General features: G+C 34.8%; 5 protein-coding genes and 1 non-coding gene across 8 annotated transcripts in view; 3 read left to right on the forward strand and 3 right to left on the reverse strand.

Moving 5' to 3' along the window:
* The first annotated feature begins 1,845 nt into the window (after positions 1-1,845).
* LOC137925450 (proton-coupled zinc antiporter SLC30A2-like) lies at positions 1,846-59,644 on the forward strand. Its single transcript, XM_068768893.1, has 10 exons — positions 1,846-2,174; positions 40,495-40,623; positions 51,670-51,832; positions 52,551-52,742; positions 53,474-53,657; positions 53,945-54,038; positions 55,014-55,138; positions 56,579-56,694; positions 57,531-57,713; positions 59,581-59,644. Exons 1-9 carry the CDS (start codon positions 2,043-2,045, stop codon positions 57,680-57,682), a joined length of 1,287 nt encoding a protein of 428 aa, XP_068624994.1. The 5' UTR covers positions 1,846-2,042; the 3' UTR covers positions 57,683-57,713; positions 59,581-59,644.
* A 24,594-nt stretch (positions 59,645-84,238) lies between these two features.
* LOC137925584 (guanine nucleotide exchange factor rei-2-like) lies at positions 84,239-95,804 on the reverse strand. The gene is made up of 9 exons (XM_068769046.1): positions 95,641-95,804; positions 94,026-94,217; positions 92,991-93,179; positions 91,908-92,029; positions 89,487-89,668; positions 88,012-88,208; positions 87,271-87,511; positions 85,616-85,736; positions 84,239-84,371 (listed from the first exon to the last, which is right to left on the reverse strand). The coding sequence occupies exons 1-9, from the start codon at positions 95,689-95,691 to the stop codon at positions 84,239-84,241; spliced, it is 1,428 nt and encodes a 475-aa protein (XP_068625147.1). The 5' UTR covers positions 95,692-95,804.
* A 700-nt stretch (positions 95,805-96,504) lies between these two features.
* Positions 96,505-98,789, forward strand: LOC137925486 (dynein light chain roadblock-type 2-like). The gene is made up of 4 exons (XM_068768933.1): positions 96,505-96,581; positions 96,663-96,741; positions 97,974-98,074; positions 98,582-98,789. Exons 1-4 carry the CDS (start codon positions 96,579-96,581, stop codon positions 98,690-98,692), a joined length of 294 nt encoding a protein of 97 aa, XP_068625034.1. The 5' UTR covers positions 96,505-96,578; the 3' UTR covers positions 98,693-98,789.
* Positions 98,790-100,200: 1,411 nt separating this feature from the next.
* Positions 100,201-111,301, forward strand: LOC137925348 (KH domain-containing, RNA-binding, signal transduction-associated protein 2-like). Of its 3 annotated transcripts, none has more exons than XM_068768772.1 (8): positions 100,201-100,526; positions 100,647-100,771; positions 102,436-102,545; positions 104,296-104,501; positions 105,266-105,421; positions 107,535-107,686; positions 109,239-109,430; positions 111,067-111,301. In XM_068768772.1, exons 1-7 carry the CDS (start codon positions 100,316-100,318, stop codon positions 109,425-109,427), a joined length of 1,149 nt encoding a protein of 382 aa, XP_068624873.1. In that variant the 5' UTR covers positions 100,201-100,315; the 3' UTR covers positions 109,428-109,430; positions 111,067-111,301. The 3 variants fall into 3 exon arrangements, with proteins under 3 accessions (XP_068624873.1, XP_068624872.1, XP_068624874.1); XM_068768771.1 differs by having other exon boundaries at positions 109,239-109,423; XM_068768773.1 differs by having other exon boundaries at positions 107,535-107,605; positions 109,239-109,423.
* An 11,170-nt stretch (positions 111,302-122,471) lies between these two features.
* On the reverse strand, positions 122,472-122,634 carry LOC137925784 (U1 spliceosomal RNA). The gene has a single exon (XR_011107683.1). It is a non-coding gene; the product is annotated as a U1 spliceosomal RNA (small nuclear RNA).
* An 11,432-nt stretch (positions 122,635-134,066) lies between these two features.
* LOC137925387 (transient receptor potential channel pyrexia-like) overlaps positions 134,067-144,179 on the reverse strand; it is a 23,846-nt gene continuing 13,733 nt past the window's right edge. Inside the window, exons 5-11 of the mRNA XM_068768819.1 lie at positions 143,147-143,325; positions 141,445-141,626; positions 139,999-140,227; positions 139,120-139,278; positions 137,927-139,042; positions 136,095-136,355; positions 134,067-135,027 (exon numbers count right to left, since the gene is read on the reverse strand). Coding sequence (XP_068624920.1) covers positions 134,170-135,027; positions 136,095-136,355; positions 137,927-139,042; positions 139,120-139,278; positions 139,999-140,227; positions 141,445-141,626; positions 143,147-143,325 — 2,984 coding nt within the window. The 3' untranslated portion in view covers positions 134,067-134,169. The remainder of the gene's footprint in view (positions 135,028-136,094; positions 136,356-137,926; positions 139,043-139,119; positions 139,279-139,998; positions 140,228-141,444; positions 141,627-143,146; positions 143,326-144,179) is intronic.

A 144,179-nucleotide genomic window follows, 5' to 3' on the forward strand; every position in this document is an offset into this window, starting at 1 on the left:
ATTGATATTTATTCCCTTACATGGTTTAAGTAGCTAATTATAAAAACTATAATAATGTTTGAATTTTTTATTTTTTTTATTGTATAATGTTTGTTATGGAACCAAATTTATTATGCTGTCATAATAAATCAATACATTTGCAGTACAAACCTACAATACATTTATATTTTGATCTGAAGTAAATTCAACCTGCTAAGATTATTTTTAGATCACGCAAAATAGCAGCTCCATGTTATGCTTTTATGCAGAAAAATCTAGTTGTCTTGTGTGGTAATATCCTTTTAAATTAATGCAAATATTTATAAATCTTAAAAATAATTGAACTAAGTGATCCAGAGCAGGGTTCGGTAAACTGTGGTTCATAGCTCACTTTTAGGGTTTTCTGTACTTTTTTACTTTCATTATGTTTAGACTGAACTGGTAAAGTGACTAAAGAACTTAAATATAATAGAACCTTACTGTGAAGTATAAACCATTATGAGAGAATGAACTATGAATGACAATTAATATTGTAAAATAAATAAATATCTTCATGTTGTATCTATGTCAATATTTCCTAATGTGCAGCCCACACCCCACAGAGGGGCGATTCCAAAGTGAACTTAACGCGATTTTAACCTTTTGCTTTAATTTAAAAATTATGTGGTACATAGAGAATTTTAGAAAGGCTATGGTGGGGCATCGCGCATAAAGAATTAAGAAGTACTGATCAAATATATGAAGTAATGCTCAAATATATTTAATGAACCTAAAAAATGTAATTGTATGTACCTAGTTATATACCAAAAAAAATGAGTTAACAAGAAAAACTCTTAAAAGATGATCCTAGATTGATTTTAGACATTATGTATATGGCTCCTTTGTTACCAATTTGCTGACACCTAGCATAGAATGAAAGTTAAGTGTGTTTTCAATAATTTTTAATTAAAACTATTCACAGTTTTTTTTATTTTTTGGTTTACACTGCATTCGTTTTATTGCAAACGTAAAATATACATGTATACAATGCATTATAACTTCTAAAAGCCATTTTTAGCAAGGTATTTTATTTAGGAAAAACGGAATGAAACTGTCTTTATCACTTTCATATCTGAATGTTTTAGTTACGCGTTAACTTCTGAGATGTAACATTCAATTGTATGTAATTTTATGTAAATTTATTAAAACACTAAACTAAACAGATTGTTTTTTTTTTCAACTACTACAAACCCCTTACCTTATCAAGATCGTGTCACTGTTGTTATTTCACCGCTTATTTGTGAAATAAAAGTATAATTACGGAAGAAATTCGATAAACTAACCGCCTCTAGAAATATAATGTTTCCTACTTTATAACGTTTGTTGTCACATAAAGTAACAGTAACTCATATTTTTAAATTGTTTTGTTACCTGACAAAAATGACATTGTGTGCATTTTTATTACAATCCAAGTATTCATTAAAATGTAAATATATTAAGAATAGCTTTCGTAGTTTAGATATGAATGTCATTACAAAGTAAAATTGCCGCCAAAATTGAACCGAAGACTACTCTGAAGTGTGCTACGATTTATGAGACGTAAACGTCAGCTACGCTTCGTGCAGGAACATTAAACATTATTATGACTAATTTCAGTTTTAAGAAAAAAGTATTACAACCATAATAAACATATTAATATTAATGGAATAAACTAAGAAATATTTACTATATTAATGGCCGATAATTTTCAAATATTAATTGATTAAAGTATTATGAATCTTTAGTATAATTTGATTTCAGAACTTTAAACTTTGTCAAATTCCTCGACTGGTTGCAGACTTCACTCCAAAATTACTTTAATGTACTGCTTGATGTTGCAGTTGTTGGTTGTATGTTGAATTGGTAATCGTGAATTAAAAATATTTAACTCGTATTTAATTGTTGCCGTTTCTAAAATTAGTGTATTTAGTGATATAGTTTAAATAAATATTAGCGTAATATTTATACGAGATTATTTATCATACGGATATGTGTTAAAATATAGTAGAAAAATCTCTGTGTTATCGCGATAACCAGGCGCCAGAATGTCTGATGAACCAGAAGCAAGAATGTGGGACGACGAGGGTCCACGATACGAATCCAGGAGTCGGGGAACGTACTTCGAATCCGCATTTGCTTCATCTGAACACCTGGATAGAGCCCCGTTACTCTCTGAGGTAAGAGAAAATCCATCGCGTGAAGAATTTTTTTTCTAACGCTACTATATTTTCCTTCATTATTATGTACTTCCGTTACAATTTTGGTTCGTATTCAATTATTTGGATTTCGATTTAATTCATCTGCTACAAGTAAAATGTGTAATATTTTTGTATATTAATTATACGATATCCGATCCAAATCAACAAAGTAAACACTGGTAAACATTACAAATTCGTGTATTGTGGTTATATCTATTCAGATATTAATCCTTGATTAGATAAAAATTGTGTCTTCAAAGAAAATTATCTACAGGATGTCCTTGTAGGAGGTGTAATTATATAACTGGTAGAATTTTAAATTTATAAACAGATATGTTTGTTTATTGTATTGGCCAATTTATTATTTTTATTAAGAAACTATAATCGGTAATTATCACAGATAAAAGAGATTAAGACATAATTAAATTTTATTTATTATTTAATGAAAATACATCTTCTATATAAATCATTGTTTTTTTTTTCATCTGACAGTTATTTCATTTATAGTTCTTTTTAAATTATGTTTAAAAATCGATTTTAAAAATTTATAATTATTTTGTAAATTTAAATTTCGAATTTATTTTCTGTTTACTTTTAATAATTTTTAGTGAAATGATCTCAGCTAATAATAATAATTCAATATTTGATTATTGTATTTTTATTCATCTAATTTAAAGGCATACAAGTTACATGCTTCTAATACTCCAAAAATATTAAAAGTATTCTTTTTCTCCATTACCTGTGTTTGAATTAAATAATAAAGCAAGATTATTGTTTGTATAGTAATTTGGGTATATTTAACACATTTATAAATAATTTTATAATGAGTCAAATTAAGATTATCTATCTTTACATTTACTTTAGTTCAGTAACATGTTTATTTTTATAAATTATAAGGAAGTCAACAATCATTTTAATTGACATAATCTGTGTTTATTTAGATTACCATGAATGCTTTACATTAGTTGTGATTACAATTATAAATTAATTATTTTTGATAAGATTGTTATGCCGATAAATACTGAACTGTAAACCTAGATTATTGTTATTATAGAAACATTGAAATTCAGCATCTTCAGTAATATGTTTTACTGATTTACACATTATCTATGATATTTAGAAATTACAAATTAATATCTACTATTTATACAAGCCATATAAGTACCAATTAAAGTATTTTTCTTTGGCGAGAAAATATAAATATCATATCTATATCTTGTGTATATTTATGAGGAGTATTTTTAAAAAATAATAATGACTGGCAATTCATCATTTACACCCTAATTTCAAACATTCGAATTTTAATTTAAATTAAAAAAAATTATAAAGCAGTATATCTATTATAAAGAGTTTTTTTGTAATTTTTTTTTTACTATTGTCAGGCCAAAGATTCTTTTGAATATATTTTTTGTAAGTTTGTTGCTCTGTCTTATTGTATACGTATCACGTAGTAGGAAGCGGGATAATAGTCGACGTGATTTTTAAACGCGATTGTAAAAAAATTTAAATTACGAACAGGTATTTTTAAAACATATTAATACTTTTTACAAGAATTTTATTTGACATGGCCATAAATATTTACTTTTTTCTTTATTTTCTAATAATTAAAATAAATATTTGACGACGAAAAATGGCAATATTATTTTTGAAGTGATAAAAACCTATGTTAAACAATAAATTATATTGAACCATCAATAATAAATGATTTTTTTTGTTATACATTTTTAAAACGGATAAATTTGTTGTGGGGTTGTTTTTCGGTGTCGCTCTGTAGTATTTATTTTACAGCAGCTCCTAATAGATACCGAACTCTTTGTATTTCGTGCGACAGAAATAACGCTCTACGAAGCCGAAATTAGCCGATTGTCTCTTTCCAAAGGTCGATGTGCAATATTTATCGCCGGGTACTGCATACTTATATCAGATATAGCTGAAATGGAATCAAAACAATCAGGCGACATCGCTGCCAAGGATTCTTGTCATTTAAATATTCGTTTATTGAATAATAAGCCTTATCCGTCAATTTACTTATGTTTTGCAAAATTTTATTAAATAATATTATTCCGTTTTTTACAAATGAAATAGATACTTTTTGCAGACGAAACTTTGATACAGACAGTTTTTTATAATGCCTTGTAAATACACTATAAGCGTCCTATTTTTTAAATTTAAAGATAGTTATATAGCAATTCAGTATTAAGTTCGCCGTGATACGTTTTTATGGAATATTGGTTGGAAATATGGAATAATGGTTAATTTTTTTTCAATATTATTTTTTAACACAAAAAATAGAAATTAACGTTTTTATAAATACCATTATAAGGTGCATATATAATGTATTTATTTATTTTTATGGCAATAATTTAAAAAATACATAATATTGATTTTATATGTCTATTTTCCATACCCGTAAGTGATAAGGGTGGTCCACCCCTAATTTTTTTTTAGACAAAATTTTTGGTTTTTTATTATTTTATGATACAGCATACAAAAATACACACGACCCTAAATTTTCACCCCTCTACGATCAACCCTTATTTTTTATTTGATAATTAAAAACTTTAATTTTTGTATGCAAAACAATGTTTGCGTATATATATATATATATAAGATTTTAAGGTACAGACTTATAGATACCATAAGTACAAATTGGCATCATAAGTCTTTTATCATTAAAATACACAAAGTAATTTAAAAATGTACAAATACTATAGAATACGTGTAATTGCGGACTTAAACTCTTTCAGTTTTCTGCATAATTACGCTGAACTCAAACACAAAGGTAGTCGCTGCAGTTGAAGCATTAAAGTGGTAAGAGAGTAAAACATCTACCCATTTAAATGCGCACCTTTAACTTGGAGCATTAAATTATTTTCCATCCACAAAATGGCCTCCGTCTAGTCTCTCTATAGAGTTTAAATCTTAATTGGAATCGGTAACTTCATTTAATTTTAAACGGTTTTCATTTATAAGAAATTGTAAATAAATTTATCGTTTAATGATATTTCATTTATAAACGTATCTTTAAAGTGATTGAAGATGATTGTAAATTGAAATCGTTAGGTAATTATTTAGTTATTTACTTTCCTAAGTAAGAAAAGGACCAATATTTAGCCACTTCCGCACATGCAGTAGTAGTCGTGCGACAAAGTGCACCGCTTGCCAGCCCGCTGATAAATGCGCATGCGGCAAACCGATTAGTGCCAAACACGGAGTCAAGGCACTAATCGGTGTAACATAACTCCTGAAGATGCCCCGTGGAGGGGTGAAACACGTGGTGAGTGGTTTGGCAGTGGCAGTTGTATACTTTGTTGCACGACTACCACTGCATATGTGGAAGTGGCTAAATGTTGTTGGTCCTTTTCTTACTTAGGATGGACTTCCGCAAGGTAACGCCTGATTCCATTAAAAATTCTTCGTGCAGCCTCGGTATCTTGGTACTTCTGCGTATATCATCATTTCTAATTCGAAACTCCAAGCGTATCCCTTTCCATTGCTCTTTGGGTAACCTCGATCCTTAATTGCCTAGCAAAGCCTATTAGAAGATTTGATTTATTATAAAAAGTACACATCTAAATACATTTCAAATTTTTTGTTACGTTTAATATATTATATGGAAACAATATCTCGGAGCCGATAACAGTTTCCGGTCTCTGCGAAGCGTTTTTATTACACAACTATATTATATTTACTCTGTGGTTTATCGATTTAACATTTTAAAATACGTGCTGGTGTCGTGCATGATTCTAGGGCAAGTAAATTACGTAAAATAGTAAATATTGTTAGAAAGAGATATAAAAATGAGTCAATAATGTGATACTAAAATTTACCCGGTGATCTAAAAGCAAAGGTGATGAAAGGCAGATGATATATAAGCGATGGATACATAGAAATTGCGAAAGACAAAAGTAGAGCACGAAAGGATTTGTGAAAACTGAATTATTTACCTGAATATATACATCCCGGCACCACACATGGCAGGCAGTACTGGTGGTCCTCAAAAACGGAAGCCAAATAAACAGAAAAAAAATCTCATCGCCATAGATATTTTACTTGCGATTCAAAATATCTAATATGTCAATGTCATTACTGGTTTTTACTTCTTTGCCCAATAATAAAGAAATACACAGGAGATCTCCCATAATAACCATCATAACACATATATTGTATTGTTAGTGGAATTCTCTTTTAAAGATAAAACAAAGGTGAAATGATGTTTTATAGAATGAACATAGTTATATATAAATTCTTAAATTAATCTGGAAGGTTGAAATAAGTATCTTAATCATTTTCATCAAGTCGGTCGATTGACGTCAGCTGCAAGGCATATGTCTCTGCCAAAGATGATCACGATGATCAATCTTGGGCTGCCCGCATCAGCGAGATACCTCAACTTGGATGGGCGTGCCTACGCCGCGTCTATAGGCACACTGCACTGTTGAATAGTTTGACCCCAATAAAAACATGCCTTAATGTATAAATATATATAAATATATAATATTAGGGGTACCAGAAAGTAAAAATCCATTTATTTGTTACCGCTCCGGCATTGAAAATTTGTATACTAGAATGCAAAAGGTTGTTGATAACGAAGGTGAATATATTGTTGATTAGAAATATAAACTTGTTTAAAATGTAGTCGTGTGAATTTAACTTAAGAAAGCGACATTACTTTTCGGTCCTCCTTATATATATACTAGCTGATCCCGCAAACGTTGTTTTGCAAAAAAAATATTTATAATTTTCAATTTAAAAATAAGGGTTGATCGTAGAGGGGTGAAAATTTAGGGTTGTATGTATTTTTGTATGTTGTATCATAAAAAAACAAAAACAAAAAATTTAGTCAAAAAAAAAATTAAGGGTGAACAAACCTTATCACTTAGGGGTATGAAAAATAGATAGTAGCCGATTCTCAGACCTACTAAATACGCATATTAAATTTGGTAAAAATCGGTCAAGCCGTTTCAGAGGAGTTCAAGTTCGAACACCGTGACACGAGAATTTTATATATATATATACTACTGTGACCACTGTGTCTGATCGAGTCATCACTCTGCTCTGAAGCGGGCATTGACCAAGAATTATATTTAGATCAGACAAAGCGATTTGTCATTTCTAGATCCGATTGATTACTCTATTAAGCGTTAAGCGTCTTTAATAAGTACTTAAATGTAGTAGTACATATATATATATATACTACTGTGAGCAAAAAGTAAGGTGAAAGTGTCGTTAAAAACTCCTGCGCATCAGGAAGACTGGTGAATGTTTTTTCCTATGCAGTCCTGTGAATTTAACTTAACAAAGCGACGTTACTTTCCGGACCTCCGAATATATTTCAAATGATTTGATTAACATTTTTTTTTCATTATATTAAATCATCGAAGCGTATAAAATGTTTAGCACCCCGAAAACAGTCGTATTTCCTTTGCTTTTTTATCATCTCTTCCTAAAATAAATTGATCAATTTTCGCTACATCAGTGCCGCCGTGTTAAAAGAACGAAATGTCAAAGAAAATATCTTACGGAAGTAAATAAATATTTCTCATTTCGAAAGGAATTCCTTACGCTGATGTTGGCAACATTTTTATTATGCTTCGCTTTTTATTGTTGCCATATTTCTTCTTTGCGTCGTTAAATTTTGTTTGTAGATTTTATATTTCGAAAATTATAAATGTTTTTATGATTTTATTTATTGTTAGAAACATTCATACACGGATATAAAGACGATGGAAGAGTAGAATTTCTCAACATTTTCTTTGATTTAGTACAAAAAAATCTTGTTTGGTAAAAAGAAAACAATTTTTGATATTGATCATTCATGTGTCTAAAAAGCGAAATGACTTCAACGGAACAATTAATTTTAATTTTTAGAATGTAAGGATCCATAGGTTTATTATTATTACGTTCATACAGTATGTACAATATTCAAAATTCATTTTACTTCACTGTATTTGACGAACAAGATTAATTTTCCAAAAATGCCCAACCCATGCGTTAGTATAAAGCTACCGAAACAGTTGTACCGCGCCTTAGGTATGCGGCGAGACGGAGGAGGGGAAAAGCGTGTGAAAGGATCGACCGCTCCGTTCCGTCAGTCCATCGTCGGCGCTTGAGCTCATACTAATTTACAATTTAAATATGTATTGTATTTTAATAATAAATGAACAGAACAATACGTTTACTATGACTCTTTATATATGTTCTACGAAAATTTATATATATATCTGAAAATATGACCAACTATCCAAGAAGCCCAGAAATTGACAATTTATGATTGAAACTGTTCTTTTTTTGAAAAAGTTTTTGATTATTAAATGTCAAAATCTTCGTCGTCGTTTATTCCTATGTCCTCAAGAAGGGCAGAAGGCGTCCACAGTACGTTTTTACGGGCTTCACTTCGCTCCACGTCATTCCAACTGCCTTCACTTCTGCAGTGATCATTTGCCGCCAGATTTGTTTTGAGCGACCACGTCTTCGCTTTCCTTGAAGATTCTAGGGCTTGTCATTTAAATTCTACTGAGTAACATGAAACTTGCTTTCTTTATTTAATAAACTTTTGTGTTATCTGTGGCGGACTTTATGCAGAAATAAATTTATTATCTAGGAAGCTAAACTATTAAGGGTAGACAGGCCTTATTCCGCCGCCGCGCCGCCATTTGCATAATATCACCCGACTACCCGAGTTAATGTTTTATGCATAAAGCCGGCTATTCACGCGCCTGACGTGATTTTCACAAATTATTCTGAATAAATTTATTACTCGGGTGTACATGTCGATAATTTTCGTAATCTATGTGACAAGATTATCAGTTGCTTTAATGTTATTTACTGTTATTATAACAATATTTATTCACTTGAATATAAAGCAAAATGTTCCACGTGTATTTTAATTACGTTTTAATTTTATGCGTACGTGTTTTCTAAGATAGTCACGTGTTCCGTTTGGCATTGTACCTTAGCTATTGGCATAGTCGACGTGATTATATTGGCAATTGGTCTTTGTATACATTTTAGAAATACACTGTACGTAGGAATATCAAAACTATCGCTAATAAAACTGACCTTTATTTTTATATAATAATTTTTTAGTAGATTTTTTTAAATTAAAATGTTGATAAAGGCACAAAAAATTCCCTGTATAAGGCTGTTTTCAATCTTTTCTATTTTAAATGGATTTGTTTTGATAGATATATCCAGTAGCGGAATGATTAAATGAAAATGATAATGATCTGTATTTTTATTTCTTTATTTGTTAATAATGAATATCTTTAATTCCGTTTTGCGAGTTGTTTGGTCGACACAAAAAACCAATTAATAGCAAAATCAGGGATTCTCACAAAAAATTAGCTATTGTACAACACGTTTTAGGTTCAGTAGGTTTTTATATTTAAGTAAAAATTATGCGATATTCTATTGTTTGGTGATGATGATGTTTTTAATTATTAAAGTACATCGTAATAAGTATAATTAAGAACAAGTGACTGATGCAATGTCGCAAATATTTTTTTGGTTTACTGTTATATGTGTTGTAATCGGGATGCAGGGATTGAATTTTAGTCCTTCGTGGGGCATAAATATTTATTTTAAAAAGGACTTCTAACCTAGACTGCGCACGCTTCGTCTTTCAACCGTCTTCTGTCTCCCTTCCTCATACACTTCTCGCTTGCACCATCTGACGTTCCTATTCACGTATGCTATTATGTTCCATTCCACATATATATAAATAGAGTATAAAACGTGCTAAATCACAACCTTTTTAAAAAATTAGTTAATAAATATTTATTAGACCTATGATTATTTTTCATTTAATTAATTTTTCTTTTCAATATCTTTATTTATTCTGTAGCAAGCGCGATCCAAGTCAATTTGATGTATTTCTTAATTATTGTATTTATAATTATGTATACCGTATTTATTATTAATATATATGCTACATATGTATGTATATATGTATGTTATGTATATATGTACACGTTAACTACCCGTTATTCATACTTCTACTCTTTATATACAATGGTTGTCTGGAACTGCCTCGTGTGATAAAGCCGTATTGTACTTTATCTTTACTATTACGCTACTATGTATATATTGATAGCTTGTACAATAAGGAATATTGTTTTCTATATACAATGACAAATATAAAGAGACAGAAGCCTAACTTAATTGTCAATAATGAAACTTAAGTTTACTAACTCCAAGGTATTTCAGGAATATCCTATAAATATAACCTTCAGTGGGGACATCCACCTGTCTTCTTTTAGCAGATTGAACTCAGCTGCTTACGCTTTTCGAACAGTCAGACAGCTTATTGACACTAATACAGCCAAACTTTATTGCGTACTGTCCTATGCCATATTACTTTGGAGACAACGTGGCAGATATTCAGTCAATATAAGTTAAACAAAAAAGAGCAATATCGGCCATTTATTGCATAGGAGCTTGGAATTATTTACGAGAAGGTTGCATCGCAATATATGTATAATGTTATGTTTGTACGCAAATACATTCAAAATTATTTGACCAGTGATAGATAGTGTTAATACAAGGAATTAAAAAAAAACTGCACACTTACAAACTGCACACATACATAAATGAAGAATTATAAAAATAAAAGTATATACAATAAAACTCCAAAAACATTTTATTCTATCCAAGAATACTATACTGATGTTAATGCGTGGAATTAAATGTTGTCGCTGCTCACTCGGGAAGCTAATTACTGTCGCGCGCTCTTTATAAAACTATATTTGTACAGAGCAACTGTTGATTATCTCGCTGGCTCTCAGCAGAACTGCCTTCCGAACCAACGACAGCTGGGGGAACAAGAATGTTGTTATTTTTTGTTGATTGATAATTCAATTCGACTCTGTGTTTGGCACTAATCGGTGTAACATAGCTCCTGAAGATGCCCCGTATAGGGGTGAAACACGTGTTGAGTGATTTGGTGGTGGCGGTTGTGTGATTCGCATTGTTTGCCGCATGCGCATTTATCAGCGAGCTGGCGGGCGGTGCATTTCATTGCACGACTACCACTGCATGTGCGGAAGTGGCTAAATATTGGTCCTTTTCTTACTTAAGATGGACTTCCGCGAAGTAACGCCTGATTCCATTATGATATTATGATAATTCAAATAAAGAATATTTTAATTTTGATTTGAAACAGTTCCAATTTTTTGTACTTATAAAACATTTTCTGTATAAATTTTTAACAAAGCGTGCAGAGATCTCTTCGTCCAGTAACAAAGTTCACTTGACAATTTCAATTCTTCGTTAAAAATAATATTATTCAATGATCGGAAGCGAAGGCTCGTAATGAATCGTCAAGTTCGACCGCCATCTTGACATAATCCGACGTGCCACTTGACACGGAAATTATTCATTCCGTTCCCGAAGCTCTCCGCATAACAAGCGCCCGGAGGCGGTCTCGCGGAGTAAGTGGGCCGAGCGACGTTCTTCTTGGCTATTGACAACGTTTGAAGATTATAATCGATTGGGAAACTTGTAACAGAGCTGATATTAACCCTTTCGAACAGCGCCTTTTGGCGCTTGACTATAGGCGATTTTATTAACAAACAGCGCCTTTTGGCGCTCAACTATAGACACTTTTTATCAGCGAACAGCGCCTTTTGGCGCTCGGCTATAGACGCTTCCTTTCGATGAACAGCGTCTTCTAGAGCTCGGTTATAGACGCTTTCTCTCAGCGAACAGCGCCTTCTGGCGCTCGGCTATAGACACTTTCTCTCGGCAAATAGCGCCTTTTGGCGCTCAACTATGGACACTTTCTCAGCGAACAGCGTCTTCTGGCGCTCGGCTGTAGACGTTTTCTCTCAGCGAACAGCGCCTTTTGACGCTCAACTATGGACACTTTTTCTCAGCGAACAGCGCCTTTTAGCGCTCAACTATGGACACTTTTTCTCAGCGAACAGCGCCTTAGGCGCTCAACTATGGACACTTTCTCAGCGAACAGCGCCTTTTGGTGCTCAACTATAGACACTTTCTCAGCGAACAGCGCCTTTTGGCACTCAACTATAGACACTTTTTATCAGTGAACAGCGTCTTCTGGCGCTCGGCTATAGACGTTTTCTCTCAGCGAACAGCGCCTTTTGGCGGTCAACTATAGACACTTTCTCAGCGAACAGCGCCTTTTGGCGCTCAACTATGGACACTTTTTCTCAGCGAACAGCGCCTTTTGGCGCTCAACTATGGACACTTTTTCTCAGCGAACAGCGCCTTTTGGCGCTCAACTATGGACACTTTTTCTCAGCGAGCAGCGCCTTTTGGCGCTCAACTATGGACACTTTTTCTCAGCGAACAGCGTCTTTTGGCGCTCAACTATAGACACTTTTTCTCAGCGAACGGCGTCTTCTAGCGCTCGGCTAAAAACGCTTTCTCTCAGCGAACAGCGCCTTCTGGCGCTCGGCTATAGACGTGTTCCCTCAGCGAACAGCGCCTTCTAGCGCTCGGCTATAGGCGCTTTTTTCAGCAAAAGCGCCTTCTGGCGCTCAACTATGGACACTTTCTCAGCGAACAGCGTCTTTTGGCGCTCAACTATGGACACTTTTTCTCAGCGAACAGCGTCTTTTGGCGCTCAACTATGGACACTTTTTCTCAGCGAACAGCGCCTTTTGGCGCTCTACTATGGACACTTTTTCTCAGCGAACAGCGTCTTTTGGCGCTCAACTATGGACACTTTCTCTCAGCGAACAGCGCCTTTTGGCGCTCAACTATGGACACTTTTTCTCAGCGAACAGTGTCTTCTGGCGCTTGGCTATAGACGCTTTCTCTAGCGAACAGCGCCTTCTGGCGCCGTATATTTATTACACATTACCATGTTAATAATTGCATGATCAATTGTCATTAATTTGTTAATAACCAACACAACAGCTGCATGCGCTTCCTATGCGGATATTTTGTCATTTAACCAAATACAAACCAAAAACATCAGTTCTGCCCCTATCATGGATAAATGGCTGAGAGAATAATTCATTTTTAGGCGCTCCACAGCGAAAGGGTTAAATATACAATAAAAAATTAGAGTGCTCGGCGATAAATATTACACATCGACCTTTGGAAAGAGACAATCGGCTATTTTCGGCTTCGTAGAGCATGCTTAAGAGAATGTCTACCGCATTAAGTTCGCCGTTATGCATGAAATGTATAAAGAGCGTTTTTAAATAAATAGATAAATACAGTGATCAAAAAGTAAAGTGAAGTGAATTAAATGAAAAAATCATTATTTATTCTTCCTTCGAAACATTGGTTGATGCACTCCACCTTTTTGACGTTTTGTCAGTCTTTGTATTTCTTGCGACAGAGATAACGCTCTACGAAGCCAAAATAAGCCTATTGTCTCTTTAGAAAGGTCGATGTGCAATATTTATCGCAGGCAGTACCCTGTAAACTATGTGCGACCCGCCAAGATATTTTAAAATTGAAACGGGCTTCGATTAAAAAGGTTTCTAACCCCTGATGCGTACATATATGAATAATCACAATTTCACTTACTTTTTAAACCTATTCAACTTAACTAACTTAACTTTTTTAAATTTATTTTTAAATTGCATTTAATATATATGACTTTTGAATCTTTGTGCATTTGACAGTTCATTTTAAACTTTGCGCTTTTGACAGCAATATTAATTTGCAGCGCGTGTTTCAAGTTTAAATTTTCAACTTTTGCTTCGGTTTATTAATCCAATTCGAATTTAACAAAATATTAATACATTTTATCTATATAAATACTATTGTTATTTTTATATTAAAATGTCACAGGATAATAATTTTTACAATATATAATATGTAGACGAGTGGTATATACATAAAAGACGAATGATAATTATTTATTCAAACAAAAACACGTATATGTATTTCTCTAATTATCACGGCCGCGTTTGGAGCGTGAATATCTAGCTTTATTAACTGTCTTACAATACGTGTTGTGGCAGCAACGTGTATAGCCGCGCTGCATTAATATATGTGCTGGTTACCTGTGCAGTGGTACACTAGGATGTTTCGACTAAATGTGAGTTATATGAAAGTTTATATTTGTTCTTTATGGTTTTTTATTAGCAGAAGAATTGTAAGATTTATACCTCCTTTAAAATTCGCCTCGGTCTAGCACAGCCGCATTTATTCTAAGTAAGAAAAGAACCAATATTTAGCAACTTCCGCACATGCATTGGTAGTCGTGCAACAAAGTGTAAATACTCTGTGTTTGGCACTAATCGGTGTAACATAGCTCCTGAAGATGCCCCGTGGAGGGGTTAAACACGTGTTGAGTAATTTGGTGGTGGCGGTTGTGTGATTCGCATTGTTTGCCGCATACGCATTTATCAGCGGTCTGGCGGGCGGTGCATTTCATTGCACGACTACCACTGCATGTGCGGAAGTGGCTAAATATTGGTCCTTTCCTTACTTAGGATGGACTTCCGCGAGGTAACGCCTGATTCCATTATATATGTTATTTTATTTGTTAATAAATTTTTTTTTTCAAAACAACTTTTGCGGGAACAGCTAGTAGTTTATAAAATGTAGTGTTTTTTATTAATATCTTTTGTTACATATTTTTTAATTTGAGAATACATACAAGTTGTTATTGTCAAAAAAAAATTTTTTACGTTGATGTCAAAAACATTCAATTCTTAAATCATGATTCAATACTGCACTGCAAATTGTATTTTTTTTTCGATAATTACCTTCTATAAACTATTATACAATTTATTAAAACAATGACGAAAGAAATTGGCGAAGTCGGGTAAGGAAGAAAGTTTGAAATAATTTTTATATACATACTCTGGCCATAAAAACATATATAATTAAAAACAAAATATTACTTTTGAATTTGGAATCTGTCATTATGTTTTCTTATTTTCGCGCCAATATATTGTAAAATGTTTTGCGATATTAAAACGGTGTGGGTTGATAAAGAGAAACGAATCGCTTCGATTGCATTACATGCAGTAGGTATGGCGCCATATGCAATATTTAAAATCCTGCATACGGCTTGGTGTTAGTCAATGTTTGTGTATCGACCTATTGATACAAACAATGAAATAGGCGCCATAAAAAAACACTATTTGAAATGTAAATTTGTTCATTTGGAAATGAAATAAATTTTTAATAATAATCACTTTTTTCCGGGTTATTTGAAATATAAAAGTTTTTATTTGTCAGCAAATAAGGCTTCTATAGATCATATTAGTATATGATCTTAGGTAAGTCATTTTCACCGTGATGGCGAAGGTACTGTGTAAAAAAATGTTTTGGAAATATTAAACCTAATTCACGAATTCCAACATAAAAGACACCGACGATGACAAAAAAATACGTCGACCTTTGGAAAGAGACAGTCGACTAGTTCGCTTCGTAGAGCGTTATCTCTGTCGCACGAAATACAACGACTATACAGCCCATAGGCATTCGTTATGTCTATGACAGGGGTGAACAACTCGCGGTCCTTTAAATATATTTATGCGACCCGTCAAACATTTGTGAAAATTAAATTTATTTTATCGACTTTCTATCAATATATTGTAATAAAATTAATTATTAAACGATAGTACATACAGTACCCGGCGATATTACACATCGACCATTGGAAAGAGACAATCGGAAAATAATAGGCTCTGTCGCACGAAATACAACCAATGACAAAACGTCACATAGGTAGTGTGGGACAGAGATAGTGCTCTACGAAGTCGAAATTAGCCGATTGTCTCTTTCCAAAAGTCGATGTGCAATATTTATCGCCGGGTACTGTAAACACTAAAACAGAGTTCCCCAAACTTTTGTGTCGTAGACCCTTTTGCCATGTTTTTTCGTGTTAGGTAGACCCCTACTTACCTGATATTGATTTCCTGTAAATTTCTAACTGTAGTGAAGTTTAGTGTTAAAAATTTAAAGTAAAAACACATGTTAATTTATACATTTATTAATTGTATTAAAATTAAAACTACTCAAAATACTACTTCTAGGTGCTTTTATAAATAATGTAAATGTTTTGATATTATAACATAGTATGATTTAAGTAAATAGGTACTATCAGTGTATGTGTTGAGATCCACTATCGTGGACCCCCATTTTCATTTCATAGACCCCCAAATTTTTTTCGCTGACGTATACCCCTTGCAGGTCGTCATAGACCCCTAGGGGTCGATATAGACCACTTTGGGAATCACTGCACTAAAACATGTAAAATAGTCGCCGACGCTTATGTCTGTGAAATATAGATCCTTAAAACAAAGGGCATCAGCACCGAGCGATATGCACCGAATGATATTTCGTATATCGTCAGAGATAAATTCTTACTTCAGTTTACTTAGATCTCTCGTTACTTTGCAATCATTACGTCACTTAACCGGTCGCGATGTTTACGTAAGACGTTACGTTATTTCATTATTATCGTTATGTATAAATAATGTATAAGTTTAATGAATATACAATCATTAATACAATTATTAATACTAGTTTCTAATAGAACGTAACACGTTCAAAGTTTTACACGACTGTTTATACCTGGTACATATCGTCTAGATTGGTAAGCCTTTCGAAAAATATATCACCAGCTGAATCCAACTCGGATGTGCAGCCTTCTGAAGACGAAGGTCTTTGACTGTTGTCGGTGATGACATACGGGTCTGAGATGTGGTCACTCACCACAGGCTTCTTGGGAAGGCTCAAGGTCAAGGATAAAATAAGAAGATGCGCAGTGGAACCAAGATCACTGACGCACCTCGAAGAATTGCTCTTTTGAAGTGGCAATGAGCGGGACACATCGCTCTTGTAAATGATGGTCGCTGTGGTCGAGTGCGCAGACTTAGTTAGTTCAACCTCTATAAATGTAGGAACTTGTTTATTATTATCGTTATTATTAGAGTGTTTCAGTTATTACTTTTTACTTCTTGTTTCGCTAAAAGACAGGATAAAGATAGAATTGATTTATTCAAAATCAGAACTTGTAACGGAACTCTTATTTTTTAATGGAGACAGGCGTTACCTTGCGAAAGTCCATCCTCAGTAATAAAAAGAACCAATATTTAGCCACTTCCGCACATGCAGTGGTAGTCGTGCAATAAAATGCACCGCCCATCAGCCCGCTGATAAATGCGTATGCGGCAAACAATGCGAATTACACAACTGCCACCGTTAAATCACTCAACACGTGTTTCACCCCTCCACGTGGCATCTTCAGGAGTTATGTTATACCGATTAGTGCCAAACACAGAGTCTATGTCACGCATTTATCAGCTGGCTGGCGGGCGCTTTTCTTACTTAGGAACTCTTATTGATTGTCAACCTATTTTTTTTAAACTATTTTATTTTCGACTCTGCTTCGCAAGGTGTTATGGTTGTGGAGAAGAAACAGGAAGAAATTCTACAACAACACATCATGTAATAAAGTATAACAATACAAATTTACACATATACACTTTATCAAATATAGCCCAAATGAAATCAAAATAATCAAGTGACATCATTGCCAAGGATTTTTTTTACAAGAGTGACACTCTGTGTTTGGCACTAATCGGTGAAACATAACTCCTGAGGATGCCCCGTGGAGGGGTGAAACACGTGTTGAGTGATTTGGCGGTGGCGATTGTGTGATTCCCATTGTTTGCCGCATACGCATTTATCAGCGGGCTGGCGGGCTAAATATTGATCCTTTTCTTACTTTGGATGGACTTCCGCAAAATAACGACCGATTCCATTAAATATTTAAATATTAGTTTATTGAACAATAAGCCTTATTAATTGATTTAGTTTAATATGTAAATGGTTTCGTGGAATTTTATTAAAGAAATCTAATTTCGTTTATTACAAATGAATTAGATGCTTTTTGCAGTCGAAACTTTAGTACAGACAGTTTTACACTCTTTTTCTTTCAATATGTTTACAAACATCGCCTCTCATGCTCTACAATTCTTTTGATATCACAGATACAATACAGTTATTATTTTACTTATCTTCGGTTTTTGTTTTTGATCACATTTTTTAATCGATTGAGGAATTTATTATATCATCTTTAGTGACATATATAATGTGTTTATAAATGTTTTGTGTCAGAACTCCTCAGGTGCTTTTTCAGGCATTATAGTTTCATAAACGTACAAGTAACGTATTTTTTTTCTTCAATGTTAAGAAATGTTTTCATATTGCCTGAAAATTTTCTTTCACACGTACAAATGGAACTGTTCCAGATTTTATCACGGCGCAAATTGACAGGGGCCGAGGTAACAAAAGAAGACGAATGGTGCTTGTAATGTACTATCATGACCCGTTTTGTTTGATGATGATAATAAATATTGCATTTCGGTAATAAATCGAAGATTTTTATTGCTATGTATATACACTATTCTACCATCAGTATTCATAATTTACTTGACTGTATCGTTCCAACTAGTTGGGAATCGACGACATAGATAAAGTCATGTTTTTTCTTATAATCATGTTTAACTAGGCTTACCATACGTCCCGGTTTGACCGGGATAGTCCCGGTTTGAGATCCCTGTCCCGGCGTCCCGGCCGGTCTGCATTAGCTTCCCGGTCAAACTTGAACAGCACCGACTCCCCAACCAATCGTTCCCCCGTGCCACCCGCGCCAAAATTCTAATGAGGCTAATTACTCCGAGAAATGGGTGCAGCTATTCACCAATTTTCACAAGCAGCATATTGAGGTGACAAATTTAAAAAAAATTGTGGAGTTTGCTTTGTGTCTACCCGGTACTTCAGCGCCAGTGGAAAGAATTTTTTCACAGATAAAAAAAATGTGGTCTGACGATCGGGGGAGGATGGAAGAATGCGTTGTGGAAGCCTTGCTTACGTGCAAACTCAACTTGAACTTAACATGCAGTGAATTTTATGGCAAAACTAAGCACGACAAAACGATTCTGAAGAAAGTGCACTCTAGTGAAAAATATAAAGCAAGCGTGGGTGAATAATAAAACCAGGCAAATTTTTAGTGTTGTTTGTATTAATTGGACTTTCGCTCTTTTTCTTTTTTAATAAAAAATATATTCACATTTATTAATATGTTTTCAATTCATAATAATTTTGATTGCATTTCAAATATGAAAAACACAAATTAAGCGAAAAGCAAAATGAAAATGAGCCACTTTCTCTTCTGCGTCCCGGTTTGGCTCCTCGTAATTATGGTAAGCCTATGTTTAACTATATCGTGGATCCACTAGTGGAGGCTTTCCCACGCCGCTTCTACTAGCTCGTGGTCTGAAAATCTTATTTTTTATCACTAATAAATATTGAACGAAGCAACAGTAAAACTACAATATAAATTTGCAATGGGTGACTTTGTATGGCAACCTTCTATGAAATACCATTTAACTATTTTATATGAAAAACCCATATGTAAATGAGCTCATAGACACTATAAATGGAATACATAAAAGTAAAAATTGCATTTAATTCTACCCGCATTTATATAAATAATGTATTTGTACTAAATGAACGAGGTCATTGTTCAACTACCCACATCAATTTTAAAATTAGAAGCGTGGTAGTTTTCAACTACCCGCTACCGATTTCAAATACTCGTTCGAATTTAAAATTCGAACGCGCAAAAATTGTTTTTAAACAAAATGTTGTGGCTGCAGCCAGTATTACAGAGATTTATTAAATGAACGCAACACTAATGCTTCGCTGTTGATTTTTATATTTGTGTAATATTTTTATTTGATTAACATATCACCCAAAGATGTATTTATCTTATGCAGTACAATGAGCGTTTACGGGTTGAAATAACGACGAATATCGTCGAAGTACTTGGTTCATATGCGACTCTGTGTTTGGCACTAATCGGTGTAACATAACTCCTGAAGATGCCCCGTGAAGGGGCACGTGTTGAATGATTTGGCGGTGGCAGTTGTGTGATTCGCATTGTTTGCCGCATACGCATTTATCAGCGGGCTGGCGGGCGGTGCACTTTGTTGCACGACTACCACTGCATGTGCAGAAGTGGCTAAATATTGGTCTTTTTCTTACATCATTTTTGATTCGACATATTTAAAGCTAGAGGCAGTGAAAGACCTGTCATCATGGCTGCCTTTGATGCAGACATATGCTTTCCAAAACATTAATCATCATAGGTAAGTGATAATGCAGTTGTCGTGCTTAGAGCTCCTAGTAACAACCTATTCAATATTCACATAAAAACAACTACGTAATAATTTAATGTGGTATTGTCATACCGTGCTCTCACATATAAGGGTCCTTGAAAAGACAAATGAATCAAGCATTTATGGTCTAGAGCAATATTAACAAAGGCTTTATTATCACACGATATCCCGAACTGTTGTAATTGTCTGATATGATTTAAAGAATAACGTCATTATTTAAATCACCTGCAGCAATATATTAATTTAATTATTCTTATACGTTTCATGTATAATGACGAAATTAATGCCGAAGCCATTCTCTACCATTTAACAGCTAGGTGGTGCAGAGATAAATTGATAAAAGTAGGCGAAGCAAGTTAATGTCACAAAAGACAATAAAAATTAATAAAAAAGTCAAATAATATCTAACATAAGAAACAACTTATATAGATATATTAATGGCACTTAATATATCTAATATATAAAATTCTCGTGTCACTGTGTTCAAACTTGAACTCCTTTGAAACGGCTTGACCGATTTTTACCAAATTTTATATGCGTATTCAGTAGGTCTGAAAATCGGCTACTATCTATTTTCTATACCCCTAAGTGATAAAGGTTGTTCACAGTTAAAAAAAAAAATATTTTTTTAACGAAATTTTTTGTATTTATTTTTTTATGATACAGCATACAAGAATACATACAACCATAAATTTTCACCCCTCTACGATCAACCCTTATTTTTTATTTGTAAATTAAAATATCAATTTTTTTTTTGCAAAACAACGTTTGCGGGATCAGCTAGTTTACATATAAATTTAAAATAATATATATATATGAATATAATAAATATTAAAATCCAATTGTCGTGATGATTCCGTCAGCTTGTCAAGCGACTGTCGAACCTTCGCTTTAAACGCAACTATTCCTGATCATCCTAACATCGAGGGGGAGCGCGTTGCAGAGAAGAATAGGTTGTATTGCGAAAGAGTGAGTAGAGTCGGTACTATGGGAGGAACATCTAAGTAGACTATTGCTCATGAAGCGAAGTGATTTTTCGTGCCTCCTGACTATGAACTGCAATTGATGTTATGTAGTCAGGTGAAGAGAGAAATTATATAACTGTATCTTTTATTTTATTTATTTATATAAATATATCTATTATTTATATATATATATATATATATATTTATATAATATATATTTATATATTATATTATAGGTAGCGTACCTGGAAAAACCGAGGGGTCTGGAAGACCAGTGGGTAGACCCAGGTATCGCTGGATCGATCGCGTTGAGGCAGACTTGCGCGAATTGAATGTCAGCCAATGGCAGACGACGGCGCGAGGTAGAGGAAAGTGGAAGTCTCTCGCTTCGGAGGCCAAGACCCACTTTGGGTCACTGAGCTAGCGGAGTAGTAGTAGTATATAATTAAATCAGTTACGTGTAGACGTAGGTCTTTGACTTGTATGGGTTGATTTAACCCTTAGTAGCCTGATTTACGAAAGTAATTTTTTTTTAATATTACTGTGTTCGCTTGAGGGTCTAGATGAAGGGAATGATAGATTTTTTTTATTTCGTTGGAAAGAATATTATCCAACAGTAAAATTCGTACAGCCAACCTATAAAAAAAACTAATAGTAATGTGAACATTCGGTTTAAAAGATTGGTATCGAAATTGAAACTCTAGGTTGTTAAAAGTTAACGGTGGCAGTTGTGTAATTCGCATTGTTTGCCGCACGCGCATTTATCAGCGGACTGGCGGGCGGTGCACTTTATTGCACGACTACTACTGCATTGGCGGTAGTAGCTATATGTTAGTCCTTTTCTTACTTAGGATGGACTTCCGCGAAATAACGCCTGAAACAATTAGATATTTGACTTGTAGGTGCTGCTGGTGATAAAAGGATCTGAGATGTAATAGATCAAGTCTCAAGGTATACCTCAACAGGTTCAAGCTCAAGGAGGACCCCTCGTGCTTCTGTGAACCGGGCGTGGACCAGACCGTGATCCACCTTGTGGCCCAGTGTCCCGCATTCGGGGGACTCCAGCTCGAGTTCGAGTGCCGGTCTGGCGTTAAAATCAGGTGTAAATAGCCTCCCTGATAGGCGGAAAGGATACTAGGGAATAATTCCTCTCATACTGCAAGGAAATAATTAAAAAAGTGATACAAAAAAATAAAAATTAAAGAAAATAAGAAAAATTTCAAATAGACGATAAGAAAAAATGTGATAAAATGTAACTCAAAATGTGATATAAATGGTGATAAAAATGTAAACGAAAAGAAATAAAGATAAAATGTAACATGTAATGAGGGAGGAATGAAAAGTCACAGAGTAAAAGGGAAAGATAGTAGAAATGTGGCATGAAAGAATAGATTGAAAGAATATGTGAAGAACGAAAGGAGAGAATGGAAATAATAAATAACTATGTGAAAAAATAAATTGCCCGTAAAGTCCCTGTCCCACCAAAGATAGGGGGTACGAGAGGTCCCCAATAGCGGGGGCCATAAAAAAAAAGACTCAGGGTAATGGGGGTAATAGAGCAACGCATAGTTTTGCTGTGAGAACGAATCAGAAGTTCCGTTCGTCTGAATTGGCCGTTGACGTTGAAAGACTCTTGTGTTGAGACCACCAGCACGTAAACGAGACGTGAATAGGTTCCCCCACTACGTGGACTTATAACATAGCTAAGTATACGGATAGACAGATAAGAAATAGTATTAAGCGTAGAATTCATATATAAGAATAGACTAATAAAAACATGTAAATAGCTTAAGTTAGCTTAAATAATAAGTGTAATATAAATAGGTATTAATACTATAAGAATATTAGGAAATAAGCAAAATAATTAGAAACTAATTGTAACAGAGCCGACGGTGGGGGTTTTAGTCAGTAAAAGTCTGACACTGCCTGGGCCCTCCATTCCCAGGCGTCCAATGAGGATTCCCCCCCCCCCCGTCTAGAAATTGTAATTTAGTAAATAAAGGCTCTGACCATGTTAGAGGAAAATTTTGTAATATAAAAAAAAACATAGCTAAGATCACAAGAAATCACTGGATGATGACAGAACAAGACCGGAAACCTGTGTCGTGTAAATGGCGTCTATACGAGCTACCTTGACTGTGTCCATGGTGCCCCAGGTGGACTAAGTGGATTTCATCACATTGACCAGTTGACCCTGAAGATTTAATTTGAGAAGCTAAATACCATTGTCTTATGTAGCCTTCGAAGGCTTCCTGCGTTATTTCTAAATAGCATTTATATTATTCGCACACAATACCTACTACACTCGGTTCTCAAACTTTTTTCTTTGATCACTTAAAATTTATCTAGTTCTCGGGGAGTCCCCTGTTACATTTCTACCGTATTACCAAAATTCGAAGAAAAAATGTTTAGATTAAAATATGGAAATTTACGTTGCTACTGAGTTCCAAACACAAATTAATCATCCTCAGGAGTAATGTTACACCGATTAGTGCCAAAAATTAGTGGTAGTTGTGTAATTCGCATTGTTTGCCGCATGCGCATTTGTGCAAGACCGGAGGCCTTTATCTCCCAGTGGGCGTGTATTAGCTGAAAAGAAATATACGTGTATATTTAATATACGAGTATATATATATATATATATATATAAATTATTTAAAGTACCGTCAGGGGCTTAGCCTCCAAATATAACAGGTAAAAACTTCCAAAATAGAAGCTAAAAACAGTTGCTACTAAAATATGTAGGTTATTTGTTTTCAGAATGAAAGCCTGCTATCCATATAGAGGCTTTTAGCATCTATTTTGGCAGCAATTCGAGAACTAACTTGGCTATGTAAATTTAACATCGGTTTTACCGACATCGAAATCTTTCCTTTAACTAAGTTAACTAACTTTGCACTCTGCAATAAATTCGTTTTACTTACGTAGTTATTATTTGCTGGATAGAACTGTAACTTCACTAGTTGTGAAGTTATACTTAGTCTTGCCATAAATATTGTTATAAAGAAAAGCACGATTTTTTTTTTATACGTAACATTTATTCCTTTCATAGTGAGTTAGTTTAATACATCAATATATAACTATTAAAAATATACAATGTTTATTCGAAGTGGTCTCCATTGGCTGCAATACAGTCTTTTAAACGTTGAGGCCAGTTATCAATAGCAGCACGAACTCTTTCTAGAGGAAAATTCTTCACTGCCAACCGAATGGATCGTTTTAGGGACTCCAAATTATCATGGCGTTTAGAGCAAGCCTTACTCTCTAAAACTGACCATAAATCATAATCCAATGGATTTAGGTCAGGACTTGACGACGGCCAGTTTTCAGTGCTGATAAAGTCCGGAACGTTAGTTTTCAACCAAGATTGGGTGGATCGAGCTCTATGACCCGGTGCCGAGTCTTGTTGAAAGCACCATTCTTTGTTATTGAACATGGTGTTAGTTAAAGGCTTAACTACCGTCTCAAGAATGGTATTTTGATAAACTTGTGCCGACGTTTTAATACCTTTTTCACAAAAATATGGCTCAGTCACCCCTTCATAGCTAACACCCCACCAAACCATCACTGAAGTGGGATAATGCCCACGTTGTACTCTGTTTACTAATTGCGAAGCTTCTTTAGAGCTTCCAGCATAAATACGGTCATTTTGTTTATTAAAATACTGCTCAATTGTAAAAATTTTCTCATCCGTAAACAAAATTTTTTTGTGACCTCCCTTTGCGTACCGCTTAAGTAGTTGTTTGGATTTTACCACCCTATTCTTCTTTAAATTATCAGTTAAGAAGTGACCAGTACGTCTCTTATAGGCTGCAAGTCCTAAGTCATCTTTTAATATACGCGACATGGTTCTAGGAGCTATCTTCATCTCCCGAGATAAAATCTTTTGCTTACGGACAGGATTTCTTCGAATTCTTTCCCTAACTGCTTTAATCACCTTTTTCACACGAACGGTACGTGGACGGCCAGATCTTTTTCTGTCACAAACAGAGGAGGTATCATTGTACCTATCAATAGCCCGGTAAACAAACATTTGACTAATACCAAGCGGGTGGAGGGTTTTAAAAATTGCACTTTTCTCCATACCTACTTTATGTAAGGCAATCACAGCGATTCGGTTCTCTTTATCACCCCACTCCATTTTAATATAACAAAATATTTAACAATATAATGGCGCGAAAATAAGAAAACACATCAAGCAATCATATAAAAATGACAGATTCCAAATTCAAACGTAATATTTTCTTTTTTTGAATAGTAACAGTATTTATGGCCAGACTAAGTATATATACATACATATATATGTATATATATATACTAGCGCGTAGCTATATATGTATATATACTATACTACTAGCGATTCTTGGCATACATTATATAATTCACACCTTGTGCGATAATCATATAAATTTAATGATATATTAATATTATAATAGATTGTGTTTACATATGTATAATATTTTTTCTCTTTTATGATACTTCATACATCGCACAAATGGTTAACTTTTAGAAAATGATTTCGGAATTAAATCTTGTTATATATTGTTGTTGTTTTATAAGTGTTTAAAGGGCTTCCCAATGTGTTGCCCATCCCCTACAGGGGGCGATTCGAAAGTGGAATTTAATCAAGTTAAATCCGTTCGTTTTAATATATATATATATATATATATATATATATATATATATATATATATATATATATAAAATACGGTGTTCGAACTTGAACTCCTCCGAAACGGCTTGACCAATTTTTACCAAATTTTATATGCGTATTCAGTAAGTCTGAGAATCGGCTACTATCTATTTTCCATACCCCTAAGTGGTAAGGGTGGTCCACCCCTAAATTTTTTTTAATTTTTAGACAATTTTTTAGTTTTTATTTTTTTATGATACAACATACAAAAATACATACAACCCTAAATTTTCACCCCTCTACGATCAACCCTTATTTTTAAATTGAAAATTAAAAATATTTTTTTTTGCAAAACAACGTTTGCGGGATCAGCTAGTATATATATAAGAGTTTTATAATCAATTATAAAATCCATGGTAAAAGAATGTAATTACAAGTTTTTCATCATCATACCAGTGTATAATCACCCACTGCAAGGTATATACCTCCTCCCAAAGTTCGCAATGATGATCCGTCATAAGCTGTCAGCATCAAGCGACTATTCGAGATTGTAACTATGTCAACAGTCCACCAGGACTTGCTCATGTCGCATCTACCAGCCTCTGGTCGCAACACGAGAATTTTCAAACCTTTTGTTATTTGTTTTTACTACTACTACTACTACTCCGCTAGCTCAGTGACCAAAAGTGGGTCTTGGCCTCCGAAGCGAGAGACTTCCACTTTCCTCTATCTTGCGCCATCGTCTGCCATTGGTTGACATTCAATTCGCGCAAGTCTGCCTCAACGCGATCGATCCAGCGATACCTGGGTCTACCTACTTTGTTTTTACAATTTCCTAAATTTATTAAATGATAATTCACGTGGTAGTGTGTTTTATAGAGCCAGAATTGATATCCACGTGCCGAAATGCGCGGTGAAGCTTCCACTAGGTGGATCAACGACTTGCAAGAACTCACTGGATGCGAGATCACAGTTGTCAATCTTTGGAGGAGATCTGTCTTACAGTGGGCGTTCTTCGGCTTAAAGGAAGAAGAGAGGTAGATAGATTTATATCGTAGAAGTTAGCATGACCCGAAGCAATATACAGAAGAGGTGACAGTGCCCCATAAACTTTACCAAAAGCATCAAAACCCTAGATAAAGAGAGATATAACGCAAAGAAGAAGATAGATATAACTGTATTTCCAGTGCTACATAAGGTAAAGAGACCTGGCTACTTTTAGTATTTAAAAGAATCAAATGATTTATGTTAAAAATAAATGATATGTCTGATCGAGTCATCACACTGCTCTGAAGCGGTCATTGACCAAGAATTATATTTAGACCAGACAAAGGGATTTGTAATTCCTAGATCCGATTGATTTCTCTATTTATATCTATCACAGTATGTTAAGCGTTTTTAATTAGAACTTAAATGTAGTAGTACATACATACATATATATATATATATATATATATCATTTTAGGCACAGATACACGCTATACCGTCCTTCGACTTTTTTACACTGTGTTGTGTTCTTCAATCAAAAGTTACCATAATCAAAAATATTATGTAAGCCACATATAGACATACATACATGTACATATGCATTTATGTATGTATAGTGGAAATCTAAAGTTTCATCTGGCGTCGATAGATGGCGCTAGTTTTTTGTAAACTTATTAAAGGGACACCGCGCGACGGGCATCAACATTAGCAAAGGAGACTCGACAACATATCATATATATGTCGTGTACATATATATAAATATATATATCCTTTTTTCCTCAGGTCATCATTCCTCTTTTTATATAAGTCACCTAAAACTTTATAGAAGCTTCTCGTATTTGGAAGATCGATATGAATTTCGCGATTATGACATTACTACTTGAGATGACACGTATAAAGAGTTTTGTTTTTTGATACACTTTTCTTAATAATTACATAAAACTATCAATTTTTTTAACCTTAGACCATAGATGCAAAGACCGCGGCCCGCTGGTCGAATACTGGTGGCCCGCCGACAGCAAAAATAATACTCTCGTACATACGAAAAATATTGAATTCTATTCCAGAATAAAACCAAAAAAATGTAATTACCTATACTTCTGGCGGCCGGCCCGCCATCAGTTCATGATTTGCCCGAGTGGCCCCTAGTCTTAATAAGTCTGTGCAACCATGCCTTGGACCATATCTCTTTGCATTAAGAATCAGAATAAGATCAGTGTAAAAAGGTTTTATTCAAAATTACTGGTTATATATTTAACTATAAAATAAAATGTCATCATCGATTTTTTTTCTTTGAATATGCAACAGCCCTGAATTTCCAATAAGCTGTAGTGCTTGTAATAACTAGCATTTAAAAATCCTCAATCAACATAATATGTTGGCATTGTTGTCTAATGAAGGCAACTGCCTTAAGCCTCCCAGAATTCCCAAGAGGGAGAGGGCGTCCAAAAGCTACGTGGTGGTGTAATATCAGAAAGGAACTGGAAACCCTTCAACTTGATGCAGAGACAACCCAGGATAGAGTGGCCTGGCGCAAATTGATAAGGAGACCCGACCCCAAATAAAGGGAAAAGGGAAGGAAGAAGAAGAAGAAGTTGTCTAAAGAAGGCAGTTCTACTTAGAGCCGACGAGAAACTCAACAATTGCTCTTTACAAATATAGTTTTTAAAGAGCGCGCGACAGTAATTAGCTTCCCGAGTGAGCAGCGACAACATTTAATTCCACGCATTAACATCAGTATATTATTCTTGGACAGAATAATATACTTTTTATAATATATAACCTCTGTGTTAGCAGATTGGAAATTGCTTTAGAAATTTTATTGTACATACGTTTATCTTTACCTATCTTTTAAATGATTTATTTAATTTTTGAAGATGAAAACTAGGAGTGTACAGTTTATTTTTATTCCACGTATTAACACCGTGTACTCTGTATTATATATTTTTGCGTATAAATAAAACATTGAACACATTTTACGATTCAATCGTAGAAATACCAGGTTTTTTGAAAACACGTAAAGGCTTTTGAGTTCCAATGCGATGAATGGCCTTTTTTTTTCTTCTATTTTTTTCTTAATCCCTTGCTTTATTTTGAAAAGGGATCTTTGAATGCGGGTGTAAATATTAATTTTATTGCTCTTTCTTCTTTCTTTCCGCACAAATTGTTTCTATCTTTTCCTCATGTCCTCCACAAATTCTTTCCATGTTTTCCTGATGTTCTTCACAAATTCTTTCCATCTTTTCCTCATGTCCTTCACGAATTCTTTCCATTTTTTCCTCATGTTCTTCACAAATTCTTTCCATCTTTTTCTCATGTCCTTCACAAATTCTTCCCATCTTTTCCTCATATCCTTAACAAATTCTTTCACTATCATCAGCCGTTGGAGGAGGCTTTCAGAACAGTAATGAACAAATAAAACACAGGCTTTTAAAATTTCTTTGTTTTTATTACTTGTTCAAGATATATTTCAAAATTACACTTTTCTTAATATTCTATATATCTAATGTTGATGTTTATTTCCGTAGAAGCCTTCGAAGTGGCAGCATTTGTTTATTTGGGTGGCTTGCTAAGGTTTCAGAGCGAGGTAATGTCACGGCCTCGTTGGCGGCGGAGAGGGAAATCTCTACGATGACGTAATCAGTATTTACTGTTATAACTAACCATTGATGCATAAAGGTCACCATTCATTTTCAACAACAGATTATTTTTCTTCACATTCAAACTCAATCATGTGTGGACAGGCTCTATATTTAAATTATAAGAGTGGTCGTAGTACTGTAGCTTCCTGTTCTTCGGTAGCTTCTTGTTCTTCGGTAGCTTCTTGTTCTTGATTTTCAGTCGCTTCTTGATGTGTTGACCGCACCTCCGCTAGCCCTTATAATGAGCGCGGAGACTCAACAGCGCGATGCAGATTTTCGTTGAGTCTACTGTGGCGCCATCTGTCATTTATCTGTTACACTGCCGCCGCCGCCGCGATGCGATTGACGGTCACGTGGGTAAGAGCTTGGTGTTTGGGTGGCGCGCGATATGCACGCCACAAAATTATAATTTCTCAAGTGATTTTAAATAAGTTCGTCCTTCTCAATATCTTTCATTCTTACCTCTAATTTGCTTCACAATGCCTTTCATTCCTTACCGTACTTTATTTACATGCATCGGCTAATTTACATCGCCTTTCGTGTATAGTTCTACATTATTAACATTTTTTTTGTTTATTTTCTCAATATCTATATCACACTTGATTTGTGTTTCTTATATCGCAGTTATTTTATCACTCTTGTTTATTTTTTTTATAGAATCAGGCGTTGTTTTGCGGAAGTCCGTCCTAAGGAAGAAAAGGCCCAGCCCGCTGATAAATGCGCATGCGGCAAACAATGCGAATTACACAACTGCCACCGTTAAATCACTGAACACGTGTTTCACCCCTCCACGGAACATCTTCAGGAGTTATGTTACACCGATTAGTGCCAAACACAGAGTCACTCTGGCGGGCGGTGCACTTTGTTGCACGACTACCACTGCAAGTGCGGAAGTGGCTAAATATTGGTTCTTTTCTTACTTAGGATGGACTTCCGCGAAGTAACGCCTGATTCCATTAAATATTTATTTTACGAAAGACGTCACGTGTCAATATAACATAGCATCGTATTTGTTTTTATACGATGACGTTTTTATAATCCATGCGATAAAAACCAATATGTGTTGTATGACGTCACTATTCTAGACTATGACGGATATATATTCTTTTTGAATTTTTTTTTTGACCTCTTGACCTCGATCGTTCGATGTTGATTTGATTATTTGAAATATAACGTCATCTAGTTTGCGGTTGCAGTTCGTTAGTTAAATGAATAAGCCGTAAATTGGAATAGGTTTTTTCATTTTTTTTATTGAATTTCATCTATAATTAGCAATGTTGTAACCCAAGAAGTTTAAAATGGGTCGAATAATTATTTTATTATGTCGCTTCGGATTTGTATATAACAATACTTTCCACTATTCTGCATAAATAAATAAAACAATTTGATTATATGAGTCATAGGGAATAAAACCGTACAGCAATATAAAAGACTTGTGACGCCATCTGTTATTGTCTAGCTGAACTAAACTAATAAATTTAAAAAATTAAATTTAGAATCCATTACTTTAATGGTTTTTCAGATTCAATAGTGAGGATTAGAAAAGTCGAAATAATTATCAAAAATGTTATTTACGTTATTAAATAAAGTATTTACTATTATTTAATTAAATGCAGTATTTTTAAACTTTTATGTGTCACGCCCAACCTTAGTCTTTCTAAATTTCTGACGCCTCTATAGCACATATATATATATATATATATATATATATATACATATATATATATATATATGTGTGTGTGTGTGTGTGTGTGTGTGTGTGTGTGTGTATATCTAATATATAAAATTTCCATGTCACAATGTTAGTTACCGTACTCCTCCGAAACGGAAAGACCGATTTTTACCAAATTTTATATGCGTATTCAGTAGGTCTGAGAATCGGCTACTATCTATTTTCCATACCCCTAAGTGATTTTTCATGATGCAGCATACAAAAATACATACAACCCTAAATTTTCACCCCTCTACGATCAACCCTTATTTTTTATTTGTATATTAAAAACATTGTTTTTTGCAAATCAACGTTTCCGGGATCAGCGAGTATATATATATATATATATATATATATATATATATATTAAAACGAACGGATTGATCTCGATTCAAGTCCACTTTCGAATTGCCCCTGTAAGGGATGAGCAACACATAGAAAAGCCCTGCTTTAATATATCTATACATTTAAACACTTATACAAAGTATACCAGCAGATTTAATTCTGAAGTAATTTTCTAACAGTTAACCATTTGTGCGATGTGTAAAGTATCTTAAAAGAGAAAAAAAATTATACATATGAATAAATAATAAAAGAGATAAAAATATTATCGCATAAGGTGTGCATTATATAAGAATGTATACCGGGAATCGAATCTGCGACTTACGATCGCAAGTCTTTATACATATGTAAGAAATTGCGTCAATTGTTGATACTCTTCGTTGTAATTTTAATATATCTATATCTTTGTGTTCTATACTAATGAAATACCAATGGTAATGAAAATTAATTAATATGCAATTAAAAGTGCTTTCGTATATTTCAATCACCTCTTTAATTAACTTATCTTCACGCTGATACAGCGCTAAAAGCATGCAAAACCTTTAATATCCGAGATCACATTGTTCGTTAATAGGGGCATTTCGGGAAATAAGTCTCATTTATTTAGTTCGACCCGTACGGAATTTATTTGTTTATTTATTTGTGTCAAAATTAGAAATTGAAATTTAAGCACCTTCCCGTTGTCAGATTGATCTGAAATTTGGTACACACATTTAATTTACATGACAATACAATATAATAAAATCAATAACATTATAAATCTATGATAGCCGCCGATACAAAATGGCGGATTACATATTTTTCCTTAACCCACTCAATATGGGTATCAAATGAAATGGCTACACTAGTAAAACACGATGATTATGTCATAATTTAAAATTCAAGATGGACGCCGTTGCAATATGGCGGACTAGGTACATATTTTTCCACAACCACCACAATATGGGTATCAAAAAACCGTTTAATTTAAAAGTTTTTTAAATGTATTTATTACAAATGGCGCCACACGTCAATATACATTGACGTTTGTAATGTAGATATATAGAGAATTAGTTTGTAAACAAGCGATGGAACGATACATTCATTAATAATGTGAAATTATTGATATTGCCTATTTGAATAAATTAGTCTGTTGTTTTAACGCGGTGTATATTTCAGGTTCGTGCTTCATGTGATTGAACAATCAAGGGTTTTGGTCTAACGCCTTATGTAACTTGGATCCACGTGTACCGCAATAAACCAAACACCTTGCAAGCCTTGAAAGCTAACATTGACGAAGATATCGCCAATTAGAAACTAGATCAGAGTTCCCCAAACTTTTTTGTGTCGTAGAACCCTTGCCATGTTTTTCCGTGTTGTATAGACCCCCTCCTTACCTGATATTGATTTCCAGTAAATTTCTAACTGTAGTGAAGTTTAGTGTTAAAAACTTAAAGTAAAAACACATGTTAATTTATACATTTATTAATTGAATTTAAATTTAAACTACTCAAAATAAAATTTTGTATCTGTTATGTAAAATATACGTAACATTAAATAAACTATAAATAAAATGACATAAGCAATAAGTCAATATTTTTAGTAAGAAGGATGAACCTGATGCTTTAATAATAAATTATCAACATTTGGCGTCAATTTTGTAAAGGTTAATCTTAAATCTCCTCGGCTAATGATGTCCAGTCTGTTTCTTTTTTTACTTCATAGATACTTTTATAAGTAATGTAAATGTTTTGATATTATAAGATAGTATGATGTAAGTAAATAGGTACTATCAGTTTATGTGTTTAGATCCACTATCGTGGACCCCCATTTTCATTTCATGGACCCCCAAATTTTTTTTCGCTGACGTAGACCCCTTGCAGGTTGTCATAGACCCCTAGGGGTCGATATAGACCACTTTGGGAATCACTGGTATAGATTGTAGATACTTATAAAATAATATCGCGTTATAAAATTAAATGTTTAATTAAATCTAATTGTGCAATATTAAAGGCCCGGTATTGTAATGCATTATCGTTGTGTCTTGTGTAGTAAATGTAGAGAGGGAGAGATATTAGGTTGCAATTCAATAGATACGTTCAATAACGTGCTCTACATTTTAACGTATCTAATATAGTAGTGTATTTGAATACCGGTTTATAGAAGCGTACTATAAAATATACTAGAACATACAAAAAAATCGATTTTTACTCTGAAATAAATCGAGATGAATCGATATTGATATCGATTTTATTTCGAAATAAAATACACGTAATAAACTTTTAAGTTAAACGGTTTTTTGATATCCATATTGTGGTGATTGTGGAAAAATATGTACCTAGTCCGCCATATTGGAACGGCGTCCATCTTGAATTTTAAATTTTGATATAATCATCGTGTTTTACTAGTATAGCCCTTTCATTTGATACCCATATTGAGGGGGTTAAGGAAAAATATGTAATCCGCCATTTTGTATCGGCGGCCATCTTAGATCTATAATGTTATTGATTTTATTATATTATATTGTCATCTAAATTAAATGTGCGTACCAAACACTACACTGATAGTACCTATTTACTTACATCATACTATATTATAATATCAAAACATTTACATTATTTATAAAAGTACTTATGAACCACTTACTTACTTATGCCACCGTCAAATCACTCAACACGTATTTCACCCCTCCACGGGGCATGTTCAGGAGTTATGTTACACCGATTAGTGACTCTGTGTTTGGCCACTGCATGTGCGGAAGTGGCTAAATATTGGTCCCTTTCTTACTTAAGTCTGTGATAGCTAAAACAAATCTTTGATGTCTTGGCAATACAAGAGAAAAATGTAAGAGGGAGTCGGAACGAAATGCAAAGAATGAAAAGAGTGACAGATGTTGTGAAGAACGAAAAATGAAAATAAATTAAAAATCAAAATTGAAAAAATCATTTACCCTTGTGAACAAAGGTATGTAAATCATAAAACACGCAAACAAGTATCTCATTGTAAGAAGACGATGCATAGAAGGTATATAAATAAAAGAAATAAAAATGGAACAAAATGATTGTGAAGAAAGGAATAAGATATAATGCCAGATATATAACGGATGAAAGAAAAAAATATAAATAGAGGTAAAGACTAAAACTTAGTGAAATTAAAGTCCCTGTGCATAAAAAAATTGACACAACAGTTTACGATGTCTATATTAAATTCTACCTTATACAACCTTATATTTGACAAAAAGGCGCAGAATATGAACATACGAACATATCATAGATAAGCATAAACATAAATATATCCATGTCAACTTGACATTACTGTTTATGTCAAATTGCTTTATAACCAAAGTTTGAAGCGATACAAGTTACAACCCAAGGAGTCATATGAATATGAACGGAATTACAGTTATGTACTATATTTGTGTTATTCTAGTGTTAATATATACTGCGTAGTACAAAGTTGTAGACGATTGTATATAAACACACGTACAAATGGTAAGTTCCAACTTTCAAAAAGAAACCATTCGAATCCATATTTAATGGAGTCCGGCGTTACCTTGCGGAAGTTCATCCTTAGTAAGAAAAGTATCAATAATTAGCCACTTCCGCACATGCAGTGGTAGTCGTGCAACGAAGTGGTAGGTTAGTGTGAGATTCACTCTGTGTTTGGCACTAATCGGTGTAACATAACTCCTGAAGATACTCCGTGGAGGGGTAAAAAACGTGTTAAGTGATTTAACGGTGGCGGGTTGTGTAATTACTAAAATAACACATGCGCATTTATCAGCGGGCTGGCGGGCGGTGCACTTTGTTGCACGACTACCACTGCATGTGGGGAAATGGCTAAATATTGGTCCTTTTCTTATCTTCGAATCCAGTTCAGATGGTCCAATGTTTGAAGACTTCTGATGAAGAAATTTCGATATATTTCTCTTTATACAGTCTTTTGAAATCATATTAATAATTCACTGTATATAACATATTTTTAAAGAGTAAAACCTTAAATTTGCACAACATAGGAAACATTTTCAAATTAAGACCTCTTTTGGTGTCTAAAGTCGTAAGCCAGATGTTTCTTACGTGCGATCACTTTTCAATTTTTTATTTTGATTTTATGTGGTCTGATCTTTCTGCAATGTTACAAAGGAACACATAACAGAATCATTATATAAATTTTAATATACCTTTATATATACTACCGGCGCACCTAAATAAATAAAAAGAAAGAAGACATGTTCACAAATTGGAATTGTAAATAAATTCTTTTAAAGAAAAATCAAATAAGAAATGTAAAAGATATAAAGAAGCGTATAAAATAAATTATATAAAAATGTGGCCAAGTATGGAAAAGGATGCCTAGAAGTTATTTAAATAAAATCAATTAGAATGGAACAAAATGATGATGAAGGAAGAAAGAAGATGTCAGAGATATATAGAAGATGAAAGAGAGAATGTCAGACTGTAATAGATATATAATTGATCAGAGTGTGTAGTAAGTGTTGACTTATAGGTCTGAGACTTGGTCGTTTACGATGGTTTTTATATGATGGCTCAGGGTCACCCAGAGACCAATGGAGAGGCAGAATGATGGCTTTGCTCGAAGTTTCGATGCGAGATCCAACCAGAAATGAAGGTATTCTCGGAAGAACTAAGATAACATATTTAATGAAATCAGGCGTTACTTTCCGGAAGTCCATCCTAAGTAAGAAAAGTACCAATATTTAGCCACTTCCGCACATGCAGTGGTAGTCGTGCAACAAAGTGCACCGCCCGCCAGCCTGCTGATAATTGGGCATGTGGCGAACAATGCGAATTACACAACTGTCACCGTTTATCCACTCAACACGTGTTTGACCCCTCTACGGGGCATCTTCAGGAGTTATGTTACACCGATTAGTGTCAAACACAGCTGCTTTGCTATATTGGTCCTTTTCTTAAGATAACATACGTAGCTCGAAGAATTGACCGTCTGAAGTGGCAAAGGCTTCGCTGGTCACATCAAAAGGTTCTATAGCACGAGCCGGTAGGTGGACGGTATACTTAAGTTCGCACGAAGTCACTAAATACGGACAAGACCCGTCTCTGGTGAAGTTAGTTCATGTCCAAACGACTTATCTTTGAGCTTTCTATTTTCTTAAGAACATAATAAAGCCTTCTTACTGGAATATGATTGCAAGTACTTATTATAGTAAAAATCATCTAGAATTAATTTTTTATCAGTATTTTAATTTTTAACTGTTAAACTTTTAAGTGCCATGAGGACCGCCGGCTACCTCACGATACCCAACAATAGTTGCCGTGAGGGCCGCCGGCTACCTCACAATTTTTCATCTGTACATCTAAGGAATATTATTTTTTTCCGACCCTCCGGTAATTATTAGCTTCATTAGGCACCTAGCAACTGGATCACGGGATGGTATACGAATTACAGCATGTTTTAGAAGCGGTTACCATGGGTGCCAATGAGACCGCGGGCGGCCTCACTTTTTTATATAAAATTTACATTAGAATATGTATATAGAAACCTTTCTTTGTATTGAATTCACAATTTATTCATATTTCAAAGGCGGCTTTGAAAACCTATCGTGTTTTCTGTGTTACAAAAACGTGACCCGCCGGCGACCTCATGACACACCGAGTACTCTGTTGCCTTTAAGTGCGATGATGGTCGCCGGCGGTCTCAGTACATAATGATATACATAATGTGTTATATTCATTCATAGAATGTAAAGATCTCAAATTTTCACATAGGGAAAGCTTACACTTGATATTTCCATTTGGCACCTGGGGAAGTCATGGCCAAAATAGCTTGGCATTTAGAAGGTTAAATGCATGCTTCCCGTCAAGTACCGCGTGCGAGATGCCTTAATAGACGCAAGCTTTAGTTAAGATATAGCAATATATAGTGCTTTTCACATACTATAGAAAATTGTTTCGAATGTAACGTGGAGATATTATCTCGTCCTCTCCCCCTGTCCACCCCCCATCACCCCACCCCCCTCCAACTGCGTTCAGACAATCGATATACTTGTATTTATAGCCTCACTGTGTCTCATTGGACAAAACCGATATGGATTTTATTGCGAATAAGACGTTGATGAATTTATACAACTTGCCGTACCCGGCGTGCGTTGCTAAGCTACTAGATAAAATAAATTTAACCCTTAAATGCATAACTTTTATTTATACTTTAAAAAAAATATATTTATCTTGCAGATAAATACACTAAAATGCAGGACAAAAAAAAATAAAATGTATATAATATTTTTTAAACTTACTATATACAACACTATGCATTTACTCTCTCATTTTACGTTTAAGTGGTATGTTGCAGTTTTACATCATTATGCATTTAAGGGTTAAAAGAACACATAATTATTTTGCTGTTTTCTTTTCAATTCAAATCAACATAACCTGTCGCTGCAATATATGAAATTTATTCGTATGTGAATGGCGCCATCTGTCGATAATTAGTCTTAGAAACTTTCTCCGGCTCATGTACAACATCTTTGCTAAAGATTATCATATGCTCAAATGCATAGTTTATGATTGTATAAAGGACATACAGACAAACATTCATTTTTATATTTTTTTTATATTCTTCATTGTACACGATAAGATACTTAATATACAGATACAGAATAATATACAGAAAAGTACAATGGGCGGTCTTATCACACAAGGCAATCTCTTACAGACAACCATAGTAAGGAAAAGATAATAGTACTTATAAAGGGTAGTCCACGTGTACAAAAAATACATATTCACAGACAAATGAACATAAATATACATAAACATACATAGACATACATACATACGTATATAACATATATACTTATAATAAATAAGGTTTAATACATATTATTAATATAATACAATAATAAATAAAAACATCTAACTGACTTCGATCAGTATTGGTTTGATTTTATATATATATATATATATATAGATTTTACCTGTCAATTTTTTAATATGGAAGATATCTACATTCCAAAATCTAAAGGCACTAGGCCAGTGTTTCCCAACGTGGGACCCATGCCCCACGGTAGGGCAATTTCATTATTACACGAGTTAGAGACACAAAAAATGTTGTTAAAATACTGCTCTAGCTTTTTGCAAGTATTTTTTTTATGGCCCCCGCTATTGGGAGCCTATCGTACCCCTGTTTTGTTTGGGACAGGGACTTTATTTACAAATAATTTTTCATGGTTTTATCTTTATTCTACACTCACTTTCATTCTTCTCAATTTCTTTTATTCTTTCCTTTTATCCTTTACAATATCTTGCAATTTTTTTTTGTTCTTTCATTCCTTCTTGCTTTCATCGCCTTCTTTTCCTCATCTTTTTTACTAGTAGGTGGCTAGGTACAATTTTATTTCTAATCTTTATTTTATTCTTACATTTCTATCATTATCTTTTAATATTACAGATTTGTTTAGATTAGACTTTTTTCTTTTACATGTGTTTTATATGTGCATTTTAGTTCAAGTTTTCCTATTTGGTTTTATTATTTTTTATTGCATTGCTTACCACCCTGCGAGCAAACGATAGAAATTTTGCTGATATTACTCGGTATGCTCTTAAAGATAAAATCTATTTATTCAAAATTGGAACTTTTAACGGAACTCTTTATTTATTTGACTTTACTCTGCTTCGCTATGTGTTATAATTGTGGAGAATTAACAGTAAGAAACTCAACAACAAAAGATATTTTAAATAGTTTTATAATATTGATTCATGTGTATATATTTTCTAATATATAGCATAAATGAAAACAAAACAATCAGACGACAACACACCAAGTTCCACACATTTCGAGCAAGTAAAAACTCTTGAATGCTATAAGATTTATTTGATAATATACTTTTAAAACCATTTGAAATGTGTATATTTTTACACGTTTTAATTTTTTTTATGTGATACATTTTGACGTATTTGAACAATGTTAAATATATCTTTATAGTATCAATTTTGTTAAAAACATCCCTTAGTTATTGCTTAAAAGTTATACACAGTGCACATTGTTTTTTTTTTCGTAAAATAAGTATATAATTAACTAGATATATCCCTACGATTCCGTCCTCGTGGAATATAACCAAAAAAAATTTTTTTTTACAATTTTTCTAAAATAAAAGTATATACCTGCCAGTATGTCACGTCAAAATTAGATTAAACACTATATTAGTTTATAATGTTTTTATAGCATTTAGTGTTGCTGTATGTTACTGTAAGACAATGCGTAGAAATCTACACAAATAAGTAGAATTGGAGTATCTGTTTGTAATATTAAAGTAACCGCTTTTAACTACATGCATATAAACGTATAGATGGTACATATAACAATATGTATTTTTTAAAATTTTTGTCTGTTTAGTTCGACTAATATCTGAAATGGCTGGACAGATTTTTACGGGACTTATACTGGCAGCTGACGGAATAAAGAGTAACGCTACTTTTATTTAAAAAAAATCTTGAAAAAAAAAGGCTTAATAAACTTAAAAAAATTATAAATTCCATGTAAAGTCGGACAATTGTAGTGAGAAGCGGTTATTATAATATTACAGACATTCAAATTTTATTTATTTGAATAGATAAAGCAGATGTTACAAGAAACCACAAGGGTTTAGGGGGCTGCGTGAACAATACACGCATACCCCGGGACGGGCTATCTAAAATAGCACGGCGCGAGGGAAGACCGCGTGGCGATCCCTAACCGGGATATACCGCGTTCCCCCCTATAGTGCAGAGGGCGATCACCGGGGGGTTTTAGTGGGTAGGAATCCCAAATACCCCTGTCCTCCTCCCAGAGGCGGGACATCTTGAACGTCCGGACGATTTCCCCCCGAAACCAAAAAAATAGGTGTTACAAGAAATGTGGTCGTTGATTTTATTGTATTAACTTGTTTCTACTTCTAGGAGACATACAGCGAGGTGCAAGTGGGGGCTTCATCGGAGCCAGAGCACTGCCACTGGAGGCTGCAGGGCCAGCCGCCGAGCTCCGTGCCCCAACTCCTGGCCGCTCTGTTCCTGTGCGCATTTTTCATGGTAAATACATTCATAAATTTAAAAATAGAATCGAAAAAAGTTTATTTACTGGCCAGTATGTAAAAACGTCGAGGCTTTCGAACGTAGGTGGCGGGTTAGCGCCCATAAAATAATGGAATACAACCTTATATAATTCACACTTGCATTAATTATATAGGACTTCCACTGCCCAGAAACAAATTTCTTTCTAGGCAACAACATCCTTTGCGTACCATAATACCACTCTGTGACAGCTAATCCGCCTGCCAAGTGTGGCGATTAAGATATATATATATATATATGTAGCCTATGTCTTGTAGTTGGCATCTACGGGCTAAAACAAACACGACTGTACTTCGTATATATATAACGTATGCTTTTGAGGGTAGTTGTAAAATGTTTATAGCGAAAACAACGCGCTCGACTTAACGGGCGGCCATATTTGTTTTCAGTTCCCTTAATGAAAATACGCTTTCTTTTGTAATTCGAACGTGTTTTATAGTTGGAAACGCTCGTGTCGGTACTCGGGGAACGAAACAGTTCAACTTCGCAGTGATGTAACGTATTTCTAGTTGGAAATGTTTATATTCTAAATTTAAACCTGCAGGTTATTTGTCCGAATACTGTTGTTAGCTATAGACTTTATAAAGGTTCGTCGAGGTGATCCAGAGAGCTATGCTCGAAGTTTCGCTGAACCAATATGATCGATGAAGGTTGAAGAATTGCTCATATGAAGTGGATCCTTATAAGAAGGCTCAAGGTCGCCCAGAGAGGAGGGGGAGGGGGAGGGGGCTGTAGGGGGACGTAGCTCGTCTGAAGTGGTTGTGAGTGGAACACTTCGGTCGGGGCGGAATGGTCCGTGAACTTAAATTAAAAATAAAACAGAAGCTGAAGAGACGAATTCCTGTTGTACAATGACGTTCGGGCGTAGTGAACCGCTCTACCCGAGTAGAGCTGTGTAGTGTTGATGTTGTATATGCGGGTTGGGACAACAGCGTGGATAAAAGGCGAGCCTAACATGGATTCGGATCCAACCTCGGTTCGACCACGCTGTTCGTGGCTAGGAAGCGGCCGGTCGCCCCCTAAGAACGGGTGTTGTGGCGTGGTGAGTAGTGTTTTGTTTTATTGTGGTTGACGCGATGTCCTGTACAGTGTCTCAGGTGAAGTGGTCGCTGGGGCTGGTGTATATATAGTATATATAGTGTCTCAACGAGAATTCTGTGTGCTTCTGCTGCAGATTTTTTCTGAATAAAGCAGTGCAATAAAATACCCCGCAAAAAATTTATTTGGCACAAAAGTACACATTTTCGCAAAAGGCAAATAAATATGTAGTTGACACTACAATTTGAGGTTACATATAGCACTACTTTGGTGATTTGTTACCGTACGAAATTTCAGGCACAGAGCCGCAGCGCCATCTTTCAAAAAACAGCGAGAACTTATTGAAGGTCCTATATATATATATATATATATATATATATATATATATTCCTACATATATATATATATATATATATATATATTTTCCTACATATATATATATATATATATATATATATATGACATCTCAATTATGCGCATAACATGATTAATAAGTTTAGAAAAAAAAACGCAATATATATACATAAGGTTGCACAAAAAATGATAAAAAGAGAATGAAAAACAAAATAAAAATATAATTGTTTTTTTACCTTTCTCAAAGCTTCATAAAACTATTAAATCTTTTGTTTGCAACTGTATATGACATTACAATACAGTACCACGTAATATATCTAATTTATATGGATATAAATAAAATGAATGTTTGTCTGTATGTCATTTAAAGAATTTTAGCAAAGTTGTTGCGCATGAGCCCGCGAAGGTTTTTATGTCATTCTGTTCATGCTGGTTTGAATTGAAACGAAAGAAGCGGACGAATGATGTGTTCCCTTTCAAATTTATTTTAGTTGGTAGCGTAGCAACGGGCAATGTACGGCTTGTATTGTATTATATTAAAAGTTCATAAAAGAAAAACGTAAATAGATTCTATAATAGTATGAGGTATTTTTGAACGCCTAAGCACGCCTAAGTTAGTTGGTGGACTCTTAAGTTGCACTTGGGAATCTCTTGTTAAAAGATGGTGTTTTTACAATAGAGATTAATTTGATTTTGACATAACAGATTACTTTAAATAATTCTATGTGGATAATTATATATATAAATTACACTTTAGTAATAATCTTTAATACGGTAATATATGATAGAAATGTTGAGTTTTTAATCTCAGTCTTATATGTTTTTACTTGGCAACGTGTCGTCGACCCCAAGTTTCTCCCTTGCCTAACCACAGTGACAAAGCGAAGTGCTTTGAATGCGGACATTGTCCGTAAAGAAACATTGCACCGCTGTCTAGACGTCTGTAGAAAAAGAAAACCTAGTGAATACGGAGCTTTAGTTGGATAATTATTAATAGATAAATATTAGTTTCAGAACAAACCTCTGAATGGTTTGTTCTGAAACCAAAATTCATCGCATGTATTCACGGACTTTTTTGAGAAAATTAAATTTCAGCCGATCGACGCCCTCTACAAGTCATAGGCCTTCAAAGAGCGCCACGATGACCGGTCCTGTGCTGCCCGCAAACTTAACTATGTTGTCGGTACACCTGGAGGGGGGAAGGTGGGGGGCATCCACGCCGCCTCTACCGGCTCGTGGTCTTAATCTTAAGTAAGAAAAGGACCAATATTTAGCCACTTCCGCACATGCAGTAGTAGTCGTGCAACAAAGTGCACCGCCCGCCAGCCCGCTGATAAATGCGTATGCGGCAAACAATGCGAATCACACAACTGCCACCGCCAAATCACTCAACACGTGTTTAACCCCTCAACGGGGCATCTTCAGGAGTTATGTTACACCGATTAGTGCCAAACACAGAGTCACTAATCACTAATATTACTTAGGAATTCCGCAAGGTAACGCCTGATTCCATTAAATACTTTCAGCACTTTTCCATAAAATTTTTATTTTTACCGTCTCGTAACATTTACCTTCATCTTTTATCCATCACAAAGTCTTGCAATCCTTTTAGTGTTTTATTTCCTTCCATACATCAACTTGCTTCCATCGTCTTCTCTTAGATATTAGCCAGTTGCTCCTAACCACGCGATCACCCATCATGCCACCCATTCGCCAGACCGGTGATGACCACTTACAACGTCTGGAATTAACCACATAGCCATTACAAATCCGACACCAATGAAGTTAAGACTACGATTTTATTTTTGTTATTTATATTTGTCACGTGTCTGTCACTATTTTTAAACGGTTTTATTTATTTCGACCCGTACAGAATTTGTTTATTTATTTGGGTCAAAATTTGAAATTGAAATTTAAGCACCTTCCCGTTGTCAGATTGATCTGAAATTTGTTACACACATTTAATTAAGATGACAATACAATATAATAAAATCAATAACATTATAAATCTAAGATGGCCGCCGATACAAAATGGCGGATTACGTATTTTTCCTTAACCCCCTCAATATGGGTATCAAATGAACTAGTAAAACACGATGATTATGTCAAAATTTTAAATTCAAGATGGACGCCGTTCCAATATTGCGGACTAGGTACATATTTTTTCATAACCACCACAATATGGGTATCAAAAAACCGTTTAACTTAAAAGATTTTTTAAATGTATTTATTCATATGGTTTTTTAATTATGGCGCATAAATAATATGTTATGCGAAGCAAACTTTAGAATACATTTCTATGATAAAAACTACTAATGCGGTTGCGTGAAAATTCAAATATCAAATTAAACAATAATAAGTAAATTATTTAAAAATAATAATATTAACATTTTCATTTTAAAATTTTTAATTACAGTATAAAAGCGGTTGCATGTAAGCCCTCCCTTAACACGCCGAGCGCAAGTATTAACGCTCCAGAGTGCGGCGGAGTTAATTAGTTCGATTTCAAACTGAGCACGTACTCACGACAAGTGGGGCTTACATGAACATTACGGTCTGAACAAGTTTTCACTCGTGCTATGGATTTGTTTTCGCTAAACTTTTAACATCCATAAAAGGCTTTATAAAGTTTTTTCGTTTATTTATTATAAAATTTTGTACATTTTGAATTGAAATTGGGATTTATATTTTTTGCTTAAAACATTTCGCTCTTGCACTGCCCATATCAAATGAATTTCCGTGACTTTGACTATGTCATCGGTCTACCTAGAGGTAAGGGTACTCTCGCGGGCTCTACCGGCTAGTTTTGGTCGAAAACCTTTCGAATCAATCGGCTGTCGATTGCACAAGCGATGTACATCATTGACGGTATGCATTTCCTGTTCGGACGTGAAGGTTTCTAGGGTCGGTTGGAACTGTCTCGTGAAAAAATTTTCGGACTTTGTGCCAATTTACAGTATTTACTTTCCACTTACAATTTACATTACTTTCCGGTCCCTCAAATAAATAGTAAAATGGAAGGAATGTAGCGAAGAATGGAAGGCGATACATGAATGAAATGTAAATGAATGATATGAGAATGATAAAAATATGAAGGAAGAAAGAAATTGTGATGTAAAAGAGAGTACGTAATAAAAGACAAAAATTAATAAAATATTTGACACATTAGTCCCTGTCCCGAAAATATAAGATAATGATGAATGATGGAGTAACGAGAGGCCCTCAAGAACGGAAGCCACAAAAATAAAACCCACGGAATCTGCAAATGCCATTTATAATAATAAAGCTTTATTTCATTCCATACAAATGACTTAAAATTAGTAATTATAATTGATAGTTCTGATAATTTTGTACAAGTTTGTATGGACCCCCTCAAGGTAAAAGCTTCTTCCAAAGCTTTCCATTTATCTCTATCTTTGTCAACTTGGAGCCACCCGTGACCTGGTGTAGCCACGATCTCGTCAGCCCGTCTGGCGTTAGGTCTGCCTCTCTCTCTGGTACCTCGTGGTTCCGTCCATATTACAACCCTTTGTGTCCTCCTGCAAATGCTATTTAGGCAGAAATAATTATAGTGTTTTCCTTGTGCACACCACTGTACATCATTTATTTTGAATAAATCAGTGTTTCTCAAACTTTTTGTGCTATGCCTTAATTTAGCTTTTCTAAAATTCTACCGCCCTTCGATGTAACATACATAATTTTTATATTAAATCGAAAGGTTTTAACTAGCGTCGAATCAGTTTTCAAATTGCCCCCCTGTGGGGCGTGGGCTTCCACATTGGGAAATACTGGTATAAATATTTACTAGTAACCTGAATGGTATTTGTGTGTCGTTACCAAACTAATTGGTACGCGTTTCGAATTTTAACGAAATTTTCATGAATCACGACTGAATTTTGCCATGCAGTTTTAAATTCGGGGAAACGTTTTATGTACAGTCGTCGACAATAACATTTAAAATAAATATTTGACATATTAATTTTTATAATTGAATAACATGATATAGTGTATTTTAGTTATTTCCACAGCGTAATATTTTATGGATTGATACTTTGGGGTAAATGTGCGGATATTTAAAAATAATATAATATTTATGTCGTGCAAAAGAGCGCCATCCGAGCTACTTACGGCTTAGGGCTGCGATTTTTTTTGAGAAATCGGTTTAAAGAGGTCAATGTTCATACAGTGGCCTCACAATATATTTATGATATTTTTTATGTTTACAATAATTATAATAAACGGGTCGTTCGTAATGTATTTACAAGAAGGCACTGTGAAAAACTGTCTGTAAATAAGAAAGGACCAATATCTAGCCACCTCCGCACATGCAGTGGTTGTCGTGCATGAAAGTGCACCGCCCGCCAGCCCGCTGATAAATGCGCATGTGTTATTATAGTAATTACACAACCTGCCACCGTTAAATCACTTCGGAGTGAATTTACGGTGGCGGTTGTGTAGTTGGCATTGTCTGTCGCATGCGCATTTACGAGCGGGCTGGCGGGCGGTGCACTTTCATGCACGACAACCACTGCATGTGCGGAGGTGGCTAGATATTGGTCCTTTCTTATTTAGGATGGACTTCCGCAATGTAACGCCTGAATCCATTAAATAAAAACTGTCTGTACCAAAGTTTCGGCAGCAAAAAGTCTTTAATTTATTTGTAATAAACTGAATCAGTTTTTTTTAATAAAATAACGTAAAACGCTATTGGAGTAATACTTATAAAATTCAAAACGCATTTAAAAATAAATTGACGGAAAGGGCTTATTATTCAATAAACGAACATTTAAATGACAAGAATCCTTGGCTATTTCTGATAAAGTGTAAAAATAAAAACACGTATAAATCTGTGTTAAACTTTATTAAAAGATGTGTTTTACACAACTATAACGCCTTGTGAAGCGGAGTAGGGTTGGAAATAAATAAATAAAGAATTGACGGTCAATAAGCGTTCTGTTGAAAGATCCAATGTTGAATAAATGAACTTTATCTTTATCATGTTGAACGATGAAAAATCTGATTTCCATATAGGCCTCACGGTTCACCAAGCCCGGGGCACCCTTGAGCGTGAAGTCCATATATTGCAATGACCATATAAAACGCACATAGGAGTGCCGCGTGGTCCAGTTGCTCTACTGGACGGCATGGTTTTATTATCTAATAGGTTTATTGAAAGGTTATTTCAACATAACAGGTTGTCAAATATCTCCCTTCCGCTTTTTTGCTCTTTATTCAATGCTTTATAAAAAGTGTTACAGTGATCGGATTTAGTTCAAATATGCGCCGTTTTGTTCGATAATCTGTTTCCATCTAGACGGCAACTTCTTAATACCTCCCTCGTAGAAGCCCCCCTCCTTATTTTCGAAGAACTCGGACAGCCACTTTTCACAAACCTCTTTTGAGTTCAACTTTACACCACCAAGGGCGTTCGCCATGGACAGGAACAGGTGGTAATCACTTGGCGCTATATCCGGGCTATAGCGGGGGCTATATATATATAGAGCTCCCGTAGCTTCTGACGAGTCATCAACGAAGTGTGTGGTCTGGCGTTGTCCTGGTGGAACACTATACCCTTCCTGTTGGCCAATTCTGGTCGATCGCCTGCTTCAAGCGGTCCAGTTGTTCGCAGTAGATGGTAGAATTAAGCGTCTGGCCATATGGGAGCAGCTCATAGTGGATGAATTCCTTCCAATCCCACCAAACACACAGCAAAACCTTCCTAGCCGTCAATCCCGGCTTGGCCACTGTTTGGGACGATTCACCGGCCTTCGACCACGACCGTTTTCGCTTGATATTGTCGTATGTGATCCATTTTTCGTCGCCAGTCACCATCCGCTTCAAGAATGGGTCGAGTTCGTTCCGTTTCAGCAGCATATCGCAGGCGTTGATTCGGTCCAGAAGGTTTTTTTGCGTCAAATCATGCGGCACCCAAACATCAAGCTTTTTTTTGTATCCAGCCTTCTGCAGATGGTTTAAAATGGTTTGGTGACTAACTCCCATCTCCTGGGCGATGTCACGAGATGCCACGTGCCGGTCTAACTCGATGTAGTCTATGATTTGATCGGTATTTGTCGTCACAGGTCTTTCGCCGGATGGCTTATCCATGGTGTCGTTTTCGCCGGCTCTGAATCGTCGAAACCATTCCTCCGCGGTTCGAAGTGATTGAGTACCATCCCCCAAAACACCATTAATCTCACGGAACGTTTCTCTAGCGGATTTGCCTTTAACGAAGGAAAACTTTAAAATAGCACGAATTTCGGCGTTAGTGAACTCCATGTTTACACGTCTATAACTGTTGAACGCAATATCCAAACTAATCATGCATAGCGTCGTTTTGTAGGTTATGTCAAGACCTTTCAAATTATGTATAGTATTGCCAGATACGAGCTCTGTAGCGCTTTGTACATAGCCGCGAAATTCAAAAGACAAAAAGGCGGAAGAGAGATATTTGACAACCTTTTATATAATATATATGTAAAATCATACATTCATATATGACATCGATTGTAAACTTATTTAAACAGACAACATGCACTAACAGAAACGTACCAAAATCATTATCAATTTTTTTTATAAATAAATTGCTCTCGTGTTCGAAAATCGCCTGCACTTGCGGATATTACCTGTTCACTTTATTAAAATCAATAAAATTTATCAATAATTTTATTCAATATATTAACAGAAATATGTAGTCAATGAACAAAAATGTATTGCTTCAAACAAAATATTATAAGTGCAGGTTGTCTGTTCATGTGAATTTACAATTGATATTATGGGAAAATTGGTTATTTGATAGACGTAACGGAGAATCAATTGTACCAAAGAATCAATACATTTCTGTATTTTTTGCACATTCACGTGGGTACGATTCCAGACAATGTGTTATTTTGTGAGCATAATAACGAAAACATATTGTTAAAGGTAAAATATATTTATTTATCATTGTAACCTTTAACAAAACTCTTATTAATCAACTTACTATATATATTTATATATATATATATATATATATATATATATATATATATTTATATATATATGACTCTACTCTGCTTCACAAGGTGTTATAGTTGTAGAGAAGAAGCAGGAAGAAAATTCACAACCAAGTAAGGTAGTCATAAGGTACTGGATACAGGCCGCTTTCAACTGGTCCTTTTGGAAATCTATGGGGCAAGCCAGTGGTTTCCGGACTTTTCTTTTATCAAAGTACTCCCAAAATTGAGGTGGATCCGTTGGACTGCATACAGTTATATTTCTAACATATTAAAGTAGCTGAGCTTATACTATTATCTGAATTTCCATATTTGAAGTCAAGACAATATTTTAGTTCTTCACTACTGAAAGCAGGTAAATTTTTGGTCACCCTAACATCTATCACGGTCTACCCGGATCTCTTTGGGAACTAACAGGGTAAGCTTATGTCCAGTAGTGGAATTCCTGCGAATAAAATCAACATAAAGATATCCTTGTCTAAAATCTTATTTTTAATATAAGAGAACATTTATGTTTGCGACTGTACACGTCGCCAATGAATAATCCCAATTCGATCGAATCTTGTAGCATCATTTTTTGTTGTCTTATTTTGTCCCATGTGTACAGTCAGCGCCCAAAAAAGGTTCGGAACAATGACTAATATAAATGGTATCTTTTATATTGGCAACACAATAGTTTTTAATGCAATGCGCAGTTAGTCAGAAACATTCTTTTATTATTTATTTTAATGGGAAATTCCTGTCATATATATTGATACGTGCATTAACCTATTGCATTGTCTATCAGTGTTTCCCCACGTGGGCTTCACGCCCCACAGGGGGGCAATTCGAAAGTGGACTTGACACGAGTTTAACCTGTTATATAGAAAATATATGTTACATAGGGGGCGTAAGGCATGGGACATGGCACGTGAAAGGCTGAAAAATACTGATTTAGATGATTAGTTGACTACTTTCGATGACGAAAAAGTAAAACGTTGGCTTACATTCACCTATCAATGTACAACAATATACAATGATTGACAAAATGTTACATAGGTAGTGTGGGACAGAGATAGTGCTCTACGAAGCCGAAATTAGCCGATTGTGTCTTTCCATAGGTCGATTTGCAATATTTATAGCCGAGTACTGTACGGTAGAAATGGAACTGCAGATGGTCCACCAGATAAATTTAGTAAGTGGTCTGAGAAAAAAAGCCTGGCAACCTTAATCTAGATCAGAGTTCCCCAAACTTTTTTGTGTCGTAGACCCCTTGCCATGTTTTTCCGTGTTAGGTAGACCCCCTACTTACCTGATATTGATTTCCTGTAAATTTATTTGTTTGTTCCACATTCGTATTTATTGAGTGACGAATTGAACAAGTCAGTGCAAGGTAGCGAAGCTCTGAGACTGCGGCTCTCAGGTTTTTACAAGTTCAAAATGTATTGCGACCACAAAGCGAATATCAACATCCTACAACTTACACAATTTTATAAACATATATAATAATTTTTTTACTTCATAGGTACTTTGATATTATAAGATAGTATGATGTAAGTAAATAGGTACTATCAGTGTATGTGTTGAAATTCACTATCGTGGACCCCCATTTTCATTTTATGGACCCCCAATTTTTTTTTCGCTGACGTAGACCCCTTGCAGGTTGTCATAGACCCCTAGGGGTCGATATAGACCACTTTGGGAATTACTGGTCTAGATATTGATAAAGTTTCAGTTATAGCATTAGATTGGGTTTAGATTTCACACTCTCGTGCATTTTAGTATTAAAATTCTAAACGCGTTTCAAGTGAAAAGTAAAGTCGAGATCTCTTAGTAGACGGACTTGGTACATAACTTATGTCGAGGGTTCCTTCGGTTACCTCGACGAGCCGTAGCAAGATTACCATCATCATCAGAAGATCGCTCGATGATTGCTTAACACGTTCACGCCGGTGCGGGCCACCGGTGACCCGCACTAAACTGTCTCATCGAGCGGCACGGGCCACTAACTAACTACTAATTTTATTAAAATATGTGTCGTTGTAGAGTTTCTTCCTGATTCTTCTCTACAAACTTGCGAAACAGTGTAAAAAATAAATAGAAAATAACTTGACGATTATTAAGTAAGAAAAGGACCAATATATAGCTAATTCCGCATACACAGTAGTAGTCGTGCAACAAAGTGCAACGCCCGCCAGCCCGCTGATGCGCATGCGGCAAACAATGCGAATTACACAACTGCCACCGTCAAATCATTCAACACGTGTTTCACCTCTCCACGGGGCATCTTCAGGAGTTTACTCTGTGTTTGGCTGGCGGGCGGAGCGCTTTGTTGCACGACTACCACTGCATGTGCGGAAGTGGCTAAATATTGTTTTTTTTTCTAACTTAGGATGGACTTCCGCCTGATTCCATTAAAGATTATTAAGTGTTCTGTTAAAATTATATATTATCTATTTTATCTTTGTTATACATAGACCTGGATGCAGCAGGCTTTTATATGTATACTCAATCCCATGGCGGCAAATTCGACTGATTTATCTGTACGTCTGTCAATATCCCACAGTTTCTGTGCTTCTATTGTAACGTGTAAGGATGATATAACAAAAGAATCTGATGATCAATTTTGAAATTGCTACAGGTGTGCGAGCTGATCGGAGGTTACCTAGCCGGCAGTCTGTCTGTGATGTCGGACGCGGCGCACATGCTAAGCGACTGCGGGGGCTTCGCCCTCGCTTTGTTCGCGTTCCGATGTGCGCGGAGGCCGCCCAACGCGACCATGTCTTACGGCTACCGGCGCGCTGGTAAGCATCTCCTGGTAGATTTACCGACATGTACTGCTATTATAGTTCTTATAATAATTGCAAGTTGAAGTCATAGCGACCAAAATACGTAAGATGTTGTTGAGGCCAAGGACCCACAATTGTAAGACATAAAGACGGACAGACACCTTGCTAAGATCATAGCTGGATGCAAGCCGCTATTGCAATGTGTAATGAATATTCGAACAAGCAAACACTGCAAATTTTCATAAAGAGACTTCCTCATTTCTCTGCCGGACGCTGTAGATTGGCTCACCTCTTTGAAATCAAGGGGGAGGGGGGTTCCTTAGTCGAAAGGTTCTCTAATGGTGAACACGACAGACCTGGCGCATGTAGGCCTTAAATTAGGTGGACTGGGGACACAGTCAAGGTCACAGGAGGTCGACGATCCCTGACCGGGAGATACCACGGTCCCCCGTATAGCACAGAGGGTGATCACCAAAGGGGAGGGGTTTAGTGGGTAGGAATCCAACATACCTCTGTCCTCCCCCAGAGGCGGGGCATTTTGAACGGCCAGAAGATTTCCCCTCCCCCCCGAAACCAAAAAAAAGGTCACAGAAGGTCACTAAATGTGGTGTAAATCATATCGTCGTGGCGATTTTGCAAGGAGGCCAAGGTCTTGCGGTGGACATATATCTATAGCGTTTTCCTTTTGGTGCTTATCACCACAAAAACAATGAAGATGATTTACTTTCTCCAGAGGTCCTTGGAGCGATGGCGTCGGTTCTTCTCATCTGGGCGCTGACCGGTATCTTCGTATACGTGGCGGCTCTGAGGATCCACACCGGGGAGTACAACATCGAGCCCGACATGATGATGATAGTGTCGGGCTGTGGAGTGGCCTTCAACGTCGTGCTGGCGCTGGTGCTGCATGGTTGTGCGTCTGGCATCGGTGAGTATATTAGGCATCTCACTCGCACACTTCCATTTTTACTTAGTTTTTTTTTTTTTTTTATTTATGCCATCGTTTCGTTGTGTACATTATTTTGATTTAAACTTTAACTCCTAGAGTATATTGCCGCAAAACCCTGGATGCAAACCGGTTCCAACCGGGCCCTATGGACATCTATAAGATAGGCCCATGTCCAACGTTGGACGACACTGCTGAAAATTAGAGAGTCATTCTATAATATGATTATGTAAGAGGATAGAGGAGAACATTGCCTCGTTGGTGAGTGAAGGGGAATATCGCCAGACCTTTATGGAGTTCTGCAAAAAGGTAATAAGGAGAAGCAATAAATAAATAAAGAACAAAAATAAAAAACAAGAGCGATAAAATACCTGATTATAGAAATTTAGATAGATGATAGATTGTAAGAAAATAAATAAGAATTAAGAATAAATAATTTATTAAACAAATGATAAAAATGGTCAACGTAAAATGGAAGGTAAAGGGAGTGTGGCGATGTAGAAGTAAAGTAAGGAAAAGAATGAATGAATGAACGAAAGATAAGTATGCAAATAAAAACTGAAAATATACAAAACATTATTACGTAAGTGAAGACATTGTCCACCCACGGTAGGGGTTGAACATGAGGCCCCAAAAACCACCAAAACTATCATTCTTTAGTTCTAGTTGATATAATATATGAGCGTATTGATAGAATCGATATTTCTTCACAGCCCACCACCATTCGCACGGTGGTTCGTCATGCGGGCACGAACACGGGAATACCCAAGAGTCGCAACCACGTCTCAGCTTCCGCATGTTCCGGCGCTCCACTCACAAGCAAACCAACGGACTCGTGAATGGAGACTACAGCATGAAAGACATGGCCAGTGTTGAAGCAGATGTCAGCGTTACCAAGTAAGATAATTCTGTTAAATCGAATATACAACTCCTGGTGATCCACCGAGCGGCGACAAAGTCTTCAAGGTTCTTTCTAGAACCAATCAGCTCAATTCTTTGAGACCACGGAGCAGCCAGCTTAGCAACCTATGGCGGATCAGGACTAGGTTTTTCTGGTTTTTGAGTGGGAAATCTTCCAGATATCCAAGATATGTGGGATGAGGTTATATAGAATTCCTACCAGCTTAAACTTTCAGGTGTCTCCCGGTCAGAGATTACCAAGCGATCATCATTTTGTCTTTCAGAAATATAAACCTTCGAGCCGCGCTGATACACGTGATCGGGGACCTGATACAGAGCTGTGGTGTACTACTCGCCTCCGTGCTCATCAAGTTCTACGTAAGTAAGAGTCTCTAAGTTACTGATAGGAGTCTAGACCAATCTTATCCAACAGGGGGGCCAAATTGATAGTTAAGAAGTTTGGGCATGGCAGAAGGTTGAAAAATACTGGTCTACACTCTTGACTAAACGCCTTTATTGCACCGGTCAGTCGGTGAAGATATAACAAAAGGACTAATATATAGCTACTACCGCTACGTAGCAGTAGTCGTGCAATAAAGTGCACCGCCCGCCAGCCCCCTGATAAATGCCAAACACCGAGTCCAATCGAGGCATCGGTGTAACATTACTCCTGAGGATGTCCCGTTGAGGGATGAAACACGTGTCAAGTGATTTAACGGTGGTAGTTGTGTAATTCGGATTGTTTGCCGCATGCGCATTTATCAGCGGGCTGGCGGGCGGTGAACTTTATTGCACGACTACTGCTATATAGCAGAAGTAGCTATATATTAGTCCTTTTCTTACTTAGGATAGACTTTCGCAAAGTAACGCCTGAATCTATTAGATACTCGGTGAAGATATAAATCATCATATTAGCTAACAGATACCCGCTGCAAGACATAGGCCTTCCCCAAAGATAGGTGTGATGACAGGTCTTGCGCTGTTCGCATTCAGTGACGACCATGATCAGGTAGACGTGGCGTGGGTAACCCTCGCACCAGCTGGACCGACTACATACTTAAGGTCACAGAAAGTCGCTGGATGTAAAAATAAATATAGAATTCATTTTTAAATTTTTTAGTCTATTTCATTCTTGACTCTTCTCTGCTTCGCAAGGTGTTGTAATTGTAAAGAAGAAGCAGGAACAAACTCCAATTAAGCATATAAATTACTACAGTGTAATAAAAAAGATGTTAATGGTGAAACAGTATTCGTTAATGATTTATGGATCATTAGAAATAAATTCCATCACCATGTTTTGGATATTGAAACACTACTGATGACTAATTTGCTCCCCCCTTTTACCCCCACTAGCCTGACGCGAAGGTGGTGGATCCGATCTGCACGTTTGTGTTCAGCGTGCTCGTGTTGCTGACATCTGCGCGCGTTGTTCAAGACGCTCTCGGTATATTGATGCAGGGTGTGCCCAAGAACTTCAGGTAATATTGAATCAATCTGTTTCCATTACTTTCGGTTTTACTGTGTTTAGTGTTGAAAATTTCATTCCAGCTAAAATTTTACACCAATTTATCCATGTATTTGTTAAAAAAGTCCTTCCATCTTTCAAAATTTTAGCGATTTCTTAGCAAAACAGTTTCGTTTCGTTTGTAGGTATCAAATCATTCACTTATTTCTGGTAAAGTTTCATGCCTCGCACACTCAATCAATCAATCTATTGCCAATACTGGCAACATCTGTGTTCCCATGTCCCAACATTGGCAATATTGAATTCCCATACACTCAGGTAATTAAACCAGTGAACAAAACAACCACGCCCAACAGTAACATTGTACCATTAAATTATACGAAGGAATCGTATACAATAATTACAAAATTTTCAATATCAGTCGAAACACTAAAAATCGGTATACATGTGATCCACTAGTTGCGTTACACCCTGTATAATGTCTCAGTATTCATATTATACGCTCTTCGAGGGTTGATATTATGTACTTCTTTATAATTGACATTATGTACACTTTAAGTATTGATATTATGTACTTTTTTATGACTAACACTATGTACTCATTGATAATTGGCATTATGCACTCTTTTAGAATTGATATTAGGTACTCTTTTGTAACTGACTTTATTAACTCCTTTGATTCATATTATGTACTTCTTCATGACTGATATTATGTACTTCTTTTTGACTGATATTATGTACTCCTTTTTGTCTGATGTTTTGTACTCCTTTTTGACTGATATTATGTACTCCTTTTTGACTGATATTACGTACTACTTATTGACTGATATTATGTACTCCTTTTTGACTGATATTATGTACCCCTTTTTGACTGATATTATGTTCTCCTTTTTGACTGATATTATGTACTTCTTTTTGACTGATATTATGTACTCCTTTTTGACGGATATTACGTACTACTTATTGACAGATATTATGTACTTCTTTTTGACTGATATTATGTACTCCTTTTTGTCTGATATTATGTACTACTTATTGACAGATATTATGTACTTCTTTTTGACTGATATTATGTACTTCTTTTTGACTGATATTATGTACTTCTTTTTGACTGATATTATGCACTCCTTTTTGACTGATATTATGTACTACTTATTGACAGATATTATGTACTTCTTTTTGACTGATATTATGCACTCCTTTTTGACTGATATTATGCACTCCTTTTTGACTGATATTATGTACTACTTATTGACTGATATTATGTACTTCTTTTTGACTGATATTATGCACTCCTTTTTGACTGATATTATGTACTACTTATTGACAGATATTATGTACTTCTTTTTGACTGATATTATGTACTCCTTTTTGTCTGATATTATGTACTCCTTTTTGACTTATATTGTGTACTTCTTTATCTTCGTCGTTTTAAATAAAGATGATGTTACAGGTACCGCGAGTGCGTGGCGGCGCTGTCGAGCGTGTGCGGCGTGCGGCACGTGCACTCTGTCCACGTGTGGGCGCTGTCTTCGCATTACGTTGTTCTCACCGCGCACATCGCTATCGGTTAGCATTGGTGGTTTTACTTACACGCATACTTACGTGATCGGAATATAAACTTTCCTTTGAGACACTGCATATGCAAAGTGTCATACAGACGTTTTTGGTGTTCTGACGGAATCTATATATCGACTACATATTTCACCTCTGCATTAACCCTTTGGAGTTTATCGGGACATGCGTGTCCCATTTTTCTTCGAGACCACTGGGTTTAATATGTGTGGGACATATATGAATGCTCCCATTCCCATTAGACTAAAATGTCTAATGGGAATGGGAGCATTCATAAGACTAACATTTCTTGATATAGCATCCACATTTACATAAAATTTGACCTCAGATATGTCACAAGTATAAGAAAAATAAATCAGACTCCAAAGGGTTAAAAGATTGAATTTGCATGTGGAATATGTAATTTTTTTTAAAATAAAATTGATCACAAAAAACGTAACACGAGAAAGTGAACTTATATTAAAATCTGTTTAACTGTGGTTGTGTCTTTTGAATTTGAAGTCAAATAGATAATATTTCAAATTGATGTGAAGGTTGGTCAGTGTTGTTCTACATAGGGTTTAAACCCTATGTAGAACAACACTGACCAACACCTTTTCAAAGATAAACGAGGCTTAAGCCTCGTTTATCTTAGAAAAGCTCAAGAGCTTCCTCGAAAGCCTCGGCACTGATTAATATTTACTATTTTATTACCGGATTTTATTTCGGTTTATTCACAACTACATTTTTAATAATAACTTAAAAAAATTCCACGTGTTGTAACATCTCTATGTTATGTGGTATTAAATTTTCGTAAGTCGCATATCTAAAGTATCAAGAATGTTTTTTAGACGAATTGTCGGAGGCGGAACGAGTGCTGCACGAATGCCAGCGCGTGGCCCGCGAGCAGTTCCCGGTGCAGGCGGCAACGTTCCAGGTGGAGAGGTACACCGGTGCCGTGGCCGCCTGCCGCGACTGCCGGCAGCCAGCTGCCGCCCCATGACGCCCCACCACCCTCACGCGTTAATGCAAGGGTGAGACAAACTACTACATAGAAGCGTTTCTGAAGGTTCTATTGGAGCTGGAGGTAACAGTAACCAAGTGACAGTTCGGGCCTCTCGTCAATGCTACTTAATTTCTCTAACATAGGAGTATTTGGTCTTATGCTCGGTACTTCACAGAATGGTAAATGAGTAAATCCAATGAAACCAAAGTCACCGATGAAATTCTGAGAATTTCCAGTCTGAAGTGTGAGTGGGTGGGTACTACAACCGTCAGGGATGAAGGATTCCCGAGTGGTGATGCGGCGTCGGTACCACCCACCACCCCCCACTAGGTAGCTGGAAGTCACTGCATGCGGGTAGCACAAGACAGGTCATGGTGTCGACATTTGGGGAAAACCTATCCCTTGTAGTGGGTGTCTATCGGCTGACATGACGGTGATGAAATGGTTTTAAATGCGCTTACGCCGACATATACATATATATTTATATGTATACAGACTAACTTTATTTCAGAGCTATCGTTCTATCGACCTGGTATATATTACATACGAATATATAAGAATTAAAATTTATGTTACAGTATTGAATTTTATACGTTTGACAGTTGATGTGGTAGAAAAGCCCACTGCAGAGCATATATCTTCCCAAAAATATCTTTTGAAAGAAATACTATAATATTTTATGGAATCAGGCGTTACCTTGCGGAAGTCCATCCTAAGTAAGAAAAGGACCAATATTGAGCTACTTCCGCACATGCAGTGGTAGTCGTGCAACAAAGTGCACCGCCCGCCAGCCCGCTGTCCGCACCGTCAAATTACTCAACACTTGTTTCACCCCTCCACGGGGCATCTTCAGGAGTTATGTTACAGCCATTAGTGCCAAACACAGAGTCAATCTCACACTAACCTACCACTTTGTTGCACGACTACCACTGCATGTGCGGAAGTGGCTAAATATTGGTCCTTTTCTTATTTAAGTACTATAATCACCACGTTAGGCAGAGGGGTTGACGATCGCAGTGTGGTATCTTCTGGAAACTTGTTTTATGAACAGTGGCAATCATATATTATAAAATGTGTCGCGGGAATCGAATCTACGAACTAAGATGCTAATCTCAGTCCTCTAACACAGAAACCGCTGTTCATATTTCACATTCAAGTAATGTGACATTGATGTCACTTCCAACTAGTTCTATTGAAATCTATGAAGGTTGCCTATGTACAGGATTTACATCTGAAATGATTATGATGCGATTTGAATCATAATTCAAATCGCATCATAATCATTACATAGAAGATCATAAGATTTGAAATCATAATTGTGATTGAGGCGTGGGTCCATCGTTGGGAAACATTGCTTTAAAGCAGAGTTCCCCAAACTTTTTTGTATCGTAGACCCCTTGCCATGTTTTTCCGTGTTGGGTAGACCCCCTACTTACCTGATATTGATTTCCTGTAAATTTCTAACTGTAGTGAAGTTTCGTGTTAAAAACTTAAAGTAAAAACACATGTTAATTTATACATTTATTAATTGAATTTAAATTAAAACTACTCAAAATAAAATTTTGTATCTGTTATGTAAAATATACGTAACATATTAATAATTTTTTACTTCATAGGTACTTTTATAAATAATATAAATGTTTTGATATTATAAGATAGTATGATGTAAGTAAATAGACACTATCAGTGTATGTGTTGAGATCCACTATTGTGGACCCTCATTTTCATTTCATGGACCCCCAAATATTTTTATTTTTTTTCGCTGACGTAGACCCCTTGCAGGTTGTCATAGACCCCTAGGGGTCGATATAGACCACTTTGGGAATCACTGCTCTAAAGTATGTTATAGTCATTATTATATTAGTATAAGATATTTATTTTTTATTTATTTTTAGGTGAATAAATGATGAAATGAGTGATGGTGTCATGTACAAAGAATGTTAAATATCGTCAGCGGCGCATAGACAATTTATATACAGTGTGTGTTAATATGGCTATGAGACTTTAAAACCAAAAAATATAGGTCATTAAGTCCAAATGTCTTTGTGTATTTTAGTGAAAATATATCCCATAGTGCTTAAAGAACATTATTTTTCAGCTAGTTGTTATATATATTAGATTTAAGAGGTGTTAGTTAAAAATTTGCGACATTTTGAATTTCACAAAGTAATGTGTATATGTAGATAGTATTTGTTCAATTACGCGGCCAAAATATGCGAAATGAATGTTAACTGTGATCAAAAAGTAAGGTGAAATTGTTATTGAAAACTCCCGGGCATTAGGAAGGCAGGTATTTTTTTAAACGGTTTTATTTAGTTCGACCCGTACGGAATTTGTTTATTTGGGTCAAAATTAGAAATTGAAATTTAAGCACCTTCCCGTTGTCAGATTGATCTGAAATTCGGTACACACATTTAATTTAGATGACAATACAATATAATAAAATCAATAACATTATAAATCTAAGATGCCGCCGATACAAAATGGCGGATTACGTATTATTCCTTAACCCCCTCAATATGGGTATCAAATGAAAGGGCTACATTAGTAAAACACGATGATTATGTCCAAATTTAAAATTCAAAATGGACGCCGTTCCAATATGGCGGACTAGGTACATATTTTTCCACAACCACCACAATATGGGTATCAAAAAACCGTTTAATTTAAAAGTTTTTTAAATGTATTTATTCTAGGTTGGTAACACTGTGACATTTGACAAGCGTCTGTCAAAAGTTGAAATGTCATTTGACTCGGTCCAAACTATTATCAAGATTGTTTTGTGTCTCAAGCGCATCAAGTCTTGATTGGTCGATGTCATGTTGCATTATTTCTTTTCGACTTATTTATCCAAAAACTGAACTGATATAGTTCCGCAACCATCGTGTTCTGATTTAACTCCGTGCGACTATTCAGTAAACTCAAAAATCGAATGCGGGGACGTGTGTTGCCACGATTAAAAATGTAAAACCTTGAAGGCTGTATCGGAAAAAGACTATTCCGATTGTTTCGAAGACTGAAAAAAGCGTTGGCAAATGTTGTTGCTTTAAGGTGATGAAATTGATTTGGATGAATAAATAAAGAATTTACATTTTATAAACAAATTCACTTTACATTTTGATCACAGTATTATATGTAACGTAACATGTGATTTGATATATTTTGCTAAATTTTACTATGTTACAATTATAGTATATATAAAAATTAGATTGATTAAGAAATTAAAATTCGCATTGGAGTTGTGTAATGAACTGTAAAAATAACTTAATTGAAGAGATTACTATATAAATGCGTAGAAAAATAAAACAATAAAGTATTAAATGTGTGTAATAAAATAGAATTAAAAAATTACTCATTAAAGATATTAATTTAAAATAAATAATTTCAAATTTCGAATTCCATTTTCGAACAGGAAAAAATATGTGAAAGCATTTATGAAGTTTGTTGGCCATTTTTATATATATATTAACTCGAAATACATTAATTCTTATATAACACGGTAAATTAGTTTTACGCTGTATAATAAACTGTAAAAATTTTCCACACTTAATATTTCTCGTCAAATAATTGATTGAATATTTTAAAAACGATACTATTGATATATACATAACATGTGTTATGTTAAAATCAAATTAAGAATATTTAAATAAAATAAACAAATATACATTCTTTTTATACCAATGTTTGTTCTAACACGGATTTTTTTTAATTATACACGAAATATGAATTAAAATTTCAAAGTAATCTTATTTTTTGTGAAGCTGGATATCAATAATTAAATATATATAACAATGACGTCGTTTAAACGCGGCACAAAATGGCCGCGCCGCGTGCGATGCAGCTGGCCAGCGGACCGCAGTAGGCGCGCGACCGCGGCACGCGAAACAGTTTGAATAAGTCTATATGCACACCGAGCCGCGTTATTAGTTCTAGTTCTTGCCTTATATACTTTTGTTACAAGTTTTCGTGTTATAATAAGCAATTTAAGAAAACAAAAATAATTGTCGCTCAAGACAGACATTTTATTTAAAAAAAATTACAACAGAGTAACAAAAAAAATTGTTCGTTTTAAAAATAATTATGTAATTTAGAATTTATTACCAAATCTTTTGTGTATTTATTTTAAAATATTTAGTTTTTTATGATACAACACGACTTTTTAAAAAAAAAGTCTTCAAATTTACATGTATATTCCGTGCTTTTGTATTCTGTCGTGTAAAATGAGTTGGATCATAATTTTTAACAAACCTCACATATTTTATTCACAACATAGGTTTTACTTAATATTCGATTTAAATATATATGTATATATGTATATATGTTTGGTATTAAAGCTCTCAAGTTCGCTTTTCGTATATAAAGTTTATGTTTATTAACTGTGGACTTGTTTGAAATAACTTTCTACTGATAATTTTTTGAAATCAAATCATTTGAATTATTTACACTTAAAAGCATATCTTTTTATACGTATATGTTCTTCTTCTTCCTTCCCTTTTCCCTTTATTTGGGGTCGGATCTCCTTATCAATTTGCGCCAGGCCACTCTATCCTGGGTTGTCTCTGCATCAAGTTGAAGGGTTTCCAGTTCCATTTCGATATTAGACCACCACATAGCTTTTGGACGCCCTCTCTCTCTTGGAAATTCTGGGAGGCTTAAGGCAGTTTTTACCACGTGGTTATCTGGTTTTCGTTGAATGTGGCCATACCATCGCAATCTATTTTCCTGTAATTTTCTGGAGATCAGAGCTACCTTAAACGAACCTCTGATATATTCGTTCCGTATTCTGTCCATACTAGTGACGCCACCCGACCATCTAAGCATCTTCATCTCATACGTATATATACGTATATATTGAATAAACAAAATTTCACTATTTGATGTAAAAGTTAATATAAATATTACAATACAGAAATATCTTAAAGGTCCTCGCGTTATAAGAGGAAGACGATTGTTACACAAGAAACAGTTTTATTAATACGCGTTATAAAAGTACCGTGTTATATGAGAACATTTTATATTTTTAATTATTATTTGATTTTGGGCCACAGATTATTTCCTTTATTTTCTAATCCTGTCAAAAGATTTTGTATAAATATATCTTTATTCAATTAGGCATATACATGTGCTTGTGGAATGAAGATCCTGCTAGCATCAGCAGTTGCTGTTTAAAATGAAATTTGATTTTTTTTTAATGTGTACATTATACTTACAAATTAGAGACTGAGATATTGTATATAGGAGAAATATTATGCCAAAAAGCTTGAATTTTTATTTCTAAGAAAAAGTATAGTTTCATGTAATACTGTTCTTAGAAACATTTCTATCTAAACTAGATTATTTATTAAAAAAAATTATTCTGTAAATATTAAAAGGATGCGTATTAAAAATTAATCATATATGTATTTAACTTATTTCCATAATATTTTTAATTATTTTAAACATTGCTCAATATGTCACATGTTAAATTTAGATTTTATTTCGTAAATCCGTGCAATATATAAAGTGCAATACAATTGTCTTTACTGTATTTAACGACGTTGGAAATAGTGTGGATAAATAAATCAATTTTATTACACTGTATCACACATGAGATTATTTATATGGAATTCTTATATTTCTTATATTTAATTATCATTATATCGAAAAAAATCGTTGAAAGTTATTTTATTTTAAAATATATTGAAAATAAGGGACATAATAATATAGTACCCGGCATTTGATTTGGCACGAGGATGATTAAAATTTATAAATTTATGAAAGTTAAAGATAAAAACCGAAACGAAGGGTACCATAGAATAGTACCCGGCATTTGATTTGACACGTGATATATATAAATTTATAAACTCGATTGGTTTTAACAACTCTATATACATACAGACAAAGACAACGCTCTACAAATGCGATATGAAATTATTTTTGTCTTTCTTTTTTGTCCGATGTGTGACACTTTGTGATGTGGAATATTTTTGTCTATATGACCTATATATGTTAGATATTATCAATATGTAAAACGATTTAGCCTATTATATAAGTATAATATATTTTTTAGAGTTTTATTATTAAAAGTCATGTCTATATTTTTCCAACGTCGTAACATTCAAGTCCTATGCTCAAATATGTAATATTCGTATCATATTATATTCTGTAATTAATTTTGTGCCAATAATCTTGATTGTATTATTAAATAAATATTTAAATTGTATAAAACGTTACGGGTTTAAAAATAAAGAAGGTTAATTATAGAAATAAATAGTTAAAATATATAAATGTAACTTAAGATTTGTATATTTGATGTTTATGTTTAGTGACTCCGAGATTATATCGGATAAATGCTTACCTAACTTGAGCTAAGTAATTATGGAGATGGATTTTATGTTAATAATAGATAAATCACGAAAAGGTACTATTTTAGAAATACCGTCCAAATCAGATATACAGGGTGATAGGTTGTAAATGTTTAATATTTAATTTGATTAATATATTAGAATTCATAATATTTTAAAAAATTTACACCGTCTCCTAGTATAAAATTATCATTTTTAAATATGATGCATTATTATTTTTTCTGTCAAAATTCTACAGGCCAATATGTTTTCTACAAATTCTACAGTGATAGATAGAAAACAATAATTAATTGTAATTAGGTTTCTTTTTAAAAAATATATTCAAAATTCTATTTTTTTTACATAAATAATCAATCACCCTGTATAGTTATTTCACTGGTAACCTTGCTTCGTGATTTTTAGGTACAAAAGTTCTCTCCATGTTATGCCAGCTCATCAAATTTAGGTAAATATTTATCCGAATATTATATCTGTTAATAATAGTACTCACTGGCATATACAGTGATAGATATACAGGGTTGGATTAGATGTTGGTACGGTAATCGATCGTCGATACATTGTGAAGGAACGTGACATATATTTGGCTATATAAAATAGTAAGAGCTGTTTTAATTAATAAAAATGTTATTCGTGCTTTTAATATAGTCGAAGTATTGATATTAGATAATTTTTGATGGCGATCAAAAATATTTTTGATGGCCATCAAAAATATTTTTTGATGGTCTGTCAAAAATCATTTGGTCTTTTGATTTTATTTATTCAATACATTAACACTTCTCGTGTATGTGCAATGAATTGACATTAATCATTACCATAGATAATGTATAATGTAAAAAGTATGTGATATATCGTTTCTGTTGTTTTATAATTTAATCAAATGTTAGTTTGTTGTAAATAAGATGTGGAGATCGAATAATCAAATGCATATTTATGATATCTATTTTGTTTTTTTTTTTTTTAATACATGGACGGATTTTAACCTTTCAACTGCTTATGGGTATATCTGGCTGCAATAAAGTAGGCTACATTATATTGAATTACCTTATAAACAGAGTTTAAATTCGCTTGATATGGATATACTACAGACCACAGGAGCATAAACTGTTTAAAAAATAGATTCCCGGCTCGGAATGCGCCATATCGCACACTTTCTGGCCAACGAAAGGTTAAGCTGGTTTTTCACTAGAGATATGCGATTATATAGGAATAGACTCAAACCATTTACAAAGGCAAGACAGAAGTAAGAAGACGGTAGAAAAGGTTAATAAGATGTGAGTTGATTTTCTTCATGGCAATACTAGATCACACATCTTTAGCCACACAGCAAAAATTAAAAAAGTTTGTGTGTGATAAAACATACGCCAAAAAGACCTTACTATTAATTCTATAACTAAAACAGCAAATTCATCAATCCCGAACATAAAGATTTCTGATACAAAAGTGTTCTCCATAACAAGCCAACACATCAATTTTAGATAAATATGGATACAAACACAATATTCTTGTCTGGTTATGAATATATAGATTAGTTACATTCTTGTATATATAATTTAAATTATAATGCGCCTATTAACGCGGTAAATAAAATCCGTTTTAATAACCAATGTATCAAATTGAATTATATATACTATGTGTTGAATTCAAATTCCTTACAACAGAGAATAGGCGAAAGAAATACGGAATATATATATATATGTGTATATATATATATATATATATATATATATATAGTTCTTCCGTTACACATATATATAAATATATGTGTGTAACCTTTGAGTATCATATATGTGCGCTGACTTCAAGTTCTTTGGCATACAAGTTTTATTTTTGACACACCAACTAAATAACAGTAAGAGACATCTTTCGTTGATATATACATAAATCACCACGTATTTCATGAAACACATATTTATATCAGTCACGTGAGAGTTTGATGTCTTTGTTAAAATCTCCCGTAATTTTATGTTCCTTATTTGACGAACTTTTTTAGATAAATCCCGTTAGCCAGGCGCATGTGATTTTTTTTTGTTCCGACGGAAAATCTCTAGGATGTTCAAGTTACCCTGTCTAGTGAATGGAAGACAAATGTGGAATTTCTAGTCACTAAGACAGTGTTCGCTCTCTGTCTGATAAGGCTTTCACGCAATATAAATAGCCTGTCCTGGATTATGCGTTGTTACCCTACTCTTAACCCTTAATAGCCTGATTTACGAAAGTGAATTTTTTTATATTACTGTGTTTTTTTTTAAATTTTGTTGGAAAGAATATTATACAACAGTAAAATACGTACAGCCAACCTTTAAAAAAACTAATAGTAATATGAACATTTAATTTAAAAGATTGGTATTAAAATTGAAACTCTACGCTATTATGGGTTAAAATTACCACGATGGTCCGAGTAGGATCAGTGGCGTAGCTATGGTATTTGGGGCCTGGGCCAGATTGGGGCTTGGTGAAAGAGTAAATAATTTCAAAATTCAGAACAGAATGTTGTTAATATATATTATTTTTTGGTTCAAAATAATAATAAATATATATGAAATAACATTAGATCTTAATAAAATTTATTGGGAAAATTTAAAAACGAACATTCCTTGCTTTTTGGCCTGCAAAGTCATTAATCACATTTTCAAAATCAATAGTGTCGATTAGTTCATGTTATATTGACATTATTGCAAGATTATTAAATCTATTTATCATTAAATAATCTTGCAATAATGTAATAATTTATTATTTTGTCATTTAGGGCCCTTTTAAAAAACACTTTGTGTGTTTTGCGAATGAAAGGCTTAAACACTGTGTATATTATAATTTGTAGCAGTTTATTTTTTTTTAATGTTCATATTATTTAACAACTTTTTTAGCACAAAAATAGTAAAATTCGATATTCTTTTTATGTTAATTATATTTAATTTATGGTTTTCATTTTTATTTTAACATTTCATTATGCATCATTCAAAAAAAAATTTAACTTTGGTGCCCCCCCTACTTGTGGTGCATGGTGCGGCCGCCCCGCTCGCCACCCCCTAGCAACGCCACTGAGTAGGATACGATACGACTGAAATGAAAACGCAGTGATGGCCTGAATAATAAATTACATATATACATAATGCGTATTAATAATCTTATCCAGTTATTTAATGGAATCAGGCGTTATCTCGCGGAAGTCCATCCTAAGTAAGAAAAGGATCAATATTTAGCCACTCCCGCACATGCAGTAGTAGTCGTGCAACAAAGTGCACCGCCCGCCAGCCCGCTGATAAATGCGTATGCGGCAAACACAGCGATTAGTGCCAAACACAGAGTCACTCTGTGTAATAATATGTGTATATATATATATATATATATATATATATATATATATATATATAATAGCGTCTGCAATATGAGTTCGAGTAATTATTGAAATTTCGTGCAAACACCGGTGGCAGAGATATTGATATATCTGGACCCGGCACCGATAGATAGAATTTCTTTCACAGTGCCGGTCTCGCGCCGGTGCATGATAACTTTGATTTTTAAACGGTTTTATTTAGTTCGCCCCGTACGGAATTTGTTTATTTGTTTGGGTCAAAATGAGAAATTGAAATTTAAGCACCTTACCGTTGTCAGTTTGATCTGAAATTTGGTACACACATTTAATTTAGATGACAATACAATATAATAAAATGAAAAAACATTATAAATCTTAGATGGCCGCTGATACAAAATGGCGGATTACATATTTTTCCTTAACCCCCTCAATATGGGTATCAAATAAAAGGGCTACACTAGTAAAACACGATGATTATGCCAAAAGTTAAAATTCAAGATGGACGCCGTTTCAATATGGCGGACTTGGTACATATTTTTCCACAACCACCAAAATATGGGTATCAAAAAACCGTTTAACTTAAAAGTTTTTTAAATGTATTTTATGTTAGTTACCTTATGGCACTTAACACATTAAAAGCGGTAGTCGTAGTACTACGATTTATCTCATAAATTGGTTCATCGAACTCGGCACCAAAAACTCGACGATTTAAAACTGATCCGCATCGACGTATTTCGTTAGACATCAAAAGGTACAATTCAATTCGGATAGATGATAAAGTCGAAAAGCTATATGTATAATGAACTGCGTAGTTTGTGCTGCACATAAAACAATTGACTTGTTTCAAATGCAATCGCCTTGTTCACCGTGGTGAGTGTTAACAATATTGTCATCATAAAAGATGCTATATTTTTCATTTTTTGTAATTATTGTTTAGTTCATTTTTATTATACACACACATTCTTGTATTATAGTTTTAAGTTTAAGTTCACTTTTTTAAGTCTAAATTTTTGTATGATTATTCAAAATATCGCCAGCTCTAGAACGAAAAACGAGGCGGTGCGGTCGCTGCGTTACCTAGCATACTTTCGTCAACATCCCCCTCCTTTAATGTGTTTATAACATTTGACACCTTTTTAAATAAAAATGATAGTTTCCTTCTGACTGACTACCATATTCAAGACACCAGCAGTGAAGTACAATACGATGCTCTATCTATGCTATTGGAATATGTCGGTATTTCTATGTAATAGTTTTATTCTATATTTATGTATATATTAACACTAATCATACCAGTACTTACTAGGTACCTATTTCTACCAGCGTAACAAATGACCCGACTTTATATTTCCTGCTTGAATGTATGAAATATGGTTGTTTGGAAGGAAATAATTAAATTGAAAAAAAGAAGGAAGAAAAAGAAAAAAGTATAGCAATTGAAAATAGATTTCTAAGAAAAAGTCAATAAAAATGTACAAAAGCAATAAGATGATACGTTATTTGACCTATTATGGTAAGTTAAAGCAATAAGATGATACGTTATTTGACCCATTATGATATGTTATTTGACCCATTATGGTAAGTTTAGTGTTAACGAACATGCATACGACCGTTCTGATCCAGTCTCTGCGTGGTACTGACGTTATATCTCATATTTGCAAGTGTATTGACCACTAGCGCCATCTATGGTTTCTAATTGCACTATACGTAACTAACATATTAGTTTCCGCGTTTTTTTATACCAAAAAAAACTGATTTAAAAATCAATTTAAAAGTATTTTTTTGGTTTTGAGTAATCTCCTGTCTTGTACCTCACTAGTGAAGAGTTCGTCGCATCGTGTTCCTTCATATGTCGCAATCTTCGTGTTTATTGTTTATGATACTGTATTAGTAACACTTTTTTGATACTTTAAAACTATTTATATATGGGTTTCTTAAATATGAATCTATTCTGTTATTTAAAAACTGCATTTCAATGTCTATTGCCATATTAATAAACAAAAACAGTATTGTAATATAAAATCAATGTGTATAGCCTTGTAAAAATATTGTCATAATTGATTTAATTTTTACCTTTGTTTGTTCGTGTGAATGTCCGCCGTCCCATTTAGGTCTGTTATATTCGGAATATTGACAAATAAAATATTCAATACATTATTATTGTTTTTTTTCTTATCGGTTCCTTTAATAAAAATTGATCACTTATTTATCAGTCGTTGTAGTTTAAGTTTACAGGCGTTCACTGCAAGGCCTCGTCCAAAGATATCTATGGGAGATATAACATATTCTCGTGTGTGATATTATGGTATGCTTAAGAAACTGCTGAACATTCTCTGGAAACTTATTTGTGAAGTGACAATCTTAGCAAGTGGTGCAAAAGTAAAAAGAGATAGATTGAAAACTGAATTCAGTGAAATGAAATTAATCCTCTGTATATCATAAATGTCTTTTTTCCCTTTAACCTTTTTTTATTATAAGTATATATGTTATATACGTATGTGTGTATGTTTAAGTATGTATGTCTATGTATATGTATATTTATGTTCATTTGTTTGTGAATATGTATTTTTTTGTACACGTGAACTACCCTTTATAAGTACTATTATCTTTTTCCTTACTATGGTTGTCTGTAAGAGATTGCCTTGAGTGATAAGACCGCCCATTGTACTTTTCTGTACATTATTATAACTGTAAATTATATATCTTATCGTGTACAATAAAGAATATTAAAAAAAATGTCAGTCAGTCAGTGACAGATGTCATTTGTAAAAATTACGGCGCGATCACATCATGACATAATTTGGCGCCACCTGTTATATAATTAACGCATAGTGTGAATTGTACCGCAAGATAATTTCTACTGCTCAGCAAGGTTTGGGGAGGTGAGGTAAAGAAACAATAAATCAATCTGAAAGACGAGTCTCTATAATAAATCCATAGTTTATAAGAAAAGGACCAATATATAGCTACTTCCGCCAAAGCAGTAGTAGTCGTGCAATAAAGTGCACCGCCTGCCCGCTAATAAATGCGCGTGCGACAAACAATGCGAATTACACAACTTTTTTATTATTATATATATATATTTATTGCACAACTACTACTACATTGGCGGAAGTAGCTATATATTGGCCCTTTTCTCACTTGAGATGGACTTCCGCAAAAGAACGGCTTAATCCATTAGATATCTATACTATATTTTATATCGCGCCGTCAGCTCCGACGGGCTTGTTCGTAGAATTCGTACTTTTTTTTCGGCAGTCTTTTTAGTGCAAAATATTTATTCTGTCGTCACAATATATGGTCTGTCACTATATTGCGCGATAGCCAAGCGCAGCGGTAGAGGATTGAGACTTGCGATCTTATGGCGCAAGGTCGATTCCCTGGAAATAGTGTAATGTATAATTTACACTTTGCACTTCTCACTTACAAATTTACAGAGGATGGGCAGCAGCATTGTCTGCGTATCATAATTGGCGATTATGGTATATCCCCCATCTTCGGGGAAGATCTACTTCTTTTTTTTTTATAAAGACCCCCGCTATTGGGGGCCTCTCGTACCCCTATTTGTGGTAGGATAGGGACTTCATTAGCATTTAATTTTTTCACATTATCTTTTATTTTATCTCTCTTCTTTCATTCTTCACATTCTCTTTCGGTCCGTTTTCTATCTTTCATGCTACATTTCTACTTTCTTACCCTTTTGCTCTGTTCGTCTATCATTCTTCCCTTTTTCTTTTTACATATTTCGATTTGTATTTTTATTTTACATTGTTACTTATTCTATAATTATTTTCTATCACAATTTTGTTTCTATTTACATTTTTAATCTATTTATCTTTTTATACTCTGTTTGCTTTATTCTTTCTATCACCCTTTTGGCGATCTCTTTACAAAGGGATATGAATGCCTGTTTGTCATCTCCGCCTATCTGGGAGGGTATTGTCTCCTCCCTTATTTCAAAGCCAGACCGGCACTCGAAGCTAAGATCTACTTCTTGCAGTGGGCGTCTGAACTGCCCTCACGACGGAACGACGACGTTGTTCATCGATTTTTATCGCCACATTCATTAGTCAGTTGCAAATTCGAATCTCGTTCTATATTCGAATATCGTTCTTATCTAATTCTAATATCAAGACTTAGGGTTGTTAAAATGAAAAACAATTGAACTACTTAAAATAATTTATTTATTAAATACAAGGCAAGTTGTCAAACATAAGGTGCGTTCATGCACCTGTCCACACTATAATTATCACGTATCTAACATTTGTACAGAATAATATCACAAATGCGAACATAATATCAATTTAAAGCTACTCCTCTAGTGTAACACAGGCTTTATATATTTCATATATCGCATTACACGGAGCACGTACTCTGGTTAGGTAAAGCTCGCGTCACATATATAGCGAGGCAAAGGATAACTTTTAATATTTAAGGCATCGAAGTTTAAAGGCTTTTTAAGGTGCCTCTGCTAAGGTTTCATACTACAATATCGTTGGATTGAACACCCCATAGGGTGACTATACTTTAGAGTCCTTACGGGAAAGTCCCAAATTTGTACGGATTTGAGCGCCAAACAAATATATCTTGGATTTTTGAAATATAACATCTTTACGAATTATCGGTATATATGTGACGCATGCCTTATTATAATTCTGCAGAGAACAAATCTTATTTTTTTTTATAGTTAAAGTGCTACCGATACCGCTGTACCGCGCCTTAGGTATGCGCGCGACGAGACGTAAGGAGGGGGAATCGACTGTTTCTTCCTATTAGTGGCGCTCAGGCTCTTTTTTCTCAGTCACGCTTTCCTAAAGAGCGGTACAATGAATTCAGTGGCAATACATGGCATAAATATATAGAAATGCCATCATTCGTGGCAAATATATGTTATTTATTTTACTCACCGTTATTTTAATTAGGAATGGAAAGCATTGGTAAAGGTCAAATTATTCTCTTCAATACGTAAGTATCAAGAGGGAATATATTAATATTCCATGTGTTATGCAAATAATAATATCTTTCTTATGGCATCTTTACTAGGCTTTATCTTTAGAAAATCGAAGAGGTCTCTATTCAACAAATAAATGCCAATATTTTTGATGCTATATAAACAAATAATTTAACGAACAAAATTTTATTGACGGCGGCGTACAGACGGAAGAATATCTATGGATTATATATGTTAATAAAGATATTGGAATGTGACTTCTAGTAATAAAACGTCAGGACAGTATAAGATATATAGTATATATATATTTGTTAAGATTAAAAGTAGAGTACTCAACGTCGTGGAAAGCGCATAGTCCAGGGGTGAGCAACCTTTTTACTCAACGGGACGTTTTAAATTTGAAAATTATTTCGCGGGCCAGGGATAAAGTGACACTTAATAATAATCTACAAAACTATGTCTATAATAAATATTTGTATAAATGTAAAATTTTAAAAAGATTTCTTCAATGCAAAAAAATCGCGCATATGCATCGCGGTGAATGAGTAGGTTTAGTATAGTACCCGGCGATAAATATTGTACATCGATCTTTGGAAAGAGACAATCGGGTAATGTCGACTTAAGAGCTCTATCTCTGTCCCACACTACCTATGTGACGTTTTGTCATTCGTTGTATTTCGTGCGACGGAGCCGATTATTAGCCGATTGTCTCTTTCCAAAGGTCGATATGCAATATTTATCGCCGGGTACTGTATGTACTATCATTAAATAATTATTTTTATTACAATATATTGATAGAAAGTCGATAAAATAAATCAAATTTTCAAAATGTTTGGCGGGCATAAACATGTTTATAGAACCGCGAGTTGTTCACCCCTGGCATAGATAAAATGACGAATGTCTGGTTGCTATGAGCCTATCTCATTTTAAAATCAAAAATACTAAAAATTATAAATCAGGTGATTTATAATTGATATAAAAGGTCTTTTACATCGATTTACAATCACCTGCCATTGTATAAAGTGTTTTTATTTCTTCTATTGGATTGCAATAAGCCAATAATTTCTGGCAATACTTTACTCCTCACTGCATTTTCTTCCATGTCTTATCTCCATCCAAAGGTTGTCTGGTAGATATTGAAAATTACATTTTGTACCACTTCTATCTTCTATCTATAATACTATATGATGTACAAGAAAATATAAATAAATAAATAAAGAAAAATAATTTTCGATTCGTCTTCTGGTGATGTCAATAAATAGGATTCTAATCTACATTGCCAAATTTGTGCCGCAATAATTTAGTGGTGCACAAGCCCAATATAAGCGGAACTTGTAACAATCTACCTTACCAACTACGAGAATTAAACATCTTAATAAATAACTTTCTCGACAACCACAGTCAATATGACATGATTACCTCACAAACTTTGTACTATTAAATATTTTCAATGATTGGAGTAAGTCAAGAGATTCAAGTGTATTTCACTTACTACTTAATATGAATACATCGTGTTGTTTAGTAGATTTACTAGGCAATTTTAGATACCAACACTTAACAAGCTGAAGCACAAAAAATATTAAAACTCTTGGATAAAAAGGGTAGACACACATAAAACACTCACAACTCAAATGTACATATTAAACATTGATACAGAATTGATATAATATAGTACAATACCCGGCGATAAATATTGCTCATCGACCTTTGGAAAGAGACAATCGACTAATTTCGGCTTCGTAGAGCGTTATCACTCTCGCACGTCTGACAAAATGTCACATAGGTAGTGTGAGACTGAGACAATGCTCTACAGAGCCGAAATTAGCCAACTGTCTCTTTCCAAAGGATGTGTAATATTTATCTCCGGGTGCTGTATTTACTCATTATTAAATCACAGCACTAAAATTTTAATACAAATTCACAAACAATAACATACGTCACTTGGTGCCGTCCGCTCTTTTATGCAATGAAATATTGAGTGGAGTGTGAAGCGGTTTTGACAATAGACTGAATATCGTACGCTCCCGCTTACGTACCGACCAATCACAGCGCGTCATGAGATTTTGCGCATGCGCAGACCGATGGATTAACCAATAACAATGGCGGTGAGGTTCGGCAGTGCATAAGCGAAAGCGTTTTTACATCTGCGATTATTTCGCTACAACACATTGTTAAAAATCAAAATGAAAATTATATATACAAAATATAAGTTAAAATTTAAAATTGTAAAATAAAAATTGTTACAGCATTCCGGAGGGATGGCGAAGGAAGATAGGTAACAAGGTATGAATGATAGGGAGAAGGGCAACAGAGATATCAATGAAAGGTCTTAGGAAAGACATAGCAGGAGCGTGGAAACAACAACAACAATTTTGTGAACAATTTATTGTAAATAATGTTCTTGCTTACACGTGGCAGGGGAGCAAAGGTTCTCAAAGTTTGACATATAACCTTCTTACAACAACTAGACCTATAGGATATCTACAATGGAAACCTATCTGTTACAATTCCTCAATGGCAGAAATGTCAAATTTGAAAAAGTCAAAAATTATGCTTTTTTAATGGTTTTGGGAAGATATGGAACAAGCTACATATGAGATTGTTTCCAGCTAAATATAACTTAAGAGTCTTTAAGTGAAGAGTCAAAAGGTTTCTTCTAGGCAAACATGTAGCATCGTGGACCTCGTCATAACATCAGAGAGAGAGTCACATGTTTTGACTAGTTTAGTAAAAAAAAGACGTAAGAAAGGTTCTTGTGGGAAGAAAAACAGTAAAAACAATACTACTTCTCCCATACGAATACACAAGAACTTAAAAAAAAATTAAAGTCACGCGTGAAATATGAACAAAAACCTCTTCACTTACACCGACCTTTCAATATCAGTATGATAATATATTTAGAATCTGGATGGAGAACTATTGCTTAGAATCGACAGTTAAATTTGATACATCTAAATTTAAATTGAAATTGTTAACTGCGATACATATACGGATACATATTAGCCTTAGTTTAAACGTTGGCTTACTATGGAGAACACTTTTGCATCGAGAGAAATATGGATGCCAATGGCTGAGTGACAAACCGCACCAGAAATCACCAACTCAAGTGACACATGGGACATCTACTACTGGACATATGACTGGATACCCACTATTTACCTTAACAAGGTCTTCCATTTACCTGGAAGGTGGAGTTACCAATCTGCCTTTGTGTATTTATATAAATAAAGATAGAATCAGGGTTGAACAAAAGTAACCAGCATGGGTCAGCGGATTGCCAATTTGAATTGGCAATGACCTGACCACAAAGCGGACAAATCTGATATCCACTGGGGTATGAAGGTCTTGAAGTGGGAATCATGGTCCGGCAAGATCTAGTCGTGGGAAGACAATAGATGCGGACAGATGTAAGTCACCGACTGAAGCGATATTAGGCTTCAGTCTATTCAGTCTTCCTGGACTAAAATACTCTGGTCTTTACCTCCACAAGCTTATATTTGTCGTCTTTTGGAGAGACACTCGGCTTCAGTCGTCTCTCAATAGAAACTTCGGGTCCGATTGTTTGGACTAGAGCACTACAGGGACCAATAGCCCTGGATGAGCGATTGGTACTGGTCATTGGTGTCAGATCCGCAGTGGCTATGTGGTTTATTCCAGACGTCGGATATGTGCGAGGGTCTGGTTTGGTGGATGACTACCAAAGCCGGCAAGTTACCGCTGCTATATCACGCGACGCTGCCGGGTGTTTAGGCTACATCCTGTGATGGGAATTGGGAAGCAAGTGTGCCAACAACTCTGGTACCATATCTGGATAATATAGGAGACAAAATAGTAAGGAAACCTAGAATGTAGTGGTTGAGAATGGATGTATGGCTAATGGAATGAAAGAGAAAGACTGGGAAAATTGTAGAATGAAAGAAACAGTACGACAGATTAGACGATACATGAAAGAGAAGAATGATAATAATAAAAAATATGAATAAATTACTAGAAATAAAAAGTCCCTGTTCCACACGAGATAGGGGAACGAGAGGTCCCCAACAGCGGGGAACAAAAGAAAATAAATATAGGAGCCAGCTTATCTGGCGTACCGAACGAGGATTGAATTGTTAATGTATTCTTGGTGACGTGCGGGGAGTGCGTTCACATGGGGCACTCATCTTAAAAAGTACTGCTGTCTGAAACAGCGGAGTTAATATCTACCATAAATAGATCCCTGGCTTTGAGCAGGTGTATTGTACCCATTGGTATAACCCAACGGTTTGGAACTTTGGAGACAGTGATCATCAAATTAGGAATAGGTCCGAAACGGTACGTACCAACAGGTTTGGGAAAGCGTAAGTCCAACAGTGGACAATTTATGCCACGATGATACATGATTCTCTGTTGTGTGGTCACGGCATTATTATAAATCTCAACCACAGATTTCCATCAGGTCCTGTTGGAACCAGCCCACTTTGTGTGGATTGTTGTATCTAAATATAATTTATTAAAGCCGCTTCCATAATTTCTTAGCAGATAACCATTATAAGGTAAACATGTATTCGAATATGCAATCTCTGGTCAACGCGAATGAGTCTGATATGAAATTAAATGTCCATAATTTATATATCATACTTTTCTACGACTATCGCTCAACTACGACCAAAAAAGCAAGGAAATACTTAGTCATACACCTTAACAATACTAATGTTATCTCAAACATGATATATTTCTATAAACAATTATAAATTTATTTCAATTCGCAACAACATTCGAGATATTCTGGAAGACCGTAAAAATAAAAGAAATATTCAATTTCAAAATGTACCCTCAACTTCCGCATATATGTTCCTGATAGGACATAACAATACGAAGTTCGAATTAGAAGTGTGTATATTCATCAAGTTTAACCCATATTTATACCAACTCATTGTTCAACCAATAAAAATCGTCAGCCAATTACGTGTCGAGAATTATTGTAAAGCGCCCTCTGTCGCCCGATGTATATAAACAATTATATTTCTGTGGGATTCCCCTTTTCGATGTCCTGACGATGACGTTATGGTTTTACAAGGCTCTATTTATGTTTTATTTCATCATCTTCATCGATTCATTTCATAGACACCCGTTGAAAAGTATAGGCCTCCGCCAAAGATATACTAGGGGATATACCATATTCACCCACGCGTGGGAGGCGGGTTGTTGATCGTAGTGTTTTAGAAATTTACTTATGAAGCAATGACATTACTATATAATTCAGTTTGTATCCTAGGTATCATACCCGACAAATGAAACTAAAGCGATTTTCAGAAAACCCTGTTACTATGTTACCTTTATTATTTATTTTAAAGTATATGCGAAAGTCGAAGTCCAAACGTATTAAACAACATAAATCTTGTAGAATATATATCCTACCTACCCGATGTATGAAGACGACAAAATTTCAAAACTATTTTTTTATGAAATCTGGTTTATATCTTCAATATTGAAAATGTTTTTTTTATTTGTACCCATAATTATGAAAGTGCTCTAAGTCAAAATTTAAAAGAAAAACGAGTTTATCATTCATTTATTCAATGTAATTTTTGCGCAAAATGCCAAAAATAAACCATTACATAGTGATTGTAATTTCAACATTGTATGGTTTCATTTAGTGTTAATTATCTCTGTCCCACACTACCTATGTGACGTTTTGTCAGTCATATTTCGTGCGACAGAGATAACGCTCTACGAAGCCGAAATTAGCCGATTGTCTCTTTCCAAAGGTCGATGTGTAATATTTATCGCCAGGTACTGTAGTTAGGGCTTACAATACCGAACTAAAATCTGGATATCGGTATTTGATATTTGAAATACCGGTATTAAAACCGGTATTATTAATTAAAAAATACTAGTTATATTTTACTTACCTCAGATGCTATATTGACTTGTTAACAAATATTGTATGAAATCCATTAAATATTGTTCTGAAATAAGTAGATATTATTTATTTTATTACATAGAGAGTAGATATATACAAAAAAATGTGCAAGTGAAAAAAAGTACATAATAAATTGTATGTTACATTTTACATATAACAAGCTCGTATGGCATTATATAATTAAATAAGCAAAAAATATAACTAAAATGAAAGTAATTTTGAAATATTTTAATTACTTGCGTTTTGTATTTATAATGTAATACCAAAATACCGGTATTTTTACATGAGAACCGGTTTTTAATAACGGACAAAAATCGACCGGGAAACCGGTATTGTAAGCCCTAATTGTAGTTGGAATGCTTTTGTATATTATTACATTTTTTATATCACATCTAAAATAGTTCGTTAGAATTCTCTCTATTTAATGGAATCAGGCGTTACCTCGCGGAAGTCCATCCAAAGTAAGAAAAGGACCAATATTTAGCCACTTCCGCACATGCAGTGTGACTCTGACAGACAGAGTGACTCTGTGTTTGGCACTAATCGGTGTAACATAACTCCTAAAGATGCCCCGTGGAGGGGTGAAACACGTGTTGACTAATTTGGCGGTGGCAGTTGTGTGATTCGCATTGTTTGCCGCATACGCATTTATCAGTGGGCTGGCGGGCGGTGCACTTTATTGCGCGACTACCACTGCATGTGCGGAAGTCGCTAAATATTGGTCCTTTTCTTACTTGGAATTCTCTCTTTCTCCACAAATTAATTACAGTTCGAACAAACTACGGTCCACCTAAGACGGGCCTGTATTACACGGATATCAGAATTCATTTTGATATCTATAAGTACATTCCATTCTATATTGAAAAACGATTTTTTTTAATTTGATTTCATGCAGCATATTATTATGCCACTTGTTCTATAGAATATACATTATGTACCTCAGGATATTTTTTTATAATCTTGCAATTCAAATTACTTATAAAACATACAAGAATAGAGAAAAGAGTTCAAAGCCAGACATCATTTCTTATTTATTAGACATATAACGCTTATTGGCGCCCTTTATGGGACTAGACCTCCAATATAGTGAACCAAAGATATATCCCTGACATAACGTCGCTGAAATTTCCTGAATGCAGGCGGCGCAAGGCCGATCTTTGTAGCGATCTTTGAGTAGCGGGGGGTTTATGCCCAGCGCTGGGCGGCTATCGACTGACTCGAATAAATGAACGAAAGGACTGGACGTCTTTCGCGATTAATTTGCGTGGTTCTTATGTATTACACGGAGTACTCTTTCTTCTGGGAGAACTAACACATTGTTTTATGAAGTGCTTATACTTAAATTGATCTGGAGTTTCAAGTTTAATTCCCTGACTGGTTGTCATATCAGAGCATATATAGTTACTTCGAAAAAATATATGATAACAAAATTAGAAATACGTCAAGATGGAGATAAATGAAAAGGGGTATTTAAGGGTATCCGGATGGCTAGTAGGGGATACCTCTTCTGGCGCGTTTCGGAGAATGTTGCAGAGGTAGTGACAGTGATTTTTCACTGGCAGGTAAGAACAGTAAATTGAGGCGAAGAACCTACATACACAATAAAACGGTATAGAGACAAAGATATAAATATTTTGGAGCCATGTTTGTCAAGAGCATGTTACTTATCTGTGCTATGCTAATATTTAATTCAAATTTAGAACATATTTAGTATCTGTGCAATATTTAAATGTCACAACAAAAAAACACTACGCGTTAATTGACGATGTCTAAGCGGATTTTTAAAATCTACATTTTATTGTACAATTAATATGTTATAAATTATTACTTGCATTTATTGTCAAAAGATTTTCATAAATCACGTAACTTTTTTTAAATTAGAAACAAAGGCAACACCCAGCATACAGCCACACTGTAATTTTTGTAGATAAAATACAAATAATTTTCTACTTTAAAAACTTACCATAGATCTATTTATTGCAATTAATCTACATTGTTAACATGTTTTTGTAGTTTAATTTAATAACAAACATCACTAATTTGTTTTTCCCGCCATTATTTAAACCTATAGACATTGAGATTCCACCTATGTAGTGACTCATCAATACATCTCTAGAACCATAAAGCTTAGACACTTGTAATTTGGTAGGAATATGCTTTTAGCCGAGTATAGATCAGCTAAAAACGGAGTTTACTGAGTTCCACCCGTAGGGGGGATTGTGGGGGTGTTCATTAAAACGCATAGTGAAAACTGTAGCTCATATAGGTACGACTTCGGTACGAGCGTCGAGTATAGTCGACGGCCACAGATGAATGCTCAATACCGCCTCTTACCTGTTGCAACACTGAGCGCCTCTTGGTCTTTAACACACTTTTAATGAGTGTTAGACAAGTTCATACAGATACGCATTACGTTCACCTAATGTTATTATAAACTATAATTGCAGAGAAAGGTTAAAATACCTTGGTTGACGACTAAAGTCGACGGTCGGCCGTGCTCGTTTATATTACGCCCGTCGACTATACTCGACGCTCGGCTAAATGTATGGTTTTGTGGCCGACAAGCGCCGTACCGAAGTGGTTAAAATTGGCCAAAACATTTTTTGAGATGTTAAAAATTACCAAGAATGAATTGTAAAGTTAAAAGGTCTTAGAAATTAAAATTATTAATATTTAGATTATATAGATACTAAACATGGCCAAAATTTTTCTTTCAAGTGTTTAAAATGACCAAAAATTTATTTTATAAAATTAGATCAATAAGACGCAGTGCGAGCCATGCTAAGCGGGTATAAGATAGCTAGTCCGACAGCTGTCATATTTAATTGACAGCTGCGATATATAATTGACAGCTGTCATATTTAATGGACATCTGTGACGTGTACAGTGACAGCTTTCAATTAATTAAAAATTTTTATGAACGCTTCAGTGTTTCATGTTTTTAGGAGGGACGTTTCGTGACTTACGAATAGTATAGGACTGGAATAACTTATCAGCTGCATTGTCACCCTATACTATTAAGTCGATGCATTTTTTTCTTTCTTCTTCGACTCAACTCCAGAAATTCCCAGAAGAAAGTGAGAAATGATTGATTAGTAAATCAATTAAAAAAGTAAATTTGGCCAAATATAAAATTGCCTACATTGAAAGGTGAAGTCAAGACAACTAGTTCTTCACTAACGAAAGCATAATTTTTCGTGAACCTCCGTTTACGAATTGAGAGCCTCTTTTTTGTCACACAACCTTACACTCCTGTCAAGCCTTCTTTGTACCCCTGGAGATCTATCTGGAGTAATCAAATGTTCACGTGTTTCAAAAGCAATTATTTCATATACAGGCGCCTTTTAAAATACTTTATCAGAGATCCTTTATCATGCACATTTACATGTTAGGCCTGTTGTACATCTACCTTTTTAATAGGCACTTTTAAATTTCACAGCATCGCATAAGCCGTGGTTCTTCTGGAACTTTCTATGTGCATACATAATTAGGGATAATCTATTACGTTACGAATTGATGGTGATCACATGTTAGCGCAAAACGACCAGTAGCTTTGCTATATACAAGCTTGCATGTAACGTGTCGTGAACAACAGGCTTTATAAATTTAAAGTGTTGATTACTAAACACTTCTATAAAATCTCAGGTTGTGAATTATTAAGCTAGATAGATAAGTTTTAGCAATAAAGCCTTCTCTATAATTTCTTAGCCTTAATAACATTTGATAAGTAAGTTAGCAATCATTATGTTGTTAAGTGAGGGTACTTTTACAAGTGATTAATGTAGGGTAGTTTTAAAAAAGTATTTTTGCGTACAACGCTAATAGAAGAGGGCGTTAGTGTCGCAGAGACACTGTTCAATGAGGCACGCATTGCTATAGTGTTATTATGTTAAGTAGGTTGTATTAAGTTCAATTTAATAGAGAGTTAAATAGTTACTAACAATTGCATCTGAATAACAGATCATCTAAAACGAATTTTATAAATTAAAAATAAAAGCACATGTAGCTCTCCCATAGACAGTTGAGAGCGTTTTAAATGTTTAAATTGCATTTATAAAGATACAGAGCACCAGATAAAAAATATAGACACTGGTGCATCTATTAAAGTATGTACTTTTAAAAAAATATGCTTAAAATAAATATTAAAAATTATTAATATCAACCTAAATATAACTGCCATTTCGGAGTTAAAAAATAAAAATAATACTGCCATAATTGTTTTTTAAAAATTATATCAATATCAATACTTTAATGTAACTTATATCTAAATATTACTTAAATCTATCTGGCATTACTTGATAGGAATTTATGTTTCAACGAATATAGCTCTTATATCTAACAAGTTAAGGTTCAATAAGCGCAATAACTCCTTGCATTTAGGCCTTGTTTCACTAGTATTGCATTATTATATGTAAGTGAATAGCTACCTTAGCGTCTAGTACTTAAGATCTATTTTCTAACTCTAATAATATCACGTGGTATTTGAATTATTATTTCGACTCTCTTCCATTGTTATAGAGTTCAATATTGTGAAGCATAGCAATATGATCACTATGCACTATTGTGATCAAAAAGTAAGATGAAATTGTCATTTAAACTCCCAGGCATCAGGTAACTTTTTTTCCTAGGTTGGTAACACTGTGACATTTGCCAAGCGTATGTTTGACAGCTAGAATTTGACAGCTGGAATATCATTTGGCACAACCCAAAACCATTTTATGATTGTTTTTATCCCAAACAGGTCAAGTCTTTTGATCGATGTAATTGCATCTGCTCTTTACGACCTTTTTTTACCAAAAACTTGACTGAAATCGTCTTCCTTCTGTTTACTTCTGACTATTCAGTAAAAGGTCAATGAGTGGACGCCGTATTGACACTATCGAGGAGATTAAATCGAATCATAGGTCTTTAAGGCTGTACCGAAAATAGAATATTCCAACTGTTTTCATGACAGGAAAAAGCGTTGACCAAAGCAGTTACTTTAAAAGATTTGAAATTGATTTAGAAGCATAAATAAATAATTAACATTTTATAAACAAATTAACCTTACTTTTTGATAACATTATTACATGCGTATTTGTGTATTATTCAATTTGTAGTAAATAGTTGCCAGTAAAAAAAAAAATAATTCTCTCAACTCTCTTTTCAGACGGTAGATAGTTTCCTTAGAAAATTATGCAAACAATTCGTATTAAAAATACGAACGACATATGATATTCAGGGACATGTTTTAATTAAAATCGTGTAAGATGAGAAAAATAAATGTTTTTACGAAATAGAGCGTAAAATAAAAATAATAATAAGAACAATAATATTCGTTTTCAGTAAAAAAAACACCAAGCATAAATGTTTATTACTGGACTAAAATCAAGGGGTAATGGTACCCCCCACTTTATTTATTGCTATATAGATAAGTTTCTATAAGCACTGTCAAAATAAGAATTAAAAATAAATTAGGTGTGTTCGTGCTAGAACAAAAAATAGTGTTTCAAAATCGTGTAAAAAAAGCTAATCAAATTTTAATAAGAGAAAGAATAAAGGAAGAAGATGATAGAGGAGATTGATGACCCACCGATGATCACAATTTTTTAAAATTATTTTGATGATGGCAACGGTATCCAAATAACAAATCCTTGTTCAAATCAGAACTTTACAATCTTATATCTGATTCAATGCCCTGAAAATTTAATGTTATTGCAAATTCAACCCAAATTCACTACTAATAAGGTTAAAATTTATAAAATCTCTTTTACATAATACACAACACATCACCCTACAGTGCGTATGATTTTTATTCAAACTATATATTACTAGTAATCGATTAAAATGTTCAAATCAGTTGAACCTTACTATACTACATCTCAAATGCACTGGAATTGTCATGGATGGCTGCAAAACGTTGCAAATTCAACCTAAACGTCCCACAAATAAGGTTCAAATTTATAAAATCTCTTTTACATAATAAACAACATACAATCCTATAGTGCGTAAGATTTTTCTTCACACTTCCATTGAAAACCCTACCTTAAATTGAGGGTAGAGTTCAAAATCTAGCTTCAGGTGAACGTGGTGACCTCGGCTGCCTTACTGCAACTCCTGCTAGTCTCTCGCAAACCGCCTCCAGCTGTGCGTCCAGCATTAGAGACGCGATTTGATCATCGGTCAACATCTCAACACTAAAAATAAAATGATTGCCAATTTTAGAATATAAAAGACACGAAAAACATGTATTGTATCTGTTAAAATATATTTATAGTGTGTTTAATTGTGATGTGTTACCATCATCATGATAGACGCCCACTTCAAGATTTCCATGATGATTTTTCTTGAACTACTCCCATCCAAAGAACGGGGGGGGGGGGTCCTACTCACGTCACGTTTACCAGCACGTGGTCGCCTCTAGAACTTTTTGGCTCTAACGGCTATGGGTCGCCCTCCATACCTGTGAAGTGGCACCTGTATATCCCACGAAACATCCAGGTGCCACATTGTAGTATCTAAGTATTGGGAGAATATCTCCGGCTTCAAGGGAATCTACCATCAGCAAGATACTGTTTCTGGAATCCACCCACATATATATGTATCGCCGCCAAAGCATTAAAACTGGCTACAACCGGCATTTACCAAGAGACGCAGTCTAGTGTAAGAGCGGGCGCGCTATACGAGCGAGTGAGATAGACTGCTGCACCCCGCTCTCATTAGCTATGTCGATAGGTACAGTTTAATATGCGAGCGGGCGCGATATACGAACGAGTGAGATGGACTGCTGCACCTCGCTCCCATTAGCTGTGTTGACAGGCGCAGTCTAATGTGCGAGCGGGCGCGCTACATAAGCGAGTGAGATAGGCTGATACACAGCGCTTTCATTAGCTATGTCGATAGGTACAGTTTAATATGCGAGCGGGCGTGCTATACGAGCGAGTGAGATGGACTGCTGCACCTCGCTCTCATTGGCTGTGTCCATAAGCCCAGTCTAATGTGCGAGTGGGCGCGCTATATGAGCGAGTGAGAAAGGTTGCTGCCCAGCGCTTTCATTGGCTGAGTCGATAAGCGGAGTATAGTGTGCGAGTGGGCGCGCTAAATGAGCGAGTGAGACGGACTGCTGCACTTCGCTCTCATTGGCTGTTCATAATCGCAGTATAGTGTGCGAGCGGGCGCGCTAAATGAGCGAGTGAGAAAGACTGATGCCCAGCGCTTTCATTGGCTGAGTCGATAAGCGCAGTATAGTGTGCGAGTGAGCGCGCTATATAAGTGAGAGAGATAGGCTGCTGCCTCGTGTTCTCATTGGCTGTTTCGATCTTGCACTAGTTAAACTATTTATATAAATATAGGGCACCTTTATCAGTTATGGATTATTATTAAACTGGACTTCTTGTATACTTACCCTCGGGTATACAAGGCTGGACTATAGCGGACTTACCTGGGTAAGCTGTCAGTGTCAGAGTGGCGATCAGAAGACGCCGAGGATGTGTTCGGAGATCGACGACGTGGCGTGCGCGGAGCCGATCCCGATCCGCGACGCTCACCGAACAGCGATAACCCTATAAACAATCATCCTGTATATATAACACTGTTATCCAAAAGTAAAGTGAATTTATATTATTCATTCTTCCAAATCAATTTAATGCCCTTCAAAGTAATAACTGACACTGAAAAGACACTAAAACTAAGACACACGTTTTTTCTAATTTTCCAACCTTCGAAAGACAGAAGAGTTTTTTTCTGGTATCGTCTCCAAGACCTGTGATTTAGTTTTTATCTTCTCAATCTAATCAAAACGACATCCTCACATTAGTCTTTTCAGTTTGCTGAATAACCAGAAGTCGTACGGAGCCAAATCAGACGAATATGGTGGTTGCTGCATACATGCAATGGGACAGAAGATGGTATTGAAGACCTTTTGTGTCTCGTGGTGTACGTATTTGAAAGACCCAGAGATGAGTGTGAGGTTGAGAGAAAAATAGAGGGCGTAACTGTCGCCTTCTTCTTGCGTGTCCAACAATTTGTAAAGTATACAATTGTGAAAGAAACAAAGGTTAATAAAGGGATAGTAAGACTATAGAAATATAATAATAGAATTCAAATTAATGTATCCTCATCTAGTTAAAAACACAGTAAAAATTAGGACATAAAATAAAAATATAGAAAATAAGTTAATTTGATGAGAAAACTGTGATAATAATACTAGGATATAACATTATCATTTTGGGGGATGAAGTAGAGGGGTGATAGGACGACAAGAATGTTAAAGGAGTGGAAGATTTTATAACAGATTGGAGGTAAGAAAAAGAACAAAAGATACTATAAAGAAAGAAAGAGAAAAAAGGTAAGCAATACATACATGAAAAAAATATAATACCCAAAAATGAAAAGTACCTGTCTCAACAACAGGAGGAACGAGAGACCCTCAAAAACGAGGTTCATAAAAAGAGCTTCTTTCCTCGGTTTTTATCTCCTTAATCGTGTCAAAACGGCGTCCTTGCATTGGCCTTCAGTTTGCTGAATATCGAAGTCGCACGAAGCCAACTTAGGCGAATACGGTGGTTGCGGAACGACATGAGTCAAGATTTTAAATAAGTCGCGAATAACCAATGCAGTATGACATCAACCAATCAAGACTTTTCGTTTGAGACACAAAACAACTTACAAAATGATTTGGGCTTAGACAAATGTTATTCCATTTAATGGAATCAGGCGTTATTTTGCGGAACTCCATCCTAAGTAAGAAAAGGACCGATATTGAGCCACTTCCGCATATGCAGTGGTAATCGTGCAACAAATTGCACCGCCCGCCAGCCCGCTGATAAATGCGTATGCGGCAAACAATGCAAATTACACAACTACCACCGTTAAATCAATCAACACGCGTTTCACCCCTCCACGGGGCATCTTCAGGAGTTATATTACACCGATTAGTGCCAAACACAGAAATGATATTCCAACTTTTGACAAACAGACGCTTGACAAATGTCACAGTGTTACCAACCTAGAAAAAAAAATTCCTTCCTGATGCTCGGGAGTTTAAATGTCAATTTTACCTTACATTTTGATCACAGTTGTTTATATTTTGTTTACCTTGAAACATCTCCTTCACCCGTTCGCCGGTGTCATGTAAGAGTGCATCAAGACTCTGACGGCGTGCGTTCTGCAGTTCAGCTCGAAGTTCATTCCTGAGCTCGTTCCTCAAAGCCGTTCGTTCAGCGCGTATGATACGTCGCGGAGACGCTGCTGAAACCTTGGACTCCAGTGGACTAGGGGGCGAAGGCGTCTTCTCTGGCGTAGAACGTGGCCGTAGAGAACATTTCTCAAAGCTTATCTGCAAAATGAATGTAGCTTGGAAGACAATGGTAGTTAATACGACTCGACTCGTACATTTTAGTTATTTTATAGCATTCCCTCTTACGGTATTTTATTAGGTAACAGTGTCGACATAAATTCTATATTTATTCCACAGAAAAGGGCTGTATTTCATTATTTTGTTCATACATTTGTACATTATTTTATATATACATTAATTCGTTCATCTTTTCAGTCACAAAACATTCATTCGGTCGTACATTCATCGACTCAATCATGTACACATATTCATTCATTCATACACTGATCCATTTGTTTGTACATTCATTCATACACGCATTCATTCGTTCGCACGTTCATCGATTAATTAATATAAATAATCATTCATTCATACGCACTTCTATTTGTTTAGACATTCATTCATATTCCACGCTGCTAACCTTTACTTCTTATTATTACGGCTTCGTCAAGCATGGCTATCTGATTTAATACGAGATAGGTAAAGCATAAAATACAAACCTCTTCAGGACTCGAGTAGTCCAGGTCTATCTCCGTCCAAGTGTCACCGTCAGGTAGACAATGAGGTCTCTGTGCGTCAGCTGCTCGTCGCAGCCATTCCCTCACGCTGGCGTCAGCGCTGTGATCGCACAGCTCTTCCAGGTTCTCACTGGTATTCGATTCACTGGCCGTATCCGTTATAGTTGACCGATCTATGTCTATAAACATCATCACATATCATCAGTCATAGTTTCAGCTGCAGGACCTCGACTCCTGGACATAGATGTCCTCTATAGGTACCCAGTGTATTCCAGCAACTTAAACCAAGTCATCTGACAACCTTGTTCAGTTCTATGGTCTCCGTTCCGAAACCATATCTTCTGTGCCCAATGGTGTGACCATTTCAACTCGCTAATCCCACATAAACTCCCATGGCTAGTCTAACCAAAGACGCTTAAATATTTTCCTATGTAAAAAATTTCAGAAGGAATCCACCGATTTGAATGTATTACGTTTTTTTTCTTAAGACCGGATGAATGTTGCCATGAAGGTATAATTGTGAGATCACTTCACAACAATATTTATTTTCCTATACAAACCATAGAAAATTAAATATCTATAATATGTATTAAACCTTTTTTATTACAAGTATATATGTTATATACGTATGTATGTATGTTTAAGTATGTATGCCTATGTATGTTTATGTATATTTATGTTCATTTATTTGTGAATATGTATTTTTTTGTACACGTGAACTACCCTTTATAAGTACTATTATCTTTTCCTTACTATGGTTGTCTGTAAGAGATTGCCTTGTGTGATAAGACCGCCCCATTGTACTTTTCTGTATATTATTATATCTGTATATTATGTATCTTGTCGTGTACGATAAAGAATATTAAATACAAAAAAATAGAACATCATTATTTCAAGCGCAGACCGTTAACCGGAGATAAGTTCATGGAGCAGAAGGGTCCGTGAACTTAAAAAATAAAATCAAAAAAAGCTGATAGAGGGCGTACAAGTTGCATTAAGACATTTGCACGTAGCAAAGCGCTCTACCCTTGTAGAGCTGTGTATTCACTGTGTTGATGTTATATGCGGCTTGGGACAGCAGCGTGGACTACAGGCGAGCCAAGGAAGGATCTGGAACAACCATGATTCGTCCTCGCTGTTGACGGTAAGGGAACGGGTGGTCGCTTTTGAAAAACGGGTGATGTGATGTGATGAGTAACATTTGGTTCTGTTATGTATATCCCGGTGTCTTGTGCGGAGTGTCACACATCAACTAACAAGAGGTATGTATATGTATGTGCGTGCGAACGCGCGCGTGTGAGCGTGTGCGTATGTGTGCGTGTGTGTGCGCTTGCGCATGTGTATCTTATTACATATATATGTGAGTGTATCTATAAGTGTTTGTGTTTGTGAGGGAAAATGGGCACCATAATCGTCATGCTACTAATTAAAATTACACAAAATATATATATATATACCATTTCTAGTAGATTGTCGTCTGGAGCGATGTCGGTGTATTTCATCGGATATTCTCTCGAGATTCCTCAAAGCTGATGCGTATTGCTGTTTCGCTTCCGCAACTTGCTCCTCTAACGTTTGGATTCGAGCCTTTTGGGCCTCCAGCGCTGCATTAATACGTGCCTTCTCTTCGAAGTATGGTCTGAAATTTTTAGACCTTATTAAATTCTGAAACTTTACATTTATGTATCACACCATAGACGCCATGCAAGGTATAAGCCTTCCTCAAATATATAGGATATACATAATCCGCTTGGCAGGCCGGTTGTCGACCACAATGTGGTGTTTTAGTAAGTAGAGGGCGCTGTTGTTCATCCTCTGGAAACTTGTTTATGCCAAGCGGAAATCCTATATAATTAGTGCATAGAAATTGTATCCTGGGAATAGAACCCACGACATATAATCACAAGTCTTAGTCCTTCATATAACACAGTATATATATTAAATAATTTAATTCAGAGGTTCACATACGTATTTTATCATAAATTACTTTCAAAATTTATCTGTTATAGGCGGAGCTCTGGAGATATATTTCTACAATATTCACAAAACCCGACAAAAATGTAAATATTAGATATATCTATGAAAAATTGCGTTTAAAATGCTCAAAACACGAATAAATAGGTTAAAGGTGAGAATTCATTGGTCATTGAAACATCGCGGACAGCGACATCTCGTCACTTGGACCACAGAACACTACAGGAAACGCTATATAAAATTATGGTTAATGTTAGTTTGTTCACTAACTAATAAGTTAAATATTATACGGTTTAATTCAGAATTTAGCACAGTACAGATAGAAAGAGATAGTAACTAATCCTAGCCAAAGAGAAAAACATTAAATTAAAAAAAATTAGGTTTTAATACGTTGCAAATGAGTTGGAAAAAAATTGCGGTAGCAAGAAGCGTGCGTACAGCGCCATAGCATAGCTAACAATGGCGAGCGGCGGCCGAAGACAGACGAAGTTGACCGATGCGCCGGCGCAGGTGATAAACGCTCGCGCTATGTAGGAGCGATTTTTGCGTTACTATAGGTACGATCATTTAGTGTACGTCTTTTTAAGTCCCCAGAATTTTTTTAACATAGAGTATATATACAAAACAGAATTTATTGTGTTAGAGAGGTGACTAAATAAGTTTTCTCACGTCGATTAAAAAACAAAAAAACATTTTTTTTATAATTACAACATCTACGAATATATACATTTGCATAAATATACATATGAAAATTTCTATGTAATTATGACCAAATAAATAATCAACAATTTTCGAGCATTTACAAAAAAAAAATTAAAATAATCAGTCGTGAAAAAAATTACATGCAAACTAACATGCATAGAGAATATTCTAAAAACATGCAAAGATAAAAGAAAAAAAGATACCAAACGTGGGCATTGCATGGTGGGCGACGTCGTGCGGCCTGTGAAAGAAAAAAATTTTCTGTGCAAACTAAACTAGATAGAAAGAAGCTCATATATGCATTAAGCTAGTACAAGAGAGTGTTATTAATTCTCATGAAGCGGACTAACCTACTCAAACAAGTGTTAGCTTACTATGGAAAGCGCTTTTATATCGTAAATTCGAAATTCAACTGTGCGAGTGAGACGGAAGCCTGGTATTACTATAGAGATTAGTAACTTATTAAAATTGCATCTCTATCTATATACAGGACGATTTATTATAAACTTTAAGATTTACAACATCCCCATATAAAATTATCACTGAAACATTTTATAATAATAATATTTTTTCTATTGGAAGGCGACTGCCTAATAACTACCAGCAGTACAGCTTGAATAATAGGCATACTTAATTCCTATAATGGAAGGAATTATCAGAATATTAATCAGAACTACTTCAAAATTGACCCAAAGAAAATATTAATCGGGCCCCAAAAAATGCGGGCCGCAAGTTTAACAGCCCTGCCCCAGTGCGATGAAGAACGTACTAGACTTTAATGGTAGCGCTTATTAAAAGTAACTTACAAAATATTTTTTTTTATTTTTCAATTATTTTTTTAAAATCACAAAATGGTAACACTAGCAAATATATTAAAAAGTAATATTTAATTTTTATTCTATACATATATTAAAAGTTTGCGATGACGAAATCTAATCTACAGGCAATAGTTGTCTATTGTATGCATTATTAGATGAGTCTAAAACAGTGTTTCCCAATGTCCCACGCCCCACAGGGGGAAAAAATATCTTCCCTTTACTCCGGGCCGTTTCAATGCAATGCTTTGCTGCCAAATTTAATATTAAAAGCAAATTCTTAAATAATTATCAATATTACATAAGAGACATAAGTTTAAAAAGTCTAAGGTGGGGCGTGCCACAAAAAAGTTTGAGAAACACTGGTCTAGATCTAATGAAATGTACCTTGATTTAGCAATGTGCCTCTTCAAGCCATTTTGCAGCTGTTGCACTAAAGCTGCTGCAGCACGATGAGCCGCTGCCTTTGTTCTCTGCGTTACTGTTGCTGCAGCCCGATCTGACTCCGCCTGATGATTTAAATAATAATAATATTATTGCACATAATAAATATAATAATTTAACTTATGTAAACACAAACACACACACAAAACTATATTAATAAAAACACACATGAAAACATATCTTAATTGTTCCGAACCAATATCTATGTATGTCTTCATCTGTATATGTGTGTGTGCAACTGGACCTATTCAGTATGGGACCATGATTGAGTCTCCTGGGTCTTCCAAAGTCTAGTGGTGGTTAATAATATATAGTAATATTTAAGTTCACATAGGCCTCCCTCAATGATATCTATAGAGGATATTCTGTAATCACCATGCTTGGTAGATATGGTGCCACTCAGAGGATGCGGTACTCAGTATGGTACTCGGTGGTTATCCTATATAATTAATATAGAAAGTGTGAATTTAATAAGACTATCCTGGGAATCAAACCAACCACCACTACTAGACTCGCTCTACAAGGTCAAGCCTCCCTCAAAGATCTCCACAATGACTTGACTTCCCTGCAAGTATTTAGTGACTTCGAGCAACCCTATTTTGTCAGTCAATAATGTTATGCACCATGTAATGTTCTGTTTCTTACTACAAAAACCAATCTTTGCTTTTCTATTTATTTCTTCACTTTCTCACACAGACCTAAATTATATACTCCAATCGTCAAAATATCAATATAATAAATAAAATTAAGATCCTTTATAAATAAAATAAAGATTCACACACAAATAAAATGTTGTTTCTGTTGACATGTTTTACAGTAATACCAATTTATTTTTACATCTACAGCCTTGAAAATTTGTATGGCAAAAGGTTGTTAATAAAGCAGGTGAATATATTGCTAATAAGAAACAAAAAGTTGTTAGAAATGTAGTCGTGTGAATTTAACTTAAGAAAGCAACATTATTTTCCAGTCCGTCTAATAAAATGAACATCAAAAAAAACAGACTGTATTTTATATTTATCTGACCTGGTTAACTCTATGAGTAGCATGGTTGAGCATTTCCTGCCAAGCTGGATCAAGTGTAAGACCACCTTCCGATCCTTCAGCAAGTCTTGCAAGTCCTTGCTCTGCCAGGTAAACCATCTCTCTTGCTGCTGCATGTGCACTGTTGGCTTTATCATAAGCTAGTGTAGCTGTTTGTAGCTCTTGTGAGGTCTGTAATAACACTTTTTTATTATATACACATGGTATATTTCATTACACATTGCTATGGAAAAAATCTATTTCTATTATATTATGTGTTACAGCCACTACTGCATTTTCAGTAGAATTAGTAGTGAGGTAGTTCCATTGAGTATCTTCCGCCTTTATGGTACATGGTCCCCACTCTTAGAATCTTAAAGTAATGTAAACCAGATAATAGCAATCAATAAAGACAAGATTTGGCCTATTGGCAAAACATTGTGTCGGAATGGACAGTATTGTGAGTGACATCTGGTCAACGTCGCCTCAAGCAGGTCCTTGGGCCTAGTCACTCCATGGACCTCCTAATCCAATGAAACTAATAAATAAAGGTCTGAATAAAGACTCCCTTGATTGTCCTTGGGCATTAGTACCTTGACTAGAGCTTGGAAGTCCGAGGGCACCTCCCAATGCCACTTCGGCAATGTAAATCTGATAAAGAAATAACACAATACCAGACAGTGTACAAACATGCATAGCCTACAAATTAATAGGCCTTTTAACAGTGGTCTGGTCTAAAACTATGTAAACAATCATCATCATATAGGCCGATATACGCCCTCTACAAGACTTAAGCTTTCTCCAAAGGATCCCTCCACTACATTCCTCACAACAATAACCGGTATTGTTCCTATTTGACCTGGACTATTTTATCTGTCCATCCAATGAAGAATCTACCCAAATGGTCCACCAGCTAGTGGTGACACTTGAGAACCTTTCATCTTCAATGTTTCTCTGCTGCAAAAGCAAAGTGCCATACCTACTGCAATGTAATATGATCAAATTTCATCAAGGACTTTACCTAAAAAAGATATTTACCATGTTAGCTCTAAACCTGGCTTCATAATACGGCCGTGCTTTGTGAACACTGGTGCCGAGTTTCTTCGTCAACTGTTGTATTCGCAGATGACCTTCGGCAAGGAGACGTCTAAACGCCAACCTTGCCTCGTCCAATTCCACTTCCAGACGATTGATCTCATCAGTGGCTGTGTTCAAACGTTCTAGTTCAATCTGAAAGTAGAAAAGACAATACAAAATTATCAAGTGCTACTTGATTAAAACTTAGCCATATATGTGCAGTTGTACCACATACATATATAGAAATATGTCAATTTCTTGACAGATTAATTGTCAGCAAATACCAAATCGCCCTAAACACCAGATCATAATCAAACACTGGCATTTAATATGAAGCCTACAGCAAAAGCTGACCCTTATCATATTTCAATTCAGAATCTTCTAACATTAGACTCACTATATAAAATTTTACCTAAATGTTTTATTTTTCTTGTGTTATGTTTTAATTTATGGATTTCAGATTCACAATTTTAAATTTATTAAATGTAAACTATGTATATACATTTTATTTACTAATTTATATCCCATTATTTATCTCTTCAACAAAACCAGGAAGCATTTCCTGCATCTTCCAACATTAAAAAGGTTGTCTGTTCACCTTATAGGTGGACACCTTATGCTGCAGTTTTTGGGGGCCACACTCCTGAACCTCAAAGCCTGAGCAGCCATATGTCCTGCATGCTGTGTGACCTACGCAGCGGCAACTGTTTCTAACCAATATTATTGAAAACCTTCAAGAGAGGTCTATGTTCTACAGCTGAATTGGTGATGATAATGATGATGACAGATTAGTAATGGACTTGTTATCATAAGTCACAAGTTTGATTTCCAGGCTATTATCTTACACAATTCAAACTGTATGCATTTTTTATATAGGATTGCCACTGGTCAAAAAGAAGTTTCCAGAAGATAGGCAGCAGCTTTCTCTGCATACCATAACACAATACTGCCATTACAAACCCAACAGCCAAGTGCAGTGATTATGGTATATCATCCCATAGATATCTCTGTAGAGGCCTATACCTTGCAGTTTTAAGCATTTTTTATTTGAATTTCTATACTATAATATGTATAGTTTATGACTAATTTTTTTTAATAAATATTCTTAGTAAATTTACGACATTTCAATTTATTTACTTCATTTAATACCTAAGACAGTTTTAAAAAATATGTAAAAATAACTGAAAACCAGAAATCAAAATTAAATAGATGTGTTGGAGATGATGGGACAATGTTGGCTATGATGGTATTAATTATTTCAACGTATTAGTGATAGGATACACGGAGCGATTATCCTAAATCTTTTATTCAGGACTCCCTTGGGAACCTCGGTAAAGCCTAATCCATTAGATATTTACGCCGAGCTCTTTCGTCGTATGAGCGAATCCTTCATGGAGTAATCATAAATCACCCTGAGAGGGAAACCGTGCCTGGGTTGTCAATCTGTCTACACACGTTTAGTTCCGATGTAAGGTTGCTCGAGAGTGCTTCTCTGGATCGGATGCGAATTTCGGACAAATAAAACGTAAATACTATTTCGAATTATTTTGTCAACTAAATTATCGATTAATTTTACCTGTACTCTAGGATCTAAAGCCTCAGAACATTCTGCTCCGCTATCGTTCATTGTTATATCAAATTATATTCATCTTAATTGATATTACGCCGAATGGAAATCTCTTCAAATTTATTATTGTTTCCAAACTAAAATACATCACAAAGCCATCGCTAAAAAGCGAATTTTGGCATTAAATTTGGAAATTCAAGGGCAATTCGCTACACCCGTTCGATATCTTGTGTTTATAATATAATATCTGTGATCGCATCACAGCTTAAATTGTGACAGTTTTAACGTCAGATTGAGTGCAGATAAAAAGTCCTTTATTCTAAATTGATAAACTGTTATTAAGTTTTAGTTATTCTTTCTGTTGTAATATATACATGGCATATTACTTTAGCTTAAAGAAAATTTGTGATTTTTTTTTAAGAGGACATTAAGACGCATATATTTCAATTTGATAGATTTTTGTTTAAGGTGTCGTTATTTTTGTCAAAGTATGTTTGTTCACTTGTTTCAATTATTAAAAGTATTTGAATGTAAAGCATCACCTAAAACTTTTGGAAAAGACAATTCTTGTCAGTAGAGAACTGTTGATGAAAGATGCCGGCCCAATCTCTTTTGAAATTGATGTGTGAAAAGCGCACAGATTCAAAGATTGAACAGAAATCGATGGCAGAAATTGCGTCAAATGTTAACGTAATCGTTAAGAAAATTAGTACTAAAACACGCGAAGCCGTATAGTAAATCGAAATATCAATGTAAAAGTAAAAGATTGCATCTGAAAATCTTTTCACATATTAACTATATACAGTGAATACATGTAGGTTATTGAACAATCCTGACATCGTACTTATTGGATTATTTGTCTGTAGTAGAGAATTTGAAATGTCAAAGTCAACTTTGACATTTCTTGATCAACTTTCTATTGCATTTCGTCAACAGAAAATCAAAATATGGTATTATTAAAATTCTATTAAGAATTACTTTAATACACATTATTGTAATTAATGACACGCATCAACTATTTTTATTCACAGGCAACCGAAGTCGAAGAGACTATCAAAAGAATTCAAGCCCATAAAGGAGTTATGGGTGTCGTCGTTGTGAATCATGAGGGTTTGGTCGATTTTCTTTAACACCTTAGAAACTAACCAGATAATCAATACCAACTTATAATGAATGCGATCATCATAATATCTTAACTTCTAATTGATTAAAAATACGTTATTGATAGGTTTTATAATTATGTGAGGAAGTACTGCAATGATCCTTGTGACATTTGCATTGAGGAAATAAGCTTGTATTGATGTTTTTTTACATAGATAACTCTTAATGATAAGTGCAAAATAGATATTCAAAGGACAAGCATATTATTTATGTATTTCATTTATATTTGCTTGTTGAGTATTTTTTTATCCTCCATTATACAATTGTCTTTAACGAAAATAAATACAGTATTTTAGTTTAAAATGATACAGAATTAAGCTTAATGCATGCTAATAATAAACCTTTGGTGCATTATGATTTATGTTTGACACATTTGGCTAACACTTGTTCATTTAATATTCCATCATCAATATAAATAAATAACATCGGATTGTCTGTTTGTAATATTAAATAACCACTTATTACTACATTCATATGAATACATATACAGTACATGTACTAAATTACATTTTTAACATCTTTTCTATCTGTTTGTTCTGGCTAATCTCTGAAATGGCTACACTGATTTTGTTGTGACTTATACTGACAAAATACCTGCCAATTTTCCAAATATTCTCCTTTATATTTTATAAAAAAAAATTATGACAATGGAGTCCCCATAGATGTTTCCTTAGTGATTCAGACTACAAAGTTGACTGCCATTTTATTACCTGATATTCCAATATGTAGAAACAAAATCTAGTAACCATCTAATGGATTTATGGATGGCGTTATTTTGCGGAAGTCCATCCCTAGTAAGAAAAGGACCGATATACCACTGTGTACTTTGTGTTTGGCACTAATCAGTGTAACATTACTCCTGAGGATGCTCCATGGAGGGGTGAAACACATGTTGAGTGATTTAACGGTTGTAGTGGTGTAATTTGCACTGTTTTTGTACATATTTATCAGTGGGCTCGCGGGCCATGCAATTTATTGCACGACTACTGGTGCATGGCAGAAGTAGCTATATATTGGTCCTTTTCTTATCTAGTAACACTATTGAAATTCTGAATGACAACTATTTTTTTTCAAAAATCTAAACAATTTAATTTATCAGTTTTTTATGTTGTGTTTTCACAATTACATGAATAGGTTTGAGTGACAATAACATTTAATAAAGTTATTAATTTATTTTCCAGGTATACCAATTAAGAGCTCTTTAGATAATGCAACATCTGTATTGTATTCGGGCTTAATTGGCCAGTTGACAGAGAAAGCCAAGAATGTTGTCAGGGAAATGGTAATTATAAAGTCCTTCTTAGTTTAGTTCATATAAACATTTTTTTACTACAGTATAAATAAAATAAAAAGGAGGTTCTTCTTCTGTAATGTATCTAGTGCGTGAATAAGCTGTTCCATATGGAATGCATACAGAATGTTTGTGTCAACACAAAGATGTAGCTATCTATATATCTCTACAGTGTCCTATAGTTGTTGATTTCATTGGTTGGTTTTACTAGGTTCCTATGGTTGTGTGGCTAAGAATGGTTCATTATGACAAACTTTATCAACAAGGTCTCCTGTTGCATTTTGTTTATGCCCTCGTTTTTGGGACATCTCATTCAACCTGTCGTGGGTGGATGGGTCTTTCAGACAAGTGATTCTTTGAGCTATGTCGTTGACTTTAGTTGTTCTGTGAATCTCTTTGTTTCTGATGTCGCATTGAAGCTTAGGGCATAGCCCTCAATATTGTTGACCACATCTCTGACCTATATCAGTTATTTTAACATTATATGTTTCTTTGCAGGATTCTACAAATGAGTTAACATTCCTACGGGTCAGGAGTCGGCGACATGAGATATTAATTGCACCTGATCGGGAGTTCATACTTATAGTGATACAAAACACATCAGACTAGTCTCATCGTTATGCTGGCTGATGGACGCCCACTTCAAAGACACAGGCCCCTCGTAAAGATCCACGTAATAACCTGTTTAGTGCCTACATCCTAGTGGGGCCTACATCCTAGTGGGGCTCGCTGCATCTACCAGCTACAATTGTCTATTATACAATAATTGTGGACATGTAATACATGTTACAACATCAAACTTTACAGATATTTGTAAAGCTTTCAATGAAATAATGCACATTTAGTTAGCAATCGTTTATAAAACAATAGAAATTTAAATCACAATTAAGCTGTGCTAAAAATAGCTCTGCTAAAAATAGTTTTCAAAGTAAAATAATCGCTGGTTTTTGTGACCTCCATAAATTTTTTATTTTTAATTTTTTATAAATATGATTGTATCAACAATGCCATACTTTGCAATTGTAGCTTAATGAAAACAAAAAAAATATATATTTGTTTTGTCTTCATATAATAGGCCTAAAATGGGCTGTTAAGAATGTTAGTATATAAGAACAATTAACTGTCTCATTCCAGCTCCGAGAATAATAAAATCATAAATTTGTCAAATATAATGAAATGATTAAAAAAAGTCTTGTGTATATGTAAGACAATTTTTTGTAAAGGTATTTTTCTCATATGTAAAAATAATATTTAAGAGTCCTTAAGGTTATATTTATTTGCCGGTGTTTTTAAAATGCTATTTATATCACATTAAAACAGTAATTTCCCTTTGTTTTTCTTTTATTAATATGATCAACCTTTTATTGTTTTTAATGAAAGCACACTGACTTATGTAATATATCATTTCAATAGGTCTTGAATCAGCAAATATACAGCAAAAGGTTTGTATTATCTACATGGCAATGATTTCTTTTATATATAAGATTTGTAAGCTATATGTGGCTGTACCTATTTTGCGATTAATACACAAAATGTTTATAACAGAGTAAATATAATTTAGATAACTATTTAACTTTACAATGCAGCGTAGAAAATCATTGGAAGAGAAACTGAATTTTGTAAATATTATTAAAAAAAATAATGTATCTTTGGTAAAAATCATATTTCTTAAAGATAAGCTAAAGAATATACACAACCGAACCCAAATAATTTCTTAAAAATATCTTAGCAAAAGTAAATTTTTGTTTTGGTCATTTATTATTTATTTAATTTTTTTATGGCAAGTTTTCGAACCTTTGGTGGTCTGTTGTTATTTTATCTAATTTATTATTTAGTGAATCTATATGAAATATCAATTGATATTAATAAAATATTTTACTATATCATAAGGCCATAATTCGCGATTGAGCATGTGCTGGATGTAGGCCGCTTCATACCAGTCAGAAAACTATTGAATAGGCGTTATGTTTTGCAGTAGACGTGCTATGGCTGAAATGTGATGGTGATTAAGATGCACAATAGATATTGTTTTCTAATAAGATATTGGTTTAACAAATATATCGAATATTTCCAAAAGTATAGATCTGTTATGTATTCCTTTTGTTTTTTATCATCTGTGGTATGACATCTGCAGTAGCCTCAGTTCGTACGTGATTATAACTGTGTCAAATTAGTTATATGGCGTGTGTATAAAACTAATTTATTTATTTAGGAAATTGAATTCTTAAAAACATGACGGAAAAATATGATAAAAATGGTTACAACAGTGGTGATTTTAAGCGTAATTCTACCCAAGATATGCAGCAAGAAAATCAACGAGAACAAGATGGCGAGGAGGGGCCTATTAATGAGAAAGCCGGTGAATATATGAGAGAGTTGTTGAGTGAAAAAATTAAATTGAATAGTGGAAAGTTTCCATTATCGACGAGACTCCTTGATCAAGGTAAATTATTATAAATTAATCGATATCTATATGAATGATGTTAAATGTAACCTAAATCCGAAAATAGAATAACAATATTGACCAAAAAAATCGGTTGTTATTATATTATATATATTGCAGAAGTCGCAAAAGTACAATCAAATGGACGAGTACCGGCAAACGATTCCAAATATGTAGATGTCTACAGAGATAGAGCTGTTAAAGTTATTGTCAAAGTGTTGGTTCCCGTGAAGGAACATCCAAAGGTATATTATTATTGTTACTACATAAAAAGCTAACATAAAACGATTTGGACTACTATCTATCAGCAAAATTCTAATGGGTTAAATTTCACAAATACCTTAAGGTAAAAAAAAAAAATTACTAAATGTATATTTTAAATTTATGAATGAATTGTAAATAAACTGAATTGATAGAAAATATAAATAAAATCCATGTTGATATGCCTCTTTGAACTTGTCCTATTAGAAATCTGCGGAGAAGGTCTGTGTAGATATTTATATTGCAATTACACAATAATTATATTGTATATATGTATATATACCTACAATTTATAAGCATTTAGGATACTATAGTTCTGCATGTCAATATGTTAAATTATTAAAAGGATTGGTCTATGAGTATGTCCTCTTAGGAACCCTTGAATTGGAATGCAGATGATGACACCATGGAGCTTGCATAGATCCTCAAATATTCTCACAATAACAAGTCTTGTACTGCCTACATCCAGTGATTTCCATAAACCATGACTATCAATCCTCCTCGTGAGAGGTCTAACAAAGCCTGGTCTTCTGGATCATTATTGCCACTAAACTTTTGGCCCCAACAGCCCTTGTGCCAGCCAATGTGGTCCATCTCACTGTTCCTTCAGACAAGCAATTGTTCAAGCTATTTTGATGACCTAGTTTCTTCAGTAGATCTCCTCATTTCTAATTTGAATTTGCAGTGAAATTGTGAGCATAGCTCTCTCCATTGCTTTGGGTTTGAATTCAATCTCTATTCCATTGGGAGACCATGTATATGTATGTATGGCAAATTATATTCACGAAATTTTTAGAAATTGTGCAATTGGTTGTGCCTCAGGTATTAATAAAAAAATGTTTTATAATAATACCTGAACCAAATATTATATAATTTTATTCAAAAATAAATTTCACTATTTCTAGTACTTATTTAAAGTATGATTTTGTGTGAAACAGTTGTGAACCTATCAGTATGCTTTGTTAAATTCTTGGCAGACCATGGACTTCACCAATAATTTAAATGCATTGACTGTTGACATAAATAATTACACAAAGTAGGATACAGTGTACCAATAGGTGACATCTAAACACAGCATGTAGAAAACATGGGCTATTATGTGATATCCAATGGGATGCAAAACAAGAAAAGTCATAAGTGGTCCTTAAAGTGTTGAAATAAAATATGGTTAAGTAGATTCTTTATACATCTGACTGACCACATTACAATGTCTACAGAAATAACCATATCCTGGTGGTTCAAGCAATTACTGTCTTTTTGCATCATTATTTATGTACAACAAGACATAATTACTTTTTATTAAGAAGGTGTTTACAAAATATGTACATATGAGGTTCAATCATATTATGTTAACATTTTCATTATTTGCCGAAAGATGTTGAATGCAAAGGCAAAGGGGGAGATTGCCAAAATGGCTGGTGTTATGCTGCCTACATCCAATGACATCTGACAACTTAACTATGTCATTAGGGCCCTGTGAGTCACTCGAGAACTTTTCAGCCCTAACGGCTGCTAGTTGAATGGGAAATATGCCCTGACCACTACCACTAGGAGTAATTCTTTCAGCTAAGTTATTGACTTTGGTTCCTCTGCAGATCCACCCATTATTATTTTATTAGACCATTATTATTGTGTACAAAAATTTCAGTTTAACTTTGTGGGAAAACTGTTGGGTCCAAAAGGCAATACAATGAAGCAACTACAAGAAGAGACCATGTGTAAAATGGCTGTGCTAGGCAGAGGTTCAGTTCGTGATAGGTAAGTAAAATGTTAATTGTGATATTTAGAATTACCTTACAATGGAGAAAATTTGCGATGTAAACTTAATAATGTCTATAGAAAAATACTTTGTAAGTTTGTAAACTCTGTTGGAAGGTGAGAAGCTAATAACTTGCAGTGTATGTAGGGACATAAATAAATAAATCTAAATAATATAGCCTTTGTTTCTGAACTTTACAATTTTATTCTGACTAATTTATTTACATTAAAGTATCTCTTATTTTGGTGTGTCTTAAAGTAAAGGCATCCTTCAACATACCCTATTGTTTCTAGACAGCTGCTACCCTGAGCCACATGGGGCCTAATATCGTTCTTATTTCGTTCTCCCATCTTCTCACTTTATGACCCCAATTTCTACTTCTCAAATTTTCTTTGGAGCGTATGACCTGTCAACCTTCATTGTTGTTGATCAACTCATGTCAGGATGTCGGGTAGCTTTGTTTTTCCCATGTCTCTATTTCTGAAATTCTCTTTACAGTTTTATTCTTAGGATACTCCTTTCCATGACTCTCTGATATCTTGCTATTTCCTTTCTGTGTTGTTTTGTCAGAGCATAAGTTTTGTTGCCACATGTATTGTAGGATACATTTTTCAAAGTATTTTTCTTTTTCTTGATGTTAATTTTTTTGGTTTTTTATTGTTTCCTTTCATGCCTAAAATTTTCACCATTCAGTACTCTACAGTAGGAATTATTATTATATAGTAAACATGTAGTAATTTAAAAGTTGATAATGTTTTTTTCTGATTATATAATTATAACATTGTTAATAATTTCTGAAACCATTGATCTTTAGATATGGCGTACCATATATTGATATAAATGTGCTCTACATTCACCCCTTTAAAGCCTTTATAACTAATTCCGATCAGTCTTTATAATTTATAATATATACCAAAAACAAGCCAATTTCTTAACAGAGATAACTTGGTATAATAAAGCATCTACCCACCTTTATATAAGGTGCGCTTGAGTGGTGACCATTGACCAGTGGTGCCGGCGTGTGTATGGTCACCCATAGGTGGATAGACAACATAGTGAAGATCACAAGAAGGTGCGGATGTGGGTAACACAAGTCTGGTCATGGTGGTGGTGTTTGGAAGAGGCATATGCCTTGCAGTGGGTCACCCTCCATTTCAGTCGATTGACTGAAATGGAGGGTGTATCTTATATATTCGATTAATAGATGTTTTAAGTATTATTTTGTTTAAGTAAGAAAATGACCAATATTAAGCCACTTCCACACATGCAGTGGTAGTCGTGCAATAAAATGCACCGCCCGCCAGCCCGCTGATAACCACCACCGCCACCGCTAAATTACTCAACACGTGTTTCACCCCTCCACGGGGCATCTTCAAGAGTTATGTTACACCGATTAGTGCCAAACACAGAGTCTGTGTCTGTGTGATTCGCGTTGTTTGCCGCATACGCATTTATCAGTGATACTGCATTTGCGGAAGTGGCTAAATATTGGTCCTTTTCTTACTTAGGATGGACTTCCGCGAGGTAACGCCTGATTCCATTAAATATTATTCTGTTTAGTTTGGTAAAGTTTGTCCAGAATTTAACTCTAACAAAATGTTTGGTTTTTATGGAGATGCACTCCGCACTCTGCCTTTTCATTAGGTTCCATTAGAACAGCAGTTAGAGTGGTCTAGTAAAAAGGATGTTGTGTAACAAGGTGTAAATAAATTTCAGTAAATTTGAAGGTGAATAAATATTTATTCATAGGCAAAAAGAAGAGGAATTAAGAAACTCTTTGGATCCCAAATATGCACATCTATCAGATGAGCTACACGTGGAGATATCGGCATTGGCACCGCCTGCAGAAGCTCATGCCAGAATAGCTTATGCTCTGGCCGAAGTTAAGAAATACCTTATACCCGATCCAAATGACATGATCAGACAGTCACAGCTGCGAGAGATGAGCGAAAGAGGTAAAAATATAATTAATTTATATAATTTTAGCCGCTCAGAAGCCAATGCTGTAAAGTCTATTTTTTATATTTCCTGATTTTTGATGAATTTGATGAAATAAATAATAATCTTAGTTATTAAAGGATTTACTCATTGGTTACTTTTTTAGCCCTTTCTAATAGCATCTGAATATATTGTATAATAATTTCTGAAGCCATTGTGAATAAGTCCATCTTTTATAAATATTTTTTTACATAAATTTCTTATCTTTTTCAACTGCCAATAGGTGTAAGTCCTGAAACATTTAAGATGCTGCCCACCTCACCAATACCTCGCTTTACGTCGTTTCGTTTTGCGTTTTTTAGAAGTTGGGTTGTTTCGGGTTCAAATCTTTAATTTTTGAAAGGTAGCAACAGTTTTGTTTCTAATTGCGTCATGCCTTCAAAACTCGGAGACTCCCTTTCTAACTAAAAAATGCAATTTTAAAATTTATTTTCACTTTATTTTGCTAAGCAGTTTCAATTAGTGTGTAGTGTTTTTTTAAAAGGAGAATAATAAACTTAGATAAATTTTTACGTGTTACAAAAAAGGTAAATAATTTTACAATTTCTTCATTGCTAGAGTTATATTATTATTGTTTTATAAATGTGTATTTTGTTCGATTTTTTTAAAAAAAACCAGTGTTTAACTTTACATGGTTTGCTATAGAAAATCTTATTTCACTTTTCGTCGTTTCAATTAAAAGTGAGGTATTGGTGTATTTAACACTGTTCATTTGTTATAGAAGGAGGACCAGGTCCAGGACCAGGACCGGGGCCAGGACGTCGTGCGCTCCTCGACGGTCCTGAAGGAAGACCCAAGAACATAATGTACAGTGCGTGTACAGTGACAAAACGCTCTTTCTCATATAGAGACCCAATACACAGCACTGAACCGGAAGGTGAGTCTTAGTGTTACTGATTTATTATTCTTCACAACTTGAGGATTCCCACTGCTGGACATTGACTTCCCACGTTTCCAATAAGGCCTGGTTAGACATGGCGAATAACAAGGAGATCTGTCCAACTACACTGGGTTTACCGTTCAAAATGGACTGGCCTTTAGGGCTATACCAGTAACATTATATTGTACCGTGACCACAAAAAATCCATCAGAGTTTAAGCCTGTTCTCAGATCAGGGCATGTTTGAATCCGCAGCTTGCTAGATATTGTGAAGGGAAAAAAAGAACGAATGAAAGATATTGTGAAGAATGGAATGAAAGGATTGGAAGAAAATATAAAATTGTGATGAAATTATTTAAGCAATTGAAAGACCCTGACCCTCACTAGATGGAGGTGAACTAGAGGTCCATAATAACGGGGACCATTATAAAGCTCATAATCCTTGTAGCTTTAAGTTGTAGGGTACCGTTATGGAGGGGGGGAGGGGCTCAATTTGCTTCTAGTTTCTGTAAATTAGGTTCTTGTGGATTTTTTATCATAAGATCATGTGTATGTGGTGTATATCAGGTAATACATATGTCTATAGTGTATGCAAAGTGTATAAGTAATGAATTAAAGAATGTTTTCTTTTTTGTCATACGCTGGCAATACCCATCCATTTTATAAAGGCGATGAAGATTCTCAAATTTTAACAAATAATGTATTTGCGTGGTATTTGCATATGTTATTTATAAATGAGTGGTACTGTATCATGTATTCTTATATACAGTGTGATTGCTTTAAAGGGTAAAATGCAAAAAATCAGTGAAAGTATAGCTCATCATCCTGTATAAATAACTACTGATAGTACAAAGTCAGCAGGGGACAATAGACAATAATCAATTTTAATATATATTCATTACATTATTTAGTATTTCTTTAATCATTGACTTTTGAATATAGTGTTCCATATATTGACAGCAAATCCAACTATACATTCATACCTTTGTAGACTTTACTTCCATACCCAAACATCTCCTATATGTCCTTTGTACTTCATTCAAACTTACAAGTGTGTGGTAAAAATTAAAAGCCTATCACTTTACAAGCCTTCTACATAAATCTATACTTGTCGTTTCAGCTCGTAGATGCCCACTGCAAGGCTTAGGCTTCCCCTATAGATATGAGGAGATATACCACACTCCATGGCTAGCGATCGCAGCATAGCATGCAGAGGATGCTGCTGCCCATATAATCTAGGAACTTGTTTGTGAGCAGTGGCAATACTATGTGATAAATTGTATCTAGGAACCGAACCCACCACCTAAGATCTCAAGGCTCAGTCCTCTACCAATGGGCTATCACCATATCTACACTTGAATGATAGTAGATGAAATTATATATCATAGTTAGCACCAGTAACATTGTTTTTAAATACACATACATACATATATATACACATATAGATAGTAAAATACATGAACATATTAAAAATAACAATCTTATGCAATTAAAGCATTTGCATCAACATGTTTTGTTTATAGTTAAAGGTCATTGTGTTTATTTATGAAAGAATAAATATATGGGGACAATGACTTAGATATTATCTGTGGTTTTTGACATTTGGATATGTTTCAATGCACTATGTGTTGTCTTTGTCACGTGACTGCAAAGTACTATTAATAAATGCCTGCATCTTGTGTTTATCTAAACTACCCTTAATTGAGATAGAAATCCCAGCCTCCAACGATTCTGTGCTATATGACCTGTCCAATCTCACTTCAGCTTGCTAATCTCCCAGGATATGTGGGTTAACCCTGATTAGATCCTGGGTAGATAAATTATATATTTTCATCATCATATCAGCCAAAACCCACTTCAAGGAATTAGACAGATATCGAGATGTGGTGTTGGTAGGTGTGGTGCTGACGCATCCAGTAACTTCCTATCACCTTAAATATGTCTTCGGTCTATTTAGTGAGTCCGCCCACTGGCAATTATGACCTTGGTTCTTCAGATTTCACTTCTGATTAGTTTCGCAACGAATTTCCATTGTGTTACCTAAGTGACAAGCAGATAGCGGAATTTAATTTCAAAAAGGTTTTATTACAATATTTATGTACGTGTTTCAGTGCAAGGTGTTCGGCCTCCCAGGATGCCGGTGGCGCCTAATCAGATGCGCGGCCCGCCAGCCAAGACCAAGGTATTAAGCATACTTGATAGAGCACGTTCAGCAATGGAGACCTCGTATACTTACGAAGATCCTTACTCCAACCCTGAACCGGTAAGACTTTGTTAAACTTGCAATTTAAAAAGAAAATTAGATGGTCGTTGTTCATATATGACAATGACACATACACAAGTACAATTGTTTAAGTGTGGCAGCCCAAATCCGATCTTTCATGGAGGCGCTTGGGCTTCGTCATTCTATAAAGTCCGCCGAAGCGATATCAGAGCAGGATGGCATTTCAATCCAGTGAAACAGTAGTATATAGTGGTCCAAACTAGAACAGCCCTTGAGCTTCGTTAGAAGGCGCCATCTACGTGGGATATAAATATCATTTTGGGAGCTGTGGGTGTAATATATATGAAACAACTGTTCTTTTCAGCAGATAGATGACGACTGCAAGGCATATGGCTCTGCGAAATATCGCCACGATGACTATGTCGTCGGTCCATCTAATGGTGGGCCTTTCTACATATGTCTACCAGCTTGTAGTTGCCACTTGAGACACGTCCACTGTCACTTCAGATGATTAACAATAATAAATATAAAAACAAATTGAAAATATTTTAGTTGGTACAATTGATGTGTGATGTTTGAGTCATGATTCAGTGATAAGACAATAATCTAGTGGATTAAACTGATTTTTAATTATGACTGCAGAACGTCATTGGTATGTAGAAAATAGAAAATATTTAGTCCTGAGGTTCCCAGATTAGTTCCTTAGAACCTGAAGCTCGAAGTCAAAACCAAAGAAATAGATCTAACTATGGTAATTTGTGTTGCAGCATAGTTCCAACCATAAATAGCTTACAAGCACACACATCAAGTCTTATTATGTCACCAAATATCTAATTGAACATGGAATATGCTAGTTTTTATTAGTGATATTCCCTGACCTTTTTAAAATATTCAATTCAACATTTTAATTCTTCGTTGTCGATTATATCATGCCAACATAGATCCCTGTCGAACCCCTCGTGGATTTGGGGGTCCACCTGCACCACTTTGGGAAACATTTAACTATAAATGCCGTAATAATTATTAATAAATGTAGGTCATGCAACTGACCGGCGAATCAACTCATACTGAACCATTTAAGCTTGGTTGGGGGAGGTGACCCGTGAGCCGTATTAGGTTCTTCGGTAACATTTCCCACAGGCCATATTGCAATGATCGAACAAGACACACGTATAAGTGAGCAGTGTGGCTCTTACTAAACTGGATGGTGTGTTTTTCAAATTTCAAAGCCTTTTATGTTTAAAGCCTTTTCATATATCCCTAAAAATAGACGGTTAAAGTTTTAAGTACAAATGACCGCATTTTATATGATTTAAATTGGAAACAATAATTATTAAAAATATTGTTTTGTTCATTTTGGATTGGTGAACCAAACGGGACGCTTGGCTCACCGGTGGGTCGTAAAGCATACAACACTAAGAGACTAAATATACTGCTTTCTTAACAGAATAACACTATGGAAACACGCGTCTCAAAACGTTCGTTGAACGGTGTCCACGCGACACTAACGCCCTCTTCTATAATCAATTGAAAAAGTACCTTCACAACCGTTTAATTTTAATATTTGCTAATATGTTTGATATTTCCACAGGTGCGCGGTCCGGCACGAGGGGCTCCGCCCCACGAGGACTTTTACTACGACCGCGGGCAGGAGCGGTACTACGAGGACGACGGCTACTATAAGGAAGAACGCGAGTACAAGCCCGTGCGCGACGTGGGCACGCGACGCGGCCAGCGGCACTACCCTCGCTCCGCGCCCTATGCCCGCCCGCCCAAGTAGATCGTATGTCACGCAGTGTAGGCGCGCTAGGCCCACGCACACCAACACGGATATATACTAGTACAGGAACACGATTACAAGTAAAAATGCGTACATTAATACATACCTTGACACTAATACAAATACGCATATAAATATTCGCTTTAACATGATCAAAAATACGTAGATTACCTAACACCAATACCTAATACGCACATAAATATATACCATAACACATACAAATATAAATACACACTAACACGAACACAAATACTCACATGTATACGAATATAAATACGCACACGAAGAGGCACAAGAATACGCATCCGAACACAAATATGCAGATGAATAATCCATCTAACACAGCACAAATACGTCTCCAAATAGAAACTTTTGAACGAATACAAACATAAATAAACAGACAAATGCACACGAACACAAATACTCGCACGAAGAGGTACAAGAATACGCATCCGAACACATATATGCAGATGAATACTGCATCTAACACAACACAAATACTCACACGGAGAGGCACAAGAACACGCAGCCGAACACAAATACGCAGATGAATACTGCATCTAACACAACACAAATACGTCTCCAAATATAAACTTTTAAACGAACACAAATATAAATAAACAGGCAAAAGCACACGAACACTAATACTCGCACGAAGAGGTACAAGAATACGCATCCGAACACATATACGCAGATGAATACTCCATCTAACACAACGCAAATACATATATAAATACACACTCTTAAACAAATACAAATATAAATAAACAGGCAAAAGCACACGATTACAAATATTCGCACGAAGAGGCACAAGAACACGCAGATGAATACTCCATCTAACACAACGCAAATACATATATAAATACACACTCTTAAACAAATACAAATATAAATAAACAGGCAAAAGCACACGATTACAAATATTCGCACGAAGAGGCACAAGAACACGCAGATGAATACTCCATCTAACACAACGCAAATACATATATAAATACACACTCTTAAACAAATACAAATATAAATAAACAGGCAAAAGCACACGATTACAAATATTCGCACGAAGAGGCACAAGAACACGCAGATGAATACTCCATCTAAAACAACACATGACATAAATACACACTTAAACCAATACAAACAGAAATCTACAAGTACAAGCACACGAACATAAATACACACTAACACGAATAAGTATTCGTCATTTAGCTTCTACAACTATATTCAATCACTGTATAAAGTGATAATTATGAAATAAGTTACATCAGTTTAATTTTCTATTGATAGGCCAATAACTCCTGGCAATACAAAGTCTGCAACAACAGATAGTAAACAAGATTTAATTATTATATACATTGGCTCCTTTAAAGCGTTTGTCTGTAACTAATCACCCTGTATATTGTTTAAAGACCTAAACATACATTGAAGTGATTTTTCATTGAAACACCATCACATAAGTTGCAATATGTCGTGGCGCGTCTACGCATTTTATTTTTATTTTCGCTTTTTAAAACACTTCTTTTTTCGTTAAAACTCCTTTATTATATTTTGGTTGCATTTATTTTATTTCGTAAAAAAGCTCGCTTTACATATTTATTTTCATTTTCGTGTCATTGTGAAAGTAAATATGTTTGATTCGCAGGGCCACAGGTAAGAAACACACTGAGAGGGGTGAGTAAACAAAAAACAGGACCTAAAATCCCGGCGACAAATCAAGACAAATAAAAACCGAAGATTAAAAAAAGAAAAAAAAATCATCCAGCACAGATAAAATATTTCAGCACATAAAATACTCCAGCACAGATAAAATACTCACCCAATGTCGCGCGTAATCTACGAAAAAAAAATTCTAAAAAATTAAATATCGAAATAAAAGTTTGTGTTGTCTTAAAAAATAGTTTAAAAAGAAAAAAACTTAAATTGTTGTGAAAATTGCTTCCATACTGTCCTTAGGCCCAAGATGGGCGCCATTTTATTTATTAACAAATGAAGAAGTGTAGTTGATAAGTTTATTTATTTCACCTAAAAGCAATACATTTTGACTTTAAATAAACTAAACTTTACTAAATAATTCTTTTCTAAAAGCACTTTAACGAATTTATCAACCACAGAACACTAGAAAAAAAAATACGCAAATTACTTAATGTATTGCCACATAGAAACGTGTTTAAATTAAGTAGAAGTTGTGTGACCTGTAATAAAATGTATCAAAACAAAACAAACCTGATTTTTAATTCGAATTTTCGGAATGGCTGGCCATATAAGAGCTGCGAAATAAAATCTGATCAATTTTTTTTGTATGTCAAAACGATGTAATATAATATATGACAAATTACGTACTATTACAATAGATTTAAATAAAGAATAGATTAAAAATGCCTATTATTAAATCCATAGTAATAGCCATGAATAATGTATATAAATAATAGCAGAAAGATAAAAAATAATTATTTTCAAATATATTAAAAAATATGTATAAAATTGTTAAAAAAGGTCAATCGTAAATTAATAATTAAACAAAAAAAAATAACATTAAAAATTGCTAGAGTAAGAGAAGGAGACTATTGAAAATGAATATAAAATAATTTTACCCGAACATTTCTTTTAAAATTACCATTATGATTCCGAATTCTTCGTTTTCAGAATTAAAACTAAACTTTGAACAATTAATTATTAAAAACTATGAGCGGAAAATTTTATTAAAATATTTTTACTAATTTAAATATTTCACAACACTGACTTTAATAAAAAAACGTATAAAAAATATTTAGGCTGAAATCCTTGATTTCCTTTGCCTTTTAGTTACATATAAAGAAATGATAACATAAAAATATTTGTTTTAAATCGATCGTCGTTCGATAATTATTTAAAATAATTTTGAAATATAATACAATATGAAATATGAAAATAATATAGTTTTGAGTAAATAATTAAAAAACTAAATATAGAAGGTATATAAAAAAAAATGAAATGATTCGGGGATTTACCTCTACAAGGTAAGTGATATGACTAGTGAAGGCGATTTGTACAACTTAGAATAAGTTTTAAAAAACTAGGATGTTTGATAAAAGGTTTTACAAGCTTTTGGTGAAAATGCACACCTGTATAAATAGATTACTTTGAAATATGTTGAAAACATTGACCTTTCGCATTCCAATACACAAAAGAACAATGGAACATATTTAGGAGTGTTCAATATACAGTATGATTAGAAATCATGTAAAAAGTTCAAATCTTTTTGTTGACAAATGTGTAACATGGATCATTTGTTCCACGTGGTTTTACAAGTATAAACAATCATTCTGTATGTCTGCGTGAATACGAAATTAAATAGTTCCCAAATAAAAAGAAGTACATATATGAAATAAAATTTTTATAATTATTAATGTAGATATAGGTTAATATATAATACCTCTTGACTTTATGATGAATGCCAGGGTTGAAGAAGGAAGGGACGGGACTTCAAACTGATTCATTAGTTTTTCATTTCATTCTTTCGTTCTATTTCTTTCTTTTTCTGACATTCGTCTCATACAGTACATCAGTGATTACGTATCGATTTTTTTATGACCCATACTATTGGGGACCTTTCTTACCCCTCTATCTTGTTTTGGGATAGGATTTTTATTCCTCATTTATTATTTTTCTTTTCACATCTTTTTTATTTTCATGTTCTGTCATTCCTCCCAAGATCTATCTGGCCTCTTCTTTCATTCTACAATTTTCTTTCATTCTTTTCCATAGTAATTTCCGTTCATTAATCGCCTCATTTCCTTCGCCTCGTTCCTCAAATATCACAGGATTAAATATATCAAGTTTTTTTTTTAATATTATTAGATATCAATCTGGGAAACATGTGTTTCGACAGTTGATACGATTATTTTAGACATTTCTCATTGTTGACATACGAAATGGACCTTTTCAGACGAGTTATGACCTTAAAACTGGCCTTTGCGAAATCGAGATCAGCTCGTGTAATACAGGAGCCGCCTACCCCTGATCATTCTAGAAAGAAGCTTTTTTGGATTTTCTATCGCCACTTCTATTTGCAACTAAGACGAGATTTGGCCTCTAGGCTCCAGCTTTACGGATACTTAATCCTGTGAAACTAACAAATACCAGTCCAAGCCACAACAGAGGTTTTAAGCCAAGCGCTTGCACCTTGCTTTCTCGAACTACCGAATATCAAATGCTATTTGAGGTGTGTAATTAATAATGAATGCTAATTATTATTACTAAGTACATTTTAGAAGCTAAATAACGTCATTGTCAGCGGCGCATAACAGGGGAATCCCACGCCAGAGCGCTCTGTATCTACGTCTGCCGAGAGATGGCGCTCTGCAATACTTCTCGTCTCGATTGGCTGATTGTTTTTATTGTTTGAATATTGTTTTCATAGTTCATCAGCGAGGGTATTCCTAGACAGGATCAGTATTCTACCTTAGATTGTCAAGTGTTCCTCCCAGCCCTCCAAGCCGTACCCTCACATACACTACACATAAGCTAGTGTAAGTTCCTTATTTCGTGCAATCGACATTGCGCAAACTAAAATGCGATTACGTATTTTAAATTTTGAATTACTAACAGACCGTTTTGTTCCATCGGTTCCGATGAGGCTGTAAAAGCCAGGGCTAACAGCATTAACTTGATCCGAGATAATAGACAGTATTTACACTTATACTTTGGGCTTTGTTTTGTCAATAAATACTAGACCTTCTATCATTAAGGATCCCATAATATAATAATTCCTATTTCGGTTTTAGAACGTTTATTGTTGGTCATGGGTATGTGAAAGCTTTTCCGATAAGACCGGTTGGAAGCGCCATCTAGCGTCGTGACGAAATTAAAAATGACGCCATTTTGTTTGTGGATGTCGTACGCTACGCTTGTCGTTTCGTTGTCTCAACACCAGAATTAAAAGCGCCCAGCGGGCTGGCTACCGCCATTACTAATTCATAAAAGGCAGTAAAATCTATAAATGACAATTGTTAAATTTATCAGTCCTAACATATAAGTGCTCATTGTGAAAAATGTTTTTTTTTTGCTTTAATATCAGACTTAATTACAGAAAATGACCATGACATCGAGTAGACACGTCTGACTTCATGGAGTCGCTGGTTCAGTGTAAGTAGTAATTGTATTAAGCGAGAGCAATGCTTGCTGCTGGGTAACAAAGGACCCCCCTTTAAGAGAGTAAGAGGAAAAGAGCATGAGTGAAGGACTATTTCTGTCTGTACCATTATTTTCAAAGAAAGAAAACTTTAAGAAAGTCTGTGTATGAGAGAGACAAAATCAAATAAGAAGATAGAGGAATAAAAGCGACAGAGTGAGAGTACCAGTTACAACTCTAATCACCACGAAGACTCAGTGCCAGCTGGTGGATGTCACACACACATACGTATATATATATTTTCACTTATACTATACGCATAGATATATCTACTTTCTGTGGTCGTCCATCGGCGGATATGATCATTTGTTTTTTTTGTCCCCAGAAGCGGTCCTAGTGTGTGATCTTGGGGTACGCAACATCTCAGTTCGGATTCGACTTTAAGACCTTGGGATTCTCAGAGTACCCGCATAGGTTTAAGCTCAAAGGAACTTCCTCGTGCATCTGTCATCCAGTGGTGGACCAGGCACGTAGTTATTTGCTGTCCCGTATATGGAGGACTTAGAGTGGCTCGCGAAGTGGAAATGGGTCGGAGCATTCCTTGCAGAAACATCGCTTCACTTTTAGATAGGGGAGGAGAGCCGCCACATTTGCGGTTTTGTTGCAGGGTGGTGGGTGACGTAACTAGGTAAAATGAAACTGTGTAACAGGAAGTGATGCGTAAGTATCATGTGAGTGAATGATATATGTTTAATGTATGCTGAATGATAGAAAATATGACGGATAAAAGATGAAAGAGAGAAATTGTGAAGGATGAAAAAGGGGTGGGGGGTGAAAGTAGGAGCATGTATAATCTAGTCCCAAAAGTAAGATGGCGGAAAGAGAATTAAAAAAACACTAAGACCCTAATTGCAAGTACATAGAAATTTATTTAAGGTAATCGCATTGTTCGTCGTAAGGTCCAAATTTGAGTACGTTTTTGTACAAATATACCATTTATAATAAACGTTTAGCAATTATTGTGATTTTTATTTCCTCGATACGTGTATACCAGGTAAATTACCATCTGAACACGCCGGAGATAGTGAACAACCATTAGTATATGTATTTCCTCAAAATCAACCCAAATCCAATGACTAATAGAAAGAGCGCGCTATACTTACAATATTTCTCGACTTGTGATTGGCTGAAGATTTTATTGGCTAAGCTTGACGAATATACTCTTCCACTTTGGACTTGAAGGAGATTGAACGCTGAAGGAAATACAGAAGGCTTTTACAGCTTCATCTGAACTGACTTCACGGTGCGGAAGGGTCCGTGAACTTGTGTATATTCATTTGGGCCGTATTTAAACCGACGTAAATGAATAATTATATTTCTGTGGAATTCCCCTTTTCGATACGCCTCTGACGATGACGAGAACACAATTATTTTGAAAAAACAAATTTTAAAATTTGCATTTAATAGTGTAATGTTTCATGTCGGGCTGTTCTCGACTGAATTAACATTTCGAACATTTCAGCAGTTATAAATACGGATCAACAATTTTATGTTTAAATACATATTTAGATAAACAACATATCAATGTTTTGACGTCACGAAAATGCTTTGCAAAGCGTATTCGATAGAATCAACATTTGCTTCATTATTTCATTGCGAGGCAAATTTCTCTGTTTGAATAATTTCGATAAATTGTATTGATATTTAGCCGCCCTGATTATGCGTTTGAATAATAATTGTTTCATTTTGTGCTGCTTTTGTTAACACGTTCACTGCGGGCCCAATTTTGAAGAACTCTCAGCTGGTGCGGCTGAGGTCGAATCAGCCTCAAGCTGAACTTCTTAGTAGTGCGGTTGAGGCCTTTTCTGCCTCATGTTCATCAATATTTTTTTACAATATTGAATCAATGCTTCGCAGACATAAAGAAAGCTATATTTGTCTTTGTCATACCTCATACAGTTGAGTGTAAACAGCCGCCGCACTAGAGAGAAAACACGAGTTTTACGCGCCGCACCAGTGCAAAGTCTACCATGAGGCTGAATCGACCTCAAGCCGCAGTGAACGTGTTAAACATGCAAGAATATCCAAAAAAATTAACGACGAATCCGCCATTTTGAAAAAAAATAGAAGTGTTACAATGTCAATTGTTAAGTTAAAATAATGAGATCCACAGTATAATCGAGAATATCACATCGCTAGCGCAACTGACGGTCGTTTGGGCCGAAATTTAAATGCAAAATAACTTTTTTCAAGTATGAATTTACAAACGCTGTTCCATCTTCGATTATTTTAACATCAAGAACGCTATCAGTAAATAAGTGCTGAACAGAAACTCAAAAGTTATTTTTTTCAATTAAATTCAATAATGTTTGATGTGTACATTATAATATCAACCGTGTAAATGATTCAACAAACCAAGTTCGTCGCATTTCAAAAATAAAAACTTTCAAATGCTATGGCGGTGGTAATATGTGGTGAAAGGTTGTATATTGGTGATCACGGGCCGGTAGACTTAACGTGGGTAAGCTCCTTATTATAGCAACGCCACTAGGTAATCACAGCGCAGTGTTTCAAGCATGCATGGGTATCATAAATGCGGTCGCCGCCCTGTCTGCTAGGAGGGTAAAAGGATCCTCCATTCGAATTCTCATCGACAGTATAGCATTGTTACTAGCCCTTAAGTGTCATACTATGATCTCTGGGTATATATGAGTGTCACACACTAATGGAAGTATGTAGTAACAGCCTTGTTACACTACAGTGGTATCTAATGGATTCAGGCGTTACTTTGCGGGAGTCCATCCTAAGTAAGAAAAGGATTAATATATACTACACTAATATATATGATATGTAGCAGTAGTCGTGCAATAAAGTGCACCGCCCGGCAGCCCGCTGATAAATGTGCATGCGGCAAACAACGCGAATTACACAACTAGCACCGTCAAATCACTCAACACGTGTTTCACCCCTCCACGGGGCATCCTCAGGAGTAGTGTTACACCGATTAGTGCCTTGACTCGGTTGGACGATTTGACTCGATGTTTAGCCGGAGGATGATTTAACGGTGGTAGTTGTGTAATTCGCATTACACGACGCACTTTATTGGCGGTGCACTTTATTGCACGACTACTGCTACATAGCGGAAGTAGCTGTATAGTAGTCCTTTTCTTACACTACACTGGATAAAAGATCATAGCGGCTCCAGAGGTAACGATGCTGCAGATGGGCTGGCCCGGAGGAGCTCTGGATGGTCGTTTACGGCCCGGAGCCCCTCGGAGCGTACTAGGAATCAACACAGAGGGCATTGGATGATCAAGGAGGAGTTCCGGCAAGCAAAAGAGGCAATGCCTACCATAAATTGCCGGATCTCTAACGCACTGCTCCGGCTGTCGCGACCCCGATTGCGTTTGGTGGCAGGAACCTTGACCGCTCATGGTATTTTTAACAAATATCTATTTACATTAGGCGTTACATACAGTTCTTTGTGCAGAGCGTGCCTGGAGGAGGACGAGACAGCTGCTCACGTACTACTTAGGTGTACAGAAGTAGCATACTACAAGGTTACCCATCTCGGATCGCCGAGGTGCCTTTTCCAGATCGCCGGCAACATCGAGGGTCTGCTATGATTTCTCGAGGAGTTGGGTTAGTTTGATTAAGACCAACCACGACGCAAAATGAGTGCATTACAGTTTAGTTGCGGAACCCAGCCAGCTGAGACAAGATAAGGGTCCCCATTACGTGAACCGAATATATTGTCAAGAACGTCGCGGGATGAGGACAGAGCAAGGCCGGTCATCGTAGACATCTTTGTCATCATCAGGTTGACACGATGATAAAAGAGTCAACATCTGTATTGTGGTAGACGTTTGTCTATTTTTTTCATAATTGTCAGACTAATTCTTAATAATAAAACAATTATTGTTTTTATAGAAAATACTTTCTTTTATTTACATTAACAAAAATCCCTTAACTAGATACTAAACAAACAATATAGATATTTAATGGAATCAGGCGTTACTTTGCGGAAATCCATCCTAAGTAAGAAAAAGACCAATATTTAGCCACTTCCACACATGCAGTGGTAATCGTGCAACAAAGTGCACCGCCCGCCAGCCCGCTAATAAATGCGTATGCGGCAAACAATGCGAATTACACAACTGCCACCGTTAAACCACTCAACACGTGCTTCACCACTCCACAGGGCATCTTCAGGAGTTATGTTACACCGATTAGTGCCAAACACAGAGTGTATAAAACAATATAGATTCGAAAGCTATATTAAATATTAACCTGAATAACAAATAGCCAAATTGCTATTTAAGCTATATAGCGTAAAAGAAGTGTTCGTCAATAAATGTAGGCTTTCACTAAAAAAGTAGCTAAAAGCTACATGAATCGTTTAGTACAGTAAAAAGTCAGCTTAAACATTGCAATTTCGCTAAAAGTTCTGTATTTCTCGTACGAGTGAAATTTATAGAACGGCGTTTGAATTTTTAATGATCAACGGCGAACTGTAGAAAATTCGATGCCAGTAATAATTTAACTGTAAAAAAACTGAATAAACTGTAGGTTCGTGTGATTTAAGGTTGAAATATTACAAAATTGTTTATATAATACAATGACATATAAACTGCTTAGTACACATAATACAACAACAATAATAATAATAAAGCCCTTTATTCCGAAATTAGTATTTACAAAATAATCTATTGCTATACATTTTAAAACTAAATTTATTTTTAAAGTATGTCTCTAATTTCAGTGTGCCTATTGGCATAGGCCTCCTCCAAAAACTTCTATTGACTTCTGTCGTTTGCAACTCTTCTCCATTTTACACCCGCAGTCAGTTTTAAATCATTTTCCCATCTAATTTTTTGTCTTCCTTGATTTCTTTTTCCGTCTCTCGGGTACCATTCTGTTATGGCCTTGCTCCATTTCTCATTTTTGTCACGAATCATGTGACCGGTCCATCTCCACTTTTGCTGGTCTAATCTTTTTAATATATCCGTTAGTTTAGTTTTCGATCTTACAATGGTATTTCTGATCCGATGCTTCGTATGCCCGTATGGCTTCGTATGCCTGTCATACTTCGCCCATTGCTCTTTGACATATGGCTAGTTTTTCCCTGAGCGATTTGGTTAATGACCAAGTTTCGCATCCATAAGTTAGACAAGGTAGTATGCATGTGTTAAAGGTTTTTCTTTTTATTGCCATAATACAATATTCACACCAAAATTAATAACCTCTTTAGAACAGGGTTTTCTGGAAAAACTTTTATTTAAGCTAGTCTTTGTACATATACATGTTTTTATTGTTACAAATCTATGATGTTATCTCTGTCGCACGAAATACAACGCCTGTCAAAACGTCACATAGACAGCGTGGGACAGAGATAGTGTTCTACGAAGCCGAAATTAGCCGATCGTCTCTTTCCTAAGGTCGATAGCAATATTTATCGCCGGGTACTGTATACAAGTTTAATGTTAATAAAGCTAAAACTTTAAGTAGCAGAAATCATACTACTTATATCGAAAATCGATATATAAAAATGTTTGTCTGTATGTCCTTCATAGAATTGTAAACTATGCATTTGATCATATGATGATCTTTAGTGCAGTTTTTGTGCATATGCCTACGAAGGTTTCTAAGTTAGTGTAATAATATAATAAAAATATTTTTTAACTATTTATAATGTTGATGGTAATTTGTAAAAAATGTTATATAGTATGCTCAATGTCTACCATTGGGAGATACACCATAATCGCCACGCTTGGGTGGTGGATTGACGATCGCAATGCGGTGTTATAGTACACAGAAGACGTTGCAGCTTATCCTCTGGAAGCTGATCCCTCTGTAGCCTTCTGTGAACCGGGCGTGGATCAGACCGTGATCCACCTTGTGGCCCAGTGTCCCGCATTCGGAGACTCCGGCTCGAATTCGAGTGCCGGTCTGGCGTAAAAAATCAGGGAGGAGTCAATAGCCTCCCTGATAAGCGGAATAGATAAAAACTCATTCATAGCCCTCTGCAAAACAATTGCAAAATGTGCCATTGAAAGGAACAAAACGCAAACACAATAAATAAATAGAAAACAGATAAAAAAGGATAAAATAGAACCAAAGTGATACATAAAACTGTGATAGACAATAATTATAGGATAAGTAATAATAATGTAAAATAAAAATGTACAATAAAAAAAATGTAAAATGAAAAATGTAATAACAAAAGAGGAAAGAACGAAAGACTGAACAGAGCAAAAGAAAAAGATAGAAGAACTGTAGCATGAAAGATAGATAATAGACCGAAAGAGACAATAAAGTACGAAAGAAGAGAAAGAAAATAAAAAACTATGTGAAAAAATAAATTGCAAATAAAGTCTCTGTCCCACCATAAATAGGGGTACGAGAGGCCCCCAATAGCGGGGGTTTCTTAAAAAAAAAGCTTACGACACACGCGAGAGGAAACATAAGAACTGGATACGGGCAGCGAAGGACCGGACTTCATGACACATAGCGAACTTTGTGGGGGTCTAGTGCCTTGCTATGGGCGTGTACCGGGTGAAAAGAAAAAGAAGATGCTCAAGATGCTCTTGAGTGGCCACCATGAGCTGATAAAGGCTGTGAGTAAGCCCACTTGGTAGACAGACGACATATTTAATGCTGTAGGAAGTCACTCATCTGTGGTGGAGGCCTTATGGTAATAACAGATACATGCAGGTGATTGAAAAAGAAGGCAGAAAAATCTTTCCTCAACTTCTGCATAATAGTAGCCAAAATAGTGATAAATAGGAACAAATAATAAGTCAAACAGTGCTATAGAAAATGTATATTAAAGCTAATTATAATAGAAATAAATATGTAAATATTAATATTGAAAATAAGAGAACTATGATATATAGGTATAAGTAAGATAAGTTTCAATATATAGCTACTTCGGCCAATGCAGCAGTGATGTGCAGCAGTGACCAAACATACTAATACCTAACCATTAACACCCTAGGATGTCTAGAAACAATATCTAGCTCTCTTAGACTAAAACGCTGGAGTATTTAAAAACCTATGCAGAAAAAATCCTTCGGAAATATTAAACGTAATTGTCAAATAAAATCACGGACGCTAATAACTTGGGAAAAAAGCACTCAAATAAAAAATAAATAAAATTATAAATAAAAAGTTGCAATAAGTAGAATAAACGATAAAAACTGTGATAAATATATGTAAATAATAATAGAATCAAAGTCGGACTCTGTGTTCGGCACTAATCGGTGTAACATTACTCCTAAGGATGCCCCGTGGAGTGGCGAAACACTTGTCGAGTGATTTAACGGTGGTAGTGGTGTAATTCGCATTGTTTGCCGCATGTGCATTTATCAGCGAGCTGGCGGGCGGTGCACTTTATTGCACGACTATCGCATTGCATATGTTTATATTAAAAATAAATTAAACTAAACCACTAGTTTTTAAAAACGACAACAACACACACACAGGCGTTTAACTTTTTTGTGCTTTATGACAAAGACAAAATGCTTAATTGGAAGAAAATTCAACCAAAAAAGTCACCACCTCGCTATAATTTTCAAGATTCCATTGTTTTTACACGTTTTATTCCACCTTACCGAGTTCTAAGTCTGAACTAAAAAGAGCCGAAGATGTAAAGGATATATTTTTAGTATACGCTGCCCCTTCTTCACTCCGAGCCGTACTGAAGTAAAGGAGTTAAAGATAAAGATAAGAAAATGATATAATATATATCCCAAGGCCGAAAAGATATGAATGACTTGTCAGGGATATATTTAGTCCACTTCTATTATTGCACAGCGTCTATGGGGCGCCCATAAGCTAATTTTGACGCATAATGTTACTTGTTCAAACCATTGATTTGCTTAAATACAGGACTTGTAAGATATTGTATATTTGTTTTACGTATATAGTTGAAAATGAAGGGGACGGCGCGCACGCAGTCCCCACTACCAAAAATAACGCGTCCGAGTTATCCGCATTAGGGATAATCGCAAGGGTCAACCCAACCGCAGTGCAATGGAGGGGCCTCGCCCTGGGGGAACCGCCTTCGTGATCACGGTATCCCCTACGCCAGGTAAGTATGACTTCCGTATGGGACGCTGCGAACCTCATTCACTTTGAAAAAATCTTAACACCGCGATTCGGGATAGTTGTGAAATATCGCAAGCGCCATCTATCGCAAGTCATGGAGATTACTACTACGCTTATATTGTAAAAAAAATTTCGTAAAATAAACTAATTTTATGAAACAGCCCTTTTCACTTCATTCACATTGCATTGGCGGAAGTAGCTATATATTGGTCCTTTTCTTACTTAGGATGGACTTTCGCAAAATAACGCTTGAATCCATTAGATATGTAGATATAAGATATAAAATTAACAAAAAAACCTGTGATATATGTAAATTGTATAAATAAACTAAACTGCAGTAATTGAGAATGGACGAAATGATATAAGAGCGGAAGAGAAAAATAGACTGAACTATGGAATGAATGAACAGAACGATAGATATTGTGAAGAATGGAATAATAGTATGAAAATAATAAAAAGGAAGTGAAAAATTTAATAAAGAAAGTAAATCCCTGTTCCCAACAAAATAGGGGGTGGAATGGAAGGTCTCCAATAGCAGGGGTCGTAAAAAAAAGAAAACAGATACATGCATATCTATGCCTAAAGAACGATTAAAAAAAATTCTACTAACACTTGACAATAATGACGCTAACTAGAAAACTGTGTGTTTAAAAAAATAAACATTTGTATCGAAAAAGTTTACACTAACCAAAACTCCGGTAGACTACGACATTACGAAGTCTTTTCCCTAGTCGACAGTTAATTTTAACTGATCCGTAACAGGTTCCTGAAAACTTCCGAATAACCACAGTATCAATACTAGAGTAGGTCTGGCCGACACGACGTACCAACACCTGAATACTCAATAAACTGGGATACAGTTGCACACACTATTCCCAACATGAAATAGTGTAATAAAATGGTTGCAAACGTAACCTAGCATAAATAGATAATATTTACTCTCTGGACTTAGTTACGGTTAGTGTTTCGGACGAGATTGAGTTTGAATTGTTATATTTTTAAGTAGATTGCTGTTTTGTAATATGTATGGAGTTTAGAAACACGTGGTTATAACATAACGATGGCAACTAATATCCTGGTAAACTGAAGATTGATTTCTTGTGCCCGTGTGTGTTTTTTATTTGGATCTACATGACATGACCTCCGCTATTGGGGGCATCTCGTGCCCCTATCTTTGGGAAGGACGGGCTAGTTTATTTTAAGTAAGAAAAGGACCAATATTTAGCCACTTCCACACATGCAGTGGTAGTCGTCCACTCTGTGTTTGGCACTAATCGGTATAACTAGGAGGGGTGAAACACGTGTTGAGTGATTTAACGGTGGCAGTTGCGTAATTCGCATTGTTTGCCGCATACGCATTATATTAATATTTAGCCACTTTCGCACATGCAGTGGTAGTCGTGCAACAACATCGCCCGCTAGTCCGCTGATAAATGCATATGCGGCAAACAATGCGAATTACACAACTACCACCGTTAAATCACTCAACACGTGTTTCATCCCTCCACGGGGCATTCTCAGGAATAATGTTACACCGGTTAGTGCCAAACACAGAGTCCAACTTTAATTCTATTATTATTTACATATATTTATCACAGTTTTTATCTTTAATTACAATTATTGCAATATTTTTATTTAAAATTCAATTTATTTCTTTATTTTATTGCTTTATTTCCAAAGTTATTAGCGTCCGTGATTTTGTTTTTTATTGTAAAAACAACGTTTAATATTCATGAAGGATTTTTTTACTTAGATTTTTAAATACTACGTTTTAGTCTAAGAGGCTAGATATTGTTTCTAGACGTCCTAGGGTATTAATGGTTAGATATTATAAATATTTTCTTCCTGGACGTCTCTGCTTACCGCAAGCTTAACGCAACGATCTGGATACTGTCTTAGCTCAGATGCGCACCTGGCACGGGGGATTCTTGGAGCACCTTTGCAAGTTTAAGTTCAAGGCGAGTTCCTCGTGCTTCTATGAGCTGGTGAACTAGACCATGGTGCACCTGGTGGACAATTGTCGCCCATTCAGAGGACTCCGAAGCGATTCTGAGCTCCTGCTAGGAAAAAAAGTCAGAGTGGCATCGCTTATATATATATTTATATACGATATCATAGTGACGGGGTGAGTAGTGTTGCCATTTAAGAAAAATAAAACTAACTTTTCTAAAATTATTACATATATTTACTTAATTATCTATATTTGCATGGTAATTAATACATAAGAAGATACTAAAAGTTGTAACTGTGTTTTAATGTTAACAATAAATTTTATTTGACATGTATAGAAGATGAAATAAAGTGTTAATGAAATACTTAACCTCCGTAAACCCAGCACCACTTAGAAACTATTACACAACTAATGATTATTGATTAGATAAAGGCCCCTGCTTAATTAATCCACTTCTCTACGTCTCATTAGGCGCCGGGTAGTATGTCTCGAAGAAATGGATTTCTGATGTTAAACTTAATTTTGTGATAAACTCGGATATGAATTTATTTTAGTTATGAATCGAATAAAAATATCTTGAATGATTTCGTGGTTGATTCTTTTTAATAACTCTGTGTTTGGCACTAATCGGTGTAACATAACTCCTGAAGATGCCCAGTGGAGGAGTGAAACACGTGTTGAGTGGTTTAACAGTGCCAGTTGTGTAATTCGCATTGTTTGCCGCATACGCATTTATCGGCGGGCAGGCGGGCGGTGCACTTTGTTGCACGACTACCACTGCATGTGTGGAAGTGGCTAAATATTGGTCCTTTTCTAACATAGGATGGATTTCCGCAAAATAACGCCTGATTCCATTAAATATTTAAAATTAAAACTCCCGCTGCACATATTTTAAATTGAAGCTCAAATTCAAAATATTATTTATCAACACACGCTTTTAAATTGTAAATTATTTTAACATGAACAGTATGCTACTAGCGATTCGGTATGCTGATCTGGTGGGAGTCGGCCAGATTTGAGTATCTGGCCGACTCAGTCAGTTGCTCCTTTTAAATTAAATTCAACAATGTTTGATGTTTACATTAAAATATCAGCCTTGTAAATGAGTCAACAAACCAAATTCCAAACATTTCGATCAATAAATAACTATTGAACGCTATAATAATATTTATTTATTAATATACTTTTAATTTTAGATTTAAAACTAACAAAATGAAGGTGTAAGATATTATATGGATTTAACTTTTTGAGTCAAAATGTAGGCGTAATTTCGTGATAATATGTGTCTGTCAGTATTTATATATATTATAATTTAAATTGTGTTAAATTTGTCAGTGATATTCATTTGATATTGACGGAATACCAAATATTCGCACCCATACGCGATGTTTCGGATTCTGAATATCGGTACGCAATTCCTGGAGTACCGGTAAATGTCGATAAATACATATTACGTGACTATTTCGAATTCTAACACGACAGTAACTTGCGATTCGGTATTTCAATGATTTATACAATAGAAGTAGTTTGATTCTATTAAAATTATAAATGAAACATGAACATGATCTTATGGCGCTGTGAGAAAGAGTCTGGTGAGGAAGTGAAAGTGTATAGGAGATAGGTCGTTGAGTAAAAGTTCGTCTAACCTGTAAGAAACACTATTCAATATTGCTAGTCGATTTGGTTCTTGATTCTCTTCTGGCATGTTCCTGCGCTTCTGTTGTTTTCCTTGGCGTCTTTATTTTGTTGCTATATATATTTTGCGTAGTACAACTCGTGGGTGTGTGAACCTACGAATGCGAATTACACATCTACCACTGTTAAATCACTCAACACGTGTTTCACCCCTCCACGGAGCATCTTCAGGAGTTATGTTACACCGATTAGTGCCAAACACAGAGCCACAGAACAACGCCTGATTCCATTAAATAGATAATAAAACAGACAGACATCCGCAAATCTCTTGAGATACAAACTTGTTGTATACGTAAATTTTTGTATCGAAATACTTGACTGAAATGAGTTGTCTAATCTTTTGTTCGTTTAAATATTTATGTCTTTTACCAATCGTATAGAACTTGTGAGTTTTTCAGTCAATCTATACGATAAGAAATGCAAGAAATATCGTGGAGCGATCATTAAAATGTAAATATTAAAGAAGCAACCTGGCGTTGAATTCCTACTTTAGCAAGTTGATAAGCGAAATGGCTATGTCGTAATAAATTGAGAAAAGCTTCAAACAAAATCATTTGGAACTTTATTATATATATATATACTCAGATCGTTATTATAAATGTATGTAGTGTCAGAGTTATTATATATTAGAGGGATCGGAAAGTAATGTCGCTTTCTTAAGTTAAATTCACACGACTACATTTTAATAAGTTTCTATTTTTAATGAACAAAATATTCACCTTCGTTATCAACAACCTTTTGCCATGTATTATACAAATTCAATGCCGGATCGGTAACAAAACAAAAAGTTTTTTCTGTAAAATATGTCGACAGAAACGACATTACTTTCCGGTCCTCCTAATATGTAGAAGCAACTATAGGAATAAAAATACATATATATATAAGAAGCTGCCGAGACATGAATTCCTACTGCGAATATATATATATATATATATATATACATAAGATCGTGGGGCTGTTTACCACCACCAACAAAGAGGTCCTGACCTGTGGTGTAAAATCAGACCAGGCTTTCTACCCGCTACCCTTTCAATATGAATATATTTTTCTTCCGTCGTTTTCTTTTTGTTTCCTAATTATCTTACCGCTCTTAGCTAGAATCGGTGCACTGGCTTCTAATATATATATATATATATATGTGCAGTTCTTTTTAAAAAAAAAGGAAAAGATTTATTTTTGGGGTTACTGCCGCATGATAAAATATTAATATAAAATTAAAAAGAAATCTACCACGAGTGAACACCTTCCATCTTAATTATATATAGAAATATTGACGGTAATTTTATTAATTCCGACTGGAATATTATTAAAGGCGATAATCCCAAAACAGAATTCAATTCAGAGAGCTTAAAGCAAATTAGTTTTGATTGAATGCGCATGGTGCAATTTACAAACTTTAGCGATTTTTTTGGTATTTTTTTTTTACTTTCGTAGCGAGCTTCCTGTTTTCCAGAGTTGAATAAAAACCCTCTCGTTGATCACCTTTTTTATATGACTCCTATTTTTGGGGTCACCTCGTGCTACCTCCGTCTTGGATACACAGGAATATTATAACAATAATAATTTCTTCACAGAATTCCATTATTTACATCGCCATCTTTCTTCCATTGTAATGTCAATTATTCTTTCTTCTTTTATTCCCCATGTATTCATTCATCACGTTTTATTCCTTGTTCCGTTCATACTTCCCTCACCGAATTTTTCGGGATTTAAATTTTCTGCATTACTTTTTTATTTCCTTTTCATTTTTATTTTCTTAATGTTATTATATCACAATTCTATACAGATTGAATAGTCTATCACAATTCGTGATCGGATCTATGATCACCATCCATTGACATCCGGTTTGCCGATGACACAGTTATATTGGCTGAGACCATGGAAGAGCTCGATGAAGGTTGCAAAAGAAGATAGGCGTGTGAATGGAAAGTAAATAAATAGTAGGAAAATGAGAGAAAATGTGAAGAATGATATAAGAAAACATGAACCGAAAAAAGCTGAAATAAATGACTACCTGTCCCCAAAACCATGAGGAGTAGGAGAGGCCCCAATAACTAAAGCGATCGATTGCAGTTGAGGGCAAAAGTTTCTCCAGTGTCGACCATGAGCTGGTATTTGTGGTGTGGGTAGTCTACCTGCTAGATGTACTGCTGGACGTGTGTCATAGTGGATCTTGGAGAAGGCCTGTGCCTTATAGCGGGAGTCTTTTAAATTATAACCCTACAGGTGTTATTGGATCAAATGAGATATGTTCCTTCTGGACGTCTTCAGCTGCGATTACCGATTCGCTGTCTCCACTATAGAGCCTTAAGACTCCAGCGGCTAACTGTTCTAGGGTTACATGTGTATTAAAATCGTTAAATATTTTTAGTTGAATATTAGAAAAAGAACCATTATAAATACATTAAAAAACTTTTAAGTTAAACGGTTTTTTGATACCCATATTGTGGTGGTTGTGGAAAAATATGTACCTAGTCCGCCATATTGGAACGGCGTCTATATTGAATTTTAAATTTTGACATAATCATCGTGTTTTACTAGTGTAGCCCTTTCATTTGATACCCATATTGAGGGGGTTAAGGAAAAATATGTAATCCGCCATTTTGTATCGGCGGCCATCTTAGATTTATAATATTATTGATTTTATTATATTGTATTGTCATCTAAATTAAATGTGTGTACCAAATTTCAGATCAATCTGACAACGGGAAGGTGTTTAAATTTCAATTTCTAATCCAAATAAATAAACAAATAAATTCCGTACGGGTCGAACTAAATAAAACCGTTTAAAAATGCTTAACGATCTCAGGAGAGTCTCCAAAGAGGCAGCCTTTGAATTAAGTATGGATAAGATGACGTTGATGTCCCGTATCTATGTCTTGCTTACTTAACTAGTTGTTGGAGGTGCTATGGTCTAAGTTATATATGATATATCTGAGAAAACTGTTCATCTAAGTAAGTTTAACTTTGAGAAAAATGACACTCGAGAAATTCGGATTGCTAACGTTGGGGAACAAATACTGTTCTTTTGAAAACATATCACAAGCTGTAGACGTCTTGGCTAAAGAGTAGAGACTCTGTGTTTGGCACTAATCGGTGTAACATAACTCCTGAAGATGCCCCGTGGAGGGGAGAAACACGTGGTAGTTGGGTAATTCGCATTGTTTGCTGCATGCGCATTTATCAGCGGGCTAACGGGCGGTGCACTTTGTTGCACGCCTACCACTGCATGTGCGGAAGTGGCTAAATATTGGTCTTTTTCTTACTTATCTTGGCTTCCGCTTATGACTTGCGGCTTCAAAAATGTTAATAAGAGAGTAATCAGTGGCGACGAAATAAATTATTCCGTTGTAACAATAAAGCTATTATTCGTGTATTACCGTTATTTGTACAGTTTTCCACGTTTAATCCATTTGTTATAATTATTTATTGGAATGAGGATTCGTGTTATGTATCGTGTCGAATTATAAAACCTGTAGCAGCGATGGAAGTAGACTCCCACTAAGATCGCTATGATAACCAGTCTATTGCTGGCTGCATCCATCCATTTTCTTCCCATGACCTCCACTGTGTCATTATAAACATGTTTTCCTTCCATCAGATAAGACTTTGAAATTCCTTCCACCCGTACTAAGCGTTTTGCTAATACTTGTATAGCACGAACAGGCAAGGAGTAGAACAACCTACTGTCGTCATTGCCCAGACAATTATAACTTAGGAGTGTACAAGATTAGATTGAATAGGTTTCTTCTAGACAAGCATGTTTGACAGAAGTCAAATGCTTCGCCTATATAGGATAAAAAAGATTTTATATCAAATAGATTCAGGCGTTACTTCGCGGAAATCCATCATAACTAAGAAAGGGACTATTATATATCGCTACTTCCGCTATGTAGCAGTAGTCGTGCTTACGCGTTTGCTAAGCAAGCAAAAAAAAATCGCTTATGTGACTTTGAGTGGTAGTGGGGGGAGGTAGCATATAAATGGCAGAGCAGTGGCGGACGGAGCTCATTCGGTGTTTGACACTGGTCGGTCTAACATCTCCTGAGTATGCCCCGTGGAGGAGTGAAACACGTGTAGAGTAGATTAACGGTGGTAGTTGTGTAATTCGCATTGTTTCCCGCATGCGCATTTATCAGCGCGCTGGCGGGCGGTGCATTTTGTTGCACGACTACCACTGCATGTGCGGACGTGGCTAAATATTGGTCTTTTTCTTACTTATCTTGGATGAAGTTTATTCATAATCGCTTCCGCTTATGACTTGCGGCCGCAAAAATGTTAATAAGAGAGTAATCAGTGGCGACGAAATAAATTATTCCGTTGTAACAATAAAGCTATTATTCGTGTATTACCGTTATTTATATAGTTTTCCACATTTAATCCATTTGTTATAATTATTTATTGGAATGAGGATTCGTGTTACGTTTCGTGTAAAATTATAGAACCTGTAGAAGCGATGTAAGTAGACTCCCACTAAGATCTCTATGATAACCAGTCTATTGCTGGCTGCATCCATCCATCTTCTTCCCGTGACCTCCACTGTGTCATTATAAACATTTTTTTATTCCATCAGACAAGACTTTGAAATTCCTTAACGCACTAAGCGTTTTTCTAATACTTCTATAGTGCAAACAGGCAAGGAGTAGAATAACCTACTGTCGTCATTGCCCAGACAATTATAACTTAGTAGTGTACAAGATTAGATTGAATAGGTTTCTTCTAGACAAGCATGTATGACAGAAGCCAAATGCTTCGCCTATATAGGATAAAAAAAGATTTTATATCAAATAGATTCAGGCGTTACTTCGCGGAAATCCATCATAACTAAGAAAGGGACTAATATATAGCTACTTCTGCTATGTAGCAGTAGTCGTGCTTACGCGTATGCTAAGCAAACAAAAAATTCGCTCATGTGACTTTGAGTGGTAGTGGGGGGGAAGGTAGCATATAAATGGCAGAGCAGTGGCGGACGGAGCTCACTCGGTGTTTGACACTGGTCGGTCTAACATCTCCTGAGTAAGTCCCGTGGAGGAGTGAAACACGTGTAGAGTAGATTAACGGTGGTAGTTGTGTTTCGCATTGTTTACTGCACGCGTTGATTAGTGGACTGGCGGGCGGTGCACTTCATTGCACGAATGCTGCATAGCGGAAGTAGCTATATATAAGTACCCTTTATAGATTTGATATCATTACTATTTTAAATGCAAGAACAAAGACGGAGTTACAAGAGAGGTTTTATATCTAAAGTTCGGTCAAAACAATTGTCATGTGAGGGTAGTTTGAAGTTTGAGCATCACCGAATTAGACGGACCCGTATAATGAAAGCGATAATGCGGTTAAGGGCGATATGGAGAGATGTTTGGCATTCGGGCAGAGAGTGTTTGAGTTGAGAGGGACAGCGTTATTTAGTTTCTACATATTTGATGTAATTACTCTTTTGATGACGTAAGACAGGGGTGTCAAACTCTCGTGCGACCCGAAAAAAAATAAAATTAATTTATTAAACTTTGGAACTATTAACAGAACTCTTATCAATCACTAAATTATTATTTAATTTTAATTTATTTTATTTTTAACTTAATATTAAAAAATATATATGTTATATAGGAAGGCCTAACAATTTTAGAAAGTCTTTACTCGAAATATTCTTAAAGATATAATTAATCTAGTCAATGTCTCAACTTTTAATGGAACTCTGTTTTTTTTACTCTACTCTGATTCTCAAGGTGTTATAGTTGCGGGGAAGAAGCAGGAAGAAACTCCACAACAATACATCTTTTGATAAAGTTTAACAATACAGATTTATATACATACACTGTATTAGATATAGCCTAAATGAAATCAATACAACCAAGCGACGTCTAAAGAGGTCTGCTTATCTTATGAGTTGATGTAATACTCTGCACTTGCCAGATCGTGATCACCAATTCAGAAGTTTAAGGCTTTAGTTTTCATCCCCTCAGTCTTTTCTCCACCCTTTTAGGAAAGTTTGTCGTCTGTATATGTAAAAAGGTAAGATAAAGAACCTTTATACAACTTTTAACAGAACTCTTATCGATCACTAAATTTTTACTTATATTTTATTTATTTCATTTTTCACTTTACTCTGCGTCGCAATGTGTTATAGTTGTGGAGAAGAAGCAGGAAGAAAGTCCACAACAACACATCTTTTAGTAAAGTTTAACAATACAGATTTATACATATACACTTTATCAGATATAGTCTAAATGAAATCAAAACAATTAAGCGACATCACTGCCAAAGATTCTTGACATTAAAATATTCGTTTATTGAATAATAAGCTTCTTCTGTGTTTTGTATTTTGTTAATGGTAGTCTAATAATGTTTTGCGGCATTGTATTAAAATCTATAGGAAGAATCAATAAAATTTCTCTCGAAATAGAAAATATACCTAAACAATAATTAAATATGTTTTTACATTATTCTAGTCGAAATAAAATGTTTTTATAAGTGCTTGTGCCCTTTCATTATGGCAGACGAAATAGACGACACGATTATTCATGATGAATGCGCGGACGTCTTGTCTGACGTTCTAGACGCTTTGACCGATTCGGAAGAAGACATTGGAGATGAAAAAAGTGAAAGTGGAGCAGAATAGAAAATTTTGTATTAATTTACGTATGTATATCTTCAAAATTTCATGAAAGTAAGGGAACAGGGTTGAGAACGCATGAGAACTAGCGATGAGTTGATTAAAACTTTACAATTCATAATTTCCCGATAGTGTCAAAAACGGCCGGCGACAAGCCAAGTAATCTGAATTAGCGCTGCCGGCGCCAAGCGAATAAATTTTTACGAAACGTGCGGACGGCAAAGTGTTTTTACATTGCGATTTGCAGACATTTGGACAGTCTAAATAGACGTAGGCTATATATAGTAACCTATATAAATATAGCAGGGAAAAACTGGTTGGTCAAAGAAGACAGAGGATACAGAAGGTAAAGGAGGCCAAAAGTCCATATCCAAAACAAGGACATCACTATTCTTATCTAAATCAACATATCAAACATAAGGATATAAAATTAAAAAGAGTTTTGATTATGATTTGTTTTATTTAGTAGGAGACATTATAAATAAAACACTATATTTAATTATTTTTTTATTATTTTCTCTGTTTTATTTGTTACGATTTGTTCACGTGTTATCATAGGATTAAAATGACATAGATATCTATCCTTTCATCACCTCAAGGTATAGACCTTCAGTAAAAGTCACGGCAATGACACTCTTATCTATGCCATCGGTCTATCTAGTAAAGGGTCAATTCATGCCGCGTCTACCAGCCGTTCTTCACACTGCTTTTCAGCTTATATAAGCCCATTGTAAGTCAAAAGCTCTATTCTTTGGAAATATTCAAATATGAATTGTATAGAACCTTCGAGATGCGTTAATACAATACTATGTTTTATTTTATATACAAAACTGTTACTTCAGACGCCGCTAGATGGCGGTAGTAGATTGATTATTTCTATGCTTTGTCGTCAGGTAGTTTCAAATAAGAGCATCTAAAAGGAATATAGCATAAGGACTCCCTGGCTCTAATACGATGATGTGTGAGGCACAGGTTTATTGTTTTGGAACACTATTACTTCGAACATAATAATAGATGGCGCTAGTGGGTAGATATACAGACGTATTCGTAAATTTGAGATAATAGTCTGTAAACTTTGTTCATAAACAAAGATGACTCTACACTGTCTTGTGACATATAGCGCCATATTTAATTATCATTGCTATTTTCTACATTCTTGTTCCTTTGCCGAAAATACCTTTGCTTTTTATAAATCATTTCATTAAAAACTCCAAAGTTTCTTAATCAGTCTTTTTTGTTCTTGTACATATATTAACTAAATATAGAATTACAAGCTGCCCAATTTGCTTTCTAATCTGCTTAGAAACTGTTTGATTTCCTCAACGTCTAAAGACAATTGATCTATTTTTACATTTATTTTGTCTATGGGTGATTTAGTATCTTCGATATACGTGTTTATTTGATTTTTTACCTTCGTCACATCGTCATCTAAACAGTTAAGGCATTTCATGATGTTTTCGTGTCGAATTTTAGATTTCTCTGCTGCGTTTTCGATTCTACTTAATTCGTTATGGATTTCATTGCTCATTATTACTTTGTGCATGTCGTCTAGTTTATTTTTGAAATTTTGTAATCCTATTTCGTCTTCTTTTTGCTTTTGTTGTATCTGAGCTTTGGTCATAATTGCGTCTCTCAATTTTGATGGCATTACTTTGTTGTTTCTCCATCTCGGTTTTCCCGGACATAGTACAATAGTTCCTGTTACTTTTCTTTTATTCTTTATCCTATCGTTAACGCGGTTTGGTAGTATTTTACTAAAGAATTTGTTGTAGACGAGATTATCTAGAGTACCTAGGAACTCTACTTGTTTAGCGAGCCTTCTGATGTTACCTAATATTTCTAAGTCGTTTATATCATTGACCGCTACACCTACTAATAAATTCATGAGCACTATAGCGGCTAAGATGAGGAAAATGAGGAACACAACCCGGACTATAGCTAGAGAGGTGGCAAGATCTTTTGAATGTTCTTCGTCGAATAGTGCGACGTAATCAAATTCAGAAGTCATCATCACAACAGTCTTAACGAGCGCCGCCCAAGGACTTTCGAACGGTATTTGAGAATGAAACTGAATCATAAAACTTAAAGCGAATCCTATGATAAGAAACGCGAACGTGAGTAATATCTGAAAATAAAAAAGTATATATTAATGAACTGTTTTTTAAACTTTATTAAAACATGTGTTGTTGTGGAGTTTCTTCCTGCTTCTTCTACACAACTATGACACCTTGCGAAGCGAAGTAGAGAAAAAAAAACATAAAAGTTCTATTAAAAGTTCCAATATTGACTAGATTAATTATATCTTTAAGAATATTTCGAATAAAGCCTTTCTAAAATTGTTAGGCCTTCCTATGTAACATATATATTTTAATATTAAGTTAAGTTAGTTGTTGTTTATGCGTACTGTCGGTAAAAAGTCTTTCGGAAACACTAGTACAGTGATTCCCAAAGTGGTCTATATCGACCCCCAGGGGTCTATGACAACCTGCAAGGGGTCTACGTAAGCGAAAAAAAATTTGGGGGTCCATGAAATGAAAATGGGGGTCCACGATAGGGGATCCCAACGCATACACTGATAGTACCTATTTACTTACATCATACTATCTTATAATATAAAAACATTTACATTATTTATAAAATTACTAATGAAGTAAATAAATTATTATATATGTTTATAAAATTGTGTAAGTTGTAGGATGTTGGAATTCGCTTCGTGGTCGCAATACATTTTGAACTTGTAAAAACCTGAGAGTCGCAGTCTCAGAGCTTCGCTACCTTGCACTGACTTGTTCAATTCGTCACTCTATAAATACGAATGTGGGACAAATTTTGATAATTTATTATTAAAGCATCAGGTTCATCCTTCTCACTAAAAATATTGACTTATTGCTTATGTTAATTTATTTATAGTTTATTTTATGTTTGTTTAATGTTACGTATATTTTACATAATAGATACAAAATTTTTTTTGACTAGTTTTAATTTAAAAACAGTTAATAAATGTATAAATTAACATGCGTTTTTACTTTAAATTTTAAACACTAAACTTTACTACAGTTAGAAATTTACAGGAAATCAATATCAGGTAAGTAGGGGGTCCACCCAACACGGAAAAACATGGCAAGGGGTCTACGACACAAAAAAGTTTGGGGAACTCTGCACTAGTAGATCAAAATAAATGTTTTAACTTACTCTTATAACATTAGATGCGACTTTTCCAAACATTAACACGTAGTAGCCACCATTTGGAAATCTTGATAGTAGAAACATCAATTCTAGCCAAGATAAGAGTAAAGCCAATGTTGCCACGTGTCGCGTCCATTCTCCCCCAGACCACGTTTCTCTCAGTACTGCCAGCGGTAAAATTGATGCGAAACCAATCGATCCAAATTTCACCCAGGTCTCTAATTGTAAGAAATATCTGATACTTTTAATATTCATATAAAGTAACTCCTGTAAAAGAGAAAGAAAGAGATTATAATTCAGATGAGATAAGAAACGACTTTAAAATTAAAAAAAAAAATCTATTATTTACGCACAACCATAAATAGAGACTACGATATCATATAAATATCGAGTCCAACTAACATCTTTAAAATACAGATATAGTGTAAACATTAAGTCAGACAAAACCATCTAAATATTTAATGGAATCAGGCGTTACCTCGGACCATTATTTAGCCATTTCCGCACATGCAGTGTAAAACCATCCAAAGAAAATGTACACTAACATTTTCTTTGGATGGATCATTTATTAAAATTTATTTTTTAAAAATTACGAATTTAAATGATAATTACGGTAAATAAATCATAAACAAAATAGCATTTGTACTTTTATTTCTATACATGTTTCAAAAGTGCAAAAATTTATGACCCACCCTGTATTAATTTAAGTTAAAGTTAAGCTACTTTCTAGCTTATAAGCTAGATTGTATAGCATATAAAATAAAATAAAATAAATATCTTTATTCAAGTATACATTTACATGCGCTTTTGAATTGTCGATAATTTTAACATTATAAGTAGTAAGCTACCACCGACTAGGAACGCTGATCTGAGAATAGCAGGCCAAACTATTTTAAAAATGAAATTTAACAATTTTTAATATTTACATTATAATATCAATCATTCAAATGAGTCGACAAACTTAGTTTCACGTATTTATATCAATAAAAAAACTCTTTAATGCTATAATAAGATCTATTTATTAATAAACCATCCAGAAACTCAACAGCTGCAATTTTTAAAATGTAATTCGATTTGTAATGTGTACATTGTAATATATTTGCAGTTGTAGATCAGCGATATTGACTTGTGATCGTTGTTCAAGTTCTAGGAGAAACAATCTTATATAATTCACACATGCATTAATTATGTAGGATTGTTACTGTCAACAAATAAATTTCCAAAGGATGGTCAGTAGCGTTCTTTGGGTACAATAATGTCAAACTGCGATCGAAAATTCGCCTGCCAAGATTGGCGATTGTGTTATATCCCCCCCCCCCCCAAAGATAACTTTGGAGCAGGCTGCAGAAGGAAATTCTCTACTGAAGGAAGAATGAGAATATGACGGATTAATAGCTCCTGGATCAGTGTTTACCAAAATTTTTTGTACCATGCCCCATCTTAAAATTTTATGCCCTCTATGTAACATATATATTTGGTACAAAAGCGAAAGGGATAAGCTTGTGACAATTCCACTTTTGAATTGTCAACCTGTAGAATCAAACAGAACCCTGTATGGAAGTACCACGTTGGGAAACACTGTCTTAGGTGGTAGTCTTTTATTTTTAAAAGAGCCCATGGATCTATACTGAACTGCTGAAGTTGTACCTCTCGCGGTATTCTTCATGTTGTTGACGAAGGCCCTCATCATAAACACCCGCGAACCTGATGCCACTAATATACGCTTTTTACGACAGACAGGAGACATCTTAGTGCTTCTCTAATCTTAACCTAACTTAAGCATCAAATTCTAAAATTTAAGGACACAAGTAAGGTTTTAAAAAGGATCGTGTTCTTACCTGTAATAAAATAAGGAAAATTGTCATATAAACAAGGTATCCCCAAACGCTTGCGTTCAACCAAAGTGGTGCAGATCCTTTTGTGTCCTTGTAAAAGAATACTGATACAATAAATATAGTTAAAGATGAAACGAAAAGAGAGTATACTGCAATGATCGTATAGAAGAACGGCAAAAGTGCTTTCCATTTCAGATACAGAAAACTCTCAACTAACGGATGAACAAGTAATCTCTTTTGTCCGTATCTGTTTCCAGTTTTTAGCAAAGCTTCGATTACTTTCATTTGTTCCATTTCACAAATGGTCGGCATTAATATTCTGTAATCAACTGTCACTTCACAGCTAACATCTTTGAAATTCTGACAATTTGACGAGATGTATGAATCAAAAACATCTTCCATAAAATCTGTTGGTTTAGATAGATTATTAATTATCATATCTATAGCTGTTCTTCTATACTTCTTTGGACCGTCTGTATAACCTGATAAGTCTCCTCCTTCTTGAAGTAGAAGTAATATGACGTCACGACTGCTATGATGACAAGCGGTGTGGAGAGGAAACCAACCCATACTATTTACTTCATGGATAGTGTTTTTATCAAATGATAGTATGATTTTAACGATATCAAAGTGATTTTTGACGGCAGCTATGTGTAAAGGTGTTGAACATTTGTGAGGACTGCTTGTTGTTCTGAGTCTTATATCAGCGTTTTTCGATAAAAGCAAACGCACGCAATCAATGTGGTTATTAGCTACAGCAAAGTGTATTGGTCCGAAACCTCTTCTGTCTCCCGTTGTTAAGGAATTGATCATGCTTGGTGTAAGATTCTCGTCTAATTCCAAAAGTATTTTTAATATATCAGTACAACCATTTTCTGCTGCAACATGGAATACATTGACTTCGCCTGGTAGTGTCAGTTTCATAGAAGCCCCTTCTTGTAATATAGCATTGACACATTTAATATGTTTATGGATGATAGATTTGAACAGAGGCGTTTCTCCTTCTTCGTTTTGACAGTCAATAAAGTTTTTCTGTTTAGCTAGACTCAAAATTTCTGTTAGGACATCTAGATTACCTAGGGCAGCTGCTGAGTGTATTGGAGTTTCACCGTCATTTGCCTTAAAAATAATAATTATATCAGTCTAGATTTCATACTAAACATAATGAAATTTGTTAAATTAAAAATATATATTACTTTCATTGTTACATCAGCCCCAGCTTCGAGAGCAACACATACTCCTGGTACCCAAGCAGCTTCCACAGCAGCTTGGAGGACTGTGTGACCATCTTTATCCTTCACGTCAACAATAGCCGTCAAAGGATCTGCATCTCTATAGTTATAATTTGCTAGAATCTGAAAAGGATTTTATTTTCAATGGACAGTTTTTTTTAAATTTCCTTAAAATTATTTCTAGAATATGATATATAAAATCCGTTTATACAACTTTGGAATTTTGACAGAACTTTTATTAAACGTCAAATTATTATCTATATATTTAGTTTATTAATGTATTTTCTTTTGTATCTGCTTCGCAAGGTGTTATAGTTGTGTAGAAGAAGCAGGAAGAAACTCTACGACAACACATACTTTAATAAAGTTTAACACAGATTTATACATCTACACTATATCAGATATAGCCTAAATTAAATCAAAATAATCAGACGACATCACTGCCAAAGAATCTTAACAATGATATTATATTCGTTTATTAAAATAAGTTTTGCATCGAACATATTTTTTTTTATTTATATATTTACTCCTTTTACAACTTGTGAAGGCAAACTAAATGTTTTAATAGGCATTCTTCACTAGTCCATCTAGTTTTTAAATTTAAAATAAATTTTGAGATTTTTAGTGATTTTAATTTTAATGTTTGGCGTTTTGTTTGATTGGTGTTTAGATATACGTAGTGTTGCGAAAAGTAGCTTGATGCATGTGGCGCAGGATTCGTCATTATGATGATCCAAAGATCCCCAAAACCCCCTATGCCTTGCAGTGGGCGTTCATCAGCTTATATGATGATAAGTTTTGCAAAATAAAAAGAAAGAAAAAAGAAGAGTAATATAGACATACGTGTAATGGTTCCTCTAATTCCTTCTTCACGCACACGTGTAATGGTGTGAGACCAGTTGAATTAAGACATCTTACAGAAGCGCCGGCTTGAAGCAGTTCGTTGATGCTGTCGATATTGGCCATCTCTACCGCTGTATGAAGTGGCGTATCTATGTTGTTGAGGCCCTTCGATTTCATCGTGTTGTGAACGGCTCCAGCGTTTATCAGCATTTGAATTACCGGTAACATACTGTGTATATATATATATATATATAGTATATATACATATATAGTACTGTATACATATAGTAGTAAAGGGTGGGCCAAATTTTTTTGCAAATAGCAACACTTGATTTCTCCAAAACCGTGAGAGTAAGGCCAACGGCGAGACGGAGCACATCTAGACGATGTAATTTTAAAAAAATAAATTCTAATAAATAATAATTACGGTAAATAAATCATAAACAAAATAGCATTTGTACTTTTATTTCTACACATGTTTTTAAAAGTGCAAAAATTTATGGCCCACCCTACATAAATAAATGAATATTTAAATGACAAGAATCCTTGGTAGTAATGTCGCCTGGTTTTAATTTCATTTAGGCTGTATCTGATAAAGTATATATGTATATATCTGTATTAAACTTAATTAAAAGGTGTGTTTTTGTGGATTTTCTTCCTGATTATTCTACGTAACTAAAACACCTTGCAAAGCAGAGTAGAGACAAAAATAAAATACATTAATAAACTAAATAGATAATAATTTAACAATCAATAAAACTTCTGTTTGAAGTTGCTGTGTTTATATATACAATTGTGCATTGAAATAATAGTAATCCTATTAAAATAATCAGTATAAAAATATTTCTATGCGAATGAAAATAATCAAAGTAGTCCACCGCTGGGCCAATCCACATTGGTGAGTTGAAGTTTGATGACCCTGTTAAGAATGTTGAAAACATTAGACGCAGGTTGCTTTCAACTGATCTATTTTTATGACATCTTTTTTTGAGGGCCCTTCGTGCTACACCTCTCCGAATTTTACACCACACCCTGAATTTGACAGGTTACATAACATTTTATGTATTACTTTATTTTTGTCTTTTTATTTTATTATACACCAATACCTCGCTTTGCGTCGTTTCATTTAGCGTTTTTTCGAAGTTGCGTCGCTGCTTAGTTAGTACTAATATTCACAGTGCGTCGTTAGATTTTCGAGATTGCGTAGTTTTGGGTTCTAGTATTTAACTTTTTTTTAAAATTCTGATGATTCAACCAACAGTGGAAGATTTCTTCATAAAAATAGTAGAATGAACAGACAAAGTCAATTTCAAGTTCTAAAATGATCTAAGAAACTTATCACGTGAGTCACGTAAAAAATAAATCTAGATCTAATGTAAGAAGGTGTAAGCGGGTTAAATTATATACTATAGAGTTGATACACCCATTATATAAATAGGCTCTCACTTGCTCGGATTAATGTTTTGTTCGAAGTAATGTCCGAAGCCGACGACGTCGAGGGAAGTTCTTCCTGCCTCGTCGCATATGTTGGGATCCGCCCCCGCCGCCAAGAGGAACCGCGTGCAATGGACACGCGCACACGACGCTGCAACGTGGAGCGGTGTCCAACCCGGCTGTAGCAGCGGCAGCTAAGCAAGGATATAAATAATTGTTTTATCCTTATCATACACACCACTAGTTGTACTGATGACATAGTCCAGATCGAAGGAAGTCGCTGGATACGGGTAGTGCAGTATCAGTCGTGGTGAACTTTGATGAAGGTTTATACCTTTCATGGGCGTCTATCAGCTGAAAAGAAGATACACCTGTGCCTTTAAGTGGCAGACTTTATACAACCTTATTTATAACTTCTTTTCTTAGGTACTAAAATCCATCTTATGGTACACAGGTATACATTTTTTTAAATATTCTATTGTCTTAATTATTGATACGTATCGCCAGCCAGTATAATAAATTACATTTAGCATGATTGTGTAGCTAACAGCTTGATCTATTAATAACTAATTAATTTATTTCTCATTGATTCCAGCTCCATTATATATAATATATATGTTTCTAACTGTCATATGTTGACATCGTTTCAGCCGAGTGTTCTACAAGAGATAGGCTTTCTATAAAGATATCTATGACACGCTTGGCAGGCGGGTTTTAAGTCCTTATCAGAGTAATCTTCAGCTTTTGGTGAACAAAAATGTAAATGATGTATATAAAGATTAATATAAGAGTGAGGGATATGGTTGTAACGAACAAAACTTGAAAACAAGACGTGCTATCTCACTACCTATTTTCAAGAAAAAGGTTAAGAACCATTTACTAGACCTATAATTATCTATCTCTTAATTCATTTCATTTTCTTCTTGTTTCTTTCTGAGGCAAGTGCGATCGAACCAATACTGATCGAAGTCAGTTAGATGTGTTTATTTATTATTGTATTATATTTATAATATGTGTTAAACCTTTTTTTAAGGTTATATGTTATATACGTATGTATGTATGTCTATGTATGTTTATGTATATTTATGTTCATTTGTTTGTGAATACGTACTTTTTTTATCTTTACTATGATTGTCTGTAAGAGATTGCCTTGTGTGACAAGACCGCCCATTGTACTTTTCTGTTTATTATTGTATCTGTATATTATGTATCGTATCGTGTACAATAAAGAATATTAAATAAATAAATAAAACTTCTCCAAACCATTTTGGTATAGAATCAAAATTATCATCATTTTTTATCAAAATCTGTGGTCTCTTCGTCCAATGAAGCTCTAGATTCATCATTCATCACTGCATTCTTCATTTTCACCTCCATCACAGCTTTCTTCTCTATCACTGTCAATATTTTCTGGCATTTAAATAGATACTTTAACTGCATGCACATCATCAGAAATATTGAAATATTTTAAAAATCGACAATGTGTTTGATGGTAGGCATTTAAAGTCCTTGTAATAATGGAAAATGCTTTATTTTTCTGAGCTTTAAAACATTGCAGTGTGTTATTATGGTACGCAGAGTATATAGTAGAAATATGTCATATCCTTTGGAAATATATTTGTGAGCAGTGGCAATACTTTGTAAAATAAATATATAATTAATTTACAAATTGTGCATAAAAAGTGCATGAGTAATAAAAGCATATAAAACTCACTGATCCTTCTATTTCTCTGCAGTTATGATCAATGTTGTCCTTCCATGTCTTGGGGAGAAGTGTCCTGATCTCTCCAAGGTCGCAACGTACGTTTACCATCTCTCTGACCTTCTCGCACATATTCCTCACATCTTCCTCGGCATCGGATGACATGTCGCTTTCTACCCTGTCCTGCATTTCTGTTAAGAGATTTATCATTAAATCATATTTGCAAAAGGATTTATTTGGCCCGTGCATATATACCTCGTTCTAATATTTTTTTTTATTTATTTTACATAGGCACAGCAGATCTATAAATGATATAAGTATACATTACTTTCAAGTAATAAAGTACAAAACGCATATTAAAAATAAATCGACGGAATAAACTTATAGTTCAATAAATAAATATTTAAATGACAAAAGCCTTTAGCTATATCTGATAAAGTGTATATGTATAGATCTGTGTAGTTAAACTATATTAAAAGACGTGTTGTTGTGGAGTTTCTTCCTATTTCTTCTTCACACCTATAATACTTTGCGAAGCAGAGTAGAGTAAAAAATAAAATATATTAAAAATAAATAAATAGTGTGTTGAGAGTAAAGTCCTGATAAAGGTTCCAATGTTGAACGAACGAATTTTATATTTATTTGACCTGATTATTGTTCAATGTTATTATTTTTTAAAATAAATTGGCAGCGTAAAAGATAATTATTTTTTTATTTTCACAGCCTCTGCACAGTCTTTTATTGATGTTTTTCATAAAATTCATTGTTGGAAACTTTTAACATGCTGCAATTTTCAGGCTAGAAAATAAGCAGTTTTTAATAAACGCCCTTATAATCCTCGTATAGATATAATTTCTTGAAATCTGTTCTTAGTTGACTTTAAATTAGTAAAAGAAATATTTATAGAAGTCATATTTAAGTTGCTTAACCTTATGGTTTTAGAGATATTGTGATGAGTCAGTGCATAGGTGGAAAATCATTTAGAGAAATCGTCATCTTTTAAAATGAGATAATATTACTTATGTAGTTTTTAATATACAATAGA

This window comes from Battus philenor, unplaced genomic scaffold (genome assembly GCF_028537555.1).
Source record: "Battus philenor isolate CCGP_79_NKW_IND1 unplaced genomic scaffold, ilBatPhil1.0.hap1 SCAF_27, whole genome shotgun sequence".
Taxonomy (NCBI): domain Eukaryota; kingdom Metazoa; phylum Arthropoda; class Insecta; order Lepidoptera; family Papilionidae; genus Battus; species Battus philenor.

Bases quoted from the DNA above. Each gene is read 5' to 3' on its own strand.
- LOC137925450 (XM_068768893.1), top strand. From the start codon at position 2,043: ATGTCTGATGAACCAGAAGCAAGAATGTGGGACGACGAGGGTCCACGA. The intron at 52,743-53,473 runs GTGAGTATATTA...ATTTCTTCACAG, and splicing joins TGGTTGTGCGTCTGGCATCG to CCCACCACCATTCGCACGGT. The intron at 54,039-55,013 runs GTAAGTAAGAGT...TACCCCCACTAG, and splicing joins CCGTGCTCATCAAGTTCTAC to CCTGACGCGAAGGTGGTGGA.
- LOC137925584 (XM_068769046.1), bottom strand. From the start codon at position 95,691: ATGAACGATAGCGGAGCAGAATGTTCTGAGGCTTTAGATCCTAGAGTA. The intron at 88,209-89,486 runs GTATATATATAT...TGATGTTTATAG, and splicing joins ACGACAATCTACTAGAAATG to ACATAGATCGGTCAACTATA. The intron at 87,512-88,011 runs GTTTGTATTTTA...TTCATTTTGCAG, and splicing joins ACTACTCGAGTCCTGAAGAG to ATAAGCTTTGAGAAATGTTC.
- LOC137925486 (XM_068768933.1), top strand. The intron at 96,742-97,973 runs GTTTGGTCGATT...TTTATTTTCCAG, and splicing joins CGTCGTTGTGAATCATGAGG to GTATACCAATTAAGAGCTCT. The intron at 98,075-98,581 runs GTAATTATAAAG...GTTTCTTTGCAG, and splicing joins AGAATGTTGTCAGGGAAATG to GATTCTACAAATGAGTTAAC.
- LOC137925348 (XM_068768771.1), top strand. From the start codon at position 100,316: ATGACGGAAAAATATGATAAAAATGGTTACAACAGTGGTGATTTTAAG. The intron at 102,546-104,295 runs GTAAGTAAAATG...ATTTATTCATAG, and splicing joins AGAGGTTCAGTTCGTGATAG to GCAAAAAGAAGAGGAATTAA. The intron at 109,424-111,066 runs GTAGATCGTATG...TTTGATTCGCAG, and splicing joins CCCTATGCCCGCCCGCCCAA to GGCCACAGGTAAGAAACACA.